This window comes from Hibiscus syriacus, unplaced genomic scaffold (genome assembly GCF_006381635.1).
Source record: "Hibiscus syriacus cultivar Baekdansim isolate YM2019G1 unplaced genomic scaffold, ASM638163v2 tig00112491_pilon, whole genome shotgun sequence".
Classification (NCBI taxonomy): domain Eukaryota; kingdom Viridiplantae; phylum Streptophyta; class Magnoliopsida; order Malvales; family Malvaceae; genus Hibiscus; species Hibiscus syriacus.
Genome location: NW_024063344.1, coordinates 783,304 through 927,482, shown reverse-complemented (window position 1 = coordinate 927,482; position 144,179 = coordinate 783,304). Strand labels below are relative to the sequence as shown.

The 144,179-nt window shown below is 34.0% G+C and overlaps 8 protein-coding genes, 1 long non-coding RNA gene and 8 pseudogenes across 14 annotated transcripts in view; 6 read left to right on the top strand and 11 right to left on the bottom strand.

The window, feature by feature from the left end:
- Positions 1 to 1,360, bottom strand: part of LOC120180189 (superoxide dismutase [Cu-Zn], chloroplastic-like) — a 3,626-nt gene extending 2,266 nt beyond the window's left edge. Inside the window, exons 1-2 of the mRNA XM_039185565.1 lie at positions 989 to 1,360; positions 326 to 387 (exon numbers count right to left, since the gene is read on the bottom strand). Coding sequence (XP_039041496.1) covers positions 326 to 387; positions 989 to 1,274 — 348 coding nt within the window. The 5' untranslated portion in view covers positions 1,275 to 1,360. The remainder of the gene's footprint in view (positions 1 to 325; positions 388 to 988) is intronic.
- A 1,483-nt stretch (positions 1,361 to 2,843) lies between these two features.
- Positions 2,844 to 4,414, top strand: LOC120180277 (annotated as a pseudogene).
- A 1,354-nt stretch (positions 4,415 to 5,768) lies between these two features.
- LOC120180226 (gibberellin 2-beta-dioxygenase 6-like) lies at positions 5,769 to 7,443 on the bottom strand. Of its 2 annotated transcripts, none has more exons than XM_039185604.1 (3): positions 6,918 to 7,443; positions 6,139 to 6,460; positions 5,769 to 6,048 (listed from the first exon to the last, which is right to left on the bottom strand). In XM_039185604.1, exons 1-3 carry the CDS (start codon positions 7,367 to 7,369, stop codon positions 5,818 to 5,820), a joined length of 1,005 nt encoding a protein of 334 aa, XP_039041535.1. In that variant the 5' UTR covers positions 7,370 to 7,443; the 3' UTR covers positions 5,769 to 5,817. The 2 variants fall into 2 exon arrangements, with proteins under 2 accessions (XP_039041535.1, XP_039041536.1); XM_039185605.1 differs by having other exon boundaries at positions 6,157 to 6,460.
- A 15,658-nt stretch (positions 7,444 to 23,101) lies between these two features.
- Positions 23,102 to 25,143, bottom strand: LOC120180276 (annotated as a pseudogene).
- A 2,338-nt stretch (positions 25,144 to 27,481) lies between these two features.
- On the bottom strand, positions 27,482 to 30,532 carry LOC120180322 (zinc finger CCCH domain-containing protein 66-like). The gene is made up of 2 exons (XM_039185671.1): positions 30,442 to 30,532; positions 27,482 to 30,026 (listed from the first exon to the last, which is right to left on the bottom strand). Exon 2 carries the CDS (start codon positions 29,987 to 29,989, stop codon positions 27,920 to 27,922), a length of 2,070 nt encoding a protein of 689 aa, XP_039041602.1. The 5' UTR covers positions 29,990 to 30,026; positions 30,442 to 30,532; the 3' UTR covers positions 27,482 to 27,919.
- A 14,855-nt stretch (positions 30,533 to 45,387) lies between these two features.
- LOC120180244 lies at positions 45,388 to 50,126 on the bottom strand (annotated as a pseudogene).
- An 18,012-nt stretch (positions 50,127 to 68,138) lies between these two features.
- LOC120180209 lies at positions 68,139 to 71,806 on the bottom strand (annotated as a pseudogene).
- Positions 71,807 to 74,891: 3,085 nt separating this feature from the next.
- LOC120180154 lies at positions 74,892 to 77,369 on the bottom strand (annotated as a pseudogene).
- An 8,928-nt stretch (positions 77,370 to 86,297) lies between these two features.
- Positions 86,298 to 88,419, top strand: LOC120180275 (annotated as a pseudogene).
- Positions 88,420 to 89,500: 1,081 nt separating this feature from the next.
- Positions 89,501 to 105,011, bottom strand: LOC120180233 (villin-1-like). Its single transcript, XM_039185615.1, is given in 26 exon segments — positions 89,501 to 89,915; positions 90,012 to 90,169; positions 90,649 to 90,853; positions 91,836 to 91,898; positions 92,186 to 92,311; positions 92,502 to 92,642; positions 93,239 to 93,249; positions 93,396 to 93,543; positions 93,738 to 93,866; positions 99,075 to 99,212; positions 99,338 to 99,406; positions 99,896 to 99,964; positions 101,372 to 101,461; positions 101,463 to 101,528; positions 101,620 to 101,705; positions 101,840 to 101,990; positions 102,543 to 102,708; positions 103,023 to 103,144; positions 103,146 to 103,153; positions 103,224 to 103,263; positions 103,266 to 103,403; positions 103,685 to 103,921; positions 104,373 to 104,441; positions 104,564 to 104,663; positions 104,751 to 104,839; positions 104,916 to 105,011. Coding segments are annotated over 25 exon segments (2,700 nt in total). The 5' UTR covers positions 104,807 to 104,839; positions 104,916 to 105,011; the 3' UTR covers positions 89,501 to 89,801.
- On the top strand, positions 101,543 to 120,947 carry LOC120180234. Its single transcript, XR_005521673.1, has 4 exons — positions 101,543 to 101,553; positions 110,462 to 110,469; positions 112,863 to 112,871; positions 120,825 to 120,947. It is a non-coding gene; the product is annotated as an uncharacterized LOC120180234 (long non-coding RNA).
- On the top strand, positions 106,340 to 108,269 carry LOC120180232 (zinc finger CCCH domain-containing protein 25-like). The gene is made up of 5 exons (XM_039185614.1): positions 106,340 to 106,566; positions 106,680 to 106,789; positions 106,885 to 107,060; positions 107,135 to 107,216; positions 108,191 to 108,269. The coding sequence occupies exons 1-4, from the start codon at positions 106,532 to 106,534 to the stop codon at positions 107,135 to 107,137; spliced, it is 324 nt and encodes a 107-aa protein (XP_039041545.1). The 5' UTR covers positions 106,340 to 106,531; the 3' UTR covers positions 107,138 to 107,216; positions 108,191 to 108,269.
- On the top strand, positions 108,019 to 108,853 carry LOC120180231 (peptidyl-prolyl cis-trans isomerase-like 4). The gene is given in 2 exon segments (XM_039185612.1): positions 108,019 to 108,266; positions 108,269 to 108,853. Coding segments are annotated over 2 exon segments (729 nt in total). The 5' UTR covers positions 108,019 to 108,115; the 3' UTR covers positions 108,847 to 108,853.
- LOC120180228 lies at positions 115,573 to 120,096 on the bottom strand (annotated as a pseudogene).
- On the bottom strand, positions 120,457 to 122,168 carry LOC120180229. Of its 5 annotated transcripts, none has more exons than XM_039185608.1 (3): positions 121,888 to 122,168; positions 120,855 to 121,848; positions 120,457 to 120,675 (listed from the first exon to the last, which is right to left on the bottom strand). In XM_039185608.1, the coding sequence occupies exons 1-2, from the start codon at positions 122,003 to 122,005 to the stop codon at positions 120,869 to 120,871; spliced, it is 1,098 nt and encodes a 365-aa protein (XP_039041539.1). In that variant the 5' UTR covers positions 122,006 to 122,168; the 3' UTR covers positions 120,457 to 120,675; positions 120,855 to 120,868. The 5 variants fall into 5 exon arrangements, with proteins under 5 accessions (XP_039041539.1, XP_039041542.1, XP_039041541.1 ...); XM_039185611.1 differs by lacking the exon at positions 120,457 to 120,675 and having other exon boundaries at positions 120,836 to 121,588; positions 121,628 to 121,848; XM_039185610.1 differs by lacking the exon at positions 120,457 to 120,675 and having other exon boundaries at positions 120,836 to 121,748; positions 121,779 to 121,848; positions 121,888 to 122,167.
- Positions 122,169 to 133,576: 11,408 nt separating this feature from the next.
- On the bottom strand, positions 133,577 to 135,185 carry LOC120180212 (annotated as a pseudogene).
- A 2,980-nt stretch (positions 135,186 to 138,165) lies between these two features.
- LOC120180213 lies at positions 138,166 to 138,711 on the top strand. Its single transcript, XM_039185589.1, has one exon. It carries the CDS (start codon positions 138,280 to 138,282, stop codon positions 138,595 to 138,597), a length of 318 nt encoding a protein of 105 aa, XP_039041520.1. The 5' UTR covers positions 138,166 to 138,279; the 3' UTR covers positions 138,598 to 138,711.
- Positions 138,712 to 144,179: the final 5,468 nt, after the last annotated feature.

The window sequence follows — 144,179 nt, the reverse complement described above, 5'->3', positions numbered from 1 at the left end:
AACGATAGCAAGCTACGAGAAGGAATAAAGTCAAATGGGTTAAAACCTAAACTAAGACAACACTAATCCGCTATCCTAGTTCTAAGCCTTCATTAATTCCAATGACAGAAACGTATAAAAAGTAGAAGTCATAGAAATTACAACAAAGACATTAAAAGAAGACAGAAATGTTCCACCCTATGGATGTGACCCGCACTAATCGGCTACCCTGGTTTAAGTCTCCATACTTTCCTATCAGAGGTCATATCCTCGGTAAGGGCTAAATCCTTCAAATCAGATCTCAATCAGTTTATCCAAAAAATAATAATAATCTAGAAACACTTACTAGGTGGAACCCGTGAAGCCCTGGAGTGAGACCAGTAACTCGAACATTCACAGTTGTAGGACCTATTTACAGTGGAAATAAGTAAGCACTCACAGATGACAGCAACACTTGATTGACAAAAAACATTAGACAAGTATAAACTCTTTCTTTTGTTCAACAATATAGTTGAGTTTCCATACTAAATAGCAAAGTTAGAACATGTAAAGTTTCACAACGTCTTCATTCCCTAAAAATTCATATATAAGAGGCTAGACAGTTGTATCGGCATTAACTTTAACTTCAATATCAAGATATTTAATACAGCACCCAGGAAATACTTAATACATATGAATATCAGCTCGAAAACAAGAAAACAGAGGAAAAAATGTGCTAGCAGTTGGCTCCAAAAATCTGTCATTGGAAACATTGAAAAAAATAATATTGGTCCACAAGAAAGCACACCCTTACCATAATTCTATCAAACCTCACAGCATCAAAGTTGGAAACGAATTCATCAATAACAAATATTATATTTATAAAAAAAAAAACTCTTTCTTTTGCTTCTTCTCCTCAAATAACCAATGAATTCCCCCAATAGAAAGCTACAAAGCCAAAAACCCGAACCACAGGTCAACAGATTTATGAGAATAAAAGTAATTATAAAATATTAATAAGAAAACTGACCATCATCTTCTTGGGTCAAAGTAACAACGCCTTCAACTTTGGATTTGCCTTTAAGAACCGCGACTGCTTTCTTGGATGCAGCAAGCACGGAAAACTGCTGCTTGGGAACAGCGGCAGCAATGGAAAGGGATTGACGAGGGAGCTTGAGAGAGACACCGCGAATTGTGGATTGAAGAAGTTGTGGATCTGAAGGGTTAGTTGACGGTGGTTGAAGGAGAGAGTGGTGAGATGGGGTTATAGTGAGAATAGCGTGGGCTGCCATGGCTACTACTACTGCAGCTTGCATTTGGAGAGTGGGTGAAGAGTGACGATTACGATGCAGATAATATGATCAGAGGTTGTCGTGGCTGCAATGCCCCCCCGGGATTTAACTAGATTGTAATGTGTTTGCTTAAATCATGTATTATTTGGAAAAACTACTTTGGATACCATTCAACTTTGTCTGTAGTTTATACCATCAAACTTTTTTTTTTAATTTTTAAAACTAAACTTTGATTTTCGCTTAAGTTATGTCACTCCTTCTTTAAATCAATAACGATACGCTGACATGATTAATGGGACGATGATGTGGTTGTCACACCCAAAAAATCTCTTAAACTAACATTTTAATATTTTTTTAAGCAAAATGACGTCGTTTTGGACATCGAAATAGTTGCACTAAAACTACGTCATTTTAGTGTGGTAATCATGTCACTGTATCGTTAGTGACAGGGGTGGATGTATGTGGTCTTTATGGGGTTCAATTGCATACCCATTATTTTAGAAAAATTGTTAAATCCAATTTAATATATTAAGACGAATGAAAAAAAAAGAAATTTGCATAGCCATTTTTTATAGAAAATAAAATATTAAAATTTCTCGGACCCTCATTTTTTAATTTCTACTAGTTAGTGATTTAATAATAGAGTAACATAATCGAAGTGAAAATTAGAGTTCAATAATAAAATTGACAAAATCAAAAGTTCGATAATATAAACAATCTATGGTTAAAGCTCAGCGGTATATGAAGTAGTTTTTCCTTGTTATTTTATAATTAAATTGGCTTATGCTAAGAATAGGGAAACACACCCCAAATGTCACTTGGTTATATTCAAATAAGGGTAAATTACACCATTCCTCACTGTACTTTACTCTCTCTCTTATTTTGCTCATTATACTTTCAATTTTTCTAATTTGCTCACTGAACTTTACAGATTGAATCATTTTGTTCACTATCTCTCTAATGTCGCTAACAAAAAGACTGAGGATGCCACTGTCGACCATCGTAGATGGTGGTCGTTCGGTCTCAAATTTCATGGGTCGCTTCACCTCGACACCGTGAGTCCGAATGCAACCTCCATTTTATCGGAACTTGCTCCGAAGTCCACAATTTTGAGATTGAAAGTGAGGAAGCCGAAATGTTTCAATCCATATTCATAGGGTTTGGGATATTTTCCGATGAAATACCCACCAGATTCGAACTCAGGGAGTCGAGATGAACCGACTCATAAAATTTGATATCGAACGACCACCATCAACGACGGTGGACGATGATCAGAATGAAAATGACGTGGTGGCCGACGGCATTTCTTGTGCCATGTCATAACACTGTTAAACAATTAACGGCAAAGTGAGCAAAATGATTCAATTTGTAAAGTTTAGTGATCAAATTAGAAAAATTGAAAGTACAGTGAGTAAAATAGGAGAGATAATAAAGTACAGTGAGGAGATGTGTAATTTGCCCTTCAAATAATTTTTTTAGTTCTTAAACTTTAAAAAAATTGATAAAATAATCATTAAACTTGATGGTATACATATCTTGTTTTCTTCGATATATGCGTATTATACTCTCTTGAATCGTAATTGACCACTCAAGATGTTTGAGATTGGTTTTGCTAAGTTAAACTCGGCAGGTTGGGTTTGGATATCATCAGTGTTGAAAGGATTGAATGATGATTGCGAACACTTTGAGAGCTTTCCTCCTGCTCACTTGTACACTAGAAAATCAAGAGAATTCAGGAGGTGGTTCTCCGACTCCATTCCTTTTGTTTCATATAATCCGCTTCTTCTCACACGTGCGTTTGAAAATGTAAGATTGATTAATTGCAGCCTAACAAACATTTGACACTTCTTTTTTTACTTCCATTTTCTGTCATTTTATCTTTACGGCCTACGGATTATAGGTGACATATTCAGAGGCTGTGACCAAAAGGTTGATGACTGATGTCCCTTTCGGAGTTTTGCTATCCGGTGGCCTTGATTCATCGTTAGTTGCTTCTATCACGGCTTGGTACTTGGCTGGTACCAAGGCTGCCAAACACTGGGGGAGTCGGCTCCATTCTTTCTGTGTTGGCCTAGACGTTAGTTCTATAGCATAAGATGACACCTTGACGTATAGCTTTAAAAGGCCGATTCGATTGTTCTTAAAATTTGTTTGTCGATTTCTCTGCAGGGTTCACCCGATCTGAAGGCTGCAGACTATTTGGGAACTGTCCATCATGAGTTTCAATTCACCGTTCAAGTACTGATTGAAGTTTTAGTAAGACATTTAATTCAAGCCTTGGTGTCTAATAATATTTGAACAGGCTAAATTTTGCTTTAATATGGCAGGATGGAATAGATGCATCTACCACATCGGAACCTATGATGTTACCACAATTAGGGCAAGCACTCCTATGTTTCTGATGTCATGAAAGATCAAGTCACTAGGAGTAAAGAAGGTTCTTTCCGGAGAAGGATCCGATGAGATGAGATTTACAGATTGATCAAAGAATGCTTCTCAATTTCAAGAATCAGATTAAAAAAAAAATAAAAGAAAAGATAAAGGCCGCATTGAGAAGTGGGTTCTTAGAATGGCCTTTGATGATGAGAGCATCCATATCCGCCAAAGGTCTTATACAGTCTTTTGTTTTCTTCGGTCCGTTAATTCTAAAGTTATAGTACCCAACTAACAAGTCTCATTTGATGCTCTGCAGCATCTCCTCTACAGGCAGAAAGAACAATTAAGCGATGGTGTTGGTTATAGTTGGATCGATGATCTCAAGGCACACGCTGCCGAACATGTAAAAACCTTTCTGACTTCCTTTTCTTATAAACCTGTTAAGATTTGATCAATTCCGACCATATACTTTCAGATGATTTCTGAAGTTATCTTACATTTATAGTTTTTAACTTTGTCAATAGCATTGATTACTGAGGCGGCCATCCTTATTTGCCCGGTTTAACAGTATTCATCTAGATTGACTGTCCGGGGAGGAGCTGCACTGCTAAAGCTGTTGAGTGGGATGCTGTCTGGAAGAACAACCTTAATCCATCAGGCAGGGCTTCCTTCGGAGTCCATCTCTCGGCTTATGATGCCGAGACCCTTCAAAGCAATGTGCCATCCAAGGTAATCGATAGTATACCAGGGATGATTGAAGTTCCAGGGGAGTTGCCGTACACAGTTAGTATTTTAGGATAGGGTTTACATTGTCCAAGCTGAATACAAATGTTTATTTCAAGCTCCATATTTGTCGACAAGTGATGGATGGCTTCCCACATGACAATGCATATTATGTTCATGCCAAGTGGATTTAGTTCATTGACATAGAGGGAACAAAAAATAAGAGACAAAATTCACATGGAGGCTTATCAAATCAAAATCAAGTTTTGCCGTCTGCAAACTTCATCAAATCAATTCCCATTACAACTAGTTGGGATATGATATGTCTGCAAAACTAATAATAAAAAAAAAGGCAACAAAGCTTCGGACACTTGTTTTAACGACAATAATAGTAGGTCTTAATTTCGTCATTTTGGGACCCCATCCTTTCCCACAATGGAAAATATGTACCATTGACGTTACAAAAAAGAGAGTTTATCCTTTAGCGTCCAAATGAGAAAAGGGAAAGAAATAGGACAATTTCCTTCTTAAAACCCTACGCTGTATGGTTCATTTTATTTCTTCATCCGTCACTATTAGTAGACTATTCATTAGCAAATATCGTTTGGACTAATTTATAAATGGAATCAAATGCTGTCCGGCCTTAGTTCAATATGGGCTCAATTGTTTCAAAAGCCTTCAATCTTTTGAAAATAAATCAATTAAGTCATTAAACATTTTTTTCCATTCAATTAAATTTTTGTATTTTAAAACTTCATCAATTCTCCCCTTTGATTAACATTGAACATTATATCTAAAAGTTTTTTTAGATCACTTGGTGTCATGTGTCATATCACGTTATTGCTACATGGTATCTTTAAAAACTTCACGTTTCGGAATCACAGTATTTAATGAGTGTTAAGGACTTGATAATTAGAATTAATTAAAAGAATTAATTGTTTTACTTTTTCAATTTAAAAACTAACTTGATTTAATTTTTAATATTATTGATAAAGTTAATTAAAATAAATCTCGTCTTCTCCCAATAGATAACATTATCTATCTAATGGATGATAGGGCTGAATCCGACCTTTGCTCTTTCATGATTTGACATCTGTTGTGTTTTAGATCTTAGCTGTAATTAAAAAATAAATTACGAATAGCTATTTCTTTGTCTATTTCCTGATAGGGTTTATAGCCGCCCAGATTTCAGCTTATCCACATCCTCCACAAACTTGTATTAGCTAAGCATCATCCATTTTGTTTTTACAGAACAGATGAGTTGATGGTTTAATGTTACATAATTCGACAAAACCTGTAATTTTTTTTTTCTATTTCAAATTCTAGACTGCATAGTTTTGTTGGATACTCTTAATCAGCTGAGGAGATAAGTAAATCACAAGTGTTTCCCTAACCAGGGAATTACCAGAAGAAATGAAGTAGAACAAAACAAGAAGTAGTGTGCATTAATTGATAACAAATTAAGTGATTAAACAGGTGCATCAAGCTTGAATCTTTGCAGACCAACTTTATAACCTAGAGTCTTGGTGTCGTTTAGCACTTGTTGCTGGAACTCGGTGTACGTAAAGGGTTTGTATTTAGAACTGTGGACGACGTTGCCTTTTTCTGGGAACACAAAGTAGCATACGGAGACTCGCTCCTCCTGCTTGTTCACTCTCACTCTATGTTTCACACTCATGTACTGGTCGTCGCTTATGGCCTATATTTTACACAAACCAAAAATACATTTATGTTATAAAATATTGAATAGTCTTCATGAATAAGATTGCAGTTTGATTTTAGGGGTCACCTGCATCATGTCACCGATATGGACTAGAAGGGTGTCTGAAATTGGGTTAACCAGGAGCCATTGATTGTCCTTGAAGATCTCGAGTCCCCCGACTTGGTCCTGGTTCACAATGGAGAGCAGTGAGCTATCAGTGTGTTCCATCATGCCCAACGACTTGTTTACCGAGGACCTCGATGGGTATCGGTAAAGACGTATGAATCCAGTCGATTCATCTAAGCTACACTCGGACTGTTTTGGACACAGATTCAGATTCTTCACCATTGCTTCAAACAAGGTTGTAGCAATTCTGGAAAGGTGCCTTCCATATTCTTCCAGAAAATGCCTAGGTGAAATTTTAAAAGAAAAATTTAGACAAAAATACATATTTCCTATCAGACAAGGTAGAGAAATGTATGATAATCATCATTCAGAAGATAATTAAAACTAGGGAGCAATAAATAATTAAAGACCACACCACTTCAATAATCTCCCGGCCCCTTTAGGATATTCTGCCACATTTGTTAACACGAAGCTTTAAGTTTAAAAAATGGGTATGGAAAATCAAAGAGATGATTGGAGGTGTATTATTGGTTTATGATACTGCAAGGCAGGGATCCAAAAGTAATTGATGCTGACTTTGCAATCTCCTTTCCTTGCAGAAAAAAATCTGGGACAGTCAAATCATTTGGTCACTTCATTGGGTTATTATTGTCCACCCAGAAGCGATACACATCTGAAGAAATGCCCACCGAACCAAATAAATCAGGAAGGAGGAGGGGACAGACAAGAAGGAAATATACCTGAAATCTTCAAGCCTGGGATCCTCAGTCTGAAACAGCGGGAGTTGAGTGAGCGGAACATTTATGCCTTCCAACCAATTCATATTCAAGGCACCCCTTAGAGCAGCCCCGGATGGAGTTAGGACAGGGGTGCCCCAAAAGTAAGACAAAGGGTTAGTCTGTAGGGCTTGCTTGGATTCGAAGGATAGCGAAAACAACATCCTCACATGTTCCTCCAGTTTGCTCAAAAGGCTGGGAGGAATCCCATGGTTTACCAAACGAAAAACACCCCATTCTTTGCAAGCTTCTCCCAGCTTTTCCAGGCTAAGGCACTGAAGATCCACCACGGGAATAGGGACTGATGATGATGAAGATGAATCTTCCATGGAGTTGTTGGTGGTGAGTTCATCAGGGGAAGCGCTGAGATGACGAAAGAGTGGAGGGTAGGATTCAAGGTTGCTCATTTCAAGCATATTCTTTTTGGCTTTGTTTAATTCAACAGCGGCTATAGGGGGAGAGACACCTTAATTTATTCTGGTTTTGTGTTGGTACATGGGAGAGGAGGTTTTGTCCTCCTCAACAAGTTCATTTATTCTGGCTACGTGCGTAGGGGACCCGCTTGGATTCTTCATGAAGCGTGTCTATCTGTCCTAGCTGACTAATTACATAAAATATTATTTATGAAATTTGTTTTAAATAAAAAATAATTTCATAAATTTTATGTATAAAAACGGCAAAACTCTTAAGATAATGTTCTCGAACAAATTATTTCACGAGATAATGCACTCCCAAGATTAATTGCTCAAATAAGGTGAAATCCACAGTGTCGGTCGTAGGTCGCTATGCCTTCCGGGCGACCTACTACGTGGCCAGCTTCCCAAAAAATGTCAATGAGAGAATGAACGAACGTTTGAAAGTTTTGCATGGCACATGCACGGCCCAACACATAGGTCGCCATGCCCTCCGGGCGACCTTGTAGGTCGCCATGCCCTCCGGGCGACCTTGTAGGTCGCCATGCACTCCCAGCGTCCTACCACTGCTCCTCGCGTGATTCCTCTTGCTGCTGCTCATGAGACCTCATGCATGCAATTGTAATAGCTGAATTATTGCAGCATGATTTGAGCTGCAAAGTGCATGGCTCCCTGGCGAGCTGCAGAGAGACACGCATGTGCCATGCATGGTCGCACGTCGCCAACGCATAGGTCGCCATGCGCTCCGGACAACCAAGTTTCTGTTCCCTCATGCCATAGTAGCTCCCTCGTACCATAGCTTTGAGACTGTCCCCTCCCGCTATCATAGATGCGCGTAAAATCAGCTGATGCATGCAACAATTAGTGTTGCATTATTGCAACATTCAACAATTGAATTTGCAGCTTTCAACGTGAATTATACAGCTCAAATTGATTACAGCTTACCAACAGTGCAAAGATTATTATATTGGCTATGAGGGGTTTAGGGTAGAATCATAAGAAAGAAAGAAAATTTGGCGAGAGAAAGGAAAGGAAAGGAAAGGAAAGGAAAAAGAAGAATAAAGGGAGATAAAGGCTAAAACATCGTTCGTGAGGTAATTTTGTATTGTTTAATTTAGTTGATTATATGAAATAATTAGTTTGTTAGTTTAGGGTTTAGGGTAAAACAAAAATTTAGTTAATTAGTTTGTTAGTATAAATTATTAGTTTGTTAGTTTAAGTTATATTATATTAGTTTGTTAGTTTAAGTTATATATTAGATTATATAAAAAATTAGTTAATTAGTTTCTTAGTTTAAGTCATTAAATGTAAAAAAATATTTAATTAATTTGTTAGTGTGTTTAAACGTATATTAGGTTGTTTGTTGAAGTTTAAGTTATATTATAAAAAAAGTTAATTAGTGCTTAATTAGTTTGTTAGTTTGTTATTTTAACTCAATTATATTATAATAGCGAAATAGTTTATTAGTTTAAGTTATATTATAATATATTAGTGCTTATTTATTGTTGTTTAAAGAAATAATTTTTTTACACGTACATGGCATTATTCCACAACATTTGTCCACGTACAGATTGATTCGAAGAAAGAAACAAGAAAGGAAAGGAAAGGAAAGGAAGAAGGCATAAATACGGGGTAATTTATTATTTTTTGTTGTTCATATTTTGTTGTTGTGTATGTGTAAATTAGTTAGTTAGTTAGTTTATATTAGATTATATAAAATTAATTTGTTTAATTTATTACCGTTTAAAAAAATATTGTGTTTAAAAATATTTAGTATTGTTTTAATAAAATATTTTGTTTAATTTATATTAGATTAAGTGTAAATTAGTAAGGAGTAAAAATTGAATGAAATATAATCTTAAAATTTATAACAATTAATTAACAAATTGTTTGATATTTAAAAAAATAAAATATTATCAAACTAATCATTATTATTAGTAATCATTACTAAATGATTTATGAAATTATCTTATCTAATTTTTTAATCTAAATTTATATATATATATATATATATATATATATATATATATATATTTATAGAGAAAATGAGCAACAACTTTTCACGATTGTCCATTATAATGGACAAATTATGGAAAATGAGGTCGGAGTTGTTTTTCAGTCTGAAAAACCCATAAATATGATGTTCAAAAAAGACATCACATTTATAGAAATGAAGCAGAAGATAAAAAGAAAAATTTGAGCTGCAGTGGATGGTTTGAGGTAGAGATTTATGATATGTCCCAACCCAGTCAGATATGTTGCAGTTCCACTTGAAGATGATGATGATATTGGAACCATGATTGGATTACATGAGTCAACCAATATAGCAATTATTGAGTTATTTGTTGATGTGCGTAACATATGTGATGTTCCTGGGTCATCAAGAGATGTGGCTCGAAATTCATCTGAAATGGCTTTCGATCATGAGTTTCAGTACCCGACATACAGGTTCCAAAACAATTTTATGGAACTAATAGAAAGTGGAAATGAAGTCGGAGGGACATCTGCAGCAGCAGAGTATGAGACGAGAAACATACCAGAATTTGTTGTTGATATTGATGCTGAAAATCGATGGGGAGAAATTCATGATGATTCAAGCGAAGATGAAGAAACCGAAGAACCCGTTTTGGGTAACGATGAAATTTTTTCAATGAAGGTGCAATTGATGAAGTTTCGACACCGTATGAAGCTACTCCTCACATGTACGAGATAGACTATGATGCGATGAGGACACCTAAATTCCCAAACATGCCATATTTACCTCCGTACCAAATGCCTGAATCATTCGATAATTCTAGTGAATTTTTCAGTTGGGGTGCAATTTAGAGGAAAAAAATGAAACTACGCTGGTGATTAAAGAGTACTGCATCAAATGCCATGTTGATGTCCATGTTGCAGAGTCAAACCAGAAAACCCTATACGCGAAGTGTATAAAATATGGCCCAGAGTGCAAGTGAAAGATCAGAGTGTCGAAAAATCAAAGGCATGATGTTTGGGTCATCATGAGGTACAATGGTCCGCACACATGTTTACGAAACTCCATCGAACAAGACCACCGACTATTGGATTCCGATGTAATATGCAAATACGTGAAGGCGATGGTTGAAAAGGATCCAAGGATATCTTGTTCAGTGTTAGCTGCATCTATTCGAAGTCAATTTGGATATCAAGTAAAATATGGCAAGGTGTGGAATGCGAAGATGAAGGCAATGAAGCTGACGTATGGAGATTGAGATACATCGTACAATGAGCTACCACATTTTCTACAAGCAATGAAGCGATTTATCCCAGGAACCATAGACTATTTTGGGCATTCAAGGCATGTATTGAAGGATTTCCATTTTGCAAACGTATGATCCAAGTAGATGGTACGTGGTTGTATGGTCAATATAGGCATGTGCTTTTGATGGAAGTTGCTCAAGATAGTGAGTGAAATATCTTCCCAATTGCATTCGCCATTGTTAAGGGAAAGACAACAAAGGCTTGGGATTTATTTCTGACCAATCTACATCAATATGTTGTTCGTGAAGATAGAGTTTGTTTGATATCCGATAGAGGAATGGGTATTTTGGCGGCAATTGAACGACCAGGAAGTCGTTGGATACCTCCGATGCATATCCGACATTTTGTATTCGTCATATTGGCAAGAATAGTATCGACCAGTTTCATAACGCATACATTCGTAGCGAGATAGTTAGCATGGGTAAGTTTTATTTTCAATATTTATGCATTTTTTACGTGGTTTTTTTAATTACGGTTTAACACAATATATTATGGAACAGGATACGAACTACGTCGACCAAATTTTGACAAGAGATAGGAGAATTTGAAGGTATTTTACGATGATCAGCGTGTTTAGAAGTGGGTTTCAAAAATACCGCGGGAAAAATGGTCGCAAGCATACGATGAAGGTCAGAGATACGAAAATATGACCACAAACCTTGTTGAAGCCATTAATTTGGTACTAAAAGGTACACGCCATCTCCCAATAGCGAGTGTGGTGAAAGAGTCGTACTTTAGATTGGCTAAAGTTTGGTCGGATAAAGGCAAGGAAATTGAGAGTCTCATAAAATGAGGTAAAACTTGGGCTCCTACAATGGTGGAATCAATGGAAGCAAATGAGTGATTGGCAACATCAATGGTTGTTCATAATTTCGACCGAGTTGGTCATACTTTTGTCGTGTCGTGCATACGCCGTAACGTCAGAGGAGAAGACCAAACATTTAGAGTTGATTTACGACACAAATGGTGTGATTGTGGTCGTTTTCAGGAATGAAAATATCCATGTGCTCATGCAGTCGCTGCATGTATGTATACTGGTGTAAGCGCATACACCTATGTTGATTAATGCTTTCACCTACGTAGGATATTAAATGTCTACAGTTATGCGTTTAGACAGATCCCGAATGAATCATATTGGCCCAAAAAGGATCATGACGAATGTCTGCCAAATTCAATGCTTCGCAGAAGTCCAAAGGGTCGACATGAGTCCACTCGTATTCATACCAGTATGAATTTCCATGCTAGAGAGAGAGGTCAAGCAAAGAGATGTGGATTATGTAAGGGTGAATGTCATTCAAAAAATAATTGTCCTAATTTACCAAGATATAAGCCTCATCATTAGTAATCATATGTGTATTTCTATGTATTTATCCGGATTTAATTTTGTAATGATTTATAATTCGATGACTTGAACAGATTTGAATGGACGTGTGGTTCAATTAACCATATTTTCGTTACATAACTAATACCCATCCATGGAACACTTGTTTGATTTGTAATAATGATATGATTTGATTTAGTAATGATTTGATAATCATGATTTAATAATGATTTTATATTTAAAATTATAATAATTATTTAGTAATGATTATTAATAATGAAATTATTATTAATATTTAATAATTTGATAGTAATGATTAGAAATAATGAAATTATTATTAATATTTAATGATTTGGTAGTAATGATTAGTAATAATGAAATTATTATTAATATTTAATGATTTGATAGTAATGATTTAGTAATTATTAGTAATAATGAATTTATTATTAATATTTAATGATTTGGTAGTAATGATTAGTAATAATGAAATTATTATTAATATTTAATGATTTGATAATAATGATTTAGTAATAATGAAATTATAATAATGATTTAATACTAATAGAGTAATAAATTATTATATCTTCACATTGAAGTTGAATTTATGTAATTTTTGTCGATAAATTATTCGAACGGAGTTTTTAAATAAAGAGACCTAATTGATATGACATTTATAATTTGATGACTTGAATAGATTTGAATGGACGTGTGGTTCAATTAACCATAAAAATGATTTAATAATGATTTTAATATTTAATGATTTGATGATTTAATAATGATTTTAATATTTAATGATTTTATGATTTAGTAATGATTTGATAATAATCATTATAATAATGATTTAGTAATAATCATTATAATAATGATTTAATAATAATGATAATAATGATTTAGTAATGATTTGATAATAATGATTTATTATTAATATTTAATGATTTGAAACTAATGATTTACTAATGATTATTAATAATGAAATTATAATAATGATTTAATACTAATGATTTAATAATTATTACTAATAATATGGAATAATAACAAATGAGTTTACAAGTGTGGACTACTCGAATTTAAATTTATACATAGTCGAATTTATTAATGATTTCTAAATATTTAATGATTTGATACTAATGATTTAGTAATTATTATTAATAATGATTTATTATTAATATTTAATTATTTGATACTAATGATTGATTTGATACTAAAAATCATTATAAATATGTCGAATTTGTTAAGGTTACAAAAAACTAGTCTAATTTCAATATATAATTTGTAAAAAATAACAAACGAGTTTACAATTGTTGTCAGTGTCGGGGTGTTGTTGAATGATAATGTTGGGGCGAACGTCTGATGCGTTGTGGCCATTGCGGTTGCTCAGGAGTATGGTACCTATCATCTTCATTCATTGGGGGCATTTGAACTGCCATGTGTTCAAAATCATACGTCGACGAAACATGGGAGAGTAAATGGGTGCCTTAGGCTGCAAAAACTCTGGTACGTATGCCGGGACAGTAGAATCATCAAATGTGTGATGCAACGATCCCGTATCGCCGAACGGTTGTGGTGCGCTATTATCCATATCGGTCATTTCCGCTTCAGGTTGTTGAGATGAACTCTCACTCGGTAGAGAGTATTCAGCTTTACCAAATCTTTTCTTAAACCTCAAAAAATGTTGCCTCTCTACCATTATTGTCAAGAACGGCTTTCCATTATCCCAAAAATAAGCAAGGTAAGTCGAAGTCTCAAAATTAAAGTCGTCATCTTGAATGTCGTCAAGAATTGGCATGAATGAAGCCCTATTGTTCCAAGCATTAATGTAGGTTTCATACTTCTCAACCTAATTAACATTTTCTTTACGGCGACCATCAAATCTGTACAGGTGGTCATGCATCTCTGTTGGGATTTTCGGAAGCTCGATTCGACAACCGAAACGGTTTGTAAAGAGGGGTCGGAATGGTTTTTGAGTTTAGGGATTAAGGAGATTGAAAGATAGAAAATTGCACAACGATTTAGAGTGGTTCGACTTTCTAAACCAATGTCTACGTCCACTACCTTAGCTCCTCACCAAGGATTTTCCAACAAATTCACTAATTTGTTCTTTCTTTTGAGGACAAAGAGATAACCTTACAACTCCCTAGTTTTTCCGGGCTAAACTAGAACCTTTCTCTAGTTTTTACACGGGATAAGCTAGAACCTTTCCCCTTTACAAAAGGATAAAATAAGTAAACAAGAAAACCTCTCTAAGGTAGGTGTTTACAAGATTGAGCTCACAAGAACAAAATATTTACAATAGAAAGTTGAAATAAGAATGAAAAACTATTCCCTTGTGTTTGATTGCTTGGATAGTTGTTCTCTCTATTCTTCAAGTGTCCATAGCTTGTATTTATAGCTTGGAATGTGTTTGATATTGTATATAGCCGTTGGAGATGTTTTGGAGCCATTTGGGGATGATTTTTCTACTCAAAAAGGCTGCCCATAACATGGTGCATCGGTGCACTATCATGGTGCATCGATACCCCTTCATTAAATTCAAATAAACTAGTCGTTACTAGCCGATGCAGCCTTCGTGCATGGATGCACAACAGGATGCATCGATGAATATCAAGATGCATTGATACACATCAGGATGCATTGATTCACTAAGTGCATTCAAAATGGAGTGCATGGATGCACTACATGGTGCATCGATGCACTAGTGCAGGTGCATGGATGCACTGCAGGGGTGCATGGATGCACTGTAGGGGTGCATGGATGCACTTTGACACCCTTTGGCATTTTTGCTCAAATCTGAATTTAATGGACTTTGAATTATTTTTGAAACCTTTTAAAAACTTTGAATAAATTCAATTCAAGTCCAAAAACATTTTGCCTTAAATTTGTTATATCGAAACATAATTCAACAATCTCCCCCTTTTTGATATAACAAAACATTTGAAAAATTGTTTTTGGCAAAACTCCCCCTTAATAAAATGTTTAATGAAAAAGATACCAATTGGTAACAAATACCAATTGTTTGAAAATATATGAAAATGTTGCTCCCCTTTTTCATTAAGAAATTGAATTTTTCAAACCAAAACTTCTCCCCCTTTTTGTTATATCAAAAATAATTCAATCTTTGAAGTTCAAAATAACTTTGGAGAGTAAGTAGTAAATTTGACATTTTAAAACTTATTTGAAAAATCAAAGCTCCCCCTCAATAAATGCATTCCAAACAAAATTAAGCTTTTAGGATCATGACACTTAAACAAAATTGAATTTCAACAAAGAATAAAAAAACATGTTAGTAATACATGAAATTCAATATAACCAAGTCTAAAATACTTTATGCAATATTAATTATTAAAATTAAGTGCATATGCATAAAGTTTTCCAAAAATGTTATGCATTTAAAAATTTTGATATCAATTGTTAGAGAGATATCATTTTCATTTAAATCATATGCATAAACATTTAAATTTAGGTCAAAAAAAATTAAAATTTGTAAAATCAAAGTTTTTGAAAAATTGATATCAATTGTTAGAGAGATCATTTGCATTAAAACCAATTTTGACCAAAATTTTATTATGATGAACTAAAATAAATTATATAAAATTTAAAATGTTCATCATAACCATTTTTTTTAAACATACATGATATTAAAAACAATGCATAATCATTTAAAATAAAAACTCATGCATGCATAAATCCTATGAGCAACCAAATAACTAAAATTAAAAACATTAAGCTTAGAGGTTACTCATTCCTTTTCATGTGTGGCTAGAGCATCTTGAATATCATCATCTTCATCAACATTGCTCCCACACACCTACAAGAGACATTCATTTCGATTCTGGTATCCAAATTGCTTTGGATCCTTGGACGTTAGTTTCAATGCCCCTTGTTCCCTTAGGAACCCATACTTGTCTAATTTTAAAATGTTTTCCTTTCTTTAAAGGACAAGTACGTTCCAAATGACCATAAAAATGACAATGTGAGCATTTTTCCATTTTTAAACATAATAGGTTATTTTTAGAAATTAATTCTTTTTCTTTTGTTAAGCCTTCAAGCTTAACTCCTAACTCAAAATTTTCTTTTTCTAAATCATTTATTTTGATTTTTGAAAGCTTTAAATTATTTTTCAAAATTTCATTTTGATTTTCAAAATCAACTTTTGCTTTCAAAATCAAGTTATCTTTAATTTTGAGTTTTGAAATTAATTTCATATATTTGGAATTCATGGTCTCAAATCCCAAATACAACCTATTATAAGCATCTTGTAACTCATCAAAAGTAAATGAATTAAATTCATTTAAGTTAGAAGATACCTCGAATTCTTCTTGAGTTGTCATGAGGAATAGGTTGACTACTTCATCTTCATTATTGAAATCATCTTCATCACTCCAAGATGCAACAAATGCCTTCTTCCCCTTTTTCTTTAGAAGAGGGCATTCATACTTGACATGCCCCTTTCTTTGATAATTGAAACATATCGGAGGACTCTTCTTCTTGGTTGATTCATGTTTCACTTCATTGGAAATCATGAATCTCTTGAGTTCCTTCAAGAGCTTGACCATCTCTTCTTCTTGTTCATCATCATCTTCATCCACCTCATCACTTGAATCTTGATAGCTTTCATTGGTGGATTTGAAGGCAATGCCTACCTCCTTCTTCTTCTTGTTTTTCTTCTCTTCCCTTTCTTCATCTTCCTTCACCATCATCTCATGAGTGAGAAGGGAACTAATTAGCTCATCGAGAGTGAGATACTTTAAGTTTCTTGCTTCGATAATGGTTGTCTTCTTCGATTGCCACTCCTTTAGAAGAGAGTAGGCCATCTTCCTCACAAGCTTCTCATTAGGGATTACTTCTCCATATCCCTTGAGACCGTTGACAATTACAAAAAATCTATCCGGCATAGCTTTGATGTCTTCATCAGGTTTCATCTTCAAGTTCTCGTAGCTATGGTTGAGAAGACTTTTCTTTGATTCCCTCACTTCGTCGGTTCCTTCATGAGTGACTTGGAGCTTATCCCAAATCTCTTTGGCACTAGAACAAGATGAGATTCTTCTATATTCATTTGGGCCTAAAGCACATAATAGAATATGTATAGCCTTAGAGTTAAGCTGGAAATTTTTCTGCTCTTCTCTACTCCAATCGTTGTACTTGTCGGGTGGAGAGGAGTAACCGTCCATGATTGAGTTCCAAGCTCCTAGATTGTAGGATTGAATAAAGTACATCATCTTATTCTTCCAATGTGCATAATTTGCTCCATTGAAGAAGGGTGGCTTGTTGACCGGTTGTGAATCCATAATAGGATATTCTTCAAGATAATAAGTACCGGAGGAAAAAGTCATTTCTTTGTCGGTTGCGTCAAAAATTGGTAGAGCTTCTTCGAGGATCGTCTCGAGATGGTTAAACCTTCTTAACGAGTTAGGCTCTGATACCAATTATTGGGATTTTCAGAAGCTCGATTCAATAACCAGAACGGTTTGCAAAGAGGGGTCAGAATGGTTTTTGAGTTTAGGGATTAAGAAGATTGAAAAATAGAAAATTGCACAACGATTTAGAGTGGTTCGACTTTCTAAACCAAAGTCTACGTTCACTACCTTAGCTCCTCACCAAGAATTTTTCAATAAATTCACTAATTTGTTCTTTCTTTTGAGGACAAAGAGATAACCTTACAACTCCCTAGTTTTTCCGGGCTAAACTAAAACCTTTCCCTAGCTTTTACACGGGATAAGCTATAACATTTCCCCTTTACAAAAGGATAAAAAAAGTAAACAAGAAAACCTCTCTAAGGTATGTGTTTACAAGATTGAGCTCACAAGAACAAAATATTTACAAGAGAAAGTTGAAATAAGAATGAAAAACTCTTCTCTTGTGTTTGATTGCTTGGATAGTTGTTCTCTCTATTCTTCAAGTGTCCTTAGCATGTATTTATAGCTTGGAATGTATTTGATGTTGTATATAGTCGTTGGGGATGTTTTGGAGCCGTTTGGGGATATTTTTCTACTCAAAAAGGCTGCTCATAACATGGTGCATTGGTGCACTATCATGGTGCATCGATACCCCTTCATTAAATTCAAATAAACTAGTCGTTACTAGCCGATGCAGCCTTCGTGCATGGATGCACAGCAGGATGCATCGATGCACAACAGAATGCATCGATGCACATCAGAATGCATCGATGCACTAAGTGCATTCGAAATGGAGTGTATGGATGCACTGCATGGTGTATCGATGCACTAGTGCAGGTGCATGGATGCACTGCAGGGGTGCATGGATGCACTGCAGGGGTGCATAGATGCACTTTGACACCCTTTAGCATTTTTGCTCAAATCCGAATTTAATGGACTTTGAATTATTTTTGAAATATTTTAAAAACTTTGAATAAATTCAATTCATGTCCAAAAACAGTTTCCCTTAAATTTGTTATATCGAAACATAATTCAACAGTCTCAACCCAATTCACCTGAAGACGACCATCTATGTTTTGGAAAAGGTCATGATCCTATGGACTCCGCGAAATAGGTTGGTGGAAGTGGAATTGCCTCAGTACTCTATCCCCAAATTAGATCTCAACACAAGCAAAATTGATCAATGGTGTAACAACACACCAATATTGAAACCCATCTAAAACATCGTGCGACACCAACGCCAAAATTTCTTCATTCATGTATGGTCTCCAATTAAACTATAAAATTAAAATAACAATAAAATTGATTTAAATCAAATAATATAGTTAATTTAAATAATAATTAAAAATAACATATTATACATACCTCCTTTTTGGCCTTAATGTCGATCTTCAGCATGAACTCTTTAATGTTGTTGTGCACCAACCCCGTGCCTTCAATTTTATGTCTCCATCTGTATATCAATCAAAACAAAAATATGGTCATTTTGTTCAATAATTTTAATCAAAATAAATATTTTATAATTAATGTTTTATATTAAAATAGCTGATTCATATTACCTTCAGGCAAGTGGAAAGTTAACCGCAGTCTGACTAATCGGTGTCAAAAATGGAAGTCTATGCCAAGCCCATGATTGTAGAAGCAACAGACATCCACCGATTTTTGTTGTATTATTATCATTCACGACTAATGACGCCTTGCACATATCACGATACAAGAACGCCAATATCGCCGATCCCCAGCTATATTGCCTACTATTCTCAAAATTTCTTAAAAAAAGAAGATATTGAGTATGAACATAACTACCGGATTTATCCGGCATCAAAATTCCCTCAATCAATTGTAATATATATGCTCGTGTTGCATATATAATTTTGTGCTCCATACTATTTGGTTGAAGCTGAAATTCATTCTTCAACCATGACAACCTCACACGCCACCCTCTAGACTCTGGTGGTACGAGCGTTTTCCCAAGAAACAAGCTGCAAAGTTGTACCACATTATTAAACTCATATGACATTACCATCGGCATCCCATTTGTTTGGACCCCGAGTTGCATTGCCACATCCTCTAGAGTTATCGTACATTCACCACACGGCAAATGAAACGTGTGTGTTTCTGGTCTCCAATGTTCAATCAATGCACTGATCAAACCTGAGACCAACTTGTAATCTCGCACAAATGTTACATACCAAAATCTAGCCTCTTGCAAGTTTTCTTCTATCAATCTGTGTGGCTTGGGCACTTTATGTAGCCGAAAATGAAAGGCTCGCTGCTCGTCCTCCTGCAATTAAATATTTAAAAAAAATTATCACAATCATAAAATAATATTCAAATATTTATTAATAATAATTCATTAAACAAATATTTTATTCACCATTATTCCCAAATGACTTGAAATATGTTCATTGTCAAGTCTCAGTATTGGAATTTGGTCAGCCATTCAAATGAATCTGTAAAAAAATTTAAACAACAATATTTAAAAAATCATTTAATATAATCTAATGTTAACTAACTAATTTACACTACACAAGAACAAAAAATAACAAATTATAACTTAAACTAATAAACTATTTTTTTATTATAATACAACTTAAATTAAACTAACAAATTAACTAGTTTTTTTCATATAATATAACATCGACGAACTAACAAACTAATATAAATTAAACGACATATAATAATTGATTTAATATAAACCATAAATATTTTTTAATAAAATAACGACATATAATAAACCATATATATTAATTTAATATGATTCAACAAACAAATTAAATATTATTCTTCAACATTAATCTAACTTAAACTTACAAAGTAATTAACTAAAATTTTGTTATATTATATAACTAACCTAAACTATGCCCACTAACTAACTCACTAACTAACTAACTAATAATTTAAACTAATTTAAATTATGTTCGGTTACCTTTCTTTCTTTCTTCTTCATTTCTTCTTCCTTTCCTTCACCTTTCTTTCTTCCTTCTTACAACCGACAACCCCCTCACACCATATTATATAGCAACAACCCCCTCACCCATGAATTATTGTAGCCATATATTGAATCAAAGACAATAATTTTTGGTTCAGCCTGGTCCACCCGTGAACTATTGCAATAATGCAGCTATTAAGGTTGCATGCATAAGGGAATCACGCCAGCTGGTGCATGAATTATTTCTGCATTTTACAGCTCAAATCATGCTACAATAATGCAGCTATTACAGCTACATGTATGAGGTCTCGTGAGCAGCTGCAAGAGGAATCACGCGGGAGCAGTGATAGGACGCTGGGAGTGCATGGTGACCTACAAGGTTGCCGGAGGGCATGGCGACCTATGTGTTGGGTCGTGCATGTGCCATGCAAAACGTTCAAACGTTCGTTCATTCTCTCATTGGCATTTATCGGGAAGATGGCCACGTAGTAGGTCGCCCGGAAGGCATGGCGACCTACGGCCAACACTGTGGATTTCACCTTATTTGAGCAATTAATCTTGGGAGTGCATTATCTCGTGAAATAATTTGTTCGAAAACATTATCTCGAGAGTTTTGCCGTATAAAAACATTCAGAATTCCTACCTATATTTTTTCAAATTAATATATTGTTTAATGAACCTTTCAGAAACAATTATATTTTTATTATTTGATTTTACTTATCCTAATTATATTAATTATATTTTGTTTATAATAAAATAAAGATAAGTTTTTAATTTTTATTTAAAACTATTCCTTGTATATTCACTGCGTCTGTGCACATGAATTTATCATAATTATATGCTTTAATTATGCTAAGTTTTCAATTACTATAGTTAAAATAGTATTTATGGTGAATTTTTAATTTTTATTTACAACTAATAAAAGTTAGTGTTGTTAGGGGTCGTTTGATTCACTGAATATAAGAATATCATTAGAAATGAGATTACTAAAATGTTACATTACTTATTTGCTTAACACATTACTGGAAATATTATTTTATCTTGTTTGATTTGTTTGACAAAAATGTAAGATTACAATGTTTGATTGAATGAATATAAGATAAGAAAAATATATATTTTACCAAATTTTCTTTGAGATATATTTTCTTTTTTAACAAGTTGAATTCTTAATATTAAAGTTAAAATATTTAGATGAAAGTTCATAGAAAATATAATTTTCATTATTTCTAATTTATATAATTTTAATAAAATTTATATACAAATAACTTAATATATATTTTTTATTATTTTTAATATTTATTTCTTTGAAAATACAGAAACATACTTATATCAATATAAGTATGTGTTTATTTTTCGTATCAAGATATTGAAAGATGTACATACTTACACCGATGTAAGTATGTGTTAATTGCTACATTTTTTTATTTTATTCATGCTACATGTATGATTTATACAACGAAACATCATGTCGAATTATTTGATAAAATTAATAGAAAACATAAAACATATAATATAAAAAACTTTTTATCGTATGCATCAATTATTTTATAATAAGTATTAAAAAATTTAGAACCACAATAAGAAATAAAATAAATTTATACCAAAATAAAAAATATATTTACTTTATAATATCCAAAAATATGTGATATATAACCTAAATCAACGACCAAAGGAGAAAGTAAATTATAAAATTAAGGATTATCATACAATTTAAAAGAATAAAAGAGATGATAGTTTTGAAATAATTTATTTGCTTGATGGTAATTTTGTCCGAATTGACAAATAACGAGGATACCGGATGGAATGAGATTTCAGGGAATCCAAACCAAAATAACTATTGTAGGTAATGTTTCATTACCTCTTAAGGTGCGTTTGGTTCACGAAATGTAAAATTACCAGTAGGAATAAAAGATTACCAGGGAATAGGATTACTGATAATGTTGTATTTTGTGTTTGGTTGGTTTAGCAGGAATGTAAGATTACCGTGTTTGGTTAAAGGAATAAAAGATTGTTGGAATATATATTTTATCAAATTGTCCTTATTATATATTTGTATAATATTACAAGTTGAAAAATATTTATATATTTTCTTTAAAAAATTTAAATTCATAAAATTTGTATATGTTTTTTACAAAATTAAAAATATAAAAAATGTTTAATGAAAGTGTAAAATTTTATTTTAACTCCTGAACTTCATATAAAATTTTAATTATAGATTTTTTGTAAATCTAAAATAGTTTAAGGATAAATTTGTAATTTAACCTTCGTAGAATTTTTATTATTCAATAACAGAAGAATGATATTTTTGAAAAAAAAAATTAAGGGAATTTTAGTCCAAAACGACGGTAATATTACAATACGTAAGGGAAGGGAGGTAATGATATTCCCAGTAATATACCCAAAAAATTTACTATTGATAATAAAACATTACCGAAAATGACATTCCCGACCAACCAAACACCCCAAAGTTTTTTCCTCTAGCGGCCTCTCCCTTCAATTTTTAATATTATATAGATGGTCGCTCTAATTTTTTATATACCTTATTTGATAATCGATTTAAAAATAATAATTATTTGTATTGTCGATTTATTTTATTTTGATTATTAAATTATAAATTCTTATTAATTTAATGATATGAATTTTAAATTTTACCTCTAAACATATTTTTTAAAAACAACCTAAAACCCTCTTTTCTAAAAGAAATTAGCCTTCTCTTCCGTGACCTAAACACTAAACCTGGACTTATTCTGTCCGTAACTTTCAGTCGTCGTCTGTGTCATTTCTGGAGAAGAAAAACTCTGAGAAAATTAATAGTTATATCGGCAACCACGACTCCGGTCACTAACCCGCCAAGCAAACCAACACTGCAAATAATAAAACTTGCCTGCTTTGTTGAGACCATGGCCCAAAAGATGAGGGATATGCTTTATGAAAGATTTATGGGCTAAAAAGGCATAATCCTTGTTTGCAAGCTTCTTGACCAACTTTTTGTTCTTGTTTGGCTTCTTCTTCAGTGCCTCTACATCCTCCATGTAATCCAAACCAATCTTCTTAGCCTGCGATACAAATCAAACCACTTTAATAAAAAAGTCATCGCAGAAATTGGAATTCAGATGGTACAAGTAGGTAGTTTTATATGTATGAAGAAATAAAATGTTATTCTAAGCAAACCAAGTTTCACCTAAGAAAGCAGTAGAAATACTTCTTCCACATGTTGAGCATCTCCAGGCATGCATATCTTCATCTTGGGCTCAGGAATGTGTGGCAGCCTCAGCCTCACGGAACCAGGGAAGCACTTTTGTTTTTTAGGGTCAATGACTCGTACTTTTTCAGCTCAATCAGGAGTTCGTTGCTCTCGGTGAACTTGTCATTTTTCTCTTTGAAACGAGCCACAAGTTGGAATAGTTTCTCAAGTAAGTATGGACCGAAGAATATCGACGGTCCTTCCTAAAAGTTGATAAGTTCATCTCTCTCGTATAAAATCCAACTTCTATTCATGTCTCTAAGCATCACTCTAAAGCTAACTGCAAATAAGAAACTCAAAATCTTTCATGAAACAAATCATAAATGAACATATATTGTAACCCTTTAAACTTGGTCTATACGTTATGAATATTTAAAATTTTATGAAGCGTGTGTGTCGCATTTCAAGTGATTGACTGATTTTAACGAATCTCTTTAACAATTGTGATAGACCAAACATTTAAAATGATAACATCACAAACGTTAAACACTTACGTTAAACCAAAAAATACATGTATCTAAATGAGAAAAATGAATAGTTTGAGGATTTTTTTTATATTAAGCCATTACTAAATAAAATCAACCGCATATATATCACGTGGGGCAAATTGTGGGTATCAATCGCGATCAAAACTGGTAATGGGTGACCTGTTTCTCCGTCCTAGTGGGAAAACGGCTAAATGTGAAAGCCTGTAAATTTGATTGTTCTGAGGTCCCCTGCCCTGTCTGTTTTTCCCATACTCTCGCCTGCCTGTCTGATTGGCAATTTTACGTGGTTTTTTTTAATGAAAATAAAATGAAAAGATCCAAGACCGATAGAGTCATATGTAGGGTATCTGTCGCAGTAGATAATGAAAGTTGGCACAACCAACCAAACCATGAAAACGATCAATATTCTTAGCAAATCAAATGAAAACAAGGAAGGTTGTGTTGGATCAGAGATAATAATTTGTATGTTGTAGTAGGTGATGGATTATCATCCAACTCAACATCAATGTCATCAATTGTACAAATGGCCCTGCTCCACATTTTGAACCTCTTCATTCTTTTCTATCCTTTAGATTTTTTTATGGGATGAATATTGGCTATACATATATTATTTCATTTCCAACATAAATTTTGTGTACGTCGAATCTTGAATTTTTTTTTATCTGTATAAGATTTCATTTATGTTTTGATTGCTTAATATTTCATTTATATAAATTTTATAAGTTAGAAATTATTACTACGACTATGTATGTCTGTTCTGTCTAAGGGTTGAAAATTTTACGAGAAAAGCCCAGCTTTGGGCATAACAACTGATATGATGTTACTTGTTCGACCGAACTTAAAGCCCAACAAACCTTTCCTTTATTTGTTAGAACAGACCATCAGCCTGCAACTTAGCTTCTTCTTGCGGAATTTAGAGCCCAATTCTTGCGATAAGAGCTACATTAATGCATATACCATTTGAACGACAACAAACAATAATAGACATGTAACAGGGCATGTAAGCAGAAACATACACCATTTGACTCGCATTCAAATTTTGCTCCTTTTTTGGCCATGGAGGACCCTTCTTGTAGAGTTGTGAAAAGCTAAAGTTATACAAAATTCCTTCATTCATTCTCTGTGTTTTTTGTTTCCATCTTCTCTTTCTCCTTCGACTGTTTCTTTTGATCCCAAAATGTGCACTTCGAAAAGTGCAGCCGCCGGTTGCCTTTCAGAGATCATACGTAGAATTCTTTGCTCCAGGACTCTCCCAACACACCCTTCTGATCACACTACCGAGGAGGCTAATTCAGTAGATAGTTTCAACAAGCAAGTACAATTCAATGATGCTGCCCCCAAGGTCGCTCCGGGGATTGTTGCAAGGCTAATGGGGTTGGATTCCTTGCCTGAAACAAATTTGCTTAAGACACGACTACATCCGAATTTGATTACAAGAAGCAGGTCGACAAATTCAGCGGATTAAGCAAGATGCCGCTGGTTCAATCCATGGGAAACATAGACGACTCGACTCTGCATTGTCTTTCAGATATATGCCTACTTACTTTGAGCTGGAAAATGAAGAGTTTTTTGTTATCAGCTTTGAGAAGGGAAGTGAAAGGAAAGAGCAGAAATCCAAGGAAAGGAAAAAGTAGAGGGAGTGGAGAATTGAAGCAAAAGAAAGAAAACAAGGAAAATGGGGTAGACAAAGTTCCCGAGGAAGATGATGAACAAGTTAGGAAAAGGGTTTCAAATGTATTGGATGAGGAAAAGATGAATAGAAGAATTGCTGAGAAGCCTAATCGAGAAATAGCCAAATGTAGGGAAGCTAGTGATTTGTTGTTTGAGAAACCAATTCGCTTGGAGAAGAAAGGATCAGTGCCCTATGGTGCGAAACTGAGGAAGAAAAGGAAGAAAATAGTCCCCCGGAACTCAAAATGTAGAGCTTGAATACAGCTAAGATGATTCAAGCCCGGTTTCTGTTATTGTTTTTTATCAATTCATCATTGATCATGATGTTCCTACATCAGGTTGGTACTTTTCAATTCTTCATGTATTTGATTCTGTTTATGTTTACTAGTTAAACTGAATTTGGATTACTCGTAACAGAGGAAGATAAAGGGTTAAACCCAAGTAGGAGATTATCACCAGAGCTGGAAAATTATGGATGCAAATCTCCTTATAATGATGGTAATTTGATGGGAGATGATGATCCAAAGGAAAACAGAATTGAAGTGAAAAAATTGGGGACAAGGAAAAAAGATTGACAAAGTGAGAAACACCTGGAAGGGTGTGGTTGAAGCGGAGGTAGCTAAATCTAGTTGGTTATGCTCCAAGTCCAACCATGAACAACTAGAAGATATTACTGCATGTTTTGGATCAAAATTTCTAGACCAATTGTTAGATGAACTTCTCATTCAATTTTCTGGACCTTCCTCTTGTGGAATCTGAACCTGCAGTGATATCAGCCCCTGTAAAATTTTTCCAACTGCAAAATTCTATAGTCAAAGATATACAGCTTGTCAGTATCTATTTTCAAAGCTGTCATTTGTTGCTTCAATTTCTCAACTAAATATGATTTAAGTTTAAATTCCTCGCCATGAAAGATGTGGCTGACAGCCAATTGAACCCATTTAAAATATCCTGGAATTTTTCCAAAATCTGCATAACAATTAAAACTAGTAATGGAATATTATTTAAGAAATTAGTCAAAATCCTTGAACTCCGGTTTGAGGTTTGTTGTTTTATGTAATTAGAAATCAATCAACGAGATTAAGTAATGCACAGTCCCTACACCATAATTAAATTATCACATTGCAGGCAGCGCCGGCTGCAGGAGTCGGGGAGTGGAATCTGGGATTGAGATATATAATATTATGATTTGTTTAGTAACAACATTTTTTGTATTATCGGTTTCTGTTTCTGCATCTGCAAGAAACCTTGGTTGAAGATTGACAAAAAACATTCTGCTATTTTGGGAACAACAAGCAAAAGATTCGGGTTAACTTAAATATAAAGTCTAAATATCAAAACCGAATATCGTTAGAAATAGCTGTTGTTCATTCTCCTAGGCTTCTATTGCCCATTCCACTACAAGGTTACCCAATAAGAAAAGTTAATTGAAATGAAGGATAATCTTTTAACACAAGTAGGACTTTTTTTTTCTTGGTGCTCAAACAATTACACCCACTTTGGATTATGGAATCAATGAATCTCACTTTCTGAAATGACAAAAGTAGGATTTCACAATAATAAAAAGCTTGACAGCTAAATGACATTGTACAGATAGAAATATTACAGTGGGGTAATCAGAAGAAAACATCCATCAATTATTTGCGTTGTGTAAAGAAACAAAACTCTTCATGGTGTTTTAAGAAAGCAGAAGCTGGATGACATCAATTTCCATTTTTTACGGCTAAAGGAAGGAAGCATGTTAATGATTCAACACTATCAGGACATGGGAAAGGATAAGCAAGTTTTAACAGAAAATATATATATATATATATATTAATTAAATAATGCAGTAGTTTTTTGGTACATAAAATGTGAACAATAACATGTCCCCCCACCAACTGAAAATATACTAAATAATCAGTGCACTTGCTTCCATTTGCAAATTGAAATGAATGTAACACTGAAACATTGGCCTAATTCTACCCTCTTCTGCTTTGGGGATGAAATACGGACCATACAAAGAAGCGAACCGAGCTAAAATGAATAACAGATGATTATTCTTTAGAAACTAAGAGCAGTTATGTCAGAAACCTCTTGTTCTCTGCTCACCTTGTATTCGCTCCTGGTCCATTTCATTCTAATTATAAACGCTGAATATTAATGAAAAGTTAAAAAAAATGGGGAAAAAGAAAAGTACTTAAAGGTTAACTTGGGAGATAATGGTGGGGATAGCTTTGCTTTCAGGCCACCATCTGTTTCTGCTCCATGTACAACTGCTCCACCCAGGCAGGGAGCATTTCAGCACCTCCATTGTTGTTATGATGACACTGCTGCTCGTCGTCAAAACTTAACTGCCCGGAAATAGGAGGGTCTACCACCAGAGACTGCACCCAAGACACATCAGGCTCATCAGGAGTCGGTGATATAGCACGAACAGCATATCCCAAATTGCTGCCACTACTTCGAAACCCAAAGGAAGCGGATTTTCTTAGTTTATTTAGCTCTTCTCCGTGTATGCCCCAGTCTAGTTTGCCATCAGGGGAAACCCAATCTGATAGGTTAGATGGCATCGCACTTGCTGAAGTAGCTAGTGAAGAAAACCCTGAATGACAGTTTACAGCTGTGCGCTCAACAAAGCTCTGGCTCCGCTTTGCAAAGGCAGCTGACCTTGAACTTAAAACTGCAACAGCAGATGGCCCAGATGGATCAATCCCAAAGGATGCAGACGCCCTCGCCGAAGAGGATGGCAGATTTGATGGGTAGCTAGTGCGGAGCTGCTGATTAATATTCTGGCGCGAATGAGCTCCAGTGGGAGATTGCAGCTGAGATGCTGAAGCATCAACTGAGAGTCCTTGTATTTGTGACATAATACTAGGATCAAGAGATCCAAAAATATCTTCAAGGTTAGTCGGCTTCACCCCTTCGAACCTGTTTAGTTCACCAGATCGATCATCAGAGGCAAAAAACACTGCAGAATTGTTCCAGCTGGTTGGGGAGGAATGGCCAGACATCTCATCAATTAACTGCTTTTGCTGGCGGCGGCGATGACTTTCCAGGCCCAATAGTTCCATGTCTAAATCCATATCCCGAGCACTAATAGTAGTTTTCAATCTACTACCAGAAAGCTGCAAGGTAGGAGGTATGATATTGGACTGATTTGGCCACATTGATCCAGCCATTGGAGAAGAGGAACCAGTTGGGGTCAAGGGCAGTGTTGATGTTGGAGGTATCATAACAGATGGGGAGCCAAGTGCAAGTGGGCTCATGGAACCCATGTCTAGAGAAGAACTAGTAGCCAAGTAAGATCTCGGGGAAGGCACTGCTGAACCTGTTGAAGCATACAAGGGACGAAGCTCCTCAGGCTTGTGAGCAAAGAAACATACCCTCCTTGTGCAATTAGTTTCATCCTTGCATAAACGAGTTCTGTACTGGGCAGGATGAAGCCAGCACTCGAAAATACCATGAGCATACTCACAGTTATCACCGTGCCTGCAGGATCCCTTGCGAAATTCAGGGCAAGGGACACAGCTATAATGATATTTCCTAGGATCACGTCTCCTTGCATTCTCCCCAGGATGAACAAAGGGGCACACAGTCCAATCATGAGAATAGGCCCTCGAACAAGGCTTGACCTTGAAGGTATAAATCCTAAACTCATCTGTACCATAAATTCCATTCTTAATGTCCGGAAGAGTAAGATCAACAGGATACTCTTTCTTCTCAGTCCCGTCTTTTGAAACTCGAGGCATAGCATACTCTTGCTCCTCCATCCCTCCCATTTCATTTCCTAACTGAGCAAGCAAGCTGTCTATCTCATTAACACTGCCACTTCCTTTCAACAAAGGCTCCAACACCTTCTTCCTCAAGCCAAAAGCCGACTTCCAAACCGGAGCAATCAAATCACTAGGCCGGTTTCCATTAGCATCAAGAGAATCAGTATCAGCAGAAGCATCAAGCAAGGTTTTGATAACCTCAGCCGAATCAAAGGAGCCACCAGCAGCAGCACAGTGGAGAGCCGTGGCCCCATCTGAACCACAAGCCCTGTTAACATCAACACGTCCACTTTCAACAATATAATTCACCACATCCTTGCTCCCAAACAAGGAAGCAATCAAAAGAGGTGTCCTTTCTTCAAACCCCAACTTCTTCGAGCCCAATCGCCTTCCGTACCACAAGCTTGGCTCATCAATTTCATGACCCTCTTCTTCAACAGCAGTTCTAAAGGCAATCAAATCATTTGAAGCCGAAAATTCCAACAAAACCGATAACTTTTGAGAAACACCATCTTCTTTAACAGACTCGCCCTCCATGATTAAACCACTTTGAGTTGGCTTCCTCTTTGGACCACTGCACATGGAAATTTCTCAGCAAAAGAGAGAAATAAGGCTGAAATCCCACAGTTTATGAAATCAAACCCAAGGCATCATAATTTTTTCCCTAAAAGAATTCATTTTTTATAGATAAGGATCTGATCATTAAAAACCATAACCATTAACTACATACCAAATAAACTCACCCGATAATTAAAAGAAACCAAGACACAAAGTAAAAACCCAAAAAATGAAACAGAAAGGCAGTTACAAAAACTTGATAAAAAATAAACCGCACATGCAGAAATACTCACTCTAATCTCCAAACATGGTACCAACACATGGAAAATAACTACCCCCAACAATAAAAACACTTCAAAGTTTCATTCTTCTTCACATATTTTCTCACAAAGAAAACAGAAACATAAAAGAAAACACAAAAGAGAACATACCTTTGAAACACAAAGCTTTGAGAACAAGAACAAAAACCCAGAATGTCTCTTTGAGGAAAGGAAAGGAAAACCTTTGTGTGTTTTGAACTTGGAAGTTCGAACCCGAGCTTAAAAGAGAGAGAGAGAGAGAGAGAAAGCGAGAAATGAAAGAAAAAATATTATTTTTTAAAATATTATTTTTAATTCATAAAATTGATTTAAAATGACATATAATAATCTTTTAACAATCTTATGGAATTTAATATTTTAAATTTTAGATATTTTTTCTCTTCTAAATAGTTAAAAGTACTTTGTTCTTATGATGAAAATAGTCAAAAAGAATGAACCTCTTTTTTACCTCTAAAAAATTGAGAACCATTAAATACAAACACAATCGCAATCGCAAATGCACATGAAATTGCAAGTTAAACTCAAATTTTCCTTTTTCTTATATCTTTGTGGGGAATGTTTACGTGGAGAGGGGTCCACGGAGGGAGTGCTTAATATCTACCAGCTTTCAAATGATAAACTGGCACGTGTTTGTATTTTTTATTTTTTATGTGGAAACGGCCACTCCATTTTGAAGAAGAGAAAATCGCCTCAGTGACCAAAAAAAAGTTATAATATACGATTTTAACCAACTTTTTTTGGATTTGTCAAAATGACCAACAAAATCGCAACGCGAAATAAAAATCGCAACGCGATCCCCAGAATCGCAAATCAGTTTCCAAAATCGCAACGCGATTCTTGAAAATCGCAATGCGATAGTACAAATTCGCATTGCGATTTTCCAAAATCGCAACGCGAATATGAAAATCGCAACGCGAACACATAAATCGCAACGCGTATCCGTAAATCGCAACGTGTATCCGTATATCGCAACGCGTATCCGTAAATCGCAACGATAATACATAAAATTGCAACGCGTATCCGTAAATCGCAACGCGATATTTAAAGCGCCATTATAATCGCTACGCGTATTTTATTTTCAAATTACAAAAACCAATATTAAGACAAAATCCCGTAATCACAACTCATAACCTAAAACCTAAAATCACAACTCAGTCCCATCTCCATCTCTCACTCTCTACGGCGAAGAAATCCGTCCCCATCTCCGAAGATTTCCGTCCCCATCTCCGGCGAAATCCCTCACAACCATTCACGGTCAGAAATCCCTCACAATATTCAGAAATGGAAAATCAACCTCCGAGGGTTAGTTTTTTTAATTATTTTTATTTTGAAATGTTTGCATTATTGTAGGTTTTTCATATTGAAACTGATGATAAGTTTACTGGTCATTTCAATAATAGATTAACCATTTCACTTAGATTTCATTTCGTGTTACGATTCTGTCGTTGCGATTTTCATTTCGCGTTGCTATTCTCTCGTTGCGATTTTCAAGTTAGTATTTGTCTTTGTCTTTGTTCTGTCTTTTGGTTGAAGTAATGCAATCCATTCAAGTTTCAATTTGCAGAAGAGTCGCAACGAGATAAATGAAAATCGCAACGAGAGAATGACTGTCGCACCGAGAGAAATGAAAATCGCAACGAGAGAATCGCAACGCGAAATGAAAATCGCAACTAGAGAATCGCAACGCGAAACCAAAATCGCATTGCGATTTTCATTTCGCGTTGCGATTCTCTCGTTGCGATTTTCATTTCGCGTTGCGATTCTCTAGTTGCGATTTTCATTTCGCGTTGCGATTCTCTCGTTGCGATTTTCATTTCAACCAAAAGATAAAACAGTGTTGCAAATTTTAGTTTCAAGAATAAACTACTACTTTTTATGTTTATTGTTTTTGGTATATCTTTACAGTGTAGTTTTTGGTATATCTAACTTGGTATGTTTATTGTTTTTGTAGAAATTTTTTTCGGCTCAATTGACCTTGAGAAATAAAGTCAGCCTGGCCACTACAATTGCTTCGAAGCTTTCACCTGCTCAAAGACAATTGTTTGAGGAAACCTGCTTCGGGCCATGGCTGAGAGTACAGCATCCGGGTGGAGATGCTAATTTGACCCATTTGTGGCTTCATACCATGACATCAAATCTACCCGACAGTATACAACGTGGTGAGGAAGAGATATGGTTTCATTTTCCACCAGCGTATACTTGTTTTGGGCGGAAGGAGTTCTGCTTAATCACTGGTCTACGATTCGGACACGATGATGTAGGCCGGTACACTCGTCATATCGCCCGCCCATCATGGTTATCCCGGGTTTTTCCGGATGAGTCAATGGAGAAGCCGAACCTACATGTCGACGACCTGAAGAAATTGTTTAATAAGAAAGCTGGTTTCACTCGGATGGATGACGTCGATGTTGTCCGAGTATGCCTTCTACTACTTGTGTATGCCGGCTTTTTAGGCAGAGAGGCCAGACAACCTATTCATCGGGAGCTAATAATATTGGTAGAGGACCTGAATGCATGGAATCTGTTTCCGTGGGTTCGTATATATGGAAAGCTACCTGGACTAAGTTGTCGTCTGCCTTTGATGACCGCAAAAGTTTGCGGGGCGATGGGTCCAAATACACTTTGTCAGGCTTTGTTTGGGCCTTTAAGGTAAGAATTTCTATATAATGTTTCTAAAATTATAATTAATTATTTAACAATTACTAATTTTGTTATTATATTGTTTGTAGATTTGGATATTCGAGGCTTTCCCCAGCATGCGTACATATGCAATAAAAACGTCAAATGATATTCCCAGGGCTATTTCCTGGAAGAGGAAAACTCTGTTGGATTGGGAAGACTTAATACCATATGCGACAATAAATAATGTAAGTTAACACAAATACTTTCATATAATATATAAACAAGTTATTAATAGTAGACGTTTAACTTTGTTTGAGTTTTTATATTTTAGGAGGCCAACATTCCATTACAAAGACTGACACCCACGGAGGAAGAGCTTGCCACTGATTGGTGGCAAGCTAGTCAGAGTTTTTTTGATGGCACGGATGATGAGCAGCATCCACTTCCTCCAATTCGAGAGCCATCACCTCACCTAGAGCCATCACCCGATCGACCCGACTATACACCTCTAGAACGAGAGCCATCACCTATCCCGTCACATCATCGAGCCTCTTCTCCACCATCACCTCATGATAGGCGACCGGCAAAGATGCCACGACTCCTATCTCCCTGTTCTCCACCTCCACCTCAACGGGATGAGTCAAGGGAGTTACGTGATGAGGTCAATGCCTTGCGTGAGGAGATCGGTACTCTACGCGATAATGATGGTGCATGGCGTGTGGAGGTGTCAACTTTACGTGGTGAGGTTGCCGCTCTACGTGAGAAGATAGTATCGTTGCAGAATGAGGTTCATACTCTACGCAACGAGGTAAGTTTAAGATTTTCCATATTTAACTTAATGATAAATTTACTCGTAATTTCACTTAGATTAGCCATTTCACTTAGATTGCTTAGTAAATTTATTCGGTTGCTGCCAATTCTGCTAAACTGTGTATTCTTTAACACTGTGAAATAGTATTTGTCTTTGTTTTGTCTTTTGGTTGAAAGTAAATTTGTTCGATTGCTGCCAATTCTGCTAAACTGTGTATTCTTTAACACTGTGAAATAGTATTTGTCTTTGTTTTGTCTTTTGGTTGAAAGTAAATTTGTTCGGTTGCTGCCAATTCTGCTAAACTGTGTATTCTTTAACACTGTGAAATAGTATTTGTCTTTGTTTTGTCTTTTGGTTGAAAGTAAATTTGTTCGGTTGCTGCCAATTCTGCTAAACTGTGTATTCTTTAACACTGTGAAATAGTATTTGTCTTTGTTTTGTCTTTTGGTTGAAAGTAAATTTGTTCGGTTGCTGCCAATTCTGCTAAACTGTGTATTCTTTAACACTGTGAAATAGTATTTGTCTTTGTTTTGTCTTTTGGTTGAAAGTAAATTTGTTCGGTTGCTGCCAATTCTGCTAAACTGTGTATTCTTTAACACTGTGAAATAGTATTTGTCTTTGTTTTGTCTTTTGGTCGAAGTAATGCAATCCATTCAAGTTTCAATTTGCAGAAGAAGAAATAGTTTACTTTCGCAACACGAAACTTAAAATCGCAACGCGAAACCAAAATCGCAACGCGAAATGAAAATCGCAACGACAGAATCGCAACGCGAAACCAAAATCGCAACGACAAGATCGCAACGCGAAACCAAAATCGCATTGCGATTTTCATTTCGCGTTGCGATTCTTTCGTTGCGATTTTCATTTCGCATTGCGATTCTGTCGTTGCGATTTTCATTTCGCGTTGCGATTTTGGTTTCGCGTTGCGATTTTAAGTTTCGTGTTGCGAAAGTAAACTATTTCTTCTTCTGCAAATTGAAACTTGAATGGATTGCATTACTTCAACCAATAGACAAAACAAAGACAAATACTAACTTCAGGTATTAGTTTGAAACATTTTTCTTTGTTATCTGATGCATTTTGTGAACTATGATAGAATAATGACTTGGGTGAATACAATGCAAGTTTGAAACATATTTGTCTTTGTTTTCACTGTTTAAATATCATGTCTGTTTATTTACTGATTTTTGTATTTAATTATTTAGCGGCCCGATAGAGTGGATGCTTTACGTCGGGTTATGCTTGCACGACGGAGTTCACGCATCAGACAGCGTGCACGTGCTATTAAGTCTCCGTACACCCCAATAGTGCGAAGACACCGCAAGAAGAAGCCCGACTCGCCTGTCATCCCTCAAGAGTCCACTCCTATCGTTGAAGAGGCCCCCCCTATCATTCCTCGAGAGTCCCCTCCCACCGTTCAAGAGGCCACTGTCATCATTGAAGAGGTCCCTCCCACCATTCAAGAGCCCGATTCACATGGCGTCATATGTAGGCTTCTTGAGAAACCCTCTGACGTGCCGGACATGATGGATTCAAGTTGGCTCTCGAATGAGTTACCGGCCAGTACCATACCGGTATCTGAAGAGGAGAGGGATCAACTACCGGACACAATTCTGGATAACACCCTTTGGGCTAAGATCGCTGTTGATTTTTATCTACATGAGCAGAGCCAGGGGTGTTTCACTGACATATGCAAGCTCACCGATGATATCTATTTGTTGCTTGATCGGTCTTGGTGGGGCGTATTATTAGGGGTCGAAGACAATGGCTATTTCGATGGGGGGGTAAGTCTTATATTTTTCTTATATTTCAATTTGATTAATTTTTTTTTTAAATTTATGTAAGTCACTAATATATGTCTTTTTTTGTAAAACAGCATATCGATGCGTGGGTGACACGTCTTCTAATAATAAGAAAACTTAAGAAAATAAAATATACGATATACAATTATGCCGACGTCTTTTCACGCCGTTCACTTTAAGAATGCACGAGATGAATCATTTGATTTGGGCAATGGACAAGCTAAACTTTATCCTGCATGGTGGGAGGTCGATAAGGTTAGTATTTATTTTAGATTGAGTTTAAAGGTTTTATGAAATAAGTGCGCAAATGAATGAATTATTACTTATGATTGCAGGTGTTTATCCCTGTTTTGGAACGTAAACATTGGATTCTCGTCGAGCTTCAGCTCCCATCCCTTAAGACAATAGTGTATGACAGCATGATAAATTACATATCATTGGCTGATTTAAGAGATGTTATTAAGGGATGGAGCTCTCATTTGGCTAAATTCTTGGATGCGATCAATTATTGGACTCGTTCTGGAAACAAGAAGCCAAAGAAGCTCAATATTACAGTTATTAGAGACGAGACCGCGCCACAACAAACAGCGGAGCCAGAGGAGATTGTGGTCCTCTCGTATGCTTGGCGTTGGAGCGTTTGACGACGGGAAGCATCAAGTATCTACCTCCCACCGATAGAGATAGAGCTGCAGTAGGCTTGTGGTTTCGGCATTATATGGCTAAATCGATATATACGATACGCTGCCTACCTGCATCCGCGTTATAAAAATGTCCATAAACAATTGGTAAGTTTATATACTTTTGGTTTGAAAATGTTTGGTTAAGTACCTAGAATTCAATAATTTGCTGTTTGTAGGTTTTAGATGTGTAGAAAGTGTTGTTTGAGCAAATGTTTGGTTTCTGCAGGTTAATCTCAGAAGTGAACTGCGTGAAAATGATGTATGGCTGCAAAAGTTGATTCAATAGTTTAATTGATTGTTTTTTGATTGTTTAATTGATTTGTAAAAGTTGATTCAATAGTAGATGATCGGAAATAAGAATTATTGCTTATTTTTTGATTGTTTAATTGATTTGTAAAAGATGATTTGTAAAAGTTGATTTGTGTAATTGATGCGAATATAATTCTTATTTGTGCTTGTTTAATTGATTGAAATGTAATGGTTGATTTTGTTGATTTCAATCTGCATTATGTTGAAGGCAAAATTGACTATCGCAATGCGAAATGAAAATCGCAACGAGAGAATCGCAATGCGAAATGAAAATCGCAATGCGGAAATGAAAATCGCAACGGGAGAATCGCAATGCGATTTTAATTTCGCATTGCGATTCTCTCGTTGCGATTTTCATTTCGCATTGCGATTTTCATTTCGCATTGCGATTCTCTCGTTGCGATTTTCATTTCGCATTGCGATTTTCATTTCCGCATTGCGATTTTCATGTTGGGATTTTCATTTCGCATTGCGATTCTCTCGTTGCGATTGTAATTTCCGTGTTGCGATAGTCAAATGCATGCCTAATAGTGATAACAACTGAATAACAAGAGTTGGTTAAGTCAAAATGGTTGGCCTGAGTCATTAATTCAACTGAAAATGTTAAAAGTTCACACATAAAATCCACATAATACAACGTTTGCATTTAAAAATCACCTAAGTTAACAGTCCCAAAAGGTGAAGCCAATTGTGATTTTGATGAGGATCCATATTTTGGTAGAGGAAAAGATGATTTTGATGGCACTGGTGATCCACATGTCAACCTTGTATGACCACTTTCCTTGCACCGACTACATGTCGATCTCTTCTTCTCTTCACCCTTAGACGGTATACGATCGTGACTTTTTGGTCGGCCAGGTAGCCTTCTGTCCATGGCTGGTGGCAAAACTGTTTGTAAGTCATCTGGTATGTCCCACTCAGAAGGATGTGGAATAGGGTAGACAATCTCGGCATAAGTCTGTCGATAAACTTCTGTAGTGTAGCAATCCATAGCGTATGCGCTTGAATCATCTTGGTTTAAATGAAGAGCAACTTTTATAACATGGCCACACGGATAACCAGATGTTTGCCATTTCATACAACTACACGTCTTTGCATTTAGATCGACTAGCCCATTTAAGTTATTATCCAGTACTTGAAACAAAGTGTTTGAACATGGTTCAACTCTCCATGACGTTGACTTCACAACACGTTTCGTTATCTTTTTTCAGTCCATGGTGTAACACGATGTTCCAATGTTCCTGTAAATTTAAATAAACAATACTTAGTAAAATATATAAATATGATAAGTTACGAATTCAAAGAAATAATACCTGCATGGTTTCTTTTCTTGTAGTACCACTGTTGAATAGAGGCTCGAAAAACTCCATTAACATAGTAATGGGTAATTTCCGGGAATGACGACTTAGAGCGTTGATTGATTCTGCACTATTAGACGTCATGAAACCATATCTTGCTCCAAGTTGATGTACTCTTGACCATCTTTCAAACCCGACATCTTCTAGTGTTTGAGCACACTGAGGCAAAACACGTCTTAAACAATTTATATGCTTATTGAAATCCACTTCCCGATAAGCTTTTACAGCCTTCCAGTATGTCCATTTGTGCTTTTTTATACCAGCAGACCTTGATTTTAGATTTCTATACAAATGAACACCACAAAGTCCATGAAAAGCATCTGGGAAACACCTTCTAACAGCGTTGTCAATTGAGTTTGCCCTATCGGATATGATTGTCAGATTGCTAATAGGACCTATGCAATCCCTAAGATGCCCCATAAACCATGTCCATGAATCAGAGGTTTCAGATTGCCAACCCCGTAAGCTATTGGCAATATCCCATTGTTAGCATCCATGGCTACTGCTAATAAGTTTACTCCAAGGTATCGACCTTTCAAATGTGCTCCGTCAACTATAATAACTGGGCGCATGCAAGTAATAAACGAACGAATCTACAAAAATATACACAAGAAATATAATCATTTAAATGTGAAATGCATGTAACTAACAAAATGAGTCAACAAAATTATATTGATTTACTAACCGTAGCACCAATGGCGATAAACAACAACTCAAAGCGTCCATCTCTATCTGTTTTGATATGAGTTACCGACCCAGGATTTTTCAGCTTTAAATTGTGACAATAAGCCGGCAGTTGGGCAAACGATGCTTCTGGCGACCCCCTCAACAATTCCAAGGCATAACATTTGGCTCTCCAAGCTTGAGAATATGATATACTAATCTTGAACCGAGCATTCATGTCAGTCATAATTTCATGTCCCCGATATACCCAGCCATTCAAAAACATTAACTCAGCCAGAAAACCACCCAACACCTTTTTGTTTGCCTGTCTATGGTGAGGAAAAACTTGGGTTCTTGAACATGTATGTTTATCAATAAAAGTCCTAACTTGAAACATTTCGCAATCTTTTATTCTCTTTGCAATCATTCGCCACATACAGTTTTTGTCAATCATACACCTTGTTTCGAAACGATCTTTGCTTGATTTGTTAACTTTTAGTTGATAGCCATCTTCCACACATTTCGTATACAAAGCTATCTTCAAGTCTTCCTTTGTATCAAAACAATCATCTTTCTTGATACGAATAACTTTTGTGTAACAATCAACTGCTTTCTTTACCAACTCTTCTTCCGGTATCTGAAGTAATTCTGGCATATTCCAGTTATACGCCCGTGGCATTTTCTTTTCTTCGGGGATTTTTTCTTCTTCTTTTTATTCTTCAGGATTATATGAATTACAGAATGGATGTTCAACATGTTCATTCACAGTCGTAACTTCCTCCTCATTATCATCAACAATACATTCTTCGGCAACGGCTGTTTCATCATCAAAATTCGGGTATTGACCAATATCAAAATCATTACACGCAGGGTCTGTTTCTTCTTCTGAAACATCATCAAAATCCGTGTATTGACAAATATCAAAGTCCGGATATTGACCAAGACCAAATTTCGAATACTGACTAGTACTCACAATTTTTTCTGTTGGCTCATCATCGTCTAACTGGTCAATACGAAAACCGGAATTTGGTGCTGAAAGTTGATTGGGATTTGGATTAGAGAAAGGTTGTGGGTTTTGAGAAAAACTTAGTTGATTACTACCCGCTACTGACCCAACAATACTACTTCTAGGTTCAACAACATACAATGTAACATCATCTTGTGAAACACTAATGTAAGCAATGAATCGTTCAACATCTTCATTGTCGGTTAACAAATAAACTTTACCATTTCTCTGATAAGATAGCCTAAATCCACTTAGGGGCTCTAAATTCAATTTATTTGAAACACGTAGCATTAGAGTTTCATAAGTTAACTTTTGTAAAGACAATTTTAGTTGAAGATTCATGGGTAAAGGCATATATTGTAAAACACCATGAACATTATCCCATGACCCTCCAAACACAAATCTATCCAAACATGATCAACATTAGATGATTTCATGGTTGTAAATTAATTTACTAAACAGACGAGCTGCGAAACTAAAACCTGTTGCCGGATTGGGAAGGATGTCGTTGGATATAGGAACGGATGTCGCCGGAGAGAGTGATAGATGGAGATGGAATGAGTTGCGATTTAGGGATTTAGTTTATGATTTCAGTGTTATATACCCAAAATTTCAGTGTTGTGATTTACAGATTCTCGTTGCGATTTACGGATTATCGTTGCGATTTACAGATTCTCGTTGCGATTTACGGATTATCGTTGCGATTTACAGATTCTCGTTGCGATTTACGGATTATCGTTGCGATTTACGGATACGCGTTGCGATATACGGATACGCATTGCGATTTACGGATACGCGTTGCGATATACGGATACACGTTGCGATTTACGGATACGCGTTGCGATTTATGTGTTCGCGTTGCGATTTTCATATTCGCGTTGCGATTTTGGAAAATCGCAATGCGAATTTGTACTATCGCATTGCGATTTTCAAGAATCGCGTTGCGATTTTGGAAACTGATTTGCGATTCTGGGGATCGCGTTGCGATTTTTATTTCGCGTTGCGATTTTGTTGGTCATTTTGGCAAATCCAAAAAAAATTGGTTAAAATCGTATATTATAACTTTTTTTTGGTCACTGAGACGATTTTCTCTTTGAAGAATCCGGATTCGTCACGATTTCCGCATTATTTTGGCCCTAAGTGGATGACGTGGAGGTACCTGCACCGTCAGCAAGATTGTTATACAGCCGAATCGTAAGTGGTTTATGATAAAGTTAACCGACTGTGACATCTTCATTCAAGGAACTGCCAAATGGGGTCGAAGGACGGGCGTGGAGCTTACTTGTCTGTTAAGGACGTGGGCTGTGAGGATAATGGATATTGTTTTAAGAAGACGAAATCCGTTGATGCTATCGACGAATCGCAGCGTTTCGGTACATTCTAGAAGGAGCGTTTGTCTGTCCTTTTGTTTGGAATTTTTTTTAATAACCTTTTGGTCAATTCAATTCAATACAAAATAACTATATTAAATAATTCAAATGAGAAATTTAAATTATTATGGCAATTTTTATGACAAGGTGAAATTTTGAACTTTGTAGAAAAGCTGATCATCTTAGTAATATACATTAGTATAATAATCGAGGTGGGATTAAATAAAAATTTAAAATTTATTAAATCATAATTTAATTCGACTTTATGTTTATATAATTTTAAAATAGTATAACTCAAATGATATTTAAAAGGAAGATATGTATATGCATAGAATGGAAATGTAAAATATATGTGATGATTGAAGCTCAATTTCTCTCTTAAATTTCAAATAATAATAATTGAAGAGTCCGTTTAGAGATGATGGGAAGGAATCGAAGGGCTGTGATTTGTTTTAAAGTGGAATTTGACTGGTAAAACTGAAATGAGTATTTAGAGAAAAGTCCTGGCGTGCTGCAATAAAGGACCCCACCTCTATAGTTTACAAATAGGAATGGGACCCAATTGGGAAAAAAAAGATACGAGTAAATTGGTGTAACTTTCCATGGATGAACAACACAAACCTACATTTTCATCTTGTTTTTTATTCTAAAATACAAAAAAAAAAATCTGTTAATAAATTAGAATTTAAATTTATAAAAAAGTTTTGCACAATCAAAAGATGGATTGAATTTGTTATAAAAGATGAGCAATTTCCAGCACCAAATAAGCCAAAGCAATAAAAAAGTCAGAATTGTCCTTCAGAAATAGCCTATGCATTACAGAAGGGGAGTTTTCTTGATCCACAAGGTGAGCTTTAAATGGAGTGGACCCCCGCCCATCCTCTGTTCCTTTATTTTTTCCCCCTTCAAAATCACTATGCTCTGTAGGGGAAAAAAAGCTAGATGTTGATATTGAAATTTTAATCTTAAATTTGTCAAAAAAATTATTAAAACTAAACGGCTAATAGAGCGTCTCTGTTGCTTCCAGTCATCATCACTTCTAAATTGAGGGCTCCAGAAACAATATAATCAAAAAAATATTGAGTTGAAAAAGATTGCAGAAATGATAAATAGCTTTTGGATGAGAAGCAAAAGCATTTTTATTCGCCAAGGTACGTAAATGGCTTGAAGGGATGGGTAGGTTATACATCCTAAAACAGGAGAAACATGAAGGAGCTTTGTTCATTGCCGGTTTAAAACAAAAGACAGTGACCTACAAAACTTGGTCGCTTTAATAGCCCACAGGGAAAGAAGCTCTAGCAATCTATGAATAAAAAGGCTACAAAACCACAGCAATAATAGAATAATAAACTAAGAGAGGTCGAGTAGGACTCGTGGATTTAGGGACAAAAGGGGTTAGGCAGCGTAGCGCTAGAGGTCCAGTCTCATTGTGTACCCTTGTTAACTCACCATCTAGATTCGAATATATGATTTTATGTAAAAAAAATATCTGAAATCAAATTTAGAGAAAATTGTTTTTTTTAACCGGATCGGATTTTTTTTAACCGGTTTTGAAAAAAAAAACCTAGACCGATTTTTTTACCGGATAAAAAGCCGGTTAAAAAACCAGTTTTTATCCAACAAAAAAAACTGGTATGGGTTTAAAAAACTAGCCGTTAATATAGCCGTTGATGGGGTTTTGTGATCATTTTTTTCTTAAAAAAATTACCATTTTACCACCCTAAACATGTATAAATAGGTTGAGGATGTATTTGGTTGATTACAACTTTCTCAAATCTTATTACACAACACTTAAACATCTCTCAAATCTATTTTTTGTAATTTTTTGTTCACCACGAGTAACACGGCTGAATCTTCTGTCGGGGGAAACCTTGAAATCATGAGAGTGATCGAACACACTCGAAACAAATATATTTGAGATCACTACGATTTATGTGAGATGTCAAATGGCTCGAGGAGGGCGCGTTGTAAACTTTGTCTAAAGTTGCTTGCACCGGAAGGAAACACAACGTTGAAGAACCATTTGACAAAATCATACAAGACACTTCGCTCAAGATCGGATCCAAGTCAATCGAATCTTACACCGCAAGGTGGTGTTTTTGTTTACGACAATGAAAAATTACGAGAAGCGTTTACAAAGTTCGTGATTACAAAAGCATTGTCATTCGACCACTTTGATGATGAAGATTTCACGGCAATAATTCAACAACTAATGCAACCATGTTATACTCAAGTAAGTCGTATTATCCTTAGAAGAGATGCTATAAAAATGTGGCGTACGGCGAGGGAAAAAAGGATTTTAGGATTTCAAGAACACTGTTATGGTGTGTCGCTTACATGTGACGTTTGGAGTTCCTCTCATAATACCGGAAATTCTTTTTTAGCCATTACGACACATTAGTTAGATCAAGATAATTGGCAAATGATGAAAAGAACAATCGCGTTTGAATTATTCGGTGAGCCGCATACCGGTGCTAATTTATTTACACTTTTAAAAAGGGTAATTTGTCTTTATAAATTAGAAAATAAAGTTTTTTCTATATCATTTGATAATGCATCGAATAATACAAACGCGGTTCCAAGATTAAAAATATTACTTTCACCGATTTTAGACGGTGCGTTTTTTCATACCCGTTGCGTTGCACACATAATTAATTTATCCGTGCAAGCCGGTTTGGAGGTTATTGAGCCGATTAGATTAGAATTTAAAACAATGATAAAATCGGTTCTTTGTAACAACAACAAAAGACTAAATGATTATAAACGATTTTGTCAGTCGGTTAATAAAAAAGCTTTGGGTCCTAATTTGGATTGTCAAACTCGTTGGAACTCAACTTGGATGATGATGCATACCGCCTTAAGGCAAAGGGAAACATTGCAAACATTTCAGGATCGGCTTTTCGAAAGGGGTCATGTCCCAAACATTTATCCGGATTCGAGTTGGGAAACTATAGCCAAAATAATCGATTTGCTTGGGGTTTTTAAAAATGCAACAATTTTTTTATACGGTGTTTATTACCCTACTAGCCCGTTGGTTCTTAATCAAATATTTTTGTTGGCTACCCGACTAAATGACTTTGAATTTGAAACCGAAGTTTTTCAAGAAATTGACTTTGCAATGAAGGAAAAACTTTTAAAATATTTTAAGGAAATTCCCCCCATTTTTACTTGTGTCGCCGCTTTAAACCCAACGTTAAATGTTGGCGGGGTTGAAACACTAATTGAACAAATTGCGTTTGCTTTTAATCTAACTGATGATGAACCCAACTTTGTCCAAAACCAAATAAATTATTTTAATAAATATTTTCGAGACATGTTTGCAATTTATTTAACTAAATACGGATCAAGTAGTGTAATACACGATCAAATGAGAACGAATGCGGAATCATCTAGTAGACGTCCAAGTAACATAAATTTGAATCTTTTTAACACTCTTGTAAATTCCCAATCCAAACGATCACGTACTGCCACCCCAAGTAGCGAGTTGGGAAATTACATGTCATGCGATTTTCTATCAAAAATGACATTTGAAGAGTTTGAAAGTTTGGATATTTTGGCTTGGTGGAAAGAAAAGGAAGCACATTTTCCGATTCTAGCCGCCATAGCCCGTGATTTACTAACCGTCCAAGCTTTTACGGTAGCTTCGGAATCTGCTTTTTCTGTTAATGGCAGGGTTATATCGCAACGTAGATCAAGACTAAGTCCCGAGTCGGTGGAAATATGCATTTGTTTGAAGGATTATTTGGATGGAGCGGCTCGGAAGCAACATATCACCACCCTAAAAGATGCAATTGATGCCGATTTGGAAGCAAACTTACACATTGAAGAAGTCAAACTTTGAATATCCCCTCCAAACGAAGAAGACGAAGATGATGAAGAAGAGATGGCAATGTAGTTTATTTTTAAACTTTATTTTAATTATCGTAAACTTTGTTTCAATTATCGAACTTGGAAGTTTTTAAGTATTTGAATTTATCGAACTTGAAAGTTTTTAAGTATTTGAATTTATCGAACTTGAAAATATTTAAGTATTTCAATTATCGTAAACTTTGTTGCAATTGATGACGATGTAATTTTAATAATATTATAATCGGTTTTTTAAAAAAACCGATTTTTTTCAAACCAAAACCGATTTTTTTCAAACCGAAACCGATTACACCGATTAGGATATCCGACCCTCCAAACCGGTTAGAATCCAAACCGGTTATTTTATAAACCGGTTTGTTATCTATGGGAAAAAACCGGATCGTATAAAAACCGATCCGGATCGGATTGAAATCCGGCTTATGTGCATGTCTATCACCATCTATGAGGAATTAATATTTAGGATAAATTTCGTATTTAATCACTCAATTAATGAAATCCATTCAGTCTTTGGACGAGGAGAGCGTTCTACATTCTTTGGTAATACAACACAAATAATATTGCCCCAAAAGAATGCTCGACGAACAAGGCTTTTAGATAACTTAGAAGCTACATTATGCATTTAATTACATCGTCAAAAAAGAAGAATAGAGCATCAGTTCAGATTAATTTTTGCAGGAAGACATATTCCAGGAGCTTGTTCCTTCACAACATCACCTTCACATGCAACCAGTTTCACAACAGATTGAGGCGTGAGATTGTATTTTTGCCCAGCCTCCGCGAAGCTTCTTCCGAGAACTTTCACAACCCAATCTTCTATAGCCACTTTTATGTCAGAAAGCCAGGCAGCAGCAAGCATTTGAACCATTACTTCTTCATCAATCTCCAACGCCACCTCTATTCCAACAGTCTTTTGACATTGTGAACTGATTTCCTTCACAATTTTATCAGCAAGTCCATCAAAATCGAATGGCTTGAAATGTATCTTTTTATATACTTGGCTAAACACTTCTTCCAACCAACTTTCTGAGCTTTCCGACAGCGACTCACTTTTTGACTGCCCCGAACCCATGTCGTCCTCATCTGTCTCCTCCACAGGAAAATTTAAGTCCAGACAAGATCTAGGCACTTTGTGTTCTCGTTCTTCCGTGTCTGTTTTTTCTAGCTCGGATGACTCGACAACATCCATCATCTTTCTTTTATTAGCATATGTAGAAGTGGAAGCTTCTTTAATTGTTGTAACCCTGACGCCCATGTAGTTGCTTTTGCCTGCATTATCAGATGCGGAGCCAACCAGGATCTGCATTTGCCAGTTTTTGGCTCCAAGTACTCTTTTCTCGGGAATTTCACGTCTTTCTTCTCGCAGATAACATTTATATTACCTTTTGTGATGGATAACGTTGTTATAAGAACCATATTGTTGATGCTTATTTCTCTTCCACGCGAATCTGGAAATTTACCCGTTCTAATAGCCAGGTCCAAACTATGTTGGACACCATAATCAGCTTTATCAACATTTTCAAGGAAGACAACAGAATGGGGTTTCTTTCTTAGCTCCTCGGCAATCAAGTCGGACACTGTTTTCCCTCTAGACATCATATCATAATCGTTCAACTCTTTGCATTCAAATATCGAGTTTGAGCGGCCAACTTTGTCTTGTGAGCTCAAATCCAAGGAAACTAAACATTCCTGGCTGCCAAATAGTACGTCAGCAAGTGCTGAAGCAATTCTTTTTTTTCCGACTCTATCCGGCCCAAGGAAAGTAAGCCAATTATCCCCTTTACATTTAATGCCACGAAAGCTTCGATACCTGTGCCTTAATTGGGATACAGCTTGGCTGACAGAATTAACAGCTTCATCTTGCCAGCCAACTTTTTCAGCAAGAGCTTTCCTAATGGACTTGTAATCTCCTAGATCAAACTGCTCTCCTGATGTAGGACCGGAGCATGATGAAGATTGTGCAAACTGATATGAAGTGGTCTCGCTGTTTGCATCAAATTCAGCAGACACAGAACCTGAGAAGCGCTGAAGATGTTCTTGATGATTTAGTAATTTTGTGGTGTTCGATTCCTGACTGGTTGATGCATATATTGTTCCCAACTTTAAATCTGCGGTGACCGGAGGAACAAATGGAGATGGTGTGCGTCCAGAACAAGAGCTCAGACTTTGCCGAGGGTGATGGAACCAGGGCACATCTTTATCAGTTTGCTGTGTTAGACTCGGAACATCCACATGTAACCCGGAGTGGAAATTCATATTCCTGCCTTCAGAAGTACATGATATAGATGGAGTACTTTTTGGTAGAAAATTTGTTTGCATGTGAATTTGCCTTCTGGGACTTTGATTGGGAAATATACTTTCATTAATAGACAGGTCTCCGCTGCTTGTTCGCTTCTGGTCTGTTGAAAACTGAGGACCCTTAACAATTGGAACTTGAGACATGGAGGGGTTAATATCTAACTTGGGGAATGTCGGAGTGCAGTGTAGACATTGGCAAATATCATTCCATTTTTTCTGCAACCCCAAAACTTTAGCACTTAACATGTATTCACCAGCTTTAGTCTGCACTGAACGACGAAGCACGTTCTTAAAAAAACAATTATAATTTTATCAACGAGATACAACAAAGGGCCAATGCTTAGAATGGATAAAAGTCTTGCACAAAACCGAAGATTTCGACATCTAAAGTGACAACTCACCTTTGCCCCATCCTCTCCTTTGCTTGTGTCAACAGCTGCCATTCGTAACCAAGAAGGCAAGTTTTCTGAATACTGATCAGCAACTGAAACCGTCGATCCTGCCTTCTTCATGGCATCAACTTCTTGTTCATACTTCTCATTGCAAAGGTTACATCGAGGAATAGATTGATTTCGGCCACTAAAAGGACTCTTCAAATCTGATGGTGTAGGAAATAAGCCACCAAATGGAACAAATGACCGCATCAAGCTGTAAGAATATCATGAGTGTGAGATCAAATGAGTGGAAAACTGCTAGGAAAACTGTTAGAAGCTAAAGTGCATATGATTTTTCCATTTTGGATAAATGTGAATATCATTCATCCAAGAAGAAGCAAAGACTTAAAAACTAGTCCCAGTTCTTTGCTCCTAAACCTAGAGACATAACAACTTAAGACAATATTAAGATATTATAAACTGACATCTGCAACTCCGCATTAAAAGGGCATAAAACATCCACCCGGGAGCAGATATTTATTTTTGATAGCCATTTATCTTTAAAAAGTGCTACTATTTTATTAGTATTGTAAAAGACAAGCATGAGACATGAAACCCCTTTTTTTTAACGAGTAGTAGTACGACATCACCATTATTTTATTGAATGCATGTACTAGCAAGAATCACAAGATTATCAAGTGGGTAAAAGCAGCTGACAGAAGAACCTATTTAATAACAAAACATAGTTTCAAATCCATATAAAAGACATAGGAAGGAAAATAGAATGCCCACCTGGATTTGGGGTAAGCTCCATCAAAAGAACTCTTGGAAGACGTAATAGGCAACAATCGCAAATCCCAATCTTTTTCTATATTGGGAAACTTAACACAAAACTTCCTATATATTTCAACACTATTTACAGCTCCCATCAACCATAATCTCCTCCTATAAACTTCCATTAAACCTGCTAATTTCAGAACCAAAGGACTGACAAAATCACCTAACGCCCCATCAAAAATCAACCCTTTCAAATCCCCAAATTGTAAAACCACTCCCCCTCCTCCAGACCCATTACACTTCTCCAAAGTAGCTTCCACTTCCTTCAACTTTAACCCCATTTTTTCCTCATTTCCCTCGTTAACAATCCCGTTAATCTCCTTTTCAATCGATATCACAATCAATCCAGCCAAATCACCATCCAAGATGCCAGATTTCCCCTTTGTTAAGCTCTCTGTAAATGCCTTCAAAGCTTGCACAGCACAAACCCCCACAAGCAATGGGCTTTTCCCGTTTTTTTTAGCCATAACTTCACTGATTCTATTAGAATTCTCATCAACCCCATCTTCTTGCCCGGGAAACAGCAAATTATACCCGATCCGATCAGAAACTGAATCCGTTAAGTTACACAGAAATATAGGGGGACACTGGGCACGCGAAAACCGAGAAGAAACTTGGCTTACCGGCGGCCGAACTAATGCTAACTTTATGTCACAGCTCCGAAACCCGGCTTCCCCGAAAACCCGACTAACAATCGGATCATCGAGAATAGATAAAATTAAGTATTTAAGCTCAACCTTCAAAATTGCCAGCGCTTGGGAGCAACCGGTGGCGCTATTGTTATTGCTACTGTGTAACTGTTGTAAATGGTAACTTTCCGGATGGCGCCGTTGACTGGCTTGCGACCGTTTGATTGCCGCCATCAGTGAGTTGGAGATCGGAGGGTCCTCGACGGACTTCGATGAAGGTAAACGGTCCAGTGAAACTCCGACGGAAAGCTCCAACGCGCGGAATTGAAGTCGGGACGGGTACGCGCTGCTACGTGCTCGCGTACATGCATGTCGGAGAGTGGATGACGGTAAGGAAAGCAGCGCCGACACAGCGTGGAGAGATGTCGTTTGTGCGTGGCTTCTTCGTCGCGCTACGGCCACAGCCTCGTCTAAAGCACGTGCCGCTTCTTCCGTTAAGAATTGCCGAGCTGCAGTTACCGACGTCGGCATCGCCGGTCAGCACAAAAAAATCTACACAATAAACAAATTTTGATTTTAGAAACCCCTAAACCAGACCCCATATTGAATACAAAGACTAAGAAAACCCATTAAATTTACAAGTGAAAAAAGCTAGACAATAACCCACTAATCACTGCTTTGCTAAGATCAAAATTAATGAGAACGAACTAAAATAAAGATAAACCCAGATGTTAATTTCCTACATAAAAAATGCAATATTCAAAAGCTTTAAAAAAATATACCTTTATAGATGGGTTCAAAGGGTCCTCACACGCCCAGCTAAAAAAACCATAAAGAAACAAGGCATGGGTAAGTGGTAGAAACACAGAACAAAGTATCTTGATAATATCAGAAATGGAGTCCTTTCCAAAAAAAAATAACAAAAACCGAAGAGAATTTTCTCCGAATCAAAAGGAAGGAAATAGTATATAGAGAGTGGAGAGCTCAGGTTTTAATTCAAGAGTTGTATTAGTGAGAGGCAGAGGAAAAGGGAAGAGACGCCGCTGGAACTGGCAACGGCGATAGCAAAATCGATAAGTGAAGTAACGGTTCCGGGATTTTAGCAGAAGATTGACGGGGAAAGAAAGGAGAAACGAGTATTCAAGGAATGAAAGAGGGTAAAGAGGAAGGAAAGGGAAGTTAACCCAACAGTCTTAAACTAAAAAAACATTTAATTTTACATACATGACAGCAACCAATAATTCTTGTGGGTCCATAAGTCTGATTCGTAATTAACCCAATATGTTTTTTTGCAGGCAGTGTTTACTTCAAAAACTTTTTTTTTTTTGAAATAATTTATGGGGGAAGCGTGGAACTTGAAATGAAGGGCAGAGGTAGAGAAACAGAGCCAATCTTGATTTTGTTGGTTTAGGACCGTTTATTTCAGAATTATTAAACGCTGAATGATTTAAATATTGAATGATTTAAAGTCTCTGTATGAATAAATTCTGAATGAAACATTTTATTTGATAATAGCTCTGAATCATTCATAATGTATTTCTGTGCTGAATTATTCAGAATGTACTTCTATGCTGAATCATTCAGTATTGTTTTATTGAATTAGTCAACACTAAATCATTCAAAAATGAGAAACAAACGCGTTGAATGTTGAACGATTCAACATTCAACACTTAATAATGAACGATTTAACATTCAACGCTGAATAATTTCATTCAAAAATAAACAAACAATAGAGGGAGTGCGAGTAAGGTCATGTCAGCGGAAAAGGAACAAATAGATGGTGAGCATAGATTCTCCATCACCCAAAACGAAAGATATTCTCACCATTTCTTTTCTCCATTATTATTTCATTTTATTGCTTGTTTTATTATGAAAAATCCGTTTAATAAATACACTAATTTGCTCGTAAAAATAAATTATCTCGATCCAATCTGTTTTCTTTTGTCAGTATTTATCAGATTTTTAAGATTAACATTCCTAATCGTAATTGATTATTTAATAAAAGTAATAAATTCTGAATATAGTTTGGATTTAGTTGATAAGAAGGTAGATGCCATGTCCAACGAAGCAACTGGGACAAAGAAAGGAGCAGTGGAGGCACTTTCGAGATAGCTTTGAGCCTTGAAACCAGATTTTCTATTTCTTTAGGTGAAAGAAGACTGAAGCAAATTAATAATATATAAATGGGGAAAAAGTAGTAAAAGAAAAGTTATTTCTTAGATGTTTTTCATGTATTATGATAAATAGTTAAATACACAGAGGTACAGGGGGTCTTATTAATCAATTTTTGTAGATATTAATTAATAACTACTTATTATTTTGTAAAAAATATATTATGTTATTAAATTTGAAAAGAAAATATATAAAGGGGATATATTATTAAGAAGAAAAGAAAAGATTATGAATGAACCAATTCAATTCAGAAATATCCACCACAAGCAGCGTCGCAGTCATGAAAAGGGTAAGATCCGGCATTTATTATTATGCAATTGCGCCCCCTTTCCTTATTTTGCAATTCATCTCCTCTAAACTAGCACTTCTGATTTGTATGATGGCACCAGCAACCTATAAAATAAACCATTAAAAATTATCAATTAACGTATTCTTTTCTAATTTATAGCTTTAATATTTATTAGAAGTAAACATTTCACTTCTCTTCCCGCAATTAAATTTTTTTCAAAACAAATCGTATTAAAAAATATTTAATATTAAATTATCGTTTATTATCAATATTAAGTTCTATTTTTTGCAATCCTTTGTCTTTTATTATATATATATTAAAAATAAACTTATTGTTGGTAATGCTCAATTTGTAACAGTCTTTTAATGGTTTTTAATTCTATGTTTAATAGAATTAAATTGTGATTTAGAAGTGACTATTTTACCCTCATTATTTAGCTTATAAATAGAGGGTAATTTCATTCACTTTGAGATATCCCAAGCAATCATTTGCTTTGAAACACTCATCTCTTTTGAGTGTTGTTTGAGTTGAGAGAAGAGCAATAAGACCAAGTTCACTCCAGTTTTCGGGTGTACGAATTCTTGGAGAGTCGTGTTAACCTCAGGGGGGCTGTTCGTCCATTGTAGCGATTACACACATCGGGGCGAATTTACTTTTAAGGCAGTGGATTACCACGACACAGTTATCATTCTGATTGATTATTTTATTTAATATTTTCCAGTCAATGCTAACGCCTCGTTTTGCAGCAGTCTATTTTACCAACAATTTAGATGCAAATTCGAACTGCTGCAAGATATTTGTAAAATGAACGATGAAACCACATGTTGGATTCGAATGTGTAAGTCTAGATTCGAATGTGTAAGTCTGGATTCAAATGTCGGTTCAACCTTGCATCAAAGTGGTACGTAATATTTTGATACAAAATATTATTCTCGTGGTAAAATACAGCTTGATGCAACTAAGAATTGGTTTGCTTTGACAAGTCTAAATGTTTATTTGCATTTAATACGATGAAATGACTTATTAACAGTCAATAATTGCCACTATAAGAACTTCAATGTAAATGCTTAATGTATATAAATGCTTTAATTAGTCGGCAAGCATTAATAGTGGAAAGTTGAATATAGTTTTGATAAGTGACTGTTTTAGAATAGAAAGAATTTAAAGGTGAATAAAAAGGCATTTGTGATAAAACTATGTGATACATCCATTGGGTGGTATATTAAATGGTTTTAATTTCTATTATTACCTTTGATTAGAAAGGTTTGTAATAAAAAAAGAAGAGGTAATAATTAACGTTTAAATGTCAAACGTTTTACCTTTGAATGTGTTGGAGATTAAAGTTATAAATGACTTTAAATTTCTCTTAAATGAAAATCCTTTAAAGATGTTTGATTAATTTTTGTAACATCATAATCAAGGAGAAATGATTTTTAGAATTCATGGTTGTTTAAACATTTAAAACGTTTTTGAATATATACCTATATTTTATTGATATAGTTTAGAATATAGTAAAATAGGTATTTGGGAAAAATATGCTAAGATGCTTTAGATGCTATAATGATATGAGTTATAACCACCGTTAGCATAATGAGAATTTATATATTTATTAATATGCTATAACGGTTTAACTAATGTGATTTTTGTAACTCATTATGTTGTTATTTTAAAAGGAGCATGTATAAAGGTGTTGTTACATGAGTTAAAGGTGAGTAACATCTTTATTTACTAATACATTTGGGTTGAAACAATTCTATTCATTTATTATAGCTTTAAATATTGGATTTATATTACTTTGTAAATAAATTTGAATTGAAACGTTGAATAATTTTAATTGGCCATTAATTGTGCAAATTATAGCTTTAATGATGTTTATTTACAAAGTAATATACAGATTGAAGTATTAGCCGATGGTGATTTCACTCGTTCTCGTTTGGGTCTTGGTTCACGAGAATTTTGAAATTGGTTAATTTATTATTATTATTATAATAAATTTTGAATTGTTATTGAAGTGCCCATTTGTTATATGCATGGTGAAAGAAACCTTTAATGTGCATTAAGGTTAATCATTTTAAATGCAATAGAGCTTTGCATTAATTTTTACATGAAACTCATGTTTACACATTTAGTGTTGCAGTTTCATGATTTTTAATCTTAAGCATGAATGTTAATTATAACCATTATATTTAAATGATTTTTAAGTTTCAATAGGAGGTTGAACGGTTTATTAAATAGCTATATAAATGTTGGTATTTAGTAAATGTTCAATTTTGAAACTTGTATGCTATAATCAAGAAGTGACATGATTATAAAGTTGATTAACATTTTTGTGTGAGATAATGCTTGTATGATTGGTTAATATGTGAAAAAAGTAACTATTTATTTTTATGTGGGGGTAAGATTATTCAGTTTCTGAATATTAAGTTGAAAATAAATATCAACTATTTTATCATACGAATAATTTCTTTAGAGAAATTTATAAAGATAACATAACGGTTGTAATTTTGGAGAATCATGAAGATGATGATGTTGGACAAGAAGATTCTTCAAACCGAAATAGTTGTTAAATTCGGGTTTGATTTTTACAATCTACTGAAGATAAGGAACCAAAATCTTGAAGATATGGATCTTATTACTATTAGTAAATTATTTTTATTTTATTATTGCTAGTAAAATATTTTTGTGACTAACCATATGTAATCTTCATTTGAATTAAGAAGATTCAAAAGAGATGATGGTTCAGATGAAGTGATTGTCATGATAGATTTTGGGTCCTAATGCAAAGGCCGAAGTAGCATGCATGGTGAGGATGAACAAGTCTATTTGGAAATTATGATTCTACCTGCGAGGTCAGACTATTTAGACTTGATACTTATTAATTTATGCTTATAATGATGCATGAATTAGTATAGATGTGTCTTTGATTTAGTCTTTAAAACTTAGTGGAAATACTACGAAATGAGATAAACCACTAGTAAAGACTAAGGTAGTGCTACTAAGGATAAGGTAGTAGTGCAAGCCCGAAATATATATGCTTAATAAGATACTATTGTGAGTAAAATTATCAAGCATAATTCTTTAAAGAGATCTTATTTAAAGAAAGAGAAAATTCAAAAATGATTTATTGGAAAGAAGTGTGATGAGTATGAAAGTGCATGTCTAGGATTGGTTCTATGAAGACTTGGTACTTAAGCGTGCCTAGTGCACCACCTCTCTTTCATAGAAACCTACCTGGTGCATTGTTCATTACTATGCTCACTATTCCAATTTATAAAATACTATGATAAGATAAAAACTCTTAAAACTTAGTGCAGAAGTTAAAAGAGTATAGATTAATTTGGTTGAGTAAATACCAAATTTAGTCATAGTAAATAAAATATATGATGATCTCTTTAAGGCTAATATGTTGAATATCATGAATGAGTATATGATATAATCTATTGCTACTAAAAGTGTGTTGTAATATTAAATCTCTTTAAGTGATTTTCCTAAGTAGAGGAAAAAAAAGAAATTATCTATTTCAGTTGTGCTAAAATCTCTTGTTTTAAACTTGAGATCATTTTTTTCCTGATGTTAGGAAAAAATCGAAATTCATTTTGAATGAGGAAAAGTCATAAAGAAATTTATAAAATACGATGATAAGATAAAAACTCTTAAAACTTAGTGCAGAAGTTAAAAGAGTATAGATTAATTTGGTTGAGTGAATACCAAATTTAGTCATAGTAAATAAAATATATGATGATCTCTTTAAGGCTAATATGTTGAATATCATGAATGAGTATATGATATAATCTATTGCTACTAAAAGTGTGTTGTAATATTAAATCTCTTTAAGTGATTTTCCTAAGTAGAGGAAAAAAAAGAAATTATCTATTTCAGTTGTGCTAAAATCTCTTGTTTTAAACTTGAGATCATTTTTTTCCTGATGTTAGGAAAAAATCGAAATTCATTTTGAATGAGGAAAAGTCATAAAGAATTTCATATTGGTTTATGCATTTTAATCTTAATGATTTGTAACTTCTCAAAACTTTGAGAATATAATTATGTGTAAACAAAACTTGAGTTTGTTAAAATATAGTTTTATGGCTAAAACTCATAACAAACTTTACTCTAGTATGATTGAGTATTTGTTTACACATTTTACAAGACACTTATGGATATCCTAGAATGTTAGAAATGTGGGGGTGTCTTAAAATGTAGATTAAATGCATAAACTCAAATAGAAAATATTCTATCAACTTCTTCTAGTATTCATGCTAGGTCTTCTCAAGAAATTGATTTCGAGACTAGAAGAAGTAAAAGGCTATTTGGACCAAATTTTATCACTTCCTTTATTTCTGAGATAAATGATTTAGACTTTCTTTCTGATCATATAGCTTAAATATTATATGAGGATCCTAAAAAAGCTATAAGATCTATCGATGCTAATTTATAGAAAAGCGTGCTATTAATGATGGACTAGAATCGATAATATCTAATCATACTTGGGATTAGTTGACTTGCCTAGAGGATTTAAACCAATCTGTAGCAAATGAATCTTCCGGAAGAAAATGAGACCAGATGGTTTGATCTAGTGGTAAAAGGCAAGGCTAGTTGTCAAAGGGTTCACTCAAAAGTTTGTTTTAGACTACTTTGATTCTTACTCTCCCGTTATGAACATCTCAACGATCCGTGCATTATTTTCACTAGCCTCTATTCATAAGTTGCAAGTACATCAAATGGATGTTAAGACTGCATTTTTGAATGGAGATCTAAATGAGGAGATCTATATGGGAACAATGGTACAAGAAATTTCAAAAAAACTATACTTAGTTTTGGTTTTGTTGTGAATGATTCGGATGCTTTTGTGTATTCGAGGATGTTTGGTACTGATTACGTCATCATAAGTTTTATATGTTGATGACATGTTGATTTTCAGTTCTAACATTGAGTCTATTAACAAAACAAACAATTTCTTGTCCACTAAATTTGAGATGACGGATATGGGAGAAGTTGATGTAATCTTAGGATTCAAAATTACTGGAAAGGAATATTCTTTATGTCAAGCATACTATCTTGAGAAAGTGTTAAAGAAATTTGACAGTTTTGATGTCGTCCATGTTCGAACCCTTGTGACACTAGCATATATCTCTTTAAGAATAAAGGAAGTAGTATTTCCCAAACAGAATATGATAAATTCATCGGAAGCTTAATGTTCTTAATGAACTATACTCGGCCTGATATTGCTTATGTTGTGAGTAGACTAAGTAGATATACTCATAATCCGAGTAGTGAACACTGGATTGCTCTTAGACGCTTACTGAAGTATCTTAAGGGTACTTTGGATTAGAAACTTGAGTTTGTTGGCTATCCTGCAGTACTAGAAGGATATTGTGATGCCAACTGGATTTTTGAAAATGATGAAGAAAGATCTACGAGTGGGTATGTTTTTACTTTAGGTGGAGCAGTAATCTCGTGGAAATTATCAAAACATACTTGTATTACTCGTTCTACCATGGAGTTAGAGTTTATAACTCTTGACCTAGCTGGGCAAGAAGCCGAGTGGCTCAGAAGCTTGTTAGCAAATATTACGTTGTGGGAAAAACTGACTCCTCCGATTTCTTTGTTGTGTGATTCGCAAGCTGTGATATGTGTACAATGGTAAGGAAAGACACATTCGCATAAGGCATGAATCAGTTAGACACTTAATAAAGAATGGAGTGCTCTCTTTAGAGTATGTGAAGTCGGAAAGAAACCTAGCAGATCTTTGGTCCTAGATTCGTCGAGGGGGATGAGTCTAAAGCCCATTGGTTGAGGAATTCATGGTGGATACCCAACTTAGTTATCTAAGTTCCATGTGGTCAAACAAAATCATGGAAAGACTCATAGTGCACATTCCTACTGTTTATCCCTATGATGAATAATGTGCATGCCCAGGATGAGCTTAATTGCTCTTAATAAATTCATAGCCAGGATTTGGGTGGTCTTAGTGAGAAAGACTTGATGAATTTACCAATTTTGGCTGAATATCTATTCTTAATAAGTTCATAACCCAGAGTGAGTGGGTATTCCTAAATGAGAAGGAAATAATAAACTTACCGATAGAAAGGTTGAGTTTGTTAAACTCTTAATAAATTCAAATCCAAGTATTTGGATGGTTATAGTGAGAATGACTTATTTAATTTACCGATAAATGAGGTTGAATATTTATTCTTAATGACTTCTTAGCCCAGAGTTTGGGTGGTTCATTAATAATGAACTTGAAGAAAGTCAACATACCCTTTGTGAGGTTGAGCTATTATAAAAAGCTCTTAATTATTTTGTATCCCTTTTAATGGTGGTTTATATCGAGATAAACTTGATGAAATAACCTATGTAAGTGAGAAGGGTTAGCCGCATTCTATGAAAAATGTTGGGCCATTTTTCTAGCACACTTACTAGAATCCTGAGGTAAGATGGCCAAATATATACTTTTGTATATATATATATATCTTACACATCGATGACTCAGGTGGATGAAGGGGTTAGTTGTATGTTATGAGTTTACCCCCATCTTAGAAAGTTCCAGACTAGTTTCACTTATCTAAGAGAAGGATTGCTCATCATCACTATGTACTAGTTTCAGATACGTTCACTAGTGCTTAAGCAACTGATCTCGCTATTGATATTCTCGTGTTTTAACTTCATTGCTCTCATCTTTACGAAAGAATTCTTTCGCATTAGTGGGGGAATGTTGGTAATGCTCAATTTGTAACAGTCTTTTAATGGTTTTTAATTCTATGTTTAATAGAATTAAATTGTGATTTGGAAGTGACTATTTTGCCCTCATTATTTAGCTTATAAATAGAGGGTAATTTCATTCACTTTGAGATATCCCAAGCAATCATTTACTTTGAAACACTCCTCTCTTTTGAGTGTTGTTTGAGTTGAGAGAAGAGCAATACCACTAAGTTCACTCCAGTTTTCGGGTGTACGAATTCTTGGAGAGCCGTGTTAACCTCAGGGGGTTGTTCGTCCATTGTAGCGATTACACATATCGGGGCGAATTTGCTTTTAAGGCAGTGGATTACCACGACACAGTTATCATTCTGATTGATTATTTTATTTAATATATTTTCCAGTCAGTGCTAACGCCTCGTTTTGCAATAGTGTTGGTAAGTCTAGTTACCAACACTTATTTTTTACTCATCTAGTTTATTTATTTTAATTATATGTATTTTATTTTTTTATTTTTCAATTTTTGTAGGTCTTTTAATTATATGTATTTTATCTTAATTGTATGTAATCTTTAGGGGGACACATGCCCGTCCTAAAATTTATTTTTTTTAATTTGTATATTTTATTGATGATGTTCATCCTAAAATTTTATTTGTGTCTGTCTCATACGAATTTTTTTTATTATTAATACATATATGTCCACTTTAAAAAGTATTTTTGAACCCGTCACAGGTTATATAATTTGAAATAAGATTCTGATAATTTTATTTTAGTTTTATATTTTCATTTTGATTCTTAAAAATATAAATTTATTTAAAACCCATGAAAGAGTTGTTTTTATCATTTTCCCAAAATCGTATCATGCATAAATACAAAGTTGCGTTTAATCATCTATATATTTCCTGTATTTAAATTCAAAAACTGTTATATTAATCAATAATAAAATAATGTTATTTACTTTTTAAAAAGAAAATAAAAGAAAAAGAATGTTATTTGTGATATTTAGTTTTATGAATAATGATGTATGGGTAATTTAGGGCCAAAAATGGGGTCATGCATGCTTAGATATTTTAGGTTTGAAAAGTGCTGACAGTAGATGATCCGTTCCTGGCCATTCACGTAATATCTTTACGTTTCCATTCCGTATCTATATGAATATGCGACAGTTTTAATATACGATTAAAAAAATATTATTAGTTTTATTATTGTTTAAATAATAAAATCGATAAAAAAATAACCGAAAATATTATTAGACGTTAAGAAAGACCGAAAACATTATTAGGCGTTAAAAAATGATCGAAAATATTTTAAAAAATGATATTTTAAGTAAAAATAATAATATTACCGGTAATTTTTTATCAATTTTATTATTTAAACAATAACAAAACTGATAACACCTTATTTGAATCTTATATTAAGATGCCACACTGTAAAACTTTCTCGTATCCACACATCTGGGATCAACTTGTTTTTCTTTTTTATCGTTGTTTTATTTGGTGGGAATTCATTTAAACTAAAATTATCAATCACAAAATTCAATACTCTGCATGCTGAGAATAATCAAACCAATATAAGAGCACGTTTGTATTTATTCAAAATTCAGGATTTCAAACCAATACTAAGGGTCTGTTTGTTTTCCGTAATTGGAATTACGGAATTGGTTTTCCCCGAATTTCCGTGTTTGTTTCACGTAATTCGTTTTCCGGAAAATGTTTTCCCGTGTTTGTTTCACGTAATTCGTTTTCCGGAAAACGTTTTCCCGTGTTTGTTTCACGTAATTCGTTTTCCGGAATGTAATTCATTTTTCTAGTAACAGAATTTCCTTTGTGTTTTCTGTAAAATGACTTACGGATTCATTTTCCGTAAGTCATTTTCCGAACTTTTCACTTCAAAGCAAAAATACTCAAAATAATTTTATTTTATGAATTTAATATTAATAAATATTTTAATATCATTTTCATCAAAATATTAATTATTAAAATATTTAAAATATATTATTAATATTTATAATATATATATATTTTTAATATTATATAAAATAATCAATTATATTATAATAATATAAGATATTATATTTTTATTTTAATATATATAATAATTTTTTATATATTTAATAATGAATAATATTATTTATATATTTCAATAATATTTTAGTAAAGATATTAAAATATACTAATTAATATTTTTAAAATATAATAAAGTACTATTACTTTAATAAATAATTAATATAATTTATAAAATTTTATTTCACTAAAATATACCGAAAAAATGTTTAAATAACATCTTCCAAACATCATAAAACGTTTTCCAGATGTTTTCCAGAAATGTAATTCATTTTCCAGAAATGTAATTCATTTTACAAAAATATAATTCATTTTCCAGAATTCAAATTCCAGTAATTCATTTTCCAGTAATTCAAATTCCAGTAATTCATTTTCTGGAAAACCAATTACAGCTAAACAAACAGACCCTAAATCCTTATTTTTTTACTCCAATCTTTTTATATTTCAATATTTTATTGATTTATCTATTTAATTAATATTATTAATTTTTTAATAATGTGTGGCATGTGTCAGTGTTTAATGTTCAATCAAATATCCGAACATAAAATTATGATATTCTTTTAGTTAACAGTAGACATGAATTACAAGCAAAGCACTAGCATTTTCCTCTTTAAAAAAACATAGCTGCAACTTTTGGTGGGGAGACAAGAAACTATCTTCATCGATTGGTTTACCACGACTCAGTTTGGTTAATGTATTTACAACGGATATTTGTTCTCTTTTAATCAAATGGATGTGGACTTCTCAATCACCTTGAACCCTCCTTGCAATCATTTCCACGAGAGCATGCTCCTTTTAGGAACGAGATAAATCGCAAGTTACATTGGTCACTTCAACATTATCAGTTTTAATTTCAAGTTTTCGTATTGCATGCATCGTCCATAGTTCCACAACCACTATCGAGCAGCTCCCATGACTTTTGGCAAATCCATTTATCATATTCACCCATCCTAACAGCTCATGCCGTTGTATCTTGATTGACAAAAGTTTAATCAAACACACTAAACTTTAAACCTATAATTCAAACACCAAATTTTAATTATTTAAAACTCATATTTCCACTAAAAGAGCCCATCTTTAAAAAAATATATTGGTTTTTCTACTTTCGTTTTTATATCCAATCTCAAAATTTCAAAAATAAAAATACAATCTACGGGAGCTACCGACAATTTCACCTACCATGTAGTATTTTTTTAATGTTTTCTTATGATCCTATTTTTTTTTAAATCAATTTATTATCTCACCGATTTAATCATCAATCAAATTCAAATATTCAGGAAAAAAGAAATACACTTTTGCAATTTGAAAAAAAATGCTTGGAACTTAAATCCAATTAGGTCAAGTATTGTTAAATCAAGAGTCAGTGTGTGCTGTAGAAAAACCAACATTGTTGAAGAACCGGATAAACGAAAATGATAAAAAAAAATGGTAAAATTATGCCATAGTGCTTAAACTCCTTTAGTTTATATTTTAACTTTTACAATGTGTTCAATTTAGTCCCTACCTTCACCAATATTTAAAATGTAAAAAAATATAAAAGGAAAAGGAGAATCGGATAAACGAGTTTGTTCATAAACATAAATGAACGAATCAATAAACAATCTTATAAATAAGCTCATAAACGAGCTTATTTGTTAACATAAATGAACCGAACACACTTTTTTTCGTGTTCGTTTGTTCATTAAATGAATATTAAAATTTTTGTTCATACTCGTTTATTTAACTTAACAAACACTATAGGAACGATTCACGAACAATTCACCGAACGCTCTATTTATTTATACTCTTAGACATCGTATCGTTTGAGCATCTTTCAACGTGTACCATAATAATCACATTATTTGAAAAGAAAATTTCCACACACCCTATATGAATTTCCCCCCATCAAATTATCAAATCAATTTGCCCCATATATTGTTATGAAATTTGGTAGGCATTGATTTTAGTAGAAGAGTTGAGTTCAAAGGTGGCACTGCCAATTGCCAAGCCATTCCTCGCTAAGGCCTTAATTTTTATATGGGACCCCCAACTAGAATACAAACTGCGGGGCCCTTCATTTATTGGTGAAAGGTCCATACTGTCGCGTGCATGATAGGTAAGGACGGTATAACCATTTACCGTTTTTATTTATGTATCAATATGATACTTACACGCAGACTGAGCTTATAAAGTGTGGACGTAGATAATCGCTGCTCTTTAGGGGATAACTCCGACGATAATATGGAAATCTCATTTTACAGGAAATTCAATTGTGATAAAAAATATCACTCAGTAATTAATTTTACGTGAAATTCCAAATGTATAACATATTTTAATGGAAAATATAGTTTATTATGAAGTTAATATTTCTGAATTTAAAAGTATTGGTTACTTTCAACTCCAATTTTCAGCTTTAACTTAATTTCATGTATTGTACGATCTGTGATTGACAACTCTAAAAAGCTCTTTTAATTTTAAGTCAATCAAACATGTTATTCATCGATATAAATATTATTTAGTTTTTTTGTTTTGTTGTCCTATCGAATTTAAAGTTTCGTATTGATTAATTATGGTCAACTCACATCACCTATCTAATTTTATTTTTTGCACATAAAAATGATTTGAATTCAAAATATTGTTTAAGCAATATCAAACAGTTTATCATTTAAACTAACACCTATTAATACAAATATTATTTAGTTTGATTATATTAAATTTTTAGTTCAATTTTTGTAATTTCTCCTTATCAAACTGATTTTCCCTTCATTAAATATTGTCTAATTTCCAATTATTAAAGAATATAATTATTTTTTATTAAAAAATAATATTCTTTTATTATTAAATATTATTACTCTAAATTTAAAGTTAAATAGTATTTTAACTTCTTAAGATTTACTTCATTTTCACATTGTTACATAATTTTTTTATTTTAACCTTTATTTTTCATTCTCTGTAATATTTTATCTTACTTGTAATTGTTTTCGTTAAAAAATAAATAATATGATAATCTAAGAACATGACATTTAGAGTGTCACATGAAACATAATATTTAAATTTAAAAAACATAAAATAATATTTTAAAATCTCAAAATAGTTTTTATATATTTTTTTAAATTATATTGTATTATCATTTTGATATATAACGATTTTTTTAGTTCAGATTGATCATTGAATTGTCCCCTCGTAAATCTTATTATATCAAAATAAATAGAGCTAGGTAATATGATTCACGAGAGGACAATTCAATGATCCATCGTAAATCTTATTATATCAAAAATAAATAGAGCTAGGTAATATGATTCACGAGAGGACAATTCAATGATCAATCTGAACTAAAAAAATCTTTATATATCAAAATGATAATACAATAAAATTTTAAAAATTAATATATTATTCAATCTTTGAATCAACTTAGAATAATGAGTTAGATTTAAAATTGAAAAGTAAATATAATTAAAACAAATCTACAAGCTTTTATAAATAGGACAAAATCACATATCCTATCCATAGAAAAATATTTTAACTCATAATTCATGTGCATGCCCATTATTATTATTTTTCAATATGGAATGCAGTCGAATATTTAAAGCATATTTTTACATAAAGGGGGCTGAATTCCAATTTGTATACCTCTGGACAAGAAGACATAAATATATTGTTTACTAAATTAAACCATCATTCTAACAAAAGGAACCTTTACAATGTTGGCACGAATAAAAAAAATGCTTAGTTAGGCAGTGAGAATATATATATATTATACAATAAGTCAACCATTTTAGTATTACTTTACAATCTCAATGCGAAAGTGGACCTTCAAGTCGTGTCTATGTTCTTTAGATGCACATGTGCTCTGTCATTACCGGTTCAGAAGCTATTGTTCTGGGAAAAAAATATTTGAATTAAAGTATTTGTTTCTGCTTTTACTGAATTCAATTAACTTTTTATTTCAATATATTTTGTTTGGTTTAGTTCCAGATTCTCAGGTTAAAAGAAATTATAATTATTTGAATCAATCCAATCTTAATAATATCAAATATTTATTTTGTTTCTAATTATATTAGTATAAAACCTTGTTTTTTAATAAAAAAATTAAATTTTATAAATAATGTACAAACTAAGTGACCTCAATGATTAAAGGGATGATTGTTATTCTTAAAGGTTTCATATTTGAGCACGACGATTGCAAGATATTTGAATATTTATAGTTAAATAGTTTAAAAAATTTCGAATAAATATTATATTATAATCACTTTATATTAATAATAGAACTATAAATAAATAATAAAAATTCATAAATATTGATGGTTTGATACATATAAATTCTCTCTCATCTATGATTTAGATAGTAACAGATAATGTTGAAGCTCAGACAGGAGGAATGATCACGTGCGACGTCTTAATACCCGATGCTATCGGGTTTTTTTATTATTTAAATGATAAAATCGGTAAAAAATTATCAGAAATATTATTATTTTTTTATCAGTTTTGTTATTTTTTTCTATTGGTTTTGTTATTTTTTTCTACCGATTTTGTTATTATTTAGCACTTTACCGAAAATATTAAAAAATATTGTTGTTTTAGGTAGAAATATTAATGTTTTAGGTAAATTTTTACCGATTTTATTATTTAAATAATAACAAAATGGGTAATATTTTTTTAATTTTATATTAAATGTGTCGCACCGTAGAATTTTCCGACAGACAATCGTCGGGTGTTATCGACTTTTCAGCCCCTCGATCGCCCAAGGGACTCACTCTTCCTCCTAAACCCCTTTGCCTCGTCACCCCTAATTTGGATCTTGGAGTTACTTAACCTAATTTTATTTTCTTATTTGAAAAAAATCATTTAAATTTTCACATCTTATATTTTGAACGTTGTCGTTTTATATTGTATTTTAAATAAAATAACATCTTACTATTCTCTTACCTCATATGTATGATCATATCATATGACCCACTGGTATTGAGATAGTGATAAGCCTCACCCAACAACCCGCCCTTACATATACCAATGGGAGGGTTCGGATGTGTGTAAGACCAGGTAAATTTGAATATAATACGTCCAGTAAACTCAAACAGGAATAATATATTTAAAAATTGATGTTGATGTAATTAGTAAAGAAAAAGGGAGAGAAAATCAAAGATGGCATTCTGTCGAATCTTTCACTTTCTGCATAAAGCAGCTTTTTTGCTTGAATTGGAATTCATTTGGGGACACATAATGTTGACATTTACCACTGTGCTTGTTCTGTTTCGAGGCCAGACCAAACAACAAACAACCCGGGATATTGTTTTTGCCGTTTGTATCTATCAGAGATGTTAGGATTTTCACGATATATTAATTTGAATCTATTGATTTTTTAAAAAATAAATTTTATTATTTTCTTTGATAATGGGACGGAGAGAATATTTAGGGAGTCCAAATTGTAGAGTAGAGTAAAAATCAATGGGTAGGTGGAAGTGATTTGAGTCGGACGAAACTTCAAAGTAAATGATAATGGAAAGCCTAAAATCAAAGGGTAGAGAAGAAGCAATGGGATCTTAATTTCTTTCCTTTTGTGGTTATAACTTTAACGATAAGATGGGCGGTTTGATGGGACACCGCCATTTCTTCTGAATTCGAAGAAATTAGGATTTTGATGGGTGGGTTTGTGGGCCTAACATATCATCATGAATCCCCTTGAATTTCATCTGGTCGTGTTTTATTTCATAAATCCACACTAATATTTTCTAAACTTCCTACTTTATTCTTTTTATTACCAGAAGTAGAGATTTTTATTGGATCAGTAATAATTAACGATGATGTGATTTGAAAATTAAATTACATGATTTTTGCTAATCTGAATTAGACAAATCAAGTTAATATTTAAAAAACGACATATTGTTTTGATAAAAGGGAATCAGCAACTCCCTGTTGATTTGGATGATTCGAGCACCTCAACATAATCGCTCTTCCACTAAAACTTGAAGCTTAAAAGTGAAATTTGCTTCTCCAAATAAAATAAAATAAAAAGGCATATTTGGGTACTAAAAAGTGAAATACTGAAATCCAAACCTTTTTCTTTAAGAAAATTCTCTCACACCAAAAGACAGAAAAATAATCCATGAAAGATCTTTTTAGTTTTTGCTTAAAGAATTTTATATTTGAACCACTCATAGTAAATTAAATGAGACCATCTATATTTTATTTTTCAATATCTTTAATGAATTGTCCTTGTCCTATGCTATAAACACATATCTCATGAATACATCAATGGGTCCTATGCTTTTGATCCCGAGCTGTGGGCTTCATGGAGATCCATCACCATTTTCTTTCTCCTAATTACCAATACCATCATCATTTCATTATCAACAGAATGAATTGTTGTTTCCGCCCTCCGCTTAACCTCCATGGTGGCTGTCACCTTCGGCACGGGCACTGTTTTCGGCATCATTGCTGGCGAGCCAATGCAGAACTCAACTTTTCAGTTTTGCCCATTGTATCTTTTGAAGCAATCTCAGGTAGGGAAACAAACATGCTTGGCCTCCGAAATCAGGTCTCGCCGTAGTGTCATATTCCAGGACTCGAATCCAAAACCGGAAGCACCGCTAATTCTGTAACTCGAATTAGGAATTCAAACTCCTCCCACACAGTTAACCACTCATATTCTATCGTTGCGGTTTGCCTTACATCCTTATCCGCTGGTGCACCGGCTATTCCAATCTGCAAATAGATAAATTTAGTCACCAAAAACTGCATTATCAATTTGCTTCATATGGAATTTTATTCGTCTCACTCTTGCATAGAAGTCCGGCCGATCAAATGCGGTGTGGTGGAAATCTTGATGCCAAGTCCAACCTTCCCCCAGGATAACTTTTACCTGTATAGGAACACGTCAGAGATTTCAGCTATGGAAGATTGACAAAATGAAGAATCACAAGGTGCAGTCATAAGTAGGGCAATATTGATCAACCCTCATCATGGTCTTGATGTCGAGCGGTGCATTAGGAATTTAGGATAAAAAACCTCATTATTCGGACCCCTCTGCAACAAAAAGTGGGGCTTTTTCACGTAGCCACATCCACCATTGGCTTTAAACATTCCTTGCATTATACATAGGTGCTTTCCCATTCCATGTCCCTGTCAGAAGAGAAACCAATATGAGAACAATTCCAACATAAAACATTCTCCTAGAAATAGCTATGAAGTAACACTAATGAAGCCAGTGTATTGACCCTGAAAAGGTCTTTACGTGCATGTTAAATGCACCCATTTGAGCTCCATGCATCCACTCGACAAGAGGATTGTAATTCGAAGAGTCGACAAAAGGATCAGAAACTGGAGAAGGTAATCGTTCTGTTTGGTGCAAAAAGATGGAACGCATTCACAACATCTCGAGGTGGCTTGACCACCCTTGTCTTCAATATTCTCCTCCAACACCAACACACCTTGAAATTCAGCTTCGGCATCTGCCTTATCACACTGATCGAATTCTCAGCTCTGATGAGTTCCTTCCTCTTTCACACTACTCTAGTTTTCTCTGCGTCTATATATATTATATGTATGAAGATGGAAAGGCAGGAGTGGCGTTTCAATAAAGTGAGAATGTGTGCTGAAACAATGACTGTAAGGAAGCTGAAACAGTTCATATTCCATGCAGCTTCTTTTACTCTTAGCAAAAGCAAAAAATTGCTTGAAACCCAGATTTTTATATTCTCTAAGCAGGCAAGGTAAAGCATTTCTCATGTTTATTTTATTTGGAGAATCCGTGATTTGTGGATTATTGAAAATGTTGATCAGGTATCTGTATTAAGTGTACTCATAGGTATCTGTTCTGTCAATACAATATAATTCTTACTTAACTACCTTTATGAACAACTAATTATTGTTTATTTTTTTTATAACCAAAAGCATTAACATTGTAATTGCTATTATCATTTAAGGAAAATGAAACGTATGGAGCAAAACCAGGTAGTCCGTCAACCATACTTCATACATAAATAAATTAATCTCTCTTTGTAGTCTCATATAAAATCAAATCGCATTAGAAGTCTTGAAGAGTTTAACTTTTCTCCTTTGCGATCAAAGAGGGGGACAGTTCGAATCCCCTGCTTCAATTCAGACACCGGCAAACATGTTTGACCGGCAAAATCATCCTTCTCGGACATGTCGTATTCGTGGACCTCAATTCGGAGCAAGGCCAATTCAGGAACAGTCAATGGAAATACAAATTCTTCATCCCAAACAGGTTTCCAGTTGTCTTCCTTTGTCTTTGTTTTCTTCATTGTTTCATCAGCTGGCACTCCTGCAATGCTTACCTGCATTTAAAATTCAGCATTAAATTCATGAAGCAGGGTGCTGGTGCAAATATATAAACCATCAGCATCTCCGGTTACTGGTGCAAATCGTTCTTACCTTTGTATAGAAATCAGGTGGCGAATAGGTGTCGAAGTGTGTTTTCTTAAAATCCAAGTTCCATCCATCTCCCATGTAAAATCTCTCCTGTCAGGTAGACGATAAAGGGTTCAATAAAAGGATGAGAAGGATGGGAACCGGTTAACACTGAATCGTATTTACCCTTAATCGTATGACCTAGTACAATTTGCTAGAATTTGTGAATTCAATGTTGAAGAACAGCTTTAGGAATTTTAACTTTTCTTTACATCTTTCCATTCAGTCTCAACAATACACATGCATAATTAAAATCTATGTGAAACGCATGCTGTTACTTACTTTCAGCATAAAGTTCATGGATTATAACACAAATCTAGAGACTATGTTTCGAAGTTTATCCAGCAACTTGAGGCATGAGTGCAGTAGTTTCAGCGAACAGCATTTTAGTATACAAAGAATAGAGCAACTGAAATAAGTAGACAAACAAAACCTGCATGTTAAAGGCAACCATTTGAGCTCCATGCATCCAGCCAATTTGTGGCTTGTAGTTTGAGGAGTTAAACCGAGTACCCTTGGGATATATTCTAAGGAAATTCCTCTGGGTGAATCTAAGGTGGCGTTTGGTTCGTTGGAATGTTTCTGAGGGAATTGGAATCTGTGAATGAATTGGAATCTGTTAGGAATTGGAATCCAATTCCATATTCTGTTTGGTTGGTAGAAAATTGAATTGAAATCCAATTTCATATTCTGTTTGGTTCGCAGACATGTCAGATGAATTTGATTTCAATAATGTAAAATGACAGGATTACCCTTCTTGTTTTTTTTTGCTTAATTTTAGTTTGTTTTATAAATTACATGTAGCAATATATTATAAAAATTTAAAAAAAATTAAAATTTAATTTTATTGATTGATTATTCAGAATTAAAGGTAAGGCGCGGCTCCTACCCCGCGCTATACCCCTACGTGGCGTAAGGCGAGTCCCAGGGGCCGCACTTTACACACGTGTATCCATGTCAGCATAAGATGCGCTTCAGGGGACGCCTTACCACACGTGACGCCAAATCAACATATAACACGATACAGAGAACGCGCTTTACTGCTAAGGGTATTAAATCAAAAAATATAATATGACTGATGTTAAATCAATAAATATAATTGATTTTTCAGAAAAAACTCCTTGAAATTGACGAATTAGGAAAAAGTTAATAATAAAGTAGAAAAATCAATTACATTTTTACATATTCACCGCATTAAAAAAAGGAATGTGTCAGGTTTGAAACTATGAAAATAATTACCTCACAACATCTGTTCCATAAGACATTGTAGCTTTTCAAGTGCCTGTTCAATCAGACTGCGCCTTTGTTTAACTTTATCAAGGTCAACTTTTAGTGCATTCTTCACCCCACCTTTGGGTTTCTCAGCATTAATGGCGATAAGACTTTTGTAACCAGGGGCTCTTGAAGAGTTTAACTCAGGTTCGGATGCATCTGTCTCTTCTTCATCCTGATTGTTCTCACTCGCATCACTATCAGTCTGCAACCATACATGAAACTACATTGTAAGAACCATAAAAAGTTACACAAGTATTCCAAGATGATGGAGCTATCTAGGAGCACATGTAGAAGATTCCTCGTAATCGGTACTAAAAGATAAATACTAGGTTTAAATGAAAACAATGTATAATTCAATTCATTTCAAAGCATACCTTGTCATCCTCTCGATCCGTAACAAGCTCTGCCGGTTCTTTTCCCCAAACATCATCATCTGAATTCTTTTCCTTTTCCTTGTCTTTGTCTTTGTTAGTCTGAGCTTCAAGGTACTCTTTGGGAGGTTTGGTTTAAATAATGATCCGTTTCTTCAGATCCTCTGGTGAAGGGAATTCTTTGTAACCTTCAGATTGACGGCAAAACAGCATTTTCCCAAACGTTTGACTAATCATCTACAATGAAATTAACTTTCCCATCAACCAAAGGTGTTTCGATTTCCAAGCATAACTGGAAGGTGAAAGATAAAGAAGTGTATAAGCTATTAAGTACCTGAGCAACTTTTGCCTGAAGCTTTAGAGTCAGGTGGTCTGCAAGAGTAATTATAACAGGATACTCAGATGCACTAAAAGCATGCTCTTTAATGGACGTCAAGCATTTATTGAGTTCCACCGGAGTTGTCAAAGTCCTATAATCATAAACAGACAATTCAATGGCTTTTCAACAAGTAGAAGCAAAACAAAATGAACCAATAAATGAACCAACTCTAGATGAAAGTGTAAAACCAAACTTGAAGGGTTGCATATAAATAAGGAATACGTAACTAATCCTGGGACAATTATTTATCAAATCAATGCCAGAAAATTATGCATTTCCCTCGTAAATTAATGATTTCTGAGATATGACCATTACCATCTTCAGCCACTAGCAAGAGGAGAAAAACTGGTATGATTATATCTAGAAGTTCCCACATTGAAAAATATTATACCAAGCACAATCCAAAAACAAATAAATTAAAGTAATTCTACCTTCCATGTAGAACGTGCACATCATCTTTTGTGGAATTAGGCCATAGATCAAGCTCCACCACTCTTACACCTCTCTTCAGTGCTTTTATGACGGGGACATCGCTACAGTCACTGCTGAGCTGATTTCCAGTCAAATATGAATTGTGTCCGGTGAATACGAAATAATGGGACAAAGGAGCCGTCATGTCATGGTGGACCTGAATTCAATGTTGCTAGTAATTGTCAACTGTCGAGAAACATGGTCTCATAATCCGCACCCATATACATACACGAAAAAGGGTGCAAACAATAATCAAGCAGGACAAAAGATGACGAACATTCTTCAATTCTCTTATCTAAAATTGTAAATTTTCCCACTTATTGAATCAAAATTTCAAAAACCATTTCACTTTGCATTAAGAGAAAACCTTTTCAACAAGAAACATCAAAAACTAATTTGATATACTTCCATCAGCTTCAAAAATCAAATCATTAACAATGACAAACATACCATTCTAGAAACAACGAATAATTTCTCGAAAATGAAAAACAGGTCACCTTCGTATCCATTGGCGGATTTAGATATGCAGAAAACAAGTACTGATAGAAATCATCGAGAGTCCAGGCGTGCCTTCTGAATTTCGCCATATGATGTCGTTTCTGCAGAACCTGCAACGCAATCTCCTCCGCATCGGCAACCGTCGCACCGCTTTGCCCCTGCACGTCCACCAAGAACCTACACAACTGTTCCGCCGTCATTTGATTCCCGCCTTCAGCATACTTTTGGAATGCAGCTTTAACATCCGGCGGTGGTGGCGCCTCAATGACTTTGAACTTCCTAGTAAAGCACCCACATCCTGTAAGCTCCCATGGATCAACTCTTCTTCTTATTTTCTTTTCTCCAACTGATCAAAAAATGAAAGAAACGATTGATTGAAATGGTTTGAACTTAGCGAATCTTTGGTTGTCCGGGGTATTTGTATGGATTCAGGATTCGTATTATTAGAAGGCTGAAGTGCGGTTAGTTTAGTTTTTCAAGTTCTTTTTGTTTGTTTCTGTATTTTTATATTTGGACATGCAAGGAGTGTTTCTTCTGTTAATTTTGTTTAAAATATTGAACCGAGTAATAATCACTAATCAGATTAATTAAAATTATGTTTAATCACTGCTGAAATCGAAATAACTTTTAACGAGTTAAAACCGTGTGGAGATAGTCAAGTTCTATGTTTAGATTTATCATCACATTTTTAACTTGAATTTAAATATATTACAAATTACAATAATTATATTTATTTAGATATATCAAATGTACTTATAATGATACTAGTAATCTTTTACAATTTTTGTTTAAATTTAAAATTAATTTGTTTTGAACAGAAATAATAATTGATATTTGAAAGTTTTGAGAATCTTTTCCGTAGATGAAACTAAACATGATCAATAATGAGCGCAAGTTTCGCTGAGTTTCCATTACTCTTGCTTTGACCACTCCCAATAACTTCCCTAATAGAATCTTACGATTTTCAACTGATTTCATAATTCAATATGTAAAACATGTTTTATAATTTATATAGAGTTAATTGCATCATTTTTCCTCAAACTATGACTCTCAATTTAAATTGGTCCTTAAACTTTTAAATATTCCAATTTCATCTTCAAAATACTAGCCTCATTCTAAATTAGTCCTTAAACTTTTGAACATTTCAATTTCATCCCCAAATCATGATCCTCAATTTAAATTGGTACCCAAAATTTTGAATCGTCCAATTTCATCCCCAAATCCATCCAAATATGCAATTAGTTTCAACCATAACTTAACCTAAATTTTACTTTTTATAGCATATAATAATATAACTTGGCTTAACGATTTTATTAACAAGAGATGTGATTGATATATATGTATAGTTTGGGATGAAATTTAAATTTTCAAAAAGTTTAGGGACTAATTTAGAATGAAGGTCATAGTTTGGGATGAAATTGAAATGTTCAAAACTTTGGGAACTAATTTAGAATGAAGGGCATAGTTTGGGGATGAAATTGAAATGTCCAAAAGTTGGGGGATAATTTAGAATGAAGGGCATAGTTTGGGGATGAAATTGAAATGTTCAAAAATTTGAGGACTAATTTAGAATGACAGTCATAGTTTAAAGATGGAATTAAAATTTTTAAAAATTTAGGAACTAACTTAAAATGAAGATCATAATATGGGGACATATAATTTGAGGACGCGATGCAAGTAACTAAAAATAAAAATGTAAATAAAACATGACACACATTAAAAAAAACAGACTTAATAATCTATTTGTTCATAATTGAATTTAATAATAAAGTAAACCTTAAAATTATTTAATTTTGGAAACAGATGTATAAAAGTTAGGTATGGTTGGTTTAAAGACGAAGAACTGAGTAGAAAATAATCAAAGAGGAAAGAACTCAATGCTTGCGAAATAATTAAAGCCCACAAATTTATTTGTTTTGTTATTAATGTTTACAAAGTATTCAATCACTATTTCTAAGATATTTTATATTTTAATATATTATTTTCTTAAATTATTATTTTTTAAATATGATATTTTGCTTTTATTAATGTCCTTAATTTGATTGTTATTTTGTAACTTTACTAGAGACATCATTGTATGAACATTTTTATCTTGGAATTATTTAATAAATAATAATTGAAGTTGAAGTTTAATGCAAATTAAAGTAACATATTATGACCATGTATGGACACGAATTACATAGAAAATAGAGGCATCGTTGTTGCCATTTATTTTTTAGCTTAAGTTCATATCGCGTATTTAGGATTTTATAAATTTTAATAAGGAGAAGGTTTTTGTACCTAATCCTACTTTACTTTGAATAGACCAACTTTTTTTAGTAGATTGAAGTAATTATATTATTGACTAATTAACTGTCTTAGATATTACAACTTTGTCAGCCAAATTATTCAAGGGAAAATCAAAGGTTGCTATGAAGACGGACACTTGTCTTAGAGAAGTTTCAAGACATTCAAAACAATCATGATTGTAGGTGGAAGCACTTCCCTTGTTTGGCAATGCAACGGCATGAAATCTGATCAGTAACGAGCGCAAGCCATCTTCTTCCTTTGGGCCATGATCTTAATTATGGTAATATATAACAATGGATCCATCCAAGATTATTGTTCAAGACAATGTTATTTTTTCAAATGATCAAATCACCAACGGCTCACAATTTTTGTTTATTGTAAAGGTTAAATGGCACACATGATGCAATTGGAAGGGCAATTCCTCTCTGACTATCATGCCCCGAGACATGCACTTAGGGTCCAAAGTTCCAACCCTATAACTGAACCACAACTGCCCTCTGTTTTAAATGAACAGAGAATGGTTCCTAGGTTGATTTTTGTTCATTTATCGAGTTCATTAAACAACTATGAACTGGATTTTTGAATTTCGGTAAGACAGATTTTTAATGAATATCAACCATCCACAAACTTAAATATAAAAATATAATTTCGTTCAAATTCGATTCATTTACTGAACAATTATTCCCCCTCATTCCACTGAAAACCAATCACTCTATACAAGTGAGGTGGTTCAACAATACGCCACATGCTTTGAAGCTTTAGCATTACCTACTACCAAAGCATTCAAATAGCTATTTAAACCTACTCTGCAATAATTCCAGGTTCTGCGTCGAACTTGGACAGATCCATTAACTCCAAGAATATTGTAAAAAAGAAGCAAGCAAACAATCAAATGAAGAATCGATCTTATCAATTAAATGTTAAATACATATAAACGGAAGTCAATAACAGAAACCAAGTACCTATATTGAGAATACTCTAAGCATTTCTAGACTCGCGCTCATCGATAACGCCAAATGAGGCAAATATAACATAAAGGTGTTACCGAAACGTTCCCAACTTATCAAAATCTCAGCATTTCTCAATCTCTCCCTTTCTTACGTATATTTTCCAGGCGAATAAGAAACACATGTTCAATGACTTTGCTTGGTATGATGGATGGGGACGAGTAATGATGAAAATTTATTAATCAAATGATTAATATTTATAATAAGGATAAACTACACAAATGATCACTAAATTTTGAGTAAGTTTTCGTTTTCCCCTTAAGTTTCAAAAGTGATCACTAAAGTTTGTGACTACACAAATGGTCACTAGAGTTTATGACTGAATCACTAGATTAAAAAAAATCCACTTTCATTCATTTTCATCCTTCGTACCAAACAAAGCCTAGAGAACACAATGTGCTACATTTATCGGCAGATACCAGGATTTATAGAATTGACGACCTGCTCCTGTAGATGAAAATGCTGATAAGCATGCATGGCAGAATGATTTAAAATCCTATACAAATCAAATATGAATACAACGATAGGAATACAAAGAGATTACTTGATGAAAGAAATGCAGTACCATATTATAAAAGATTAGACATCACCATGAGATCAGGGTGCTGTGTATTGAATTGGTGGGTCAAAATAATTGCATAGGTTCCATTATCATCATCAACATCATCTGATTTTGCTATAAAAACAAATCAAACATGTGACCAAAATTGCAACCATATGTATTCGTGTAAAACCAATAAGAATTACTATAATTGTTTCACAGCGAAGTGGGAACCATCTATTGAGAACCTACAATGACTTACTAAAACAGGGGAGGTTCACCTTTGAAAGAATGCAACGGTGCATTCAATTAACTAGGGGGAGAAGATGAACGAAAAAAAAGTTAAAAGTAGGAACCCAGCGAACAAAAATATGCAGTAGCGTGTTCTAGCATACTAAAATTGGAGAAGTGAATACTGAATAGGTTGTGGAGTAAAGCATTGTAGGATCAGACATGGAAAGAATAACCAGAACAGTTGAACATAGTATCAGTGTGTTATTCACCAAAATCTGGTCTCCTCCCCCATTTCTAAACACTTCCAGAAGAAAAATGCCCCAATATTGCCTCACAGGCAGCACAATTTTAGCTTCCACCTTAATCAATAGCCCCAAACCAAACTATACTATGACTTGAGCAGCAACCATTTTAAACTTTCACAAGGTCAATTATATATCTTCCAAGGAATGATCCAATGAAATTAGTCGTTACCTTCCTTCACATCAAACTGCGCCACATAACCATCCATACAACTACCTACCATAAACCAATCTTCCATCGCTTACCAAAATAGTCGTGATTTCACCAGAAAGCACCATAGAAGTCAGCAGCAGCCACCAGAAACCAATCAGCCACTGCTGCCTAACTAACAATTACAAATGCATGCACCACAGATTCACCTCCAGAGAATGAAAACTCTTCACAAAGATATTAGAATTAAATAGTAGTAGTGAAACTAAGAAAGAAAACTTAACCAAGAATGTAAATTGAGCGTTGCAGCTATGATCCCACACCTATTAGTGAAATTTGCTAACAAATAGTAAGACGAAGATGCAAACAAAGACCAACAAGTATTGGGTGCAATGGTAAGACATGATACGCAGATCTCACATCCAAACTTTAGAAACGATATCATTGAAAGGGACAGACACAAATTCGAAAGATTAGTCCTCATGTTTGAAAAATACCTGGTATTCAACGATTCGTCTGTCTGCCGGCAAGATTAAAAGGCAGACAAGGAAGTCCCGCAGCTATAAAATAAAACAAACACACATAGAACATTAAGCACAACCACCATCAGCTTAACATTATTCTTAAATGTGAAAACACGGTCCCATCAGAGTTCAGTTCACAAATGACTAATAATAAAACAGAGGACAGCTTGACTCGTAAAACCTTAAACAGCACCTGAAACTGAAACTTTTTTATTGAACAAAACAAACGACACACTGACACAAACATACTGACTAACATGATAAAAGATCGAACCTTAAATCAAAAGACGAAAGCTGAAAGTTTTTGGGATAATTACTCGAATTCAGTTTAAGAGCGCTTGTTTTCCACCTCCTCGTACCCGGTCCTTTTGCGTTGACGAAAAATTTCCGAGAAAGTGACCGACAAATCGGAATAAATATCGATAACCTTTGAGATATTCCCGTTGATCTCCCGTATCCATCCGACGTTCTTAACGAGATTATCAGCAATCTTTGACTGGTGATTCTCATTCACTTTCTTGATGAGTTCCCGGTTCTGATCCAACACGGTCTGCGCCTTATTAAAGCTGTTGCTTAGCGTATCCCAGACCTCCACGTCACACTCCTCACCTCCGTATCATCTTCATCTCCGTCACCGGTTCCGTTCGTCATCTTGGCTCCGATGTTGAAACGCTTGTTTTTGTTCCTGCAAGTGTCGGCCATGGCAGCCTCCACCATAAATTAAATTTCAATCCGTCGTTTTTTATATATTAGCAACGATTTCTGCTTTTTTATCTTGCGGTAAGAAAGAAAAGCAGCGGCGGAAGCATCCAATCAGAAAGTGCGGTTATCTGTCTGTGATGGTATTAAATGACGGTCCAGGTATTTGGTTACACGTGTAGTTGAAAGTTTCACGAGGAACAGAGGATGTGAAATTAAAAAATTGTATGTTCGTCGTGCGCAAATTTTATTTCTTAGGATATTTTTCAATCTCGAAAAAAATTAACTACAAAATAAATATCTGCCAACAAGCCAGCTTGTACGAGAAGAGAACGTTTTAAGAACGACGGGTCCAGCTGTACGTGACATGCGCTTTCACCTGAACGCGCGTGGATGATCAACAACACGACCTCCAATTTTAACGGATTTACCGTTTACCCATAACTGAAAATATGCCATCACTACCAAAATTAAACTCAATCAAACAACTCATATCCGAAAAACTAATGAATAAAATAGATGTTTTTACGATGAAATAAGTAACATCAAAAAGTGAAGAAAAAAAAGAAAGCAACAAAACCCAAAAAAATGAGAGTGAGCAAAACTCAAATAATAATACAATATTTTTTTCAGAAAAAAATACGAGAGAATAAATGAAGTATATATTTTGATATGTAAAATAAGGAGGATGAAGCTTCATTTTACGAAAAAGACATTGCAATATCAAATTAAATGAATGGTTGAAACTGCTTTCCTATTTTCTCAACAACATAATTCTAAATTTTTAAAAAAATATTTGAATTTTTTTGGATAATTCAATTTTATTATTCAGGGAGCAGAAAACAGCTACAAAAACAATCAGAGTTCTGATTACATTTGATCACCCTACTTACAAAAACAATCAACGATCAAACTATACCTCAATGATTACAAAGAGTAATATTAACACTATCTAATCTATTTATATTCCTACCACTTAATTGTAAACCAACAATATCCTTAATGGCATGGATCATTTATTCCACATTTCTTGATCGACCTTGGAACAACCTTTTGTTTCTTCTTCCCATAGAATGTAGATAAGAGCATTCGAAGCAATCTTCATAATCGTAGTGAGCAAGGATTTACCTTTCCAGCACAAGCTCAAGCTATATGAGCTTCCCATGACAAAACTCTATACCATAAGCCATTAAGAAAGAAAATTGATTCCTATCAAGAAACTGTCATAGGACACTCAAGGAACAAGTGGTCCCTTGTTTCCCAAACAACATCACAAAAAACGCATTGACATTCAATGATAAGCCTCATGCGATGCAGCCTTTCCTTAGTTGGAAGTCTATCGAGTAAGGCCATCCCCACTATCAAACTATGTTTTGGGATGTAAAGTGAAAACCTAATCAGTTTCTGTAACACTCCAACCCGTACCCGACCCGAATACGAGTCTGAGGTGTCACATTGACTTTTCAAACTTTGACTCTTTTGAAAAACAGAGAAATTTAAAACTTTGTTTAAAGCAAAATATGTTAATCTACATAAAAATGACCACAAAATACAAACTCCATCAGAGTACTCGTAATTAATGACTTATTACATGCCAACACTCTATACACAACAAAATACATACTTTGTCAATTCCTTCTGATCTGATCTTCTAGTAATAATACTGTCCTTGCCACTTTTATTCTTGCTCTTCACGTTTATTGGTACCTACGTGTAAATCACTTACACGCTAAGTCATAGACTTAGTGAGGCAATAAATAAACATGTAACAGTAGATTCATGAATATGCATTCTTACTATTTGATCATGATATTTCAATATGCATGGATATATTTCCTATGACATATATAATCAAGTCATGCACACATGAAACTTACCTTTTTGCATCACTTTCACTTTAATTTATATTTCAATTGTTGTTGTTGTTATTGCCCATGTATATTATTAAGAATAGAGGTATGTGAGTACATTGAGGTTTTGCACTAATGTTGTCACCACAGCTCCTATAAATTCCCTCATGGGGCATCGAACATTTGTTCAGTATTCGTCCCGAAGGACTGCTATATATGTCCCGTAGGACCACTACGTTCCGAAGGACTACAATACCCTCGACTCTTGGCATGCCAACTATACCTATAGCTCTCGTATCATATACTATGGGCATTTATTATGAATATATTTCTCATCACTTATTCTTTCTCTTCTGTCACATACCACATGTATGTGTAACCATATATTTCATATCATATCACATATTGCATATTCATATGTCATTTCATATATTCACATAGCTTATTTCATTTCACATTGGTCATATCTCATAGCATATATCACATATGCATATAATCATGTATATCATATCATATATCTTATGTTTCATGCTCTTATGTTTATGCATATCATGTATTCATGTACATATAAGAATCACCTATCAAATAACATTTTAGGAGTCACTTCTTACCGTAGTAACTCCATCATTGGCTCATCGCAAGCCAATGTTCGTTCAATAATATAAGTACAATTAAAATTGCACTCACCTGAGCCTTGATTTGATTCGATTATAATCCTTTGATTATTCCGGAACTTGTTTATGCTCAATATCTACATAAATATATCATTTCAAAACAACTATCATTACTTAAACCAACTTATATCCATGAAAATCATCTATAATATGAAGTTTTACAATTTAGTCACTAACCCGTATTTTGGGATATTACAAATCTCTCCCCCTTAAGAAAATTCGTCCTCGAATTTTCATTGTACAAATATATGGGAACTGTCTACTTATATCATATTTGCACTTCCATATTATACTACAGATCCACCTCTTTTAAAGATCCATAAGGTCTAATGAATGTAGGACTGAGCTATACTATACAGAGAATCTTATTCAGAACAAGACATTAATAAATACTTTATCACTTATCTAGAAATTCCATTTTTTTTCTTTAAATATATATAGAACTTCTGTTAACTATCCACTATCTTAATTTTTTTTCACTTTTCTTCAACTTCTTTGATCCAATCCGTCCATACAAAATCTCAATATTTCTATTCAACTAACTTAATAGTTTCCAGCATTTCTTTTACACAATGTCACAAAAAAAACTATTTTATATATTTCTTTACTTGCAAACCTACTACTCATTAAACAAACTCAATAATAATTCTTCCTATGACAACATTATCTGACTTTAAATCTTTAACTTTCCCTTCGTGGTTGCAATTACTAAACTTATTTTCAATCAACAAGGAATTACATTCATTTCTATCTTTTCACTCATTCGATTCTACACCTTTTAATCTTTATAAATTCGTATAAATATAATGTCGCTCATCATGGAAATAATAAGGTTCCATCCATACGGTAATCTCAATCCGTATCACTCAACATCATGAGTCCGTTGATTTCTTTCATCCATCTCTAATGACCTACAACATAAACCAAAATTTATTCTTATACCATCTTCATCCAAATTATTATACACCTTTCTTTCTAAATTTTACTCATATCAATCTTCAAATTGATGTCAATACTCTTTTTTTTCATCTCAAAAGTAACATACTTATCTTTAAAAACTTGATTAGAGAGAATATTATCATTCAAATATATCTCAAGTTTCCTTCATACATATAAATAAATCCTTATCTCTTTTACTATATTTACATGGCTAAGAAACACAACCTTAAACCAATACATGTTACACTTGGTTAACTTAGTCTGACATTCTTTTTCCGATCTTTTAAACTCTATTATACGCTCCCCTTTGCATAATTAATTTTTTTCCTAATACGATACTTTAAGAAAACTTTATCGTCTTCATAAAATTCAATTTATTTCTGCCTCAAGTCTGCCTAATACTTCTGTCGATTAGATGTCATCTTGAAATTATCTTAAATTATCTTTACTTTATCCTCAACCACTTTCAATAAATCCTGGAAAATAAAATTCTGATCCTTTAACTTGAACCAAATTAATGATGTCCGATATTTTCTCCCAAATAAAACTTCATACAGAGTCATCTTAATGCTCAATTGATAATTATTATTATAGACAAATTCTACTAAAGGTAAATAATTTTCCCATGATTCTTTAAACTCAATCATACATACCCTTTTTAAAGTATGAATAATCTGTTAAACTCACTATTTGTCTATGCATAGATATCAATGCTACAATTAATTTAAATTCCTAAGACATTTTCAAAGATTTCCACAACTTTGAGATAATCTTAAATCTTCATAAGATATAATTAAGACATGCAATTTAAAATCCAACAATCTTTTCATATAACCTTACATACTTATCCATGAAATATTTACCTAGTATGATAAATGATACTAACTTAATCAGTTTCTTCATAAACCTCCAAATTTAGTCTCTACTGAAATTCTGATACAAAATTCATAACTCTTTATCCTTTCCACTTAGAATTGAAAAATTCTTACTTTTATACCAAACTTATACTTTACACCTTATCATAACCCTGTTCATTCTTAAACCTTTAAACTCTATCATTTAATTTCCTTATCTTTATTCCTTCACAAATCAAAATCTCCTTGCAATCTAAATCATTTCATTCATTTTTTTTACTCCATTACGTTTTTCACATATATATGAAAAACATCATAATAACACTTATACTTATATTTGATTACTAATATTTATCACATTTTCATAACCTTAATATTTAACATTATTTTCACATAACTTTATTCTTTATCCTTTCTTATACTTGCATTATTTTTATTTCTCAAAGCGCCTTTTAAAACCTGTAAATACTCTTCTCATTGCCTATATATATATATATATATATATATATATATATATATGATCCAAATACCTAACCATATTCAAATCCATATCATACTTGATTAATTCACTTTATATTTTCTTCCAATCAGAATTATCTCAACAATTGTTTACTTAACTTATCAAATCCACATTCATTCTCATGTATCATGAAATTTTATTTGTTCACTCTCAACATTTCAACATCTTCCATCTTATAAAATAATTACTGACATGTCTATTTCTTAAACTTTTTCCGAAACAATATTCACATCAATAAATCTTCCATTATTCCCATTACAACATTTATTTACCATATTTTAGCTCAACTGCATAGCAACTAAATTATCTCATCTAAATTCTCCACTTTATAATAGTGGATATCCTTTAACATTATTTAATAGCACCTTAATTTTTTTAAACGAAATCTTTAATTTTTAATCTAGGGTACAACCCTTATCCACTCAATCATATACCATATTTTCAATCATATATATATATATATATATATATATATATATATATATTCCAATGATATCTTACTCAACTTTTCAAACTTGGACTTTTACTCACACGCAATATTATTTCTCTGATTAAAATCGAACATTATAACTTCCTTTAACTTATAAATTGTTCACCGACTTACTCATTCTCAAACTTTTCTATTACTCTATATCTTCTCTTGAACATTCAAATCCTTATCTCACATACACATACTTAAACTTATTTATATCCCTTTAAAATAATTTTTTTTTTCTTCAATTTTCATAACTTCTAACACAACTTTTAACCCAATTCACAAAGATTGTCTTTAACCCTGACTTATCATCAATTAACTCCTTATTTAATATTCAAATATCAGGCCCTACCGCTTTAGTCTGTCTGACTCTCATCTGATTTGATTCTCTGGCGGAGAATGCAACTAATTCATATCTGGTTTGAAGTTGAAAGCTAGAATCTCTATATTTCTTTAATGGTGCTTAACTCTATTAAACACTAATTCTCTTAATCATCTGAAATTTTTGTTCTCCAATCCTTTTATTCTTAGCTCTCTATAGAATTTTAACGCGATTAACCATTTCTTGAATTGAGAACAATTTCAAAACCAGTAACACTCTTTTAATTTAAGGCGCAAACCCTAAACAACCAATCACATGTTCTTCCTTATCCTTCCTAATCAAAATTAACACAACAATAAATCTGTTTAACTTATTAAACTTATACTCATACACATGCATGTGTAACTTCTTTGTTAATCTCATATATTCGATCTTCATTTATTTTATGAACTGATCGTTCATGTACTTATTCATAAATTCTTCTACAAATGATAACCACGTCACTTGATATTTTAACATTCTTATGGTGACATTTATTCACCATACTTCTAGCTTACCTACGTTGTAATAAAACTACTCAATTTAACTTCTCCACTTTGGAGAAATGAAAATTTTCTAATATTATCTTTCTACCATTTAATCAAATTTCCATAACAATGGAACATTTCTCAAATTCACCCTTAAACTTAGGTGTTCTCAACTTTTTTCAATACATTAATTCTATGAATTATAGAAGTATAAAATTAAAACACATCATAATATCATTCAACATCATGAATCACTCTCTAATCTTATACATGCATTCCCTGAGGTTTTCGCTCTTCTCCCTGCCTGGCCAGGGGCAGGTGAATGCTATTACCTTCAGGTCTATCACCTTGTATTTCACTTTAGAAACTCTTATGATCATATATCTAATATAACATAATATTTTAATTCTATTAGCAAGACAATACACTTACTATTCCATCAGATCAGAAGTTTTCACTATTTTGTTGGCATGTATACCTTATAAAACACTCTAGACTCCGGTTTATGTCGAGAATCGACTAAACCTTAGCTCTGATGCCATTAAATGTAACACCCCAACCCGTACCCGACCCGAATACGAGTCTGAGGTGTCACATTGACTTTTCAAACTTTAACTCTTTTGAAAAACAGAGAAATTTAAAACTTTGTTTAAAGCAAAATACGTTAATCTACATAAAAATAACCACAAAATACAAACTCCATCAGAGTACTCGTAATTAATGACTTATTACATACCAACACTCTATACACAACAAAATACATACTTTGTCAATTACTTCTGATCTGATCTTCTAGTAATAATACTGTCATTGCCACTTCTATTCTTGCTCTTCACGTTTCTTGGTACCTACGTGTAAATCACTTACACGCTAAGTCATAGACTTAGTGAGGCAATAAATAAACATGTAACAGTAGATTCATGAATATGCATTCTTACTATTTGATCATGATATTTCAATATGCATGGATATATTTCCTATGACATATATAATCAAGTCATGAACACATGAAACTTACCTTTTTGCATCACTTTCACTTTAATTTATATTTCAATTGTTGTTGTTGTTGTTGCCCATGTATATTATTGAGAATAGAGGTATGTGAGTACATTGAGGTTGTGCACTAATGCTGTCACCACAGCTCGTATAAATTCCCTCATGGGGCACCGAACATTTGTTCAGTATTCGTCCCGAAGGACTGCTATATATGTCCCGTAGGACCACTACGTCCCCGAAAGACTACAATACCCTCGACTCTTGGCATGCCAACTATACCTATAGCTCTTGTATCATATACTATGGGCATTTATTATGAATATATTTCTCATCACTTATTCTTTCTCTTCTGTCACATACCACATGTATGTGTAACCATATATTTCATATCATATCACATATTGCATATTCATATGTCATTTCATATATTCACATAGCTTATTTCATTTCACATTGGTCATATCTCATAGCATATATATCACATATGCATATAATCATGTATATCATATCATATATCTTATGTTTCATGCTCTTATGTTTATGCATATCATGTATTCATGTACATATAAGAATCACCTATCAAATAACATTTTAGGAGTCACTTCTTACCGTAGTAACTCCATCATTGGCTCATCGCAAGCCAATGTTCGTTCAATAATATAAGTACAATTAAAATTGCACTCACCTGAGCCTTGCTTTGATTCGATTATAATCCTTTGATTATTTCGGAACTTGTTTAAGCTCAATATCTACATAAATATATCATTTCAAAACAACTATCATTACTTAAACCAACTTATATCCATAAAAATCATCTATAACTTCAAAATCTTATCCTTCATATGTAATTCAAGAATCATACTCAAATTTCAATATGTTCTAAATACAATTCTAACACTTCTATCTTCTTATTCTCATAGATGACAAGTCAAATTCAACTTAAAATTCAACTTATCAACTCTATTCCATAATTTCATATTAAAACTCATTTTCTTAAATCTCTTATAACTTCTTCATCTTTTGATTATAAGACAACTTAAGCTTTCCTTAAGCTTAGTTATCATCTAATGATCAAAACCTAATCTTCAATTTAACAAATAACCAACAAATAGAAAACTCACCTTATGCTCTGTACGTTGGAGAAGAAGGTAAGAAGAAGAAGAGTTTTCTAAATACTCTCCCCCAACGTTTATCTCTTCATAAAGAGATAACAAAATATCTTTCATGTAAAATGACCATTTTGCCCCTTAATTCCTTTGATATTTACTAATTATTTTCAGGAAACATTTCCGAACAAATCATTACACTATTCAAATATCTTACTTTAATCAACACATTCTGAAGTTTTACAATTTAGTCACTAACCCGTATTTTGGGATGTTACAGTTTCTGCCATGGTACTTTAGTACTCTTCACCCAAATCGCATCCCAAATTTAACTCAAATTCTTTGCTCCAGAAGAGAGCAAAGCTTATGATCTCATCTTTAGGATTCGCCTTAAACTCCAGTTAGTATTGGATCTAATTTCAACATTCCAGAAATCATTAACATTGAGAACATAGCTTCACTTGTATTTATCAAAATCCCTTTGTAATGAAGCTTCACTCTAAATAAATTCGGAATGCTTATGGATAAATCGTGTCGCAAGCTTCTACCATTGTTTCGTCAATTTGGACCAGACATTAATAAATTTTTCATTTTAGAAAAATATATATTTAATAAAGTTAATCTTGTAATATATTAAACTCGTTCGGGATTATGTCATTCTTTTTATTAGTTGGGAAACACTATTTTTTTATACAGTGATTATTTCAAAACATGCCCAGTTCACTTTTGAGGAAAAAATCCGACCCGTTGCTGCTTTCCAATGTTCGGTTACAGATGCTCCGGCAGTTCTTAGGTAATGTGCAGGAGGTCATTCTTGGTACAAAGCTTGATGTTCTCTTCCCCGCTATCCCTTTGGCCATTGCTGCTGATTTCTACAAGTTTGGGAGAGTAAGCAGTTAAACTATGTTTACGATTATTGTAGAAAATAGCAACCATAATTCGATGTTATGGGAGAGTAACTACTTAATATGTTCAAACAGCATTGGATATTTGCTTTGAGTTTGCGTAGACTTACGCCGCTTGCCGAGCGTGTCAGCTTTCTCGCTGAGTAAGTTCATCTCTTTTTCATTAGCTATATTCATCAATCTGTATATATATATATATATATATTAAAAAGCCAATTTTTTATTTAAAAAATGCAGACAAATTGCATAATACACCGGTCCAACAGGTAACTTTTTCGAATTTCTACCAGATAAATGAATAAAATATTGAGAATGAAAATGGGGGTTGATATATATTGTTGCAGTTGGAGGGTTACTGAATGCAACTTGTGGCAATGCAACGGAACTGACAATAGCTTTATTTGCTCTCTACGAAAGCAAAATACATGTTCTCAAGTACTCTCTGTTGGGCTGCATTCTCTCAAATCTCCTCCTTGTTCTTGGCACCTCTCTCCTTTGTGGAGGCTTAGCCAACCTGAAGAAGGAGCAAAGATATGACAGAGTAAGCCACACACACATAGAAAAAGTTAAATGAAAGAGAAGTTTGGTTTAATTAAGTTAAAGTTGTGAGGTTCTGAAATGAAAAAAAAATGCAGAAGCAGGCAGATGTGAACTCGTTGCTGCTGTTGCTGGGATTGCTTTGCCACATGTTGCCACTGATGTTCAGATATGCGGCAGCGCCAGGTGTATTGGTTGCCGAGTCTACACTGCAGCTGTCGAGAGCAAGTAACATTGTTATACTTGTGGCGTATATTGGATATATCATTTTCCAGCTTAAAACTCACAGGCAGATTTTCGACGCTCATCAGGTGATTATTTTTTTACATTAATTTCTTTATAAAAGAGCCTTTTTTTTAAGTAACAGTCCTTTTCCCCCCGAAGAAACTTATAAATAATGAACCAACGATCTGTCTAGGAAGACGACGAAGAAGAAGAAGAGGAAGAAAAGGCAGTGATAGGATTTTGGAGTAGATTTAGCTGGTTGGTTGGTATGACTCTCATCATAGCTTTGTTATCCGAGTATGTGGTTGTCACATTTGAGGTACAAACATTAAACCATTTCCATCATTTTACTTGTAAATTTTGCATCACATGGTTCAACAATATTGAATCATTTCAGGCTGCATCAGAATCTTGGGGCATTTCTATTAGCTTTATCAGTATAAATTTGATCCCAATTGTGGGGAATGCTGCTGAACATGCTGGAGAAATCATTTTTGCTTTTAAGAACAAATTGGTTCGTATTTGACATTAAATTAAATTTCATACATCATTTTGAAATTGGATTATTTTATTATTTATGGAATTTTATTGGATTTTTTAAGGATATATCTCTGGGTGTTGCTCTGGGTTCTGCAACTCAAATATCTATGTTTGCTGTAAGATATTCAGCAAGTCAAAACAACTTTAATTATATAAAAACTTGATCTTTGGTAGTAATTAATTATGTATAAATTTCAGGTTCCCTTATGTGTTGTGGTTGGGTGGATAATGAGAGTCTGAATGGATCTTGATTTCAGTCTTCTTGAAACTGCTACATTAACAATCCTTGTTGTAGCCTTCACTTTGCAGGTTTTTTCCTGCCCCATCTTATTTGTTCTATGAAATATTAAAATTATAATATTTCATTTCTATAAATATAAACAAATATATTTGTTTATCAGGATGGAACTTCACATTACATGAAAGGAATAGTACTTTGCCTTTGTTACGTTGCCATTGCTGCATGCTTCTTTGTTCATAAAACTCCGACCCCTTCGGGTAAGTTAAACTACCTCTTCCCCCCCCCCCTTTTTCATTAGTTAGCACCAACTAATTGCGAAATTTGGTTGTCAGAACTAACTACTGTGAAGCTGGGACTCAAATCATCATCTGGAACCTCAGCCTAGCCGGTTACACCCCCTCCGGTGGAGGGGGATGGTGTTTCTACCCCAAATCAAGGACGACATTGCCAATCATCCATGTTCCCGACGCTTGAAAAGTGAGGCCATTTTCAAGTTAATATATGAGAAGAAATCCTCTTAAATCGTTTGAAAAAGTGCGTATAAATAAACTGTGTTTCTGCGATTCCTATATAATAAGGTTTTTGCCTCTGATTTTTTAGTTTATAATAGCAGCATATATGAAAAGAAGGCATGTGGGTGACTGAAGGTTTAATCTCTTGCTGTTTTCATTTATTATATGCTTGCTAAGGCAGAGATAAATTGTCATGTATTTGTGAATGATGTTATAAATCTTTAATCAGTCCATAAAATAAACCTTGCCGATGAGATAATAAAAAATTTGAACTATCTTCCCCGGCTTTTCCATGGTCTATTTATTCTATATATTACTTGAATCTTAAAATAGGAGATTTTTATTAGAATAAAGTAATTGATATAATAAGAGTAAGATCAAACTTCAAAATGACCTGATGATTAAAAATGTCAAAAAAGTGAATTTTACTTTAGTACAAAATTTAGATTTTCTTTTATTAGTATATGTTCAGAATTTTCTTAAAGAATTGATAACGTACATATATCCAGTGCAAATGCAATTACTTGAGCTAAGAAACTTCTAAGAAAAATAATATTTTCTTTATCCATTAATTTTTAATAGACATACAAACTATTTTAATGCAATCACAGTGTATGTATACTTGATGCAATTTATTATATTTTATAACGGAATGGTTATGGATTCTGAGAGGTTTATTTTGACAGAGAAGATAGGACCTAGGTTAAAAGTTCTTACAATGACATTTCCTCTATCAATTTATAATGCAAAAATATATATCAAACGGACCATAATCTGCCACGTGACAAATATCTGGGTTAGAACAAAAAACTGGCATTTATATTTGCAAAAGCAAAAGGAGGCAGAATATGGTATCGTCAGATTTACTCTAACCCTGTTCATGGCTCAACGCTCAAGTACCAAGTTGATTAGATTTAATTGAAATAGAGTTTCACCGAGTAGTTTTCAAAGAAAAAAACAGTGAAATTGTTGATTATCTGCTAAATGAAACAAACACCTGATCTCAAGCTTGTCACGCCTAGTATCAATCTTACTAAACCTAGATAAAAACATAGGATCAACTTATATGGCTTCAAAAACTATAGCAAACCACTGTTCATCACTTTGCTTTTCCAGAAGAAGCATAAACAGAGACCATTATAGATTAAGCTCAGGGAACTGACCAGAGATTAGATGTAATTTTTGGAACATAACTGGCCGGTAAGGGGTTCATTCCATCTAATATAAAGGACTTAGGCAGGAGCTATTGTGCGGATTAAAAGAGATCGACTGTCATCTTGAGCTTGTTTTGTCTCCATTTTGGTAGCTTATAGAAGGCTCCCTTAGCCATGCCAAATTTTTCTGCAAACTCTTCCTCGGACAAGTACGCCTACAGGAAAATGAAACAAATTTCATATGCATTGCAAAGGGTACATTTTGAACCCTAGATGGAGCAATATTATAAGCTCTAAACTTTAGCTCGTACCTCTCTTTTGGTCACATCTATGCCTGAAACTGGTTCAGTTGACGACACTGTCAATCTTTGATAAGGATATATCAATGAATTCACACTAGTCTCACTTGCATCAATCTGGTTTGAGTTTTCATTAATTGAAGGGAAGCTTGACTCTACTACAGGAGAATCTGTACAAAAGTGATCTAATTTTTTTAAAATATTAAAAGATAACACAGGCAGTTTACCAGAAGAAGTAAAATGTAAATAGATACAAAGAGATAAAAAACAAGGCACCCCGATGTAATGTGCATTGTATATTAGTTTGCAAATTAAGTCATCAGACCTAAATCTAACCATGCAAGTTTGTCTCAAAATCATCCCGCTTAGTGCGGGTTCCTAATAATTCAAACTAAGATTCTCTGAATTAACTTTCCAAGTTGTTGATTCAATAGGGTGGAGGCCATATCAAGGTTTGCTTGGTCAGTTCAGTGAGAGAATGCAACTTATCGAGTGCTTAAAACTAGGACAACGGACAAAAACTTCTTTGAAATTATTCTCCTGTTCTAAAATAATTGAATCTGCTGATCCCATTAGTTTTTGAAATTATGTAATAGCATTACCAAATATAGGCACGTTCTTAAAGAAGAAACAGTAATCTTATAAGCACCTTGATAAAGAGAGGATTCGGTAAAGAGCTTCCTGGCAACTGGAGTTGGGCTGGATACATTGTGGTTGTCAGAAAACTTCAAATGTGAACCTGTTGATGCTGGAGAAAAACTTCTTTCCCATCCATTTGAACTGGTAGATCTGCTTCTTAAACCATCAGGAGTAGCTTCCCTGGAGCGTGGTTTCAGTTTATTTCTTGAGGGTGCCTGAATGGAATTGCATGAAGCTTTAATAAGATAAATTTTGTCAAAGAATTAAGTATAGGATACTGGGGTAGCCTGATCATAAGTTTCCAGCAAGGAAAATGTATCTTCTACTTGAAGCAAAGGAGAGTTTGGCCATCGATGAGAACTATTTGTTAATAACCTGTATATTTTTGAACCACCCTATAGGTCTGCATCTCAGCCTCACAAGACTAAAGGTCTGTTGGGAGTGCCAAGAAACCATAAATTTTTTAAAGTTGGAGAATAAATTAGATATTATTTTACTTGAGCACGTAACATCAGGATATGTCACCTCGAAGTGTACCACAAACATCAAGATATTTGGTCCAACATTAGCATCTATCCCAGAAATTATGAAGTGGTAGATGTTACAACTAAATCAGTAAAATGCAAGTCGATAATGGTCTTAGTCACTGTTGGAACATTGACCAGGAGATTTTTAGTTATTTCCCATGTTCTGCTTTTAACAGTTGTACCCTTTTGTTGGAAGTTCTACTTTTTTTGACAAATGAAATCTTAGCTTACCCAAAGCAAAATAGGTGTCCTACAAACATTTGTTCCTTTAGTTAACAAATAGATAAGAATTACGGCAACTGTGAATTGGAAGAATGGAAAACGGCCAACAATTAGAGACTATTTAGTTGCTTCCCTGTTTATGCAGACCAGAAAACATGAGTCCTAGTACAGGCAGATCTACACTGTACCACACTTTTTTTCTTTATAATCTAACAAAAACCGGACTGTCTTGTCTACTTCATACAATGTAAGGAAAAAGACTCGGAAGTCTTGATGTAGACATCATCTTTTTCTTTAATGATGTCTAGTGTGACCAAAATCAACAGAAACTCACAAAAAAACAAGTGGGAGAAACTACACTAAGTCGAAAAGAACGGCAACACGGTGAACCTAATATATTAGTTCTCATACAAATACATCTAAATAGAGCTTAGTAACAGGAACTTACAGATCCACTTGATGTTTTTCCCTTCAAGGTAGCAAGTTTCCGCTCAAACGAATTGCCATGCATCTGTGATACAGTAAATTAAAACTCTAAACTAAATGTGTTCTTGCAGCCAAATTGCATAGCAAAATCGTGAGGGCTCCAATTAAACAATACGTTGCCAGATAGCAAAACTAGGATATTATCTGATAGGAAGCAAAAGTAAATAAAAAGGAAATAACCAAGCTGAAAAAAAAAGATTAGAAAACAATCATAAGAAATTAAATAAAATATGGTTTGGCCAACACACTGAAAATTCATTCTGAGAGGAGTTTATAGTAGATACTTTTTACCAAGGCAGGTGAGCCACTTACATTTGCCTTTGAGGGATCCCATTCAAAAAAACAAGTGAAAAATGGTGGTTCATGGCATTCTGTAATAACATATATTGGAGTCTCCAAAGAAAGTTGTTCTTCCAGAATGTCTGTTTGAAGGAATTTCTGCCAGTCAAGAATACATATATAAGAGCAAAGAACGAAATGAAGAGTATAAAATATGCGCATATTGTTAACATTTATTAATCTTTAACATCATGATATCAGTATTTCATGCTACAAATAATCCATGACAAAATGAAAAAAACATACTTCCAGAAAATAAGCTCTGAGAGAGTATAGACTTATAATTTACCAGACCCAAGTTAAGGGCTTCTTGCTTTGACTTAATAGATGAGTGGCGTCCAATCCAAACATATATTTCTTTATGGCAGTTTAGCACTAATACATCTTCAGTGGTTAAATCATCTTGATCGAAGCTGTATATCTCTTTAACCTGAAACCAAACCAAGCTTAAGTAAATCCTCAAGACAACCAAATGAGTTATTTTATAGCTTAATAGTTTTTTTTTTAGTTTCTTTTTTTTTTTGGTAAAGACAAACTGAATATAATCCCAACTTTTTGCCTTCTGAATTTCAAAACTAAATGAAAACAATGCAATGCCACAGGAAAGTAACACTTAAAATTGTGACTAAGCAGATAAAAACTGAGATCACAATACACAATTAGCAAAATTTCAAGGAAGTCAAAATTTTGCATAGCAAACCCAGATAAAATAGAGAAACTTTCAAACCATTATATGTTCTATTACTAGATTGATGGGTTTAATCCAAGATTAATTGACCTTTTTATAGTTCATTTTAGACACTCCGTCTACTTGAGCATAGAGATCTTCCTTTCAGAAAAATCCATGGAACCGTATTTCACATTAAATACAATCCTCTTGACATTATTCTAATGGGTTCAAAAATAGGCATTTCCTTTAGCTAGCCTAAACTTCAATACAACCCTGTTAAAATCTACATTTACATTGCATCCAAAGGTGCTTAACTATGAAATATATGCAGGGCAACAGATCTAACCAAGATGTACCTTGAAATCACCTGAAAAGGGAAACCAAACCAAGCGGCAAAAGAAACATAACCGTCAGAAATGTTTTGCAGCAATTTACAGCCGGAAAACTTCTGAACCAAGGAAGAAGCAAATTATCCTTCCAGAGAACAGCAAAAAAGAGGGACAATTTGCTTACCTTCAGAACAAATAAACTTAAACAAATATGGATCTTCTATAATTTTTTCCATCTCCTTTTCTCTTGGATACTCTGACTTTCCACCAAGTGAACTCCAGAAACTATCAGGTTCGCTTCCTTCCCTCACTGATATGGGTTGCCATGCTGGCTGTGAATGGCATCAATGAAACAGAACATCAATTACAATTAAATGAGCTGGGCCCACAAAAAAGACAATGAGGAATTCCCAATATAAATCTGTAGCAGTGCCTTCATTAACCACCAACAGAAGGTTTAGTGCAAAAGTAGCAAAATAATTATAATATCTAAACAATATCCAGTCCGAATAACATAATTGCATACATTAATGAGTTCGACCATTCTATCAAGAAGGTCATGATCTTTGCTTGATGTGAGATTCCCAATCCAAGTGAAGACAGAATTTCCACTTTGCAGTATGTAACAGTAGGATGAATTCAGGGAGCTTGAAATCTGAAAAGATTGAGTTTAAATAAGTCATAATGTAGAGGATCATTTTGTTGCTGAAGGACAGAAAAACACAGAGAGTAGTGACTCCGGATAATGCAGAATCCAACTATTTGCACAATATTTATAATAAATCACAAAATAGCAAAACTATTTCTAATATGCTAAAAAATTAAGAAAACCTGAACAAAACTAATCAATCTGCTTAAAAGTTCAAAGCTTTCTCAAGAGGAAAACTAATCAATATTTTAGCTCGACTTAGCCATTGAATCTGAAGTTTTGCTCTAATGTAACCATATAAATTATATCAGTAAACAAGGTGAAAATTAAACTGGACGCAACTAACTCATTGATACTGCTACTAGTTCCGACTGGAAGAAGAGTGGTTTTGATGGCGTTTTAAGAGATCATTCTGGTTTGATTATAGGCTCTTTTAAGGAGTCTTCTGGTTCGGGCCCTCCTACACTGATGGAGCTTAAAGCTATTCAAAGGGGTTTATCCTTCTTTGTCTCCTTCCAAGGGATTGTTAAGGATCGGTTGATTATCGAGAGTGATAGCAGGGTGGCAGTAGAGTGGATTAAGAATGTACATTTATGTCTAGATGTGTATGTTTGTATTGTTAAGGACATTGTTGATAGGCTTAGAGCTCTTGAGGGTGTTGTTAAATGGGTTGCTAGGACAGCTAATTTAGAGGCTGATGCCCTGGCTAAGGCTGGAATAGGCTTATTTCTGTCTTGTTGTTTACGGTTGCCTTATGGTTTTTAGTCCGTGTAAAGGGCGTTTTGCGTTTTTTATGTGATGTAATTCTATAACTTTCTTTATGTTTAATGAAATCTCAAGGCACTTGTTGGAAATCCTTAAATTAAGGAGATTCTCTACCTTAGTTCTAGGAATTTCCTTGTAAATATTAGCCATAATCTAATTACTGATTTTTTTTTTGCTATGTTAAAAAGGGTATATTCTTATTCGAAGAAATGAGACTTTTCTTCTTCCTAAATCTATTCATGGTATCGAAAAGCCATAGGATTCATTCGATCCTACTCATTTGTCTCTCATCTCTCTTCCTAAACATTTTTTCCTTTTTTTCTTCTCTCATGGGTGATATCAATGAAACCTTCTCTAATTCCGGTTCAAATAGGCCATGGTGTAGACACTGTAACCGGGTTGGACATGCCAAGGAGAAATGCTTTAAACTCCATGGTTATCCTGGAAAAAATCAGAAAGAAAACAAGACATCAATGATATCTACTACTGAGGAAGATGCCCAGGATGTTCGGCTAACCAAAACTCAACTTGAGGCTCTTCATAAGCTCCTCGGGACTCCTATAACCATTGGATCACTAGCTATTCAAGGTACTGCCTTAAATACTACACATGAACCAATCTGGATACTAGATTCAGGTGCATCCAACCACATGACAGGTAATCTAAGTTTGTTTCACACACTTGTCATGATCACTCTCGGATTCGCATAGCTGATGGATCTTACTCACCGGTGGCTGGAATTGGAACGATTAGACTTACTGAAAATTTTCCATTGATAAAGTTCTATATGTTCCAAATCTTTCTTGTAATTTACTCTCAATTAGCAAGCTTACCAAGGATGAGAAAGTACTTGTTGATTTTTCTGCTTTCGGTTGTGTGGTTCAGGAACAGAAATCGGGGAAGATGATTGGTACTGCTAAAGTTGATGATGGCTTATATATTTGGAATAAAAACAGTTCACAAGAAGGGATGACCTTATCTACATCGAAAGAAGAATCTATCATGCTATGGCACCGTAGACTAGAACACCCTAATTTTACGTACTTGAAGAAACTGTTTCCTCTACTATTTCTAAATAAGAAAATAAGTTCCTTGAATTGTGAAGTTTGCCAACTATCTAAACATACTCGTGTCCCTTATCCTTTGAAACCTTATGTTCAATCTCAACCTTTCTCTTTAATCCACAGTGATCTATGGGGAGCCAGTCGAGTAAAAAATGTCACAGGGGCTAGGTGGTTCATAACATTCATTGATGACCACACTAGAGTTTGTTGGATCTATCTTCTCAAAGAAAAAACCGAAGTCTCTAGAGTCTTCCAAAGTTTTCATTCAATGATTCGAACTCAGTTCAATTCCAAAATTCATACCCTTAGAACTGATAATGGGAGAGAGTACTTCAATTATATCCTAAACCCTTATCTTTCTGAGCAAGGAATCATACATCAGAGTTCTTGTCCCGACACCCCTCAACAAAACCGACTCCCATCAAAGGTATTAAACTTTCAAACACCTTTACATACTCTTCAAAAAAAATTCCTTGTTTCGTTTTCCTAATCTCCCAACCAAAACTTTCGGTTGCAAAGCATTTGTCCACAATCATAAACCTAACCGATCTAAACTTGATCCTAGAGCCCACACTTGTGTCTTTCTTGGATACTCACCTACACAAAAGGTGTACAAGTGTTATTCTCCAACCCTACACTGGATGTTTGTGTCCCTTGATGTTACTTTCTTCGAAAACGAGCCATATTTTTCAGCCTCTCATCTTCAGAGGGAGATATTTAGTGAAGATGAGACCTTGAACAACCTTCTCATTATACCTCAAGACTCTATCAATCCTACCACCACTACAAAACCTGCTGAAAATCCTACAGCCACTGCTGAAATTCCTACAGCCATTGTAATTCCTGATTTGGACCCTGTTTTACTCGACTCCACTGTGCAGCAACAAGAAACAAGGGCGATTAATCATACAAATGAAGAAAAACAACCCTCTCCTAAAAAACAACAAGAAAAAACTCAGCAGCTTCTTGTATATTCACGGAAACATCAGCTGACAGAAACTGAAACAGTAGTGCCAATGCCATCTTTACCCGAGGACTATCCTGAGGAAGAAGTCTCACCTCCTTCGCCTTCCATCTATCTTCCAATTGAAATCAGAAAGGGCACGAGAAGTTGCACTCAACATCCCATTTCTCGGTTTGTATCCTATGGGAACTTGTCTAAATCCTACAATGCCTTTATTTCTAATATTGACTCTGTAGAAACTCCAAAGAACATAGAAGAGGCTCTTAAGTCAACCAAATGGAAGCAAGTCGTGTTGGAAGAAATAAAGGCTATTGAAGACAATGGAACGTGGGAAATATCTAAACTACCTATTTGAAAGAAGACCGTGGGTTGTAAGTGGATTTTCACTACGAAAGTTAAACCAGATGAGAGCATTGATCGATACAAGGCTAGACTTGTGGCCAGGGGTTTCACTCAAACATATGGGTTGGACTACGAAGAAACATTTGCACCAGTGGCCAAACTAAATACTATCCGATTGCTCTTCTCAATTGTTTTCAATTTAGATTGGCCTTTGATCCAATTGGATGTAAAGAATGTTTTTCTCAATGGAGAATTAAACGAAGAAGTCTACATGGATTTTCCGCCCGGATTCGAAGGAAGCAAGGGCCAAGTATGCAAGTTGAAGAAGTCTTTGTATGGACTAAAGCAATCCCCCAGGGCTTGGTTTAATCGTTTTGCCAAAGCCATGACGAGTAGACAGTATATTCAAGGTTAAGCTGATCACACCTTATTCTACAAACACTCGGCTAATGGGAAGTGTTATATTCTCATTGTATACGTTGATGACATAATATTGACAGGAGATGACTCTATCGAAATTGAAAGACTAAAAGAATTCTTAAGTCTTGAATTTCAACTTAAAAACTTGGGGAATCTTAGATATTTTCTTGGAATGGAGATAGCAAGGTCAAAGGAAGGTATTTCAATCTCTCAAAAAAAGTATGTTCTTGATCTACTTTCTGAAGTCGAACTGTTGGGCTGCAAACCAGCCGAGACTCCCATGGAACCAAACCTTAAATTAGGAACTAATAAGGATGGAGAAGAGGTAGACAGGGGGAGATATCAAAGGTTAGTGGGAAAACTTATCTATCTTTCTCATACTAGTCCAGACATAGCATTTGGAGTAAGTGTTATTAGTCAATTTATGCATGCTCCTAGGGAGAAACATTTGGAAGCTGCCTACATGATATTGAGATATTTAAAAGGGACTCTGAGTAAGGGGTTGCATTTCAAGAAAAATGCAAATCGAATGATAGAAATCTACACTGATGCAGACTGGGCAGGTGCTATTAATGACAGGCGCTCCACAAGTGGTTACTGCAGCTATGTTTGGGGTAATCTCGTGACATGGAGGAGTAAAAAACAGTCGGTTGTGGCACGCAGCAGTGCTGAAGCCGAGTATCGAGCTCTGTCCCAAGGTATATGTGAAGGAATGTGGCTACAACGGCTAATGGGAGAACTAAAATTATCCTATACAACACCTATAATACTAAACTGTGACAACCATGCAGCAGTTAATATAGCTCACAACCCTGTACAGCATGACCGCACCAAGCATGTGGAAATCGATTGCCACTTTATTACAGAGAAAATTAACAAAGGGGAAGTTTGTGTTTCATATCTACTTACTCGACAACAAGTAGCGGATGTGTTAACCAAGAGCTTGAGCAAAAAAAAGTTCGAAGAAATTATGGGCAAGCTAGGTTCGATTGACATCTACACTCCAGCTTGAGGGGAAGTGTTGGAAATCCTTAAATTAAGGAAATTCTCTACGTTAGTTCTAGGAATTTCCTTGTAAATATTAGTCATAATCTAATTACTGATTTTTAGGGATAGACTTGTAATTAGAGATTATTTCCTTTTTTATTTTTTTCTGCTATGTTAAAAAGGGTGCACTCCTATTTGAAGAAATGAGAGACTTTTCTTCTTCCTAAATCTATTCAACACTTTTTTCCTCCTTCCGCTGATTAAGGAGCTTCTTTACGAGTTCCTTTAATAAAAAAGGGGGATTTTAACGAGGATTTCAATTCTTATAAAAAAAAGGCAACATAGGTTGCTCAGCAGGTACCTCAATTTGGATAAACTTATAGCTGATATTTTTAACTTCAAAGTGTATTTTCTCTTATCAAGATATAATTTTCAAACTGGCAACAGGACGCTAAAGAGTATTGAGGAGGCTCTTATTATTAGTAGAACATTTGACAAGGGCAATGACAATGGTGGTGGCCCTCAAACAAAAACATGACTTATGGTTATCAGAAAAAAGAAGATATAATAAAGCAGGCATCTGATTGTCTGGTGTCTATGGGAGGGTGTCAAAGAGAGAGGGACATAGCAAAACAGAACTGTTATAGGATGAGTATTAGATCTTCAACTTACCTGATCGACCTGGATAGCCTGCATGTTTTCTGGATTCGTTCCTTGAACTCGAAAAAGAGCTGTCTTTCTCTCATCATAGGTATCATCATCAAGACCTGTTTCAGCAATAAACTTCTTGTATCCAGCACTAATACCTCCCTTTATATTATTAAAAGAAAGGCAAGATCGAGTATTAGAGGGCCTCCATATTTATAAGTAGATTTATACAAAATTTAGTTTATATTCAAAGGAATAAAGGTAAAATAATCTTGAGAATAACCAACCTTATAGACAATTAATGTCTGGAAAATAAGGAAAAACTGAAGTGGCTCCTTATTTTGAGCAACCTGAGCCTGAAAATGAAACATGAGACTTATTTATTAGGTTAAATAAAACCTATCGAAACATCATTTTTCAAATGCAAACGATTTTAGCATTATACATATACTCATAATAGCTAATCCTCATAAATTCATGAAAATAAAGAATCAATAAATCACTCCTTTAAATAAGAAAAAGCAAAAGACCCATTACTGATCACAGAAAGCAAAATTAAAATTCACAATCGAACTTATCTGCATGATAAAGTTCGTCATTTTCAACACCATGAATGAGTAAAATATTAGTTTTCTCTCGAAAGGAAAAATATAATCATATAGAAACAAGTTACGTAGGGCCACTGAAAATGACTTCAAAATACTTGATTAATTCTTGAATATCCCTTTCTATCCAAAAAAAAATCTTGAATATCCCCAACTCATCTTGTCTTCATCAGGTTAGCCAAATCAAGGCAACAAATACAACAACTGCACGAGTGTTGGAGAAGGAAAAAGAGAACTTGCCATTACTGGATCCCCTCTAGCTGAATCAACAATAGCATCCATATGGAAGATAGCATCAGCTCTATCTTCCTGTAAGAACAAACAGATAATGAAAAAGGAGAAGCTGATTAAGTGAATGTTAAAAACTAACATGTTAAACTGAAATGCAGCATGGGATGCTATAATTGCGTAAAAAATAGTATCACATGAAATTAAGAGGCAGGTCTTAGTCCAAACAAGAAAATACAATTTAGTAAAGAAACCGTGTTGGTATTGATTCAACATGGTAATTTCTAATTAGAAATATTGACTGATATTTTCTTTTCTATTCCTCTAATGCCTTAGTTGTGAAATTATATTTAGAGCCTTTGTTTATGATTGCACTTCAACAATGATAATATTTACATGCTAAACTTAGCTGCTCAAGGAAAAGTTCATACTTTATACTTCCAAATAAATATTTTATTAGTCAAATAATTGCCCGGTAAGGGGAGCAAAAACTTTAACACTTCAAGCAAGGTATCACCTATAAGATTCTCAACATAGGCTCTTCTAGTTGTTCATGGATTTGTTATTGATTAAAAATCCTGATCTAACATTGGCATTGAAGACATTGAAATAAACATACAAGATTTCTATATATAAAAAAAAGAATAATATGTTTGCATGACTGTGGACTTATTTGTAGATATTTTGAAAGATTTTACATGTCTAGGATTCCAAATGTGGGATGCTGGATCAAGATGGATAGTAATACTCTGTCTCAAGCACATCCAGGTTTACTAGACAAAAGCTTAAGGGTGCGTTTGGTTCACGGAATGTAAGATTACCAGTGAGAATAAAAGATTACCAAGGAATAAGATTACTGGGAATGTTGTGTTTTGTGTTTGGTTGGTTTAGCAGGAATGTAAGATTACCGTGTTTGGTTAAAGGAATAAAAAATTATTAGAATGTATATTTAACCAAATTGTCCTTATTATATATTTATTTTTTTTAACAAGTTGGAAAATATATATATATTTTCTTTAAAAAATTTAAATTCATAAAATTTATATAATTTTTTTACAAAATTGAAAATATAAAAAGGTTTAATGAAAGGGTAAAATTTTATTTTAACCTCTGAACTTCATATAAAATTTTAATTATAGATTTTTTTTTGTAAATCTAAAATAGTTTAAGGATAAATTTGTAATTTAACATTCGTAGAATTTTTATTATTCAATGACAGAAGAATGATATTTTTGAAAAATAAAAATTTTTTAAGGGCATTTTAGTCCAAAACGACGGTAATCCAACAATACCTAAGGGAGGGGTAATGACATTCCCGGTAATATACCCAAAAAAATCCACTATTGATAATAAAACATTACCGGGAATGAGATTCCCGGCCAACCAAACTAGGGAATGCGGATTTCATTCCCTTGGAAATCCCACATTTCTCAAACCAAACGGCCCCTAAGATTTAAATGAAAAAATAAAAATAAAAATGAAATTTACCGGTACACTTCCATGACCAAGCCATGCATAAAATAAACTCTCATCCCTTTCATTTCCAGGATATGTATACTGCACAATATAACAATCCCCCACTGTAGAGTTTAGTCTGTTCTGGAGCTGGAATTAGAACCAGTTCGTGACCATCTACTCGCCAAACCTGATACAGCATCGAATTAAAACAAGTATGCGACAGTAAAGGTTTAAAGCCACGATTCAGGAAAAAGTCTATTTTGTGCAATTGAAGCTACTTTTAGTGTGCCTCTGCAATTTATATAAGAACAGGTGTCCTCTTCAGGAAGCTCCTTCACTTCATAACCCTGATGCTTGAAAATTGCTGAAAAAAGAAAACAAGTGAAACCCTTGAGTGACAAAATAAGCAGTGTACAACTGATTCCTTTCTCTTATTTTGTCCCCTGTTTCTTTTTTTCTTTATCCATTTCCAACAAATTTGTTGCAATAGGTAAAAACCTGCCACTTTTTCTCGCCCTTCATCATACAGCTTGGTGTCCACAGTTTGAGGCCAACTGTTGAAGTAGGATTTAAAAATCGAAGTTTCTAATCCCTCAGTTAAAAATGTTAGATGAGTCCCATTTGACCTGTCTTGTTTTCTGAGGAAATCCTGTAAAAGAATCGGCAGCAATTTAGTGAGAAAGATTGCAATTAAGGTTCTCCTAGCATGGACAAATTCTTCCATTTAAATATCACAGATTCTCCTCACATTCACTAACATTATCATATCTTTATGCCTTATTAGGCACTTCTCTAAATGAGAACTTTAGAAATTGTGACCCGAATTCCATTTGGCCCGGTCCAAAATTGAGAGAAAAATAGGGTTTTTCGCAATCTCTCTTGTAAATAAATCTTGTAAAACCACAGACTGTAAATTCAGAAAAGATAGAAACCTATGGATGTGGATTTCGGAAGATCGAAGTTTAACAGAAAGATGGAACATATTATCTATAAAGTGATGTAGGAGGCTGCCTTGTTTACCGAAGGCTGCTATGCGTGAACAAGTTAAGGAACTGATGAGAGTAACATCACTTAAGAGATGTAATTTGAATAGAGATTGTCCTTCTACTTCCCAAGCAGAGCACCCCCTTGCAGATAGTTTTATAAATACTGCTTAGATGATCTAGGAACATCCAGACAAAGCAGAAGAAATAATCCTTACCTCTGCAGCTGAAATTGATGACTTTCGTTCAGTTATTAAGGTGGTTCTTCCCATCCAGACAAAAACTTCAGAACCGCAATCTAGCATATAACACTTGTCTTTCTCAAGCATATCTTTGTCCAATGAATCACTTCCAATTTGAGATAGTTTACCCTGAAGATTTATCCTGTTAATGGAAGACCTTAAATTGTCACTCAATAAAGGTAAGTTATTTCATTTAAACGAAGAACCAAAAAAAAACTTTTAAAACAAAGAAAGAGAAAAGGCATAACATGATTGGTATCACCCAGAAACCAACAGGATAAGTTGATTTAATCAATAATAATCTCACTAGTTGAACAGCTAGAGAAGAGCAGTTATTTATAAAAATATTGGAGGTAATCACCAACAGGTATACCATATCTATTCAATTTTACATATGCAACATAAACTTGTCTCAGAATACTAATACAACTTGTATTAGAAAAAAGCCAAACTCACCAGTATAATATTACAGGACTATCAACATGTTGAGGACCACCCAAAGCTGAGTCCCGGGGAATTGGTGCATAACCACCAAATAAACTCCAGAATTCACCAACATCGGAGTCGCCAACCAATTTTTCCATCCTCTGCAACAAGGAACCATTGAATAACTGCAATAACTTTTACTTGGAGAAGGGTTAAAAGGAAATTCCCAACCTATAGTTGCCACATCACATTTTCCAGTGTGCTTATTCTCTCTTTGATATACTGAACAACCTCCAAGGCTTTAGCCCTTTCTTGGATGCTAGAGTTGCAACCACAAAAGAGGTAAATTTTTGATGCAGTGTCAAGAATGAATACATCATTGTGATTCAGGGATGATCGAGAAAAAGGAACCTGGTCAGCAAACACGACAAATGAAAATTTTTAGTTAATATTAAGCAAAAGTATTGAGAAAAACAAAATATAGTTATTAAAATATTGCAGTACCAGAACCTGATTTTAAAATTTTAGATAACGGGTTCATGTTTATCATCAACTTGGACCTTGTATTAACCTTTTATTAACTGTTTCTAAAGTCTTTGTATCTAGGGTATCTTTTTACTTTCATTTTACCTGTAATGTTGAGAATATTAAAGCATCTCAAATTATTTCTCAAACTTTAAAATACAACTTACTTCTTTAACATGAACAACATGATCTCCCTTGCATGTTAACAAAGTGACTTGATATGTATCCCCATTCAAGGTCCCTTGCTGTGAAGTGTATACTCCTTCAACTGGAATAATACAAGGTTTAAAATATGATAAAAATTTCTCTGTTTCTTGACCTTGAACTTCTCTATACTGAACGGCACAAGACCCTAATGCTGCATCTAGTTCCAGCGCTTTGTCTGATGCCAAGTCTGAGTCTACCTGCCAATACATAAGCCAATCTCAAAACACCCAGCAGTAAATAATTCTGCGTATGAGAGATATTTTTATAGACTTTATATCGAAAACTTATACATTATGATTAATGCATCTATACTTGATAATTTTGGGTTTCACTTTATTGAATTATCATTGAACTGTGTATTTGTACAATTAATACAATTAACAAAAACTTACTAAAGAATTTCAATATTTTTCTTTTTTTAATGTTTCAATTGCATTTCAATCATAAAGCTCAAATCGGAGTGTTATATAATCAAACAACTTCCTTCATTTGGAAATATTTGGAATATTCATTCATTTTCTTGTCAATACATTAGTATTCTTGATGTTAAAGAAACTATTAAGTTTAACATTCAATAAAAAGACCTGAACATGATCACGTCCAAGAAAAGAAAGACAATAATAATGTATGGAAGAAACAATCAATAACCTCGTTTGCATCATTTCCAAGCCAATAATGTATGTCGTGCTGTGTAGGCCCACTTTTTAGCACACTTGTCTGTCTCGGAAAACAAGCAAAATTTAAATATGTAAAATCTTGTTTGAATCTATAAACAATTGTCACATACTCCATTTCACTAATTTGACCAAAAGACAGAGAGATAAAACGCCAAAACATACACTTAAAACGACATATGCACTTCCAGAGTAAAATTTTCCGATCGAAGATTTTGGAACTGGAACCAGCCGCAGTTTCTCAATACACCAGATTTCTAAACCACTGAATAGAAACACACACACACACACAGATATTAAAATAGAGAAACAAAACAAAGAAAACTTGTACAGTTAAAAGTAAAGAACATACGGTTTTGCCCCCGCTCCATGGAATACTGGATCAACGTCTTTACTGTAAAAAGCCATAATCTCCCGTCACTAGAAAAGAAAATTACAAATCTGCAAAGCAGGCATTGTACGTTAGAACTGAAAAGTTGATAAAAGAAAGAAATCGAAAACAAAAAGAAAAACATACCTGGAGCTGAACAAACAGAAAGTTGAATAGAAACTCGAGAAATCCTAAAACAAGAAAACAAGAGTATATTCTTATTAGAGTTTAAATATGAAGATTTGACATTACCATATATATATATATATATATATATATATGTAGGGAAAGAGGGGGGTTTGGCCGGTTGAAGATGGCTGAAGCCGAAAGGGAGGGGAGAAAGAGAGGCTTGACTTTATCGTCCAGCTAGCCTGGGACCCACCATCTGCAAAAGTATTAGCTTTCTCGATCTGTTGGTTCCCACTCCCGCCTGCTCTTTGATTTCAAGATTGTAATCATAATGGTAAGAAAAAAAGCCGTTTGTCATTTCTTTAATGTTTTTCAGGTAATTATAGCATATTTTATAAAATGTTATAAAATTACATTTATAATTAAAATACTTTATTAAATATATTTTTGTTATTAAAAGTAATAATAGATTATTTTATTCATAAATATATTTATAATAAAAATTATGAAATGTTATAAAAATAAATTTATAACTAAAATGATTTATTAATTATATTTTTATTATAATTAAAATTATTGATTAATCATATTTCTATTATTAAAACTAACAAAAAAATATTTCAGTTATGAATATATTTATAATATAAATTATAAAATATTATAAAAGAATAAATTTAAAATATAATTGATAAATTATTTTAGTTATAAATATTAAATTTTTATAAATTGCTTGTATAAATTTGAGTATCTAACAAACAGCTCATCATTAAAATGTATGCATTGAGTATAATTAAAGATTTGAGTTTGTGAAGTCAGACGAATACATCGTGAGAGTAACAGACGCGCTAATCACTTGTTTGGTAACCCGTCGTGGGCTCGTGGCCGTGGGCTTGGCCTAAGCTGCAATTTTATATGCAAAGAAAGAACAAGAGAAATAATATATTCACGCGTTTGTTTTAGATTGGATATAAACCTTACTTATTATTGTTTTTATCAGCAAACAAGATAATCGTAATAAAAAATATATTGAAGACCAACTACAAAGTGGTTAGTGCTGAGGTAAAGAAAAGATTAATTTAACCATATAATAACAAATAGATTTGTACACAATCTGATCACACATACTTTTATTCTTTTATATATTGTCAAATAAATTTTTTGAGTGATAAAAATTAATGACATATAACACTCTTTATTTAAAAATAAAATATATTTTTATCTATTAAAAATATTATTAAAAATTTATGATAAATATATAAAAAAACGAATTACAAATATAAGTTTATTATATACATTAATATATGAATTTAATAAAAAAATTTAAATTAATATTTGATTTTGATATTTTTTAAAATTGATTTATTAGGCATAATTCTCTTTTTCACCGTCTCTTCTCAACGGTCAGAATCAACTCCATCTACAGAACGAGATAAAAACAAAATTCCACGTTTTTCTAAAATTCAAGATTCGAAATTAGGGTTTTGGTTGAAAAGGGGAAACCATGAATCCATTAACGCTATTGAAGCGATTACAGAACATCAACGCAAAAGAAGCAGATGTAGGAATATCGGAGGAAGCATCATGGCACGCCAAGTACAAAGATTCCGCTTACATCTTTGTTGGTGGTCTCCCGTATGACCTCACCGAAGGTGATCTCCTTGTTTGCCCAGTACGTTTTCTTTCTCAAGTGTCATTTTATTCTCCCCACTTTGAAATTCTTTACTGGTTTAAATTTACCTCATCAGCATCTGACTTGAATATTTATTTATTTATTTTTCTCAGATATGGAGAAGTTGTAGACGTCAATCTTGTTAGAGATAAGGGTACGGGGAAATCGAAAGACTTTGCATTTATTGCGTTTGAGGATCAGAGAAGTACAATTCTTGCTGTAGGTTAGGATTCATCTCTCTTCAACTTTTCGAATCTGATATATATTATAAAGAATGCAGAAAATGATGTAATTAAGGTATTCTTTTTGGCATTGAAGATAACCTTAACGGGGCACAGATTTTGGGTCGAATTTTAAGGGTTGATCATGCTGAAAAGTATAAGAAGAAAGAAGAAGAAGAACAAAAGAAGAGGGAGGCCCGAGGGGTTTGTTACGCTTTCCAGAGAGGTGAATGTACCCGAGGAGCAGGATGTAAATTTTCACATGATGAGCAAGTAAGATTCATTTCCATTTAGCATTGCTTTTTGATACATGTAAGATGTAACTAATTTGGATGGCTTTATCACAGTAATCACGAACGGGCACTATTCAAGGTCCAGATGAATTGAAAGAATGCATTGCTCATCAGGCCTGGAAGCACCGGCCAAAAGGTGAGAACAAGAAGATAAGTGGTGCCATACTTAGATTTCTCCCATCATTTAAAATGGGGACTACTGAATTATCATATTTTCGAGTTTTTTAAATAAAAAATAATATTTAAAAATATTTTTTAATTATTAAGGCCTACTAAATTACCATATTTTAAAGTATTTGAAATAAAAAAAGTATGTTTAAAAATATTTTTTAATTATTAAACTTAAAAATAATTTTAAAAATGGGCCCTCCAAGCTTGGGGCCCTAGGCTGTCGCCCCCTGGCCTATTCCCAGGGCCGGCCCTGTTGCTCATGCTAGATAGTAATTTTGTTTATTCAGTAGTCTATATGTTTTATAATAAACTAAATGGATTAAATTATGTCATTGTTTCAAACAAATTAACTATGCGCTATTTTAAATTTGAGTTGAATGAAGTAATGGTTTTGTTCTTTTCTTCTATGGATCTCAGCACATAGATCATAAATCATTAAATTTTCATGGTGATATGCTAATAGACTTTGCTACCATATGTCAATTATTTCCCATCCTAATGCAATGATGCTGTTGTCCAATTAATTGCTATTATACTTGGTCTCAAGTGTGAGAATCAAATATCGTGCGAGTAACCAACATGGGTATGGTTAGAATTTTCCAAGTTTTCTCTTATTTGGAGAACCCTTGAAGGTCGTATCCCCATATGCATCTGTTGAACAGAGATACTTGAAGAACAATGAAGAGTCCTAGCTGCATAGATTAGTCGTGCAATGCTCTGTTAATTTTGTAGTTTTTTATTTTATTTTATATAATTTGGGAAAAAGAAAATGTTTTCTTCTGTTATTCTTCAGTTTTGGCTATTTTTCTCCATCTTTTTTAGGCTAAGTTTTATACATGTCATGTATTGTGTAGTTGATACTTGATGTATCGAAGCTCTGTGCTTATGCACAGTCTTTTATGTTTCTGCTATTTATATATTTCTCCGTTTTGTGCCCAGAGAGCTGCAAACACCGGTTGGGGCCCTCAAGATAAAAGCTCGAGATGGGGAAATGACAAATTTGAGGGTTCAAAAAAGAGAAAAAAAGTTTTGGCATGCAGAAGGGAGCAGTTCAAGAAGGTTTTCGATCAGCAAGGGGCAATGAGAAGGCCTCAGAGAAAAGTGATGGGAGAGACGGAAAGAGATCTAGAAGGTACAATAATAATGATGTTGGACCAACATCGAGAGAAGATTATAATGGTGGTGAAGATAGGAGATCAAGACAACAAAATGATGATGATCCGGGCAAAAGGGAAGAAAAAAGATCTAGAAGGCACAATGATGGCGACTTTGAGCCATGTTCAGCAGAAGATCATCATAGGAAGGATGAAAAGAGATCAAGAAGGCATGGCGATGATGGTGAATATGGGCCTAGGTTAAAAGAAGATAAGAGGGATGAAAATAGATCAAAAGGTCATGATGATGATGAGTTTGAGCCAAGGCCTAATGGAGATCGCGACAGGAGAGGAGAAAAAAGATCCTTAAGGAATGAATCAGAATCCTATCCAAGAGAAGATCGTGATAAGAGAGGTGCTGAGAAACGGTCAGGCTACAACAGGAATTCATCCTCCCATCGACATGGAGAGAGATCTTATCATGAAGATCAAGTCAGATAAATAAGAACGGTTTTACGTGCTGGGATGTGTTTAACCTTTTCTTGTACAGTTCAAGGTGCATCTCTCATTTTATCCTAAGAATTGTTACTAATATCTGCTTTCAACAAAAATGTTTCATGGGCGATAAAAGCAATTATTATTTTGAGATGATTTCTTGTTTCATCGGTGATTCAATTTGGTGATGTTTTTATGATGTATATTCACCACGGCTGATTATTCATGTTCTTACCTTTCCTACATGTGCAACATGATTTGTAGTCTTGTGGGGGTGCTTATTGATAGAGATCATTGCACGCCAAAAGAATTGCTAGCTAATGAGAATCGTTTAGTACTGGCTAACCAGGAGATGTAAACATACTTAAAAATGAAGTTTTTTAGTTTTAAATGATAACTCACCTACCAGTTTCTTTCACTTCAGTTCCTTAAGTCTCCAATATCGCTTGCAGTTATAAGGTCAAACAGAACATTACAATTCACTCAAGAAGCTCAGATTTTGAAATACGTGTTAAAGCACTTGCTTTGGTTTGGAAAACTATAAGGCTGGCTCAAATCTAAGTGAAAAGCAAGAAATAAAACTGAATCGAACACAGTTTCCTCTCAATCATAAGAACAGGGAAGCTTGTTCTTTATAGACAGAAGTAGATATATTCTATATTGCAAAAGCAATCTATGTGCATTCCAGTGCGACAGGTAAACTAACACAAGCAACAAAATATTGAAAAGAAAATCTACTTTGAAACAAAATGAGATGAAGCAACCAGCCTGACTGTTTTGTATCTCCAAGATGCTCAAAAGTGGAATGTGAAGATCGTTGATGTGAGACTGACCCAGAAGACCTGTTAGTGATTATATCAAAGTGGTGGTGTGGTGGTGTGTTGGTGTTAGTTAATTATTTCTCAAAGAAAGTAGCAAAAGCAAAACATAAGGTGATTGATACAAAAATACCTAACCATATCAGGATGAACAGACTGATTGATGATCAAGTCGTAGTACTAAGATAAAATATGAATAAGAAGTAGATATGCTCACTTTAAGCGGTAAATAGAGTGGCATGTAAATTCTAAAGTTGAAATTCTTGGAGATCTATGACAGCCATTACTATGCATGTAACATCCTCAATACCGGGTTAGTGACTAAATTGAAAAGTTTCAAATTTTGGTGATTAAAATAGAATGAATGAATAGTATAAAGATATATATGTAAATGATTGTGTAGGATTGAATTGAAAGGAAGTAGGAATGGAAGGGCAAAAGAGTCATTGCAAGGATCAATTAATTAAACAAGGGATAAGGATATATATGAATACAAGTGGGTTGAAAAGGAGAGAACCAAAGGCTTCCAGACTTATCTTCTTCTTCTTTCTTCCTTGTACGCGTGAACCAAAGCAAATGTAAGATTTCTGATTATTGAGTTTCTTGTTAAATTTAATATTGGGTTTTGATTATTAGATGATAACTAAGCTTAAGTAAAGCTTAAGTTATCTTAACATCAAAGGATGATGGAGTTAGGAGAGATTTAAGATGTGAAGTTCTTAAACGAAATCTTGGATTAGAGTTTATAACTAGAATTGAAAGTTAAATTTGACTTGTCATCAATCTAGTTAAGACATACGAAGTATTAAAAGTGGAATTCAAACATGTTGAAAATCGATGTAATTATTGAATTACATATGAAGGATAGGATTTGGAGGTTTAAGATGAAATAAATGAGTATAAATTGGTTTAAGGATGTGTACTAGAGTTAAGAATGAAAAAGGGGATTAAACATGAAGGATTTAATCCAAATGAATGAACTTTCGGGTTCAAAAAGAGGATTCTGGGCAGAGTGCACCGATGCACATTCATGGTGCATCGATGCATCAAGGTTAAAACCCATAAATTATTTGAATGTGCACCGATGCATTGGTAGTGCATCGATGCACTCTTTTAAAATAAAGACATCGAATGCAATTCATGCATCGATGCATAAGTAGTGCATCGATGCATCCCATTAATAATGAAACATCGAATGCAATTGGTGCATCGATGCATAAGGAGTGCATCGATGCATCCCAGCAATAATACTACATCGAATACCTTTGATGCACCGATGCATCAGTAGTGCATCGATGCATACCTTCATTAAAAGATGAAATTGACTTTTCTCTTAGTCTAAAGAGTGAATCATTAAAGTATATTAGTTATAATACTGATATAGATCCATGTGCGATTATGTAGATACTAAAAGTAAGCTTATTCCGGAACGATCAAAGGATTAGAATCGAAACAAAGCAAAGCTAAGGTAAGTGCATACTATATGTATATTATAATGGAATAAGACTTGTGATAAGTCTAATCCCTATGTTGATTTTTATAATACAGTAGTTGTGAACATGCATACATGATAATTATTGTGATACATGCATAAGATATATATATGTTCATGTGATATGCTATGTGATATGATATGTAATATGACCTGTGATATGAGAACATGATATGAAGTGACATGAGCTACATGATCACAAGAGAAATGACATGAGCTACATGATCGCAAGAGAAATGACATGAGTACATGAACATATGAAATATAAGAATAATGCCCATAGTATACGATATGAGAATTATAGGTGTAATTGGCATGCCAAGAGTCGAGGGTATAATAGTCCTTCAGGATGTAGTCCTTCGGGACGTAGTCCTTCGGGATGTAGTCCTTCGGGACGTAGTCCTTCGGGATGTAACCCGAGGCTCAAAAATTCCAGTTTGTAAAAGGAGAACCGATTCCCCCCAAGGGGGTACCGATTCCCTCACTGTTCATCAGCCCAACGGTCATAATATTTGAATATTATGAAGGAGTATCGATTCCCTATGAAGGGGTACCGATTCCCCCTCATTCTGGACAGCCTTTTTGAGTAGAAAAATCATTCTCAAACGGCTCCAAAACATCCCCAACGGCTAGATACGACTTCAAACTCATTCCAAGCTATAAATACAAGCTGAGGACACTTGAAGAAGAAAGAGAACAACTATCCAAGCAATCAAACACAAGAGAAGAGTTTTTCAATCTTATTTCATCTTTCTCTTGTAAATATTTTGTTCTTGTGAGCTCAATCTTGTAAACACCTACCTTAGAGAGGTTTTCTTGTTTACACTTATTATCCTTTTGTAAAGGGGAAAGGTTCTAGCTTAGCCCGTGTAAAAGCTAGGAAAAGGTTCTAGCTTAGCCCGTGTAAAAGCTAGGGAAAGGTTCTAGTTTAGCCCGGAAAAACTAGGGAGTTGTAAGGTTATCTCTTTGTCCTCAAAAGAAAGAACAAATTAGTGAATTTGTTGGAAAATCCTTGGTGATGAGCTAAGGTAGTGGATGTAGACTTTGGTTGATAAAGTCGAACCACTCTAAATCGCTGTGCAATTTTCTATCTTTCAATCTCCTTACTCCCTAAACACAAAACCATTCCGACCCCTCTTTGCAAACCGTTTCGGTTGTCGATTCGAGCTTCCGAAAATCCTAACAGCATGGTATACCTATTTCCATAGTTTCTGATCGGGATCCTAGATTTACATCACGGTTTTGGAAGTCATTACATGGAGCATTGGGAACTCGGTTAAACTTCAGTACAACGTTTCATCCTCAAACTGATGGTCAATCAGAGCGAACTATCCAAATTCTGGAGGATATGCTTAGAGCGAGTATCATTGAATTCAAAGGATCATGGGAAAAATATTTACCACTTGCTGAATTTGCATACAACAATAGTTATCAGTCAAGCATCAAAATGGCTCCCTATGAAGCTCTTTACGGAATAAAATATCGTACGCCCTTGAACTGGTATGAACTTAAAGATCGAGAAGTTATTGGTCCTGAGTTGATTCAGAATACGGAAGAGAAAGTTCAAGTAATTCAGAATAATCTAAAAACTGCAGCTGATAGACAGAAATCGTATGCCAATTTAAAAAGGAAAGAAATTGAATTTCAAGTCGGAGATAAAGTGTTCTTGAAAGTGTCTCCGTGGAAGAAAATATTGAGGTTTGGACGTAAAGGAAAGTTGAGTCCTCGGTTCATTGGACCTTATGAGATTACTAGGAGGGTAGGATCAGTAGCATATCAGCTAGTTTTGCCACCTGAAATGGAAAAGATACACAATGTTTTTCATGTCTCAATGCTTAGGAAATATAGATCTGATCCATCTCACGTTGTGACTACTGAAGAAATTGAGATTCGACCAGATTTAACTTATGAGGAAGAACCTGTTCAAATATTAGCTCATGAAGTCAAGCAATTAAGGAACAAGACTATTCCATTGGTTAAAGTCTTGTGGAGAAATCACAAAATAGAGGAAGCAACATGGGAACGTGAAGAGGACATGGGGATTAAGTATCCCTACCTCTTTACATAATGAAAATTTGAGGACGAATTTTCTTAAGAGAGAGAGAATTGTAACATCCTCAATACCGGGTTAGTGACTAAATTGAAAAGTTTCAAATTTTGGTGATTAAAATAGAATGAATGAATAGTATAAAGATATATATGTAAATGATTGTGTAGGATTGAATTGAAATGAAGTAGGAATGGAAGGGCAAAAGAGTCATTGCAAGGATCAATTAATTAAACAAGGGATAAGGATATATATGAATACAAGTGGGTTGAAAAGGAGAGAACCAAAGGCTTCCAGACTTATCTTCTTCTTCTTTCTTCCTTGTACGTGTGAACCAAAGCAAAGGTAAGATTTCTGATTATTGAGTTTCTTGTTAAATTTAATATTGGGTTTTGATTATTAGATGATAACTAAGCTTAAGTAAAGCTTAAGTTATCTTAACATCAAAGGATGATGGAGTTAGGAGAGATTTAAGATGTGAAGTTCTTAAATGAAATCTTGGATTAGAGTTTATAACTAGAATTGAAAGTTAAATTTGACTTGTCATCAATCTAGTTAAGACATACGAAGTATTAAAAGTGGAATTCAAACATGTTGAAAATCGATGTAATTATTGAATTACATATGAAGGATAGGATTTGGAGGTTTAAGATGAAATAAATGAGTATAAATTGGTTTAAGGATGTGTACTAGAGTTAAGAATGAAAAAGGGGATTAAACATGAAGGATTTAATCCAAATGAATGAACTTTCGGGTTCAAAAAGAGGATTCTGGGCAGAGTGCACCGATGCACATTCATGGTGCATCGATGCATCAAGGTTAAAACCCAGAAATTATTTGAATGTGCACCGATGCATTGGTAGTGCATCGATGCACTCTTTTAAAATAAAGACATCGAATGCAATTCATGCATCGATGCATAAGTAGTGCATCGATGCATCCCATTAATAATGAAACATCGAATGCAATTGGTGCATCGATGCATAAGGAGTGCATCGATGCATCCCAGCAATAATACTACATCGAATACCTTTGATGCACCGATGCATCAATAGTGCATCGATGCATACCTTCATTAAAAGATGAAAATGACTTTTCTCTTAGTCTAAAGAGTGAATCATTAGAGTATATTAATTATAATACTGATATAGATCCATGTGCGATTATGTAGATACTAAAAGTAAGCTTATTCCGGAACGATCAAAGGATTAGAATCGAAACAAAGCAAAGCTAAGGTAAGTGCATACTATATGTATATTATAATGGAATAAGACTTGTGATAAGTTTAATCCCTATGTTGATTTTTATAATACAGTAGTTGTGAACATGCATACATGATAATTATTGTGATACATGCATAAGATATATATATGTTCATGTGATATGCTATGTGATATGATATGTAATATGACCTGTGATATGAGAACATGATATGAAGTGACATGAGCTACATGATCACAAGAGAAATGACATGAGCTACATGATCACAAAAGAAATGACATGAGTACATGAACATATGAAATATAAGAATAATGCCCATAGTATACGATATGAGAATTATAGGTGTAATTGGCATGCCAAGAGTCGAGGGTATAATAGTCATTCGGGATGTAGTCCTTCGGGATGTAGTCCTTCGGGATGTAGTCCTTCGGGACGTAGTCCTTCGGGATGTAGGAGTCCTATGGGACGAATACTGAACTAAGGTTCGGTGCCCCATGAGGGAATAGATACGAGCTGTGGTGACAGCATTAATGCACAACCTCAATGCACTCACATACCTCTAATCTCAATAAGATACATGGGCAATGCAATTGAAATACCGATTTACAGTGAAAGTGATACAAGAAGGTAAGTTTCGTATGTGCATTATATGATTATATATGTTATCATGTGATAAATAAATGCACATTGAAATGTCATTATCCAATGGTAAGTATGAACATTCATAAGTTTATCGTTGCATATTCATTTATTGCCTCACTAAGTCTATGACTTAGCGTGTAAGTGATTTACACGTAGGTACCAAGAATCAGGAAGAGTGGAAATAGAAGTAGCACAGGCAGCAATACTACAAAAGAGATCAGATCAGAAGTAAATTGACAAAGTATGTACTTGATTATGTATAGAGTGTTGGTATGTAATAAGTGTTAATTACGAATACTCTGATCGATTTTGTATTTTATGGTCTTATGTAAATTAATGTATTTCGTTTTAATGAAAGTTTTAAAAATTCCCGGGATTTTCTATAAGAGTCAAAGATTTGAAAAGTCAATGTGACACCTCGGACTTGTATTCGGGTCGGATATGAGTTAAGGGTGTTACAATGCACTTGCAAGATGTTTGAGTAATTTATGTAGGATGATGTTCTATACCATTCACCAATAATCCTTGCAAGAACAATTTCCTCTGCTAAAATGGTGGAATAGATCTTTCAGTATATCTCTCTATTATAAAGTCTTGATATAAGCTTAGCAATTGAATGGCAGTCCCCACAAACATGAAAATTCTTTATAATTCGGATAGGCTGAGACGCTTTGTAATACCCCAAACATCAGGTCTGTGACTAAAGTGTAAGAATTCAAAATTTAGCAGTTTGATTTTGATAAATTGAAATGTTCAAGGATTGATGTTGAATTTTTCTTTAGGATATATTATCAAAGATTGAAGGATGGAAGATCAAATTGGTTTTTGGCATGAAATGAATTTAAAATTCAATTTTATGTTTATATATAACATGCGATGGAAAAAATGAAAGGAAAAGAAAAACCTAGAGAATTCTCTTCATCTTTTCTTCTTCTTTTCCACCGTGAACTTCATTGCTAAGGTGAGTAAATTTGAAGTTGGTTGTTTATTTCATTTTTTATTTGGTTTTGAATTTGTGGGTGGTATAGAAGCTTAAGAAAGCTTAAATATAATTAGAAGCTATGAGATTGATGAGTTAATGGTGATTTGGTAAAATGGTTTTTTAAGGGAATTGATGAAAATTTATTTGTATTTGAATTTTAAAGATATATTTGACTTGTCAAAGGTCTAAATAAGGTGTTTGAAGTATTAGAAATGATTGGTAACATGTTTGAAGAATGAGTGTGATTTTTAGTTTTAAGTGTTCTAGTGAAAATTTTGGATGATAAAGGGAATTTAATTGATGTAAGTTGGTTGTGATAAGTGTTATTGAGTTTAAGGGCATGAATGGAGTTAGAAGTATGAGATTTAGATGAGTTTTGGGTCAAATTCGAAATGAAATAAGTGAATTTTAGGCAAGGGTATCGGTACTGGAAGAATAATATTGATACTATATGAATCAGATGAACAAAATCGATACTAAAGGAGTAGTATCGATACTGGGGGTATCGATACCAATAGTAAGGTACTGTTACTGTAATTGAAGAGGAAATTCCAGAATGCAATTTGGGTATCGATACTGAGGTAGGTATCGGTACCATCGAAAGAGAGTATTAGTATTGGGTGTAGAGTATCGATATTGTTCAACCTAAAATTGTGAATTAGGTGTTTCATTTAGTTTATGTAAATGCTGATTTGTTAACAATTAATTGAGCTCCGATATTCATTGTCATGTTAACGTGTAGATTTCGATTGGAAGCAAGTACCGAACGAATCGACGTAATAAAGAGATTGGGCAAAAGTGAAAAGGATTTCTTATTAGGACTTGAGTGAGGCAAAGGTGAGTGCACACTACTTTAATGTATTAATACAAAGGAATAAGACTTGTGATGAGTCAACTTCCAATGATTTTTAACTAAAATAGAATTTTGATAGTTATTTATGTTAAATTTTATGGTTTTACCTAAATTGTATTTGAGAAGCACTGTTTTGATTTCGTTATTATATGTGTTCTATGTAAATAAATGATCATTTGAATAATGCTATGCGAAATACTTATATGGTTAAAGCTCAAAGTATGTGCTAAGAGGATTAGAGGTATCATTGGCATGCCAAGAGTCGAGGGATTTTATGCGGTCCTTGGGGACAATTCTATCTGGTTGTTCGGGACAATTCTACGTGGTCCTTCAGGACAAATCTATGTGGTCCTTCAGGACAAATCTATATGGCACTTCGGTGCATATTCTACGTGGCACTTCGGTGTAAATACTATCCGGCAATTTCGACTGCAATTACAATGCACAACCTCAAAGTACTCACATACATTGAGTTTTCAGTGATATGCGTTGGGCTATTTAAATAAGTTAATATGAATTGAACCATGCATAACAATATATGTTATTTTTATGAAATGTATATTGTTTTCCGTATTTCATATTTCTCCTAGAATATTTAAGCAAATGCTTTTATGTTTTATTATGTTCATTTATGCCTCACTAAGTCAAAAACTTAGCGTGTGAGTGTTTCACACATAGGTGCAAGTTAGGAGGAGAAAATAGGGAGCGCGTCGTTATCATTTTTTAAAGAATCGTTTATGTCACCAGAATCAGTAAATAAAAACATCTTGTCTGTTAAATTATTTGGTAGTGGCATGTAATTAAAGAAGTTTCTAGATGCTCTGATTCGAGTCTGTTGAGATATTTTTGTTTAAGTTATGAATATTAGTTATTTAAATCGAAATTATTTATGATATAAACTATTTTCAAATCAAGCAGTTTTCTGACAGCTTTGATTTACAATACATTATAATATAGAATTGTCTAAATGTTATCTAAATCGGTTTTAATTTTTACATTTAAATAAAAATTATGATTTTATGAAATTTTTAGTTTTAAAATAAAGAAATGCATTTTTGAAATTTTAAAGAAACAAAATTTTATCGATATTCAAATAGTAAATTTTTCGTATAACTGATGTGACATCTTTGACTTATATACAGGTATGTATATGGGTAGAGGGTGTTACACGCTTCCACGTAAAGTAATCCAAAGGCAATTGCTAACTTCTAACTATGAAGATTAAGAGCATGCTCTTGCATGTCATCTTCTTCAATAAGTTGCAGAAGGTGGGTTTTGCTGGGTATATAACCAGCTGATTTTAATCTCGCCACAATCTCATCCAATTTTGAGTATATCTCCTTGGAAAGAGGATGATAGTTACCTCCTGCCAGAAATTCGTGAATGACTCCATTGACCTCAATTCTGCTACAACCTTGTTCTTTCTTTAGTCCAGTCACTCTCATGTGCTTCCTTAATCTAGCAACACCATCCCATTTCCCAGTTTTGGCATATACATTAGCATTAGCTAAAAGAATATATGCTCCATTATTTTCAGGATCCAGCAAGCAACGGCTACAAGCCAGTTCAGCAAGCTCAAAATTTCCATGAATTTGACAATCCCCAGGCAGAGCTCCCCATACAGAATCAGTAGGGAGTATTGGCATTTTCTCAATGAATTCAACAGCTTCTTCCAACAGGCCTGCATGACCGAGTATATCAACCATGCAAGAATAGTGCTGGATCTCAGGCACAATACCATAAACTGGTTCCATCATATCAAGAAAGGTTTTGCCCTCCTTTACCAACTCTGCATGGCTACAAGCACATAACACATTGGTAAAGGTCACAGAATTGGGCCTGATCTTAGTTTCTTGCATCCTAGAGAACAAATCTGTTGCAGCTTTCCCTTGTCCATGCATCGCCAAACCTGCAATAATGGCACTCCAAACAAATACATCTCTCGTCTCCACAGAATAAATACCTCAAGGGCCTTCTTATATCTCACATTTGGCATACATATCAATGAGCGAGGTTGTAAGATGACAATTTAACATAATTCCCTTCTTTTTGATATATGCATAGATACAATCACCTACTTCCATTGCTCTTAACTGAGAACAAGCTGATAGAGTGCTAACAAGAGTGATTTTATCAGGTTTAGCAATTTTGCTTTGTTGCAATTCATGATATATGGACAAAGCGTCCTTTGACTTTCTATTCTGTTCATAGCCAGATAAAAGGGCAATCCATGCAGCGATATCTTGCCTAGGCATGGAATCAAGAACTTGTCTTGCTTCGTCATATGCTCCGAATTTAGCATAACCATCAAGCATAGCCATCCATGTGACAATATCCTTCTCCTTCATCATATCAAACAATCTTTTTGCACCTTCAAGACTTCCGCATTTTGCATACATATCTAGCATTGCATTATTCGAACTCAAGTTCGCACACTTTCAATATCTTTCAATATACGAACACACCCATCTCCCAAACTCCAAGTCCAGCTTCTTGTGCAAGCTGATAAACACCCACCATTTTCACGTCTTTGGCTTCACATTTTCTTCTTCCATTTTTTGAAACATCTGCAAAACCTTTTCAGCACAACCCCTTGTGCCAAACCAGTGATCATTGAATTCCACGACACATCTTTTTCACCAACCATCATAAACACCCTATAAGCTGAATCCAAATCTCCACACGAAATATACAAATGTATCAACGAATTTGAAATAAAAACATCCGCCCCTAGCGAGGCCTTAATCACCATCCCATGAAGAGTTTGTCCAACACATAAACCAAAAATCTCCGCAGCAGCCTTGATCACAAAGGGAAGAGTGAATTTATTGGGGTATAAGGACTCTCACTAACCATCCTTAGAAAGATCAAAATTCCTTCGAGAGGTTCAGGGCTTGAAGCATAAACCCGAATGAGGGTATTCCATGTGTAAAGATTCGGTTTGGGAATTTGACCGAACACTTTACGAGCATAATCCAAGCTCCAAAAAGGCAACAAAACGGAGGCTGCAAACAGTTTGCTAGAGGAGAATGGGTCAAACAGAAGTCCAGTGCGGAGCATTTGGGCATGGATTTGTTTGAGTTGGCTTGAATTGGTGCACCGCTTGATATGTAAAAACACAGGGTGGTCGTGGTCGTTATTGACAGTTGGGGGAGCTGAGCAACGTTGAAGAGACAGAAGAGGTGTGCTTAGAGTTTCCATAGCTCGACCCCGGTTGTTTCTGCCAAACTCAATGATTGAAAGCACATAATCACCATTTGTTTATCAAGTTTTTTTTTTTTTATTTACAGTTAGATTTATAAATAGAATCAGCAAAACAAAATGAATGATACAATGAACAATTAAAATGGAATTCTTTTTATGGAGTGTTTGAGAACGTGATATTTGCACATCGTCCATTTTCCAATATTCAACTGGAAAACAAAATGAATATTACGATGTAAATAGTATTCCTTGAACTGGAATGCCCTTCAAAAATTGATTTTTTTACTGCAAAACTCATGAAACCATAAAGTGTGATTATTGAGATAATATTTCATAAATTAAAAATTAGAACTTTGGTTCCATATTTATTTTGCTCAGCATCACTACCCCATGATGCCAAGCTACGTAAATATAAATAATCTCTTATTCAAACACATGATTTACACGAGGAACCTAGTTTAACACAGCACACGTAACCTATCAAAGCATCACAGCAATCACCATGATCATATGCTTAATTTTAGCTGTAACTCGTTTCTTTTGGTCACAGCCTCACAGGCACAAAGGTACAAAAACCTGTAAAAAACCAAACACACACACACTATAAATTAACCAACAAAACATCACCGCATCTCACAAAATCCTCACTATAGTATCCCCCAGTTCCTGAGTAATTAAATAAGATTAAAAACTATATATATAAAAAAAGGAAAATCAAGGGTGAGAAAATAATAAGTGCAGAAAAGATTACATACATACGACCTCACACTTAAACAGTGTACACAATGATAAAGCAAGGCAGCACCGCCCTTGGATTGAAGACCAACAACTCTTCATCATCAAGCTTGGCATATGCCCCATTCCCTCCCCTTCCGATCACCGAATCAAACCCACCGGCTTCCTTGTCTATTTCTTCCCCTTCTGATCCAACCCGGCCCGCCACGACCCGACAGACAAGCATGGCCCGTTTCACGTTCATGAACTTGAATTCTTCCTCTACATCCTCGGGGATCGCCATGTGCGCTCTCCAGCTCGTGGATAGCGTCGAGATTCCATCCATTTTTGGTGAAAAACCAGACTTAATTATCCCACAAGCGTTGCAGTACTGTTGAGTACAAATGCTTGAACTCCCGTTAAGTCCCAAATCACACATGAAAGTTGAGCAGTTAAATCTCAACAGCTCGTTCCCATCAGCTATGCACCTCTCGTCTCGCCTCCCTATCGCACCGTTCCTCGCGGCTTTCGCTTTGACCAGCTCTCTGTATTCTTCGAACCTCGTCAGAATCTTTGAACTGTTATGGATCTTCAAAATATGGTGGATTTCAGGGTTCTTAACTTTGTCGGTCCAACCGGTTTTAAATATGATCCGAACAATGTTGTTGCCTGAATCCCCATCAGTGAGTTGGGACACGGCGTGCTTGGTCGCTTGGTGTTGTTCGAGAAAATGGGGTTTCTGGAAAATCTCACCGCAAGCTGTGCATGGAAAGATATCATTACGTAGAGGGAAAAACGGGCACTCCGATGAGATGTCGGATTCTGGACAAGACCCGGATTGTATTTGATGAGCGGTTTCTGAATCCGATAAATGAGTTTCAGGCGGGATAACCATGGAAACAAGCGATTGTTGGGAGTTTCTTGCAGAGGTTAACACCGGGGTGGTTGCTGAGTGCGTTTGGATGGCGTATTTGCAGTTGGCTTTAGAAGTAGAAGAAAAAAAGCGTTTGAGGAAAGTCCAGGTGGAGGAAAGAGGTTTGCGGTGCTTGTGAGAATTAGGAGAAAGAGGTAAGGATTTGCGTTTCTTGGTTGGCTTTTGGGCGGCGTTGAAAACGAAGCAGCCAAGGTGGAGAAGAAGGATGAAGAGAGAAAGGAACTTGTTGAAGAATGACCCTATATTGGTTTTCGCCATTGATAAACACACTGAGACAAGTTTGATAGCTAATCTTGAGCTGGGGGAGGTAGCTTTCTGGATGTAGTTTTCAGGCCATCAAGCAGTCAATTGCGTTGCTAACATAGAGGGAGGTGTTGGAGGGAATGATGAAAAGGAAGATGGTATTGTAAGAGTGGGGGGATAGAAGAATAAAGCAACTTCATGCTACATTGCCCATTTAATATCATCCTTCTTTATCTCCCTATTTCTTTATAACATATTAATTTGTTGAAATTAAATATAATAATTGTATTTCTTACGCTAAAGAAATAGATTTCTTTATTTCAGGGATAATTAATTATTCTATTTAATATGGTCTTATATTTTTTTTACTAAGAATATTAATAATTATTCATCAAGTTATTCCCTATTGCTTTGTTCTCTTTTATATAGAGAGAGAGAGAGTAGGATCCAATTACATAATATAAATTTTTTAAATTTTATACCTTTTTAGGATCGTTAGATGAAGTAAATCCAAAAGTTGAGATTAACAGTAGGAAATATGAAGATATTCATCGGAAAAAAACTCAGAAATATAAAATAATTTTAAAACTCATAAATATGAAAATAAAATAAAAACTCAAAGTTTGTTAATGAATGTGTTAATATATTATTCGATATTTACATGGTTGAGAAAAAATTAACTTCAATATTTAATTTCATACTTGTATCAAATGACCTTGGTAGCATTTGCCTTTTCAAGAAGAAATAATCTTCTTGCTCAATAAATTTTCCTATTAGAATAATTAGGGCATGGGCCAGCATCTACCGACATTGTATAAGAAGCTATAATTGTAATTATTTTATTATTTAAATAATGTTATAAAATATATTTTAAATGATCGAATTTTACTGATTCAAAAGGAGTTGATTTTTTTCTTAATTTTTATTTTATACTAATAATTTAATTAAACTTATATTATCAATTAATCGAGTTTCAGTTTAATTGCAAAATTATATAAATATTTTTATATTTAATTAGAATTAATTTTTATATTATAATTATTGTTAAATAATAATGTATATATATATTTAACATAAAATATTACTTTCGCGTGTGATAAAATATAATTAGTTATTAATTTATTTTTAGTCCTTTAATATATATTTATTATTTTACAAAAAATAAATTGTTTTGAGTAATACCCACGTTTATTACAAAGTAGTTAAATTGGTATCTCTCTTTTATACACCATTATTGGACCCAAATGAGTTAGTAATTCAATATCGATGGTTTCAGCTAAATTAATTTAGACACACTCGTTCGAACCAAGTTATCTCAATGATTCAATGGAGGATTATTATTTTTAAAGATTCTAAATTCGAGCACCAGAAATTATAAGAACATTTGAATTTTTATTGTTAAATGATTGATAATCTTTAAAGTATATATTATACAGGGATCACCCTAAATAAAGCAAAAAATAGTTAAAAGACACTCAACCATGTAACTGATAAAAAAAATAGAATTTTAATAAAAATATTTAAAGTTAATTAAAAGTATATTAAAATTTAAAATTTTTAAGGAATATATATATATATATATTGAAAATCCCTGGTAATGCGTCATGACATAGACGTGCCTCATCACCTGCATGCATTCAGATTTTTTAACTTACATACTCATTTTGTTTTATTATTTTTTTGTATAATTGTATATTTTTTATTTTTTATTTTTTATATAAATTCCGGTTTTTACATATTTGTGTTTTATTAGCTTCAAATTCTTGTGTCCTATCCTATCATATTTTATAAGAAGTGATTTTTATTATATTATATTTACATCGTATTTTCAACCACTAGTTTTTGTTTTTATTCTTTTTCACTTAGTACACAACAATTATTGGTTCATGGGGGCTTGAGTTGCAAGTTTTTGCTGTATTGTTTCTTTCATAAATTATTGAACATGCATTGTATTATAGGCAGAAGATGCGGTTATTTAGATTTTATTTAGCAAAGTAAAAAGATACAAATTTTATTCTTATATCTTGTAAAAACTAAATAATTAGAAGAAAACGTATTTTTATTTATTGTTTGATAAAATTTAAAATTTAAAGAATATAAATATTAAAACACACACACACACAATTTATCCGAGGAAAAATCCAAAGTTATTTTTTCTCACAACAATACTAATGCCTTAAAACGTGATATCTTTTGATGTTTTGCTTTGGACTTTGAACATTGTCTGAACAAGTTGAACTCGTGATTTTGTCTAATTCCTCTTCTTCATCTATCCTTCATGTCTTTCTGACATTGAGCTGAAACCAATTTTACATGTATAGGGCAGTAATGGCAGTTATTTTATTTTTACATTTCAGGGATGGAATCTCTTCAATCCCTATTGGGGAAAAGCCCGTAAAAGAATCTTTTAATATTTTAATTTTAATCTTTGCAAAAGTGAGTGTAAATAAAATTCAGAACATGACTCAAATTCCATAATCCACGTATTACAATATTTTAAAATATAAAAACATGCTTTATACAGATTCTTTTCTTCAACTGAACCTTAAAATCAACCGCAAATATAAAATAAATTTTGTTACTAACACGGTATGAAATAATCATATCTTTCATAAATCCTGGCACATAGTATTATTTCCGTTCTATTAAACTCATCTCTTATTAATTTCTTTTAAAAAAATAAATTTTTTAAACTTCGACCATAATTATTTTGAATATTTAAAAAAGTTATAAAATATATATTTCAAAATTACTTGATTGAAAGTTTTTAAAACATATTTTTCATATTTTTATCAATAATAAATTTTAAATAATAATGACACAAAGTTAAAAAAAATAAAAAAAATCAATAAAAGACAGTATAATTCACTTTGCTTATTTTTTTCTATTTTTACCGGCAACTTCTGCCTTGACTAATTGTCTTTTCTCTGGAACAAAAGATTGAGTAATAAAGTTTAATTCAGTTTGTTTATTCGTACCACAAATAAAAGAGAAAATGAAATAAGTGATTAAAATTCGAAATATTCATTTCCGGTTAAACAATTAAATTACTTCAATTGAACTCCATGAATCTATTCAAGTTTTAGATTGTCAAGGTATATAATGCTTAGACCTAAGTATTTTTTTGGTGGGGGGGGGGAGTGTTATTAGTTAAACCATACCTTAATTAACTGATTTTTCGTTAATGAAAAGTTTAAAATTTTAGTTTGAGATTTATAAAATATTACACATTATTTATAGAAAAAATAAAAGAAATAATTTTATGTTAAAGTAATCATACCGCCAAGTATCTTAATCAATTACTCTGATTTAGTTTTGGAATCTTGCTTACGCTAAGTTGGAAACTTGAAAGAAATTGTATATAGAATATTGACCACGCTGGTGATGGTGATGATGAGGGTAATGTGGGCTACATGATCTTCAATACACATACAACAATACTATATCATTGCTATCAAGGTTGGTCTATATGATCTTCTCTTCGGCCGATTCATTTTTCTAATAACCCCCCATGGCCACCATGTCCCTTGACCCTGTGCTTTCTCTACCGTCCAACTTCATATTAGGGATAATATAAATTTTGGTCCATGAATTTAGTTTTATAATTTAATTTAATATTTAATCTTTTATATATTTAAATTTGAGTTTAAAGATTAATTTGGTATTTTTTTTATTAAACTATGTACATAAATTAATGTTTTTCAATTCAAATAGGTACATGAATTTGACTTTTTAATATAAATTGATTAAAAAATGTATATATCTATTTGATCTAAAAATTAAATCCGTGTACTAATTTGAATAAAAAAACAAATATCTGATTAAAAATTAGACACTAAATTAAATCATAAAATAAAATTCACATGCTTAATTGAAAATAACTTAAAATATATAATAACTGCAAAATTTTATCATACTTCTGATAAAATTAATTCAGTAAGTTACGTGATTAAACTTAAAATATATAATAACTGCAAAATTTTATCATACTTCTGATAAAATTAACTCAGTAAGTTACGTGATTAAACTTAAAATTTGATCCGATAAAAAAGTGAAAGTTCATTTCAATCTATCTATTATAAAAAGAAATAATTTGTCTTGGTACTACACTTAAAAGTTGTTTTAATTTATCTACCATGAAAAGAAATATTTTTGTCTTTGTACTACAGTTAAAAGTTTATTTTAATTTATTTACCGTGAAAATAAATATTAGAGTCTATGTATATTTAAAAATATAATATTTTAGGCCAAAATGCTAAAATAATTATTAATTGGTTTCAATATTTTGATTTAAATACTCTTTAGGCTCCTATCATTTTGTAACTTGAGCAAATTGTCCTCACAATTTTTGTTTTTTAACATAACTTTTAAACACTTATAAAGTATAAATACAAAATGAATACCTATTATAATTCTAAATTATTTTTTCTTCACTAACAATAATATTACAATTACAAGATTTTAAAATGTTAATTGGAAAAATATATATTAATGTTTTTAGAATTTTTAGATTTGGAGTGAAAATAAATGTTTAATTGAAAAAATGAAACAAAGTCGTTGGAAACATTTGAAATTAAAAAAAATCAAATTCATGAAAAATATTATAAAATTATATTAAAAAATTGTTTTTTTTATTTTACTAAAGAAATTATCCAACCACAGTTGGACATATATTATGTATTGACATAAAATATCAACGCCATTATTACTTTATTCACTTTGAAAGTATTCGTTAAATAAGTGACTCTATTTTTCAAGAGAGATCAATTTATTCAATTTCAAAATTGACAAAAATTAAAACAATGTTTAAACTATAATATTTAAGTCATTTAATTATAACTTTAAAATTGTAGACTAAAATTTTAATTATTTAAATATAAAAAATAAATTATTTGTATAATATAAAAGTTAAATTAATCTTTTTAATATAATATAAAAGAATTCTAATAAACTTGGAAAATTAAGGAACCACATGATTCATACATTTAATTATCTCTCCCTCCGGAGTCCGGACTCTCTTCCAGTGGTTGTGTAACACATGTCGTTGCCATTGATGCCCATTTCTCTATCACCTTTCTGACTATATTTTCCTTTTGAAAATGGTGATTTAATTTACAATTCTTAAAGATATTATTTATATAATAATATTTTCATTCATCAATGGATTTAAAACAATAAATAAACATTTTAAATTATTGTCAATATAATAGGTATAGGTATTGATTTCACTTGTATGGTCATTTGTTTAATAAATTGAATAATAGAATATAAGAGTGCAGCTCTTAAAAGATGGTAGTTTTGCTGGTATGAATTGATGCCAATGACCCAGAAAGAGAGTAGAGTGCCTTGATCATTGAGAGAGGTGAATTGAGTTACTGTGAGTCATTTCGTGAGGTAATTAGTGATTTTTTAAATTTATGGATAAAAATTTATTTATTTCTTTTATCGTTTATTTATGTCGATTAGATTGATCGATGTTTTTTTAGTTCAATGTTTATTCGATTTTTATTAAAATTTGATGGAGTTTATTGCTCGTTGATTTATGCTTTTAATCTTTAAATATTTACAATATATTGTGCTTTTTAATTTTAATTTCGTATCTATCGATAGTTGAAGAATGTATATGATTATTGAAGATTACCATTAATCAATTTTCATTAAAATTCTAGTTCGATTATATATTTATCTTTGAAAATTGACTTGTCTATATTGAATATCGAGTCTACACTATTAGCAAGATCCAACCAAGCATATGGGTCCGTATTAGAGATTTATCATTTTTAAAGGTTTTCGATTTATTCTCATGCTTTACAATTTAGATAACTACTAACTAGGCCATCAAAACCGCTTCTTAAATTCAAATATGATTCATTCTATTAAATTCTATTGATAAGATTTTTGTTTATAATATGTTATTAATCTTTAATTCTATCAAAATTAATGTCACATAATTTGATAATTTTTATGCTACTTATAAATATCTCTAATTAGGTTACCAAACTTTATATCTACTCAAATAAATTATACATATAAATTTTTTAATAAATTAAAATATTTTATTATTATTCAATATAAAAAGAAAGTAACCATTCAATATATATTAAAAAAAACCCAACATTCTCGTTTCGCATGGTATACATATTAATGTGTTAAAAGTTCAAAGGTTGGCAACCAACTTTGAAAATGATTTTCAAAGTTTGGTAAATGTTTCTTTAAAAATGGTTTTCAAAGTTTAGTAAATGTTTCTTTGAAAAATGTTTTTCAAAGTTTGGTAGATGTTTGTTGAAAATAGGAATGGATAAATTCACTTTAGTCATTGCACTGTAGGGTATTTTCAAAGATTAATCCCTAAGTTTCAACTATAAATACCCTAGCTCATTTAGCTTCAAAACTATCCCAAAAATCATTTCTTTCTCCTAATACTAGAGAGTTTTCTTGTGAGTAATGAGTGTTTTGTAAACACCTGTAAATTCTCTCTTAGTAAAAGATCTGCAGTAGTCCGAATACGTAAGCAAATTGGATGAACTCCGTTATCAATTTCGGGTATTATTTTTCCGCTTTTATTTCGCATTCTCACTAATTTGGTTATAGGGAAATTACTCGTACTCGGTTTATTTCTCAACAACTGGTATCAGAGCTTTTGGTTGTGAATTTTGTCAATTTTTGCGATGTTACTATTTATTACTATTCACGTGAATAGTGAATTTCATGAATAGTAAAAATTTTGTCGGCGATATGAGTTTGTTGACGGATGTGTTCTAATACACGGTGGTTCGCAAGAATTGTCAGAAACGATCCAAACGAAACCAGATTCGAGTGGGAGCGATGGCTGCAGACAAAGGGAATGTGAAAATTGAAAAGTTCGATAGTGCAGACTTTGACTTTTGGAAGATGCAAATTGAAGATTTTCTGTACCAGAAAAATCTATATCAACCTCTCTCAGGAAAGCAACCAGAGGGCATGAAGAATGAAGACTGGGCTCTTCTCGACAGACAAGCCCTCGGAGTTATCCGACTGACGTTATCACGCAATGTTGCTTTCAACATAGTAAAGGAAAAGACCACGGCGGGTCTTATGGCAGCTCTCTCCAGTATGTATGAGAAGCCATCAGCCTCAAACAAAGTGTATTTGATGAGGCGATTATTCAATTTGCGGATGACGGAAGGGGCATCGATGGCACAACACCTAAATGAACTCAACACAATCACAACCCACTTGAGTTCAATGGAAATTGAATTCGATGATGAAGTTCGAGCTTTAATTCTCTTATCATCTCTACCAGACAGTTGTAATGCTACTGTTATAAAAGTTAGCAGCTCGTCAGGAAATAGTAAATTGAAATTCGACGATGTTCGGGATCTGGTACTGAGCGAAAAAATTCGACGGAGAGAATCGGGTGAAATATCAACCTCCTCAGCCTTGCACACGGAGTCCAGAGGGAGAACTTCAGAAAGAAATTTAAATCGTGGCAGATCGAAATCCAGATGGGGCAAATCAAGAACAGGAAAGAAAGATTTTACCTGTTATAATTGTGGCAAGAAGGGTCACTTTAAAAGAGATTGTCGAGCACTGAAGAAAGATACCGGTGCACATAAATCTGCCAACATGACAGAGGAGACAGATGATGCCATGATTCTAAGCGTCAACACTCCGATTGAATCATGGATCTTGGATTCAGGGGCATCTTTCCACTCCACCCCATGCCGAGAAATCATGGAGAACTATGTCAGTGGTGATTTTGGGAAGGTTCATCTAGCCGATGATGAAACCTTGAAGATCGTTGGAAAAGGAGACATCCGATTAAAGTTGCCAAACCAGACAACCTGGAAGCTGACAGAAGTGAGACATATTCCTGGCCTCAAAAGGAATTTGATTTCTGTAGGACAGCTTGATGGAGAAGGATATAGTATAACCTTTTCAGGCTGTGAATGGAAGATTACCAAAGGAGCACTCGTCATTGCTCGTGGTAAGAAAATTGGTATTCTCTATATAACCTCAAATTTAGAGAATATCATTGCAGTAGCAGATGCTGATGGAAAATCAAACCTATGGCACCAAAGGCTTGGCCATATGAGCGAGAAAGGGATGAAGACACTTTTGTCAAAAGGGGAAATTGTCGGATCTAAAGAATGTAGATGTCAGACTATGCGAGGATTGCATCTTTTGAAAATAAAAGAAAGTCAGCTTTGCAAAGATTGGTAAGACACCCAAGGCTAAAAAGTTAGAGTTGGTTCATACTGATGTATGGGGACCATCTCCAGTTCCATCTCTTGCAGGCTCATTATATTATGTCACCTTCATCGATGATTCTACAAGGAAGGTGTGGGTTTATTTTCTGAAGAAAAATCAGAAGTCTTTTATACCTTCAGAAAATGGAAGGCCATGGTGGAAAATGAGACTGGTCAGAAAGTCAAGCGGTTGAGGTCTGATAATGGAGGAGAGTACAAAAATCGTAGATTCAGAGAATTTTGCGCAAACAATGAGATCAAGATGGAGACAACAGTTCCCATGACACCGTAACAGAATGGTGTTGTAGAGCGCATGAACATAACTCTGAATGAACGTGCCAGAAGCATGAGGATACATGCCGGATTGCCCAAATTTCTATGGGCTGAAGCTATCAACACTACAGCTTACCTGATCAACCGTGGGCCCTCAGTTCCTTTGGATGGCAGAATACCAGAGGAAGTTTGGAGCAAGAAAGAAATAAACCTTTCACACTTAAGAGTGTTTGGTTGTATTTCTTATGTACACATAAACTCTGTTAAAAGAAGTAAACTTGATGCCAAGTCCAACAAATGTGTCTTTGTTGGTTATGGTGGTGATGAGTTCGGCTACCGGTTTTGGGACTATGAAAATCTGAAGATCATCAGAAGCAGAGATATCATTTTCAATGAGAATGTGATGTACAAAGACAGGTCAACTGTAGAATCAAGCAGCTTCAATACCAAAGCTGAAACAAAGGAATTTGCTGAGTTCGAGGAGATTTCTGGAAATGATGTTCAGATCAGTCCTGAAGCAGTTCAAGAAGAACCAGGCACACCGGAACTAAGACGCTCCTCCAGAATTCCTAAACCAACCCAACATTATTCTCATTCTTTGCAATACTTGTTGCTGACTGACAATGGTGAACCAGAGTGTTATGATGAAGCAATGCAGGTGGAGGATTCAGTCAAGTGAGAGTCTTCCATGAAAGATGAGATGGACTCGCTTATGTCAAATCAGACGTGGGAATTAGCTGAATTACCACCAGGCAAGAAAGCGCTCCACAACAAGTGGATTTACATGATCAAGGAAGAGCACGATGGGAGCAAACGCTACAAAGTAAGATTGGTTGTCAAAGGTTTTCAGTAAAAGGAAGGTATTGACTACAATGAAATTTTCTCTCCAATTGTAAAACTGTCTACAATCAGACTGGTGTTGAAAATTGTAGCTGCAGAAAAATTTATATCTTGAGCAGTTAGATGTAAAGACAACTTTCCTTCATGGTAATTTGGAGGAAGAAATCTATATGAGGCAGCCAGAAGGCTTCATAGAGGCAAGCAAGAAAAACCTGGTATGCAGGTTGAAGAAGAGCTTGTATGGTTTAAAACAAGCTCCTAGACAGTGGTACAAGAAGTTCGATAGCTTCATGGGTAGCAGTGGTTTTACCAGATGCCAAGCAGATCATTGTTGCTACATCAAGAGGTTCGACAATAGCTTCATTATTTTATTGTTGTACGTTGATGACATGCTCGTTGCAGGCTCAAACATGCAAGAGATTATACACTTGAAGCAAAAATTGTCGAAGCAGTTTGCTATGAAGGATCTGGGTGCTGCAAAGCAGATTCTTGGGATGAGGATCAAGAGAGACACAAAGTCGGGGACTTTGATGTTATCACAGGCTGAGTACATCAACAAGGTACTCTCCAGGTTCAACATGCAAGATGCTAAACCAGTAAGTACACCTTTAGGTGTTCATTTTAGACTCTCCAAAGAACAGTCACCAAAGACGGAGGAAGAACGTGCACACATGGTAAAGGTGCCGTATGCCTCAGCAATTGGAAGTCTGATGTATGCCATGGTATGTACCAGACCAGATATTGCTCATGCAGTGGGAAATGTTAGCAGGTACATGAATAATCCGAGAAAAGGTACACTGGGAAGCAGTCAAATGGATCCTCAGATATCTGCGAGGTACCACAAATAAAACACTTTGTTTCAAAGGTGGAGATACGATATTGACAGGTTATGTAGATGCTGACTTAGCCGGAAATATTGACATCAGAATGAGCACTACAAGGTATGTTTATACTCTAGGAGGAACTGCAGTGAGTTGGGTTTCTCAACTACAGAAGATAGTTGCTCTCTCCACAACTGAAGCAGAATATGTCGTTGTTATAGAAGCTAGCAAGGAGATGGTTTGGCTCCAAAGTTTCTTGGAAGAGTTAGGAAAGAAACAAGAATACAATGTCTTGTATTGCGACAGTCAAAGTGCTATCCATCTAGCAAAGAAACCGTCTTTTCATTCCAGGACAAAGCACATTCAATTGCGATATCATTTTATCCGGTCTCTTCTGGAAGATGAGATTTTGAAACTTGAAAAGATCAGTGGAGCTCAAAATCCGGCAGACATGTTGACAAAGACGGTGACCATGGACAAACTAAAGTTGTGTTCAGCTTCAGTTGGCATGCAAGAATAACAAGACTAGAAATGATGTTGCATCGATTGAGGTGTGAAGACAGATTAAAATCAGTCTTCAAGTGGGAGATTGTTAAAAGTCCAAAGGTTGGCAACCAACTTTGAAAATGGTTTTCAAAGTTTGGTAAATGTTTCTTTGAAAATGGTTTTCAAAGTTTGGTAAATGTTTCTTTGAAAAATGTTTTTCAAAGTTTGGTAAGGTTTGGTAGATGTTTGTTGAAAATAGGAATGAGTAAATTCACTTTAGTCATTGTACTGTAGGGTATTTTCAAAGATTAGTCCCTAAGTTTCAACTATAAATACCCTAGCTCATTTAGCTTTAAAACCATCCCAAAAATCATTTCTTTCTCCCAATACTAGAGAGTTTTCTTGTGAGTAGTGAGTGTTTTGTAAACACCTGTAAATTCTCTCTTAGTAAAAGATCTGCAGCAGTCCGAAGACGTAAGCAAATTGGATGAACTCCGTTATCAATTTTGGGTATTATTTTTCCGCTTTTATTTCGCATTCTCACTAATTTGGTTATAGGGAAATTACTCGTACTCGGTTTATTTCCCAACATAATGTAATTATACTGATAAATGCGATGATCAAATAAAATAAAATTATATAAATATTTGTAAAATTTGTAAAATTAATATAAGCGGTGGATAGTATATAAAAGAAAGCATAATGAAAGAAGAAAGTAATATCGGAACAAATTAAGAATGTTTGGTTAAATACATTTATATTCCAACATTCGAATGAGTATTATTAAATAATCATATTTTCACCCATATGATGTGATATGGAACAAATACATTATAGTTTTGAATAACAAATTAGTATGCCTATCCAAATATTAAACACCCACACAAATATTCTATGAAGATTACGAAACTAAAACAAATCAAACTATATCCCCCCACAGAACCTGACTTGAACAACGATGATCCTCCATTACCTTTCCTTGTATTACCCGTAAAAGCAAATCCACAGTTGAGAATCTGAAACTTAATGGATCCATGTCTATGGAAGAGCACGGGGTTGCAAGTATACTCGAAGGCCGTTCTTCATAAACAACGTGAGAGACATCTTCTGCTCCACCGAGTCCAGGAACCAGAGAAAGCCGGTAACGCAGTAGCACAGCGGAGGCCACCGACTTCATTTGCAAGTAAGCTAAGTCTTTCCCCAAACAAGTCCTTGGTCCAGGTGCAACGAACTTGTAACCATCCTTAGGTGGTTCGAATTTGTCACCCTCTGGTGATAGCCACCTTTCTAGCCTAAACTCCATGCAATCTTCTCCCCATCGAATATATCGAATACGTTACGGTTGAGCCGGTGGGCACGAATGTTCCATCGGGTAAGACGTCGTCTTGGACTACGTACTTGAAGTCCTCGGGAACGGAGGGGTATAAACGAAGCATTTCAGTTAATGCTGCTTTGAGATATGCCAATCTGTCAGATTCGTCAAATGACAAAGCCTCTTCGAGCCATTTATTGTGATATGGACCACGTGTGTCGCGGAGAACCATTGATATTTCGTTGATGATCTTTTGTTCGACCTCTGGGTGGTTCATGATGAGCCAGAAGAACCAGCTGAGGGCTACAGAAGAGGTGTCCCTTCCGGCAAGGACGAAGTTTAGAGCAATGCGTTGGAGAACATCGCTTGTGAAGAGATTGCCGTTAACGTATCTTTTCTTCATGAAACGGGATAGTAAATCATCTGATGAAGCTTCTTTCCGTGCTTCAATTGCGCCGTTCATGTAGTTTTCAACGATTTTTAGGCAACTCTTCAGTCTTTTCTCTTTCCCAATCCCCAAAATCTTCTGCAATCTCCATAGAAAACCAGGGTAAAGAAGCCTATACAGAGTTGCTTCGGTGGCATTGTCGAAAGCCATAGCAAATGGATTTTCAGGCAAAGCAGTAGAAAGTGTTTGTGGATCCTTACCGAATGTAAGGCGACAAATGTTGTCAAACGTTAACCGAAGCAACAAGTCTTGCAAGTCCACGGATTCCTTCTCATTGGCTGCCTTGTCCAAAATACACCACAGCCGGTTCTTGATGGTCCTATTCACCCAGAGAGCCATGGCTAGCCTGAGTGTCCTGGTTGTGAACTCAAGTGCAGCTGTTTTCCTTTGAATGAGCCACGTCTCTCCATCACTATTGAATATCCCTTGCCCCAACAGACCATGAAACGCAGCTTGCCAATGAGGCCCCTTCGGGTAATTATCGAACCGAGTCCGAAGAATGTGCTCAATGTTTTTGGGGTGACAAGTGACCGTATAGAACCCTTGCTTGCGAGCCAGGAAAGGAAGAGCAATGGTGCACGTTTGGTAAGTGGCTGAACCACCTGTGGCTCGAAGGTTACTAGCAATCCAATCATGGATTCTCCTCCGGTTCAGAAAAAAGAAGCGGCAGGCTACCGACCAGAGGCCATACTCGTGGACCAGTTAAATTCCTGAGTAGGAAATGGAACCAGATCAAGTAAGCAAATACCGCAGCAGCTAAGCTGAACACCAATTGAAGGGTTTCCATGGGATATTACCGAAGTTAATTTTTGAGAGAGATTAATAATAAAGAAGTTATATATATAAAGTGATGAAAATGAGAAAGGTTTAGGCAGAGTTGTTGGGAAATTTTAGTCCATTCAAGAGAGGTTTGCTGTTGGGTTGATATGAAATGTGTATGTGAGGTAATTTACACGAAAACCATGGCAAAGAAATTTCAGTAGGTACTGTATTAAAGACAAACTATATTTGCAGTCATTGGAATTGGACTGATTTCTTCAATCACCAACTGGATTTTTAAACTTTTGGAACAACTAATAACGCTACTGGTTTGTGACAAGATGACAGTTACTTCACGCAAAATTTTTATTTTTCTCCTTATCCGTATTTTGATTTGAATGAGCTAATAAAAACTTGTAATGGGCACAATTACGTTCTTTTGAGTTGAGTGAACATGTTTAATCGGTTGATCAATCTGCTGATCTTTGTTCTTTTATATTCTTTTAGGTCATGAGTTTTAGAGTCATTGTAACGTTTTCATTCTTTTTCCCAGAGTCTCCTTTTCTCTCTCCTTTGAATAGGACTAAGATTAAATTTAAGATTTATAAAAAGATATGTTCTCTTGAGTCCATATTTTATTAGAATTTAAATCCAAGATTTTGTTGCTAAACCAGTGATTTGTTGATATAACACTTGTTCTTTAAAAATAAATTAAAGAAACAATCAAATCATAAATAAAGAGAACTCACACGAAAATAAAAATATTTATTTTAAAAATTCATTTTTATTTAATTTTTAAATTATTAACATATTTAATATAATTCTTTTACCACTTTATTATTTATTTATTTTGTTTACCAACGACATAGTGCGATAAAATCTAATCATAAATAAAAGGAATTTACACTAAGACAAAATTCTTTTATTTCGAACTTGCAAATAAATTAAAAGATAAAATACATAAGAGGTATTTAAATTTTAAAATAAATATTTTAATTATAAAATTTTAAAAAATTATAAAATGATAATTAACTTTATTGATTTATTATAAAATTATTATTATGCTTATTATAATATTGCAGTAATCATTCTATATCAACTTAATCATTTTATCGTTCTTAAAAATTTAATGACCAAAATAATTATTTAAGAATAACTTATCGTCTAGTAGTTTATCCTAAATTAAATTAGCTTGGTGTTTACTTTCTTTAACCAAAAGTTGATGTTCTCTTTTCCTACAAAACTCACAATTATGTATTTAAGTTACGATTATGATCGTGTTTATCATAATTATAGACATAGTAGACACTATTACGATAATTGTGAGTATTGCAGTCACGTAATAATGTTATCAGATGGCACTATTATTATTATATATCATATGCTATTATAATGACATATCGTTATTTAAATCTCTATCCACAATATTATTTTGGTGCAACTCAAAAGTCCGTGGTTAAATCACTCACTTTTCTCGAATTTTTTCATGTTTGGTGGCAGTGACAGATGTAGGTTTTGTCTAGGGTGGACATGAAATATGAATTTATTTATGTTAATTATTTATTTTACTGCACATCTTAAAATTTTATTTGTATCAATTCCATACAAAAAATTTATGTTATTAAAATATATATATATTCACTAAAAATATTTCTAAATCCGATACTACTTGACCGCCCTAATCTTTCATACAAATGAAGTGATTGTAAATCGTTTACCAACCCACCCGCAGAAAAATGGGTTTGTGTTATATGTTGAATAGAGAAAGAAACCCCAAGCTATAAATCTCACCCCATTTAAGTTAGAAGGGAAGCAATTGGAAAAAGAAAAGAAAATCGTGAAGGGCATCTGAATTTTTCTCTAATTGGGTGAAAAAAAATCTCACCGAACCCATCGATTTCCCCTTTTCTTTTGGATTACGGACTCCAACTCCAAAGGAAAACTGCAAATAACCAATAAACGGGCTGTGCGTTAAAGCCCATTTATTAATTATTGCCCATTTTTGTTTATTGGCGATGATGGCCCATGGGATTCCTTTGTTTATTGTTTCCGTATTTGTGTTTTTCTTTTGCTCGTCTAATTTATATGATTATGTTTATAATCACAATATATAATTATTTTTTTATATTTTATAATTTATTTTTCAAAACTCATAATATATTTTAATTTAAGTTTAAGTTAAAAGGTTTTAAATGTATAAAAAGTTTTCAAGAAAATTTATTTCACGTATCATTTTTGAGAGTAAGACAAAATATTTTATTATTGTACCATATTTAAGGATAAATATAAAATTTGGATCTGGCGAGTTTTAACTTAGTTCAATCTTTTACGATTATTTTTTTTAAATTTGAGTTCGAATCAAATCATGTCATTTTTTTTAGAAAATAATATCGAGTTAGTTCAAATTTAATGATAAAAAACTCTTTTCCAACCTAAGATAATAGTGTAATTATCTTTTATATATTTGGACATAGTTATAATAATATTAATCTCTTTATATTTTATTTTTCTTTTAATTAGGTTTTTAATTTATCAAATAAAAATAGTTATATATATATATATATATATATATATATATGTATGTATCAGATCGAATACGAATTTTATCAGATCGAATACAAAGTTTAAATAAGACAAATCAGATTTATACTCGCCCTAATTAAATTATGTTAGAACGCCAAAAATATAATAAGATTTAAAATAATTATAAATGATAATTCATGTAATGAATTTAATAAAGTATTAACTTAAGTATCTAAATAAAACTTGAAGTGTTAAATTTACTAAATTTTCATTTAATTTCCTTGAGGTAAGCGATTTGCGACGTTGGAAACCCATATCCATATCTGCTAGGATAAACTCTCACCCCTATTTTTCCTACAAGAAAATAATAATAAATATAAAACATTTGAAAATTCAGAAATGAAGATAAGACACTTGCGGATAGCTCGTGGTACAAACACCCCCCACGTTATTTTCCCACTCATCATATCTTAAAATCCCAATCCAACGGTCCAAAATTCACTGCAAACACTATCCCCATAAATGTATATTTCTACATTGCGCATCATCAGCAATCATTTGAACACAAGGAAGAAAACTAAGCTAGGCAACAACAAAGAATGGCTTCTCTGCCCATACTTTCCTTTGTTCCTTCAACAACAAGGGTTTATGCAACAGCTGCAAAAGGTGCAGGTGGAAGCAAAGAAGAGAAAGGGCTTCTGGATTGGATTCTTGGTAACTTGATCAAGGAAGACCAGTTTTACGAAACTGACCCTCTCCTCAAGAAAGTTGAAGACAAGAATGCCGGTGGTGGTGGCACCACCAGTGGTCGCAAGAACTCTGTTTCAATCCCTCAGAAGAAGAAGGACAATGGCAATGGCAATGGTGGTGGCTTTAGACTTGGAGGTCTTTTAAGAAATGAAAAGATACTACTATAATATATATCTCAATCATGCATCTTGGTTTGGAATCAATTCATATTTTGTATCTTCAATATCATAAATCCTTTCTTCATTCTTGAACACTAAGCTATTATTATTAATCTCCTTCAATGTACACTGCTTAAGTCTTTATAAATTACTAATTCATTTATCAGTTACTTGTTTGTGGCTACTGAATTTTGTGATTTTACTGGAATGTTTGATTTACTGTTTACTATATGATTACATGAATATGACAACAAAACCTGAAGACAATAAATCCATGCCTGGTAACAAATTTAACATTGTGCAAATGATGTTAGAGAAAAGAAAAATGAAACAGCAAGACAAGATACTCCAAACAGGCGGACAAGATTAGGTAAAGAACAAATAATGTTTCGTTCTCTTTCTGATGTAATTATTTTTTCCATTGAGATTTGATTATAGAGGAAACTAGAAACAGAATTTACAGGGTAGGAGAAACCAAACCGAAAGGATAATAATATATCCATACTCCTTGGTCTTGCATAGGTAAACGAAACAAGCCTTTACTTCCATTATCTAAAAAGGAAATGATAATAAAGTACACATAGGCTGCTAGGAATAGGATGCTTAATATTTTCATCAAACAATGTTTTATGGCCAAATATTGTTTGATATGTTCAATGAGAATTATATAGCAGAAACAGAGTTTGATCTAGGCAAAGAAGCAGAAGAGTTGATGAAATCGATGCAGTCTTCGATGGCAGCATTTCTATGAGAATCAGAAGGGGTTACAATCGGTTTCGATCTTCCTAGTGAAGAAGAGGAAGAAGAAACCTTAGGGGAAGGCCTAATTCTCATGGACAACACATGTAAACCTTTTGCTGCTTTGCCACCAAGATGCTTGAGAAACCTTACCGGAAAAAGCTCCGCTGCAGCGATGGTACTATTAGATTTTTGCATAACTGAGGCATTTGGCTTGTTGGTTCCCTTTTTCTGACTGACTTTGTTGGTCCCTTGAGTTTCCATGTTCTGCAATCAGCTGAACTTTGAGAGAAAAGGGTAATAGTTATGAAGTTGCAGATAAACTCAGATGGGAAATGGAGTGTGGATGGATGGGAGAGCTTGACAAATATATAAAGGAAAGAAAGCTGAAACAGTCAGCAAAAGGTCAAGTCAATGAGGAAAAAGCAATTAAAAAAAAAAGAGTCAAGAATAAATATGACCCAACACTTAATAGTGTGAAGAGGTTTTGGTAATCAAAACTCAAATCATGGACTTAACTTATGTAATTTTCTTGAATGGGATACTATCTGAAGTGTGCTTTCTGTACTTTTTCTCTTTTATATGCCTTACAAAGATGATTAGGGGACATGCTGATTTGATTCTTCATTTTTCTTTCAAGTATACGGGGTAGAGGAAAATAACACTTCAAGTGCCATTCAAAATCAGATAAAATCTTAGGATAATCTTTGAACATTCTTGTGTCGGATATATATTCGTATCTGAAACTCACGTCAAAGTATCAGAGTAAGATATAGAGTAAGATATATTGCCACCAACATAGCATCTGAACTAGAGTTTGCAACCAGCAGCATGTCGGTAGTTGATAGGAACAAGATCGCACGTCGGTAGTTGATAGGAACAAGATCGCACGTCGGTAGCAGTGACGGATCCAAAAATTTAAGAATGGGGATTTAAAATTTTAATTTTATTTTCTTAAAAATAATAGGTATGCAAAAATTGTAATTTTTTTTCCTTAACACATTAAACTAAATTAAACCACTTTTCTAAAATAATAAGATGCACTTAGCCCCTATAGGGGCTTAGTGCATCCGTCACTGGTCGGTAGTTCATTCTTTTTTATACGAACAGAGAACTGCAACAAGTATTGAACCGCGATAGGTCAATATTTAAATTTTTTGTCTTAATAAGGAGGGAAAAGAGAAATAAGTAGAGAGAATAGTTCCAGACTTTTTTTTTTAATCTTGACTGAGGTATTTAGTGATAGTTAGTATTGATATCAAATATAAGATTATTATGAGAATATTATTATGATTATTTATAAACTGATATATTCAATTAATATGGTTAGTTGTTAAATGATTTTAATTTTCACAAATCACATGGTGCATGTCAAAGGTAATATCAAAAGATCATGTAAGAGATAGTAACTTTTCGATGAATACACAACTCTTTAAGTCCTTATATCGGGAGATATTCTTTCATATTTTTATTTTCAAAAGAAAAGTTCTCTAAAAGTTTTAATGTACGAAAATGATGTAGGAAATCAATTTAAGGAAGAAGTTCGAAAGAGGCAGAATAAATGTACTTACTTTGACGTACATTTCTCCATGACAACTTGAAAATCCATCAGCATTTCGCATCAGAAATGTGTTCGTGTAGTGAATCATTCTTTTTGGTTTTGAAAACAGTAGCTTCATGATGACACAAGTTAAAAAGAAGCCCCTCTATGTAAGACTACAAATGAAAGACGAATTACCATCATTGTCTTCTGTATTTGATTGGGGGCTATAATTCGGCGTTTTTCTCTAAATATCACTTATACCTTATATATTTCCTTATCAGGTACCTTTAAGATTATTTTTTTTAATTTAACACCCTTTACAGTAACACAAGTCTCTTGCAGTGCGCTTTACGCTGATCTAACGTCATATATAAGTGTATAGCGCGGGACAGGGACCGCGTTTTACTTTTAAATCTGACACGCGTCAGAAAGATACGCCCCTACAGCGCGCCTTAGGTTTAATTATCCACCCACCTCGACCGTTTACACCCCCACCCCCTCAATATAAATATCCCCATTTCTCAATCACTTTCGTTACATCAAATCATCTCAACTTCTCTCAAATACTCTTATAACTGGTTAAGGTATATTTTATTATATTTAATATTTTGTTTTTAATTTATTTAAGTATTTAATTTATTTAATATTTATTTAATTAATATTTTTTGCAGATATAAAATAGAAGGCGGTCTACTTCATTTGGATGGAAATCATATATCGTGACATTTTGCTAATACGGTAACATTTTAACGTTTTAATTTAATTTAAATTATTAGTAATAATTTATTTATTTATTTAATGCATGATTATTAGTTTAAAAATTATTTTTTGTAATTATTTAATTTTAGGAGAGGGACCGTGTATTAGATCCTTTTATTAGGAACCTTGAGTTAGTGATACCTAGCCGTGTCTTATCGTATTTAGTAGAGGCTGGATTCGGTCACATAGGTAGATATGAGGGTCATTGTAAGATAGAACCAGACCTTATTGCTGCCTTAGTGGAGTGGTGGAGGCCGGAGACCCACACATTCCATCTTCTATGCGGAGAGTGCACGATTACACTTGAGGATGTTTCTATGCACCTGGGGCTTCCGGTGGATGAAAATGTGATATCGGGGATGGTGCACGTTTCATGGACTGCTTTGTGCCGGTAGTATCTAGGATGTGTCCCGGAAAGTTTTAACGGTGATCGGATACCGTTAAATTGGTTATATGCCAATTTTCGGGAGTTGAGCGAGGACACCTCTGATGATGAAGTTAAAATGTATGCACGGGCATACATACTGCAGCTAACAGTAGGGTTACTGATGCCGGACAAATCGCGCAACCAAGTTCACTATATGTGGTTGCAACATCTTGGCGACTTTCATCTGGCCGGATCACTCAGTTGGGCTCGACAGTTTTGGATTTCCTGTACATGGAGATGTGTCGAGCCACTGACTACAGGAAAAATGCTATCGGCGGATGTCTCTTGCTGCTGCAATCTTGGGCATGGTATCGATTACCCTTTTTATGTCCGTTGTCAATAACGCATTCGTATTTCTGCTACTATTGAGGTAATTATAAAACTGATTTCGTATATTAATCATTTTATACAGTGTATAATAAATTTTTTTCCTTGAATAGGTGGTCTACTGATAGGAAAAATCACCAGGAGCTACCTAATGATTTAGAAAAAAATAGGGTGCTAATCGATCAGAAGGCTGACACACAGGTATGCATTTTAATGTTTAAAAATCGATTTTAAATTATAGTTATATAATTAGATTATTATTTTGATATATAATTAGATTATTATTTTGATAAAAAATTATATATATTTGTTTTAGTTTGAATGGGTGCCATATTATAATGATGATGTGAGGATAGTGATCCCACCTGAGTTGAGGGGCCCATCAGATGTTTGGATAGCGATGGTCCATTTAATCTATTATGTGATCGTCGAGTGGCACTCCACTGATCGCGTGCTCCGGCAATTTGGTTGTTTTCAACCAATTCTGGAAGCACCTCGCAATATGGACGAGTTGTATAGCACAGATAGACGCGACAAGACCGATACAGATTGGCTGGTGAGACATCATGAGTGGGTCGTGTTGTGGAATGATCGACATTGGCACATTTCCCGTAGAGAGCCCATTTTTGATGATCTCTTGATGGTTGCTGATGGTTATTATGAGTGGTTCAACAGTAACGAGAAACCATTTCTGCTTTCCGAGGATGCACGAGGGCGGACCTTTCAGCGACGTCGACAGAGACGTTCACCGACACAGAACCATCGTCCCCCGACTCGTGGACGGAGAGCAGGTGCTTCCGGTTCATCCTCATCTGCACCAGCAAGACCTTCACAGCAGCCACCACCTACAACGACTTACATACCGTAGCCATATGTAATCCCTCGAGCTTCGCAAAAAGCACCCCCAAACGAAAAAATATATAGTTTTTACCAAAGCCGCTATAGGTAAGTGATGCGCACCCTTTAAGGTTGAATTGATTGCCTCAACCAAGTTGGTTGTCATGTGTCCATATCGATATCCACCATCATATGTGTTCGTCCACATTTCTTTATCGATGAGGTTGATGTAATCATATTCTTCCTCGTTTTTGCCCGCAAATCTTGAAGCATTGATTCAAACGTTTGAGGAAATAGTTCGTAACCTGATAAAAAAATGTATAACTTACTAACTTGCTTTCTTTGCAAAATTAAAATGATCGAAAGAAAACCAACTACATCAGTTTCACTTACCCATGCGCACAATTAATTGACGCTCATCATTCTTCTTGTACATTCCATGGTAGCTCGTAGCAATGTGTCGAAGATAATACCTATGTTGGACAAAGGGTGGTTGTCACATTGGACTCAAAGACTCCATTGTTGCTTTGAACCCAGTTCCCCGATCTGAAATGACACAGATGTTTTCCTCGTGATAACATGTGCACGTAAGTTTCGGAAGAAAAAAGCCCAAGAATTTGTATTTTCTCCTTCAACAAAAGCAAAAGCAACTAGAAGAATGTTGCGATTGCCATCTTGGACAACTGACAATAATAAAACTTGCTTGTATTTTCCATACAAGAAAGTCCCGTCGATTTGGACCAAAGGCTTGCAATATTTGATAGCATTAACGCACTATGGGTAAGTCCAAAAAACCCGGTAGAATTGACATCGATTGCGAAGAACCCGATCATTATGGTATGCATAGGAAGTTTCGAAGTCCACAATTGTCCCATGATTCAACCTCCGCACCAGCCTAAACCAGCCTGGAAGTTCGTTGTAAGATGCATCCCATTTGCCATGAAGTTTGACAATGACATT

Coding starts and splice junctions, on each gene's coding strand:
- LOC120180229 (XM_039185608.1), bottom strand. CDS start 122,005: ATGGCGAAAACCAATATAGGGTCATTCTTCAACAAGTTCCTTTCTCTC. Junction 121,849..121,887: donor GCCAACCAAGAAACGCAAAT/CCTTACCTCTTT, acceptor AGCACCGCAAAC/CTCTTTCCTCCACCTGGACT.
- LOC120180226 (XM_039185604.1), bottom strand. CDS start 7,369: ATGCTTGAAATGAGCAACCTTGAATCCTACCCTCCACTCTTTCGTCAT. Junction 6,461..6,917: donor CCCAGGCTTGAAGATTTCAG/GTATATTTCCTT, acceptor AATTTCACCTAG/GCATTTTCTGGAAGAATATG. Junction 6,049..6,138: donor ATATCGGTGACATGATGCAG/GTGACCCCTAAA, acceptor TGTAAAATATAG/GCCATAAGCGACGACCAGTA.
- LOC120180322 (XM_039185671.1), bottom strand. CDS start 29,989: ATGGAGGGCGAGTCTGTTAAAGAAGATGGTGTTTCTCAAAAGTTATCG.
- LOC120180232 (XM_039185614.1), top strand. CDS start 106,532: ATGACCTCACCGAAGGTGATCTCCTTGTTTGCCCA. Junction 106,567..106,679: donor GTGATCTCCTTGTTTGCCCA/GTACGTTTTCTT, acceptor TATTTTTCTCAG/ATATGGAGAAGTTGTAGACG. Junction 106,790..106,884: donor AAGTACAATTCTTGCTGTAG/GTTAGGATTCAT, acceptor TTGGCATTGAAG/ATAACCTTAACGGGGCACAG.
- LOC120180213 (XM_039185589.1), top strand. CDS start 138,280: ATGGCTTCTCTGCCCATACTTTCCTTTGTTCCTTCAACAACAAGGGTT.